This window comes from Pinus tabuliformis, chromosome 4_2, assembly GCF_031772625.1.
Source record: "Pinus tabuliformis cultivar Carrire ecotype Pingquan chromosome 4_2, CPIR1, whole genome shotgun sequence".
NCBI lineage: Eukaryota > Viridiplantae > Streptophyta > Pinopsida > Pinales > Pinaceae > Pinus > Pinus tabuliformis.
This window is the reverse complement of record NC_142304.1, coordinates 552,911,195-553,055,373: the sequence shown is the minus strand read 5'-3', so window position 1 is coordinate 553,055,373 and position 144,179 is coordinate 552,911,195. Positions and strand designations below refer to the sequence as shown.

The following is a 144,179-nucleotide window of genomic DNA, read 5'->3' as shown; positions in this document are numbered from 1 at the left end:
ATCTTGGTTTTGAGAAAGCATCCCCTCAGGATGAGAAGCAACCCTGATGGAGGACACTTAGCCAATTCTTCCTACCCTGTTTGAGCTCCCAAGGTGAGGAATTGAGATGGAGGGCTCCTGGGAGGGAGGGAACTCTGGACAATAGGGCATTACCCTATCTGTCTCTGGACAATAGTGAGTTACCCTTATTTGTCACCCATAAGGTTGGAGTAGTAGCTCACCTTATCTTGGTCTTTGCAGAGTATACCCCTATTAGCATCATACCTATAAGTTGGGATTGTTGGGAAAACCTCTCCTCGTCTGGCTAATGAGTAGAGAGTGTACTTGGGGGTGTACAACCCAAGGAAATTATGATGCAAGTGTCCTACCACATGCATATTCTAGTTCATCGATGAGAAGATCAATAGGCAATAGGATGGGTTGAGATGACTTGATATGATTCTGAGTTGAGGGTATAGCTACCCGATGAAATTCCAAGGTTGAGTGTTTACTCCCCTGTGCGATGAGGTATCCAATTGCTCAGTATGGGTGGAAGATATTGCTCCCTGATGTGATTTCGAGATGAGATGTTCTCCCTGATGATATGCTCCCCGATGAAAACATTATAGATAACAGCCCGTCAACAGAGATTCCAGATAGTAGCCTGATGGATAAAGGGTGGTAGCTTGACCTCTCCTCCAGTAACAAATTATTCTTCTTCTATATCTGAGAATGTCAAGCATATGAGCAGGGACAATCAAGAGATAAGCAGGAATAAGCAAAGGATAGATCGAGATGTACAATGATGATTTTTGATAATGAGACACTTGCGATAGACATGGCATGATGACTACATGAGAAATATGATCCATGATGATACATGATGACACTTGAAGATTCCAAAATGGCATATTGTTCGATGGACATATATTGGCAGGTGGAATTCTCCCTAGTTGAGAGGGAATGTTATTTTTTGCAACTGTGGTCAAATTCCACCTTGGACAGCTCAAATGACCAAGATTATTATTTTATTAGATTCCTTTTTTTTAGAGGACCAAAATCGACCTAAATATCACCCAATTTGGTTAAGCGGAAGTTGAGTTATGAATTATTTTATTCATACATCTATTATGGAATGGGTCGGCTCTAACAACAAGGGTAATTGATTGGGTCAATCTTAACCCCAATTTAACCCTCAGGAAATCATATAAAAGGAAGAAACCTCAAGTTCATTCCAACATGTCATCATCTTTCTATTCTTCTAGGCTCACACAGGTATGTTCGAAGGATTTCGCACAGGGTCCGAAATCACAAGCGAATGGTTCGCTCTGAGTTTGGGTTTTCTAGATCTCAGTCGCTGGCACAGATCAGGACATTTTCCTCCCTTGTCACAGGCATAGAGTAGGTAAGGGAGTGACTTTGGCTCTCTGGTTGCTCAGAGACAGTTTAGTGAGAGCGACTCTGGGTTCAAAGGCAGATCGGAAGGTTCTGGCCCCCGGTCGCTTGTACAGAGTAGTCCTTGGAGCAACCACAACATCTCAGTCGATCGCACAGCTACAGTAAGGGAGTGACTATAGGTTTAGCTATATTATGCCACATTCGTGCACATTAAGGTTTCCTGAGAGTGACTCTACAGTCATAGTCGCTTGCATGCAGTATTGAGAGAGCGACAAAGGATTTTCGGTCACACACAGACAGTTGTGATGAGGGCGACCATAATTCATATCTAGGGTTTGACATCTTGGCTTCAGTTGAATTCAATGATTTGGTAGATCTGGATTTATCTCTACAGTTATACAGATCTGTAGATCTGTAGATCTGATTTTTTAGTATCCACTGCAAACATATGTATTGGGCTCATTGATAGTGACAACAGTGCTCAACAGTGTTCATCAAAATGACAACAATATACAACAGTTGATATCAGTTTGTGACAACACATTATAGCCATCAATATGAGGATTCTGATTCCTAGCACAATTAGATCTGTTTCATAGATATGATTTTTTTTTTTTCTGCATAAAAAAGGTTATGGACCATTCTACTTTGTTCTACTACATCATTTGATGACGATCTAAGAAGAAGAATATTTGCAAGGGTTTTCCCCATTGTGGTTTTTTCCCTAGTCTCATACCAATCTTGGTGTCTCTATATGTGTGCATGCTTTCTTCTACTATTCATTTTATGTTCTGTTGCATTGATCATGATGGTGATGTTGTTTCTTTCTATTTTTTTGCACATTTTGATGTATAATGGTTTAGATATGAATAATGTATTGATGATATGGGGTGAACTTAATGTATTAATGATGAAATTTAACTATCATAGCAAAAAACAATGTCGCCCTATGAAAATTTAATAGGGTATGAGAGATGGGCTGAATAAAAGTCATGGAGATCACTTCGATGATGACACCATTGATAGAAGCAAGAAGAGGATGGTTGATCCAGGTTATCTTTTGTTTATAGATGCATTAAAAGAATTACATATACAGTTTGTAGCTTAACCAAAGAGAAACTTAAATGTGCACATGTGAGAGAAAGAAGAAGAAGAACATAAGAAGACAAGAACTTGATAATGGAGTAATCCCTCCTGGACTACGTCTCTGGGCCCTGCTCAATCAATGGGGAGGCCTTCATTCATTAAAAATGGCATCAAAAGAAGTTACATTCATCAGTTACAAAAAATGGAGCATTATACCTCCATGCTAAAAAATGCCCAAAAGTTGGAGAGCTCTGCTGCAAAAACTGACACCACCGTTGGATTCCTGTCGTCGAGAGGTGCAAAATCAATATAAAACTTGCCCAATTCTGATACTGGACCAAAATCACCCTCCTGCAAAAATTCTACTCAGGCAAGGTTCCACCAGTGTTTCTGAGTGCTCAAGGTTCCACCACCTTGTCTCGAAATTCGTGCCGCTGATCTCCTCCTTTGCAATGGTTAAAAAATGAGTTTTTATAATTTTTAGGGCGGACTTAACCATAATATGGTTATGGTATTTTAGTAAATTGATTTTTTATGGTTTATGTCTTTACCATAAAAAACTTTATAACCATATTAAAAATGTAAAGGTCAAAATAGGGTGGCATATTTTAACTGATATAATGGAGCAGCGGATTTTGTGGTACGTGTGGTGGCTTTGGGTGGCGGGACCACATATGTGGCCACCTACCCAAGCCCTATCGTAACCCTTACGGATTCTTCGTGATGCGATGGTAATACGGTGGTGAGCTTTGGGGACTGCCTGCTCGGGGGCCGACCATGTGAGCCGGGCGGGTTCAACCCCAGCCGATCCCGTAGCCTTCGGTTACTGTTCACGGGATATGGCAGTTGGTGGGCTATGTATCGAACTGCGGGATGTCATATATGGTGTATATGTGCGGAATATATGGAATGTCATATATGGTATGATTCGGTTGGGTGACATATATATTAATATGGTTAGGATTTGAATAACATATTAATATATGTTATAACCATATATTTTTCAACGGTTCGGTTTATGATATAGTTGGGATATATATTTTATATATAATCTTAGATTTGGTTATATATTTGTATTTATATAGTTAATTTAAATAACTATATAAAAATTTTAGTTATAACCAAAATATCCCATGTTTTCTTGTGCAAGTTTAGGAGGCCACTGGAGGGATGCCAAGTGTCAAGCTGCCATGTGGGTCCCACGTGCTGACTGGGATGCCATGTGGCACACTGTGGGCCCCATTTTTCCCCTGCCACACCAAACTTTGAAGAGCTCTATCTTTTGCATACGAGCTCAGATTGACAAACCGTTCACACCACTGTGATCACGAAGACGAGCCCTCTTAACTGATGCCAACAACTTCTCCTTTCTGCCATTTTGAATTTCGAGCCTTTATCCATCCTCTTGATGTCTCAAGATCCTCCTGGATCAATCCTCCCCACTGAGGAGATTTTGGTCCTCCAAAAGCATGAAAGATAATTTGCAACTTCTTTTGTACCCTGTCTGCATCATAAGCGTCGTGAAAATGTCTCGCTTCTATCTCCTTCACCCTTGTCCTTCGGAGCCTTAAGCGACGAATCGACACTTGCCATCTCTGCAACCTGTAGTACATTGTTTTGCAAATTACCTGTTTGAACTAATGACCCAAAGTGTCCCCTTCTTGCCACGAGTTTATAACACATACTCGGTGGTCAAGTTACATCAATATGGCTTAATATTTTAGCTATAACAACACGGCCAACCTATCATGGTTGCTTCAACAAGTGATGGAAAACACATCATCACTGCAACCCATGATTTGCATTCGTATGGCCAAACATCACTTTCATAGTGTTGGCATTATGACACAGGTTTGGTGCTATGACATAGGTGTTGTCCTTGATGGAAACTCACTCAAATGACAGATCATAGTTCAGGCTCTCTGAATGAAGGAAAAGAGATATACGCAGGTTCCCCTTGACCAAGCCAAGTATACACGTGGGTTAGCAGTCCAAAAGGCGCGTATGCGTATACACGCACTTTCACGCAAGGAAAAGCACGTACATGTTGGAAAACTTGTTTTTGGTCCCTGGTATTTTGACCTGTGGTATTGATCCAAGGTATCTTGACCAAAGTGTTGACCCTAGGTATTTGGTCCAAGGTATTACTTCTAAGTGGTTTTGGACCATGGTATTGAGTAAGGCCTAAGACTATAAAAGGAGGAGGAGATCATTAGGCAAAGGCACTCAAGCATTGAATATCTAATGAAGAGCAAGATCTAGAATACTGGTGATTGGGTTATGGTGCATAGCTGGATCTGAATCAAGGAGGAACCTGAGCACTAGAAGAAGGATAAGTTCTATTGATGGGTCAAGATCTTAAGGCTTGAAGAGAAGTATCTTTGTGTGATTTTGATCTTTTATATTTGGCGCATGTCTTGATCTGTAAATCTGATGATCTAGGTATAACTGATGTCTGAATAGTTGAAAAGGGTAAATTATCTTTTACAGATCTGTACACAGGTTCAGTATAGCAAAGGCGCGTATACACACTGGTTCGGTAATTCAAAATAGCGTATACGCAGGTTTTCCTTCATATAACAGCGCATGCATGCAAGTTCTACATATTGAAGTAGCGTACATCGCATAAAATATGTTTTAGCTACTTTTGTTTACTATTGCAGTGTTCTGGGTTCTGGTTGGATTCTAATACTGTTACTGTATTTTGGTTAGAGCATTCAGAGAAGTGATTGTTTGATTCAGTTTTGGTTGGTGCAAAGGAGATTGATTGATGCAGATATATTTGATGTTTGATTAATGTTATTGATGGATCCAGTCTGAAAATTTATGAAACGTGGTCCCTGGAAGAAAAGAGAAGGTTGTAGCCTTCTGTAGGTCAGCACCTACATACTAGTACATCAGCTAGTACAAGAGCTAAGGGGGTTGTAGCTCCCTTCCAGGAGAAGCTGGAGAACGAGAGAAGGTTGTAGCCTTCTGCAGGTAGAAGCCTGCGTACTAGTATAAGACTGCACCAGTACAAAAATATTGTAAAAAGAAGTTTCTTATTAAAAGAAGATAGAGATGAATTGCAGCAGGTGGTTTTCACCCACATTGGGTTTCCACCTTATATCTTGTGTTCTTGTGTGTGATTGTCTGCTATGTTTTTATTGTACCTGTTACTGCTTATATGGTTCTTATACACAGATTAAAGATTATCTGACTAAATTATAAGTTTACAAGGTGTATGTTGGTTGCTCTAAACATAGTTGCGTATATACGCAAGTTTCATTAACTGAAGTAGAGTATATAAATCTGTTTATAGAAATGAAATATTACTAAATTGATAATACTGATTCACCCCCCCCCCAGTATTATTTCCAACAATTGGTATCAGAGCAGGTCCTTCAAAAGAAGCTTGATCGCTTGAAGGAAGATCTATCATCATGAGCAACTACGAAAAGGAGGCATCCATCAGGCCACCAATCTTTGATGGGAGAAACTTCATCTATTGGAAGGTAAGAACCACAGCCTATCTTCAATCTCTTGGAACAGAAGTTTGGGATATCGTGGAAGGAGGATACACATTTCCATCAACAACTCCTACAGATACGGCAGGTAAAAAGCAGTATGAAACAAATACAAAGGTTGTCAATCCTCTATTGGGGAGTCTATCACAATCAGAATTCGTCAAGGTTATGTAGCTCAAAACCGCCAAAGAAATATGGGACAAGATCATTCTAAGCTATGAAGGAGACAATCAGGTAAAACGTGAAAAACTACAATCTCTCATAATTCAATATGAAACTCTCAGGATGCACAATGATTAAAGTGTAGCTAATTATTTCCTACGTATAGATGAGATTGTTAATCGCATGAAAAACTTGGGTGAAGAGATAAAAGAAGTTACTTTAGTTGAAAAGGTTCTAAGATATTTGTCTTCTAAGTTTGAATCAAAAGTTTCTGCTATAGAAGAAAATAAGAATCTCCATAGTATTACTATGTCACAGCTGCACGGAATATTAACTGCTTTCGAAATGAGAAAAGGGTGTCCATCAGATATGAGAGAAGCCACAATCAAAGCTTCAAGAAAAAGAGAACTCAATGAGTCAGGACATACGTCAGAAGGAGAGGAAGAATCAAACTTTGTCAAGAAACTTCAGCGGGGTTCTCGAAGATTCAGAGGTAAACTACCTTTCAAATGTTTTGCTTGTGGAAGAGTAGGTCATTATGCTACCAAATGTCCTCACAAAGACAAGCTTGATAAAGGAAAGGAATCAGCAAAATGGAATAGAAAACAAAGTGTAAATAAGAAGAGCTACTATATGCATGAAGATAGTGATGGTTTATCAAATAGTGATGAAGATGAAAATAGTAATGATTATAGACTTCTGATGGCTTTTGAAGATGATGATTTCTTGGATGCTTTAGATGAAGATGGTCTCTATGAAGAAATTTCTAAACTTAAAATATGTTTAGAAGAAAAGAGTATGATTATAGATACTCTTACATTCCAACTTGCTGAAAGGGAAAAACACAATGAAAAGTTAGAATGTGAAATTGTGGGTCTAAGAAAAGAAATTGAGAAAACAAAAGCTCTCAATCTTAAGTTTGCTAAAGGATCAGAAACTTTAGATGAAATTATCAAAGTGCAGCGTTCTCCTCTGATAAAGACAGGTCTTGGATATACTGAAGAACCATCTCAAGCACAGAAGACATCAACCTCCAAAAGCCATCTTGATGCAGCAAGGAGAAACGAACAGGTTGAAAATCGTCAGTAGAGGCTTAAAGCAGATCACCAGGTAAATCGGGTTCAATCTACTTCAAGGATGAACAGCAGCTATAAACAACCACAGGTAAATCATTCTCAATTTGCTTCAAGAATGAATGTCAATAAAAACTACAATCATCAAGTCAGTAGATTCAATAATCGCAGGAATTTCTTTAATGGCCAATGTTTTTCATGTCATAACTTTGGACACAAAGTTGCTCAATGTGTTGCTTACAAGACCATCATGACTAGAGAAGCACGAAATCAAAGGAATGTGACTGGGATCATAAAAAGGACCTACAATAACTTTTCTGTTCTTGAAAATGAAATAGAATGATTTATCTGTAACAACTTCGGTCATGAAGACTCTAAATGCAGGAGTAAATTTCGGCAAACATCTCAGAAGGAGCAAGATTCATTGGGTCCCAAAAATTGGAAAAAGAAAGAACCACAAACCGAAAGATGTGGTATAGCCTTATATGCATAAGGATAAGAGAATCAATGGTACATCGACAGTGGATGCTCGAAACACATGACATGTGATAAAGAAAAAATTCAGTCATATAGTGCCTTAGAAAAAGAAAGGAAGGTCTCATTTGGAAATGACACCCCTGTAGTCATAAAAGGTAAAGGTTTTGTTCTCTTAAAAGAAAAGGTCAAAGCTGGGAATGTTATGTATGTTGATGGTTTAAAGCATAATCTATTGAGTGTTAGTCAAATGTGTGATCAAGGAAATGAAGTAGTATTTCGATCACATGGATGTGTTGTTCATGAGCTTGATACAGGAGAAATAGTGATCAAAGGCATAAGAACTCCAAATAATTTATACATACTCAAGGGAGGACAGCAACAATGCTATCTAAGAAAAAATGATGAACACTGGCTATGGCACAGAAGATTGGGTCATCTAAGCTTCCCTCAGATAAGGAAAGAATGCAAATTCCAGGCTGTATGTGATCTTCTTGACATCAAAATTCCAGAAAATACAATATGCAAATCATGTCAATTTGGTAAGCAAACCAGAACACATTTCCCTGAGAAAGAAGGATCAACTAGTAAGCCGCTTGAACTTGTCCATACTGATTTATGTGGTCCATCAAGGAAAAAGTCACCTCGTGGAGAATACTACTTTATATTGTTCATTGACGACTTTTCCAGAATGTGCTGGATAGGACTTCTAAAGCATAAAGACGAAGCATTTGAAAAGTTCAAAGCCTTCAAAGCTTTGGTTGAAAATGAATCAGATCGCAAAATCAAATGTCTCAGATCTGATCGAGGAGGGGAATTTACCTCGAATGAATTCTTCAACTTCTGTGAAGAACATGGAATAAGAAGGGAATTCTCTACCGCAAGGACTCCTCAACAAAATGGAGTGGTAGAAAGGATGAACAAAACTGTTCAACAAATGGCTCGTGCTATGCTAGATGAGTCTAGAACTCGTGCAACATTCTAGGGTGAAGCTGCATTTGCTGTCATCACTATTCTCAACAAAACAAATGTTCAGGTAAACAACACTCAAACTCCTCATGAACTTTGGTATGGTAAGACACCTACTGTAAAATACTTCAAAGTTTTTGGAAGCAAATGTTATATCAAAAGGACTAATGAAAAACTTGTCAAGTTTGAACCTAGAGCAGATGAAGGTATTCTCCTTGGTTACTCTTCTCGGAGTAAAGGATACAAGTGTTATAATAAAAGACTTGGGAAAATTGTTGAAAGTATTGATGTTGTGGTTGATGAAGCAGGGGAAAATACAAAGTAGGTAAAAACTAAAGAGTGGGAAGAAGATGAGGATTATCCTTCCACATCAAATCAGACTAATGCTGAAGAAGAAGAAACCAATGAAGCACTAGAAGAGCAGATAACGGCAGAAGAAAAGACTCCATCCAGATATGTTCAGAAAAATCATCCATAGACTCAAATTTTGGGACAGAAAGAGGCAGGTGTGCAGGCAAGAAGAACGATTACAGAAGCTTCAAGCTATCTAGCATTGCTTTCCTCCATCAAACCGAAAAATGTACATGAAGCATGCAAAGATGAATGTTGGTTCAAGGCTATGAATGAAGAGCTTGAGCAAATTGAAAATAATAATACTTGGGAATTAGTTCCTAGACCTCATGATAAGAATGTCAGAGGAACCAAATGGATATTCAAAAATAGGTTGAATGAAAATGGAGAAGTTATTAGAAACAAGTCCAAACTTGTTTGTAAAGGGTATGCTCAACAAGAAGGTATAGACTTTGAAGAAACTTTTGCACCTGTTGCTAGACTTGAAGCCATAAGAATGTTCCTTGCTCTTTCTAGCTTTCAGAAGTTCAAAGTATATCAAATGGATGTGAAATCTGCCTTTCTTAATGGAGATCTAGAAGAAGAAGTATATATTGAGCAACTAGATGGATTCATCCTTGGAAATGATCCAAAACTTGTATGCAGACTCAGAAAGGCTCTCTATGGTCTAAAACAAGCTCCAAGGGCTTGGTATTATCATCTTGAAAAATACCTTCATCAACAAGGTTTTTCAAAAGGATCAGCTGATAACAATCTATATATAAAAATTGACAATGATAAATTGCTAATACTTGTTGTGTATGTTGATGATATCATTTTTGGTAGCAATGAAGAAGCCATGAGTCACAACTTTGCTTTGGTAATGCAGAAAGAATTTGAAATGTCCCTGCTTGGTGAGCTCACATATTTTCTTGGTTTACAAGTTCAATAAAATAAAGATGGTATCTTTCTATCACAAACCAAGTACCTCAAGCAGATCTTGAAGAAATATGGCATGGAAGATTCTAAACCAGTATGTACCCCTATGGTAACAGGATGCAGCCTCAGCGCAAATGATGAATCAACAGCAGTACATCAACCAACCTACAGATCCATGATTGGTAGTCTGCTCTATCTAACAGGTACCCAACCAGACATCATGCATGCAGTGGGAATAGTTGGAAGATTCCAAGCAAATCCAAAGGAATCACACCTGCAGGCAGTCAAAAGGATCTTCAAATATCTTCAAGGAACTCAAAATTTTGGCTTATGGTATCCTAGGGACACAGATCTTACACTTCATGCATACACAGATGCAGATTGGGCAGGAAGCGTGGATGATAGAAAAAGCACTAGTGGTGGTGCATTCTATATGGGTTCCAGATTAGTGTCTTGGTTCAGTAAGAAACAAAGTTCAATTGCATTATCTACAGCTGAAGTAGAATATGTGGTTGCTGCATCTTGTTGCACACAACTCCTTTGGATGATGTAAACATTGCAAGACATTCAGATCATATGTACTCCACCCATCTCCATTTTATATGATAATACAAGTGCAATCAGTATTTCAAAGAATCCAATCATGCATTCCAAGACCAAGCACATACCTATCAAATATCATTTTCTCCGGGACCAAGTGCTTGAACAAAAGGTCAAATTGGAGTATGTTCCCTCCAAGGAACAAGTTGTTGATATATTCACCAAACCACTACCCAAAGAGACATTTGAATACCTTAGACAGAAGCTGGGAGTAGTTGATGCATCATCTTGTTGTTGACACTTATATGTTTCAAAGAATAGTGGTTGTACGAGAGTTTCATGAAGTGTATCCGCGTACATACACTGGTTTCTATGGATACAGCCGTGTATATCTTGGTTTGAAGAATATCAGTGGGCCAAAGTCAGGATGAAAAGAGTCTAATATGGGTCTATCAGTGATCATCTGGCATAGGTTCAAGGGGAGCATATACTTCTAATAATGCATTATCATTGTTGGCATTACCTTAGAAGATCTTGGTACAATTTCACAGTTGTTTTTTATTCAGGTGGAACAGGTGCAGAGGGAGATCATGGTTGCTGGTCTAGATGGTGATTAACAGATGTTGCTGATGATAGTTGCTGATGACTATCATAGTCTTGTTTTAGATATTTCATCTCTATGTCATGTATATCTTTTATTATCAAGGTCATGTAACAACCTATTTTGTTTCCCCACTATGCCTGGGATGGATGATGTAAGGTTCTTGTTTTATCATGTATAAACTTTTGGTGTATCCCCACTTGGTTGGGTGGATGAGTCAATCTTGGTATATCCCCACTTGGTTGGGAGATGGATATATGTATGAGTATTTGGTGATAGGAAGGTCATTTATGATGTATAGAGTCATGTTCTTCTTGTAGAACATCTTTTTACAGACCTTGCCTTCAGTCAGGGGGAGCATGAACAGTACACTTCAGCATATCCGAGAAATTTCAGCATGTACTAAGGGGGATCATAACCCTTTGCCCTTGATGAGAAAGGGGGAGAATGACTTTGAGTGACTTGGGGTTGCCATCAAGTCCAAAGGGGGAGATTGTTGGCATTATGACATAGGTTTGGTGCTATGACATAGGTGTTGTCCTTGATGGCAACTCACTCAAATGACAAATCACAGTTCAGGCTCTCTGAATGAAGGAAAAGAGATATACGCGGGTTCCCCTTGACCAAGCTGCGTATACACGTGGGTTAGCAGTCCAAAAGGCACGTATGCGTATACACGCGGGTTAGCAGTCCAAAAGGCGCGTATGCGTATACACGCACTTTCACACAAGGAAAAGCGCGTACATGTTGGAAAACTTGTTTTTGGTCCATGGTATTTGGTCCCTGGTATTTTAACCCGTGGTATTGATCCAAGGTATCTTGACCAAAGTGTTGACCCCAGGTATTTGGTCCAAGGTATTGCTTCTAAGTGGTTTTGGACCATGGTATTGAGTAAGACCTAACACTATAAAAGGAGGAGGAGATCATTAGGCAAAGGCACTCAAGCATTGAATATCTAATGAAGAGCAAGTTCTAGAATATTGGTGATTGGGTTATGGTGCATAGTTGGATCTGAATCAAGGAGGAACCTGAGCGCTAGAAGAAGGATAAGTTCTATTGATGGGTCAAGATCTTAAGGCTTGAAGAGAAGTATCTTTGTGTGATTTTGATATTTTATATTTGGCGCATGTCTTGATCTATAAATCTGATGATCTGGGTATAATTGATGTCTGAATAGTTGAAAAGGGTAAATTATCTTTTACAGATCTGTACACAGGTTCAGTATAGCAAAGTCGCGTATACACGCTGGTTCGGTAATTCAAAACAACGTATACGTAGGTTTGCTTTCATATAACAACGTATGCATGCAGGTTCTACATATTGAAGTAGCGTACGTTGCATAAAATATGTTTTAGCTACTTCTATTTACTGTTGCAGTGTTCTGGGTTCTGGTTGGATTCTGATACTGTTATTGTATTTTGGTTAGAGCATTTAGAGAAGTGATTGTTTGATTCAGTTTTGGTTGGTGCAAAGGAGATTGATTGATGCAGATATATTTGATGTTTGATTAATGTTATTGATGGATCCAGTCTGAAAATTTATGAAACGTGGTCCTTGGAAGAAAAGAGAAGGTTGTAGCCTTCTGTAGGTCAGCACCTACATACTAGTACATCAGCTAGTACAAGAGCTAAGGGGGTTGTAGCTCCCTTCTAGGAGAAGCTGGAGACCGAGAGAAGGTTGTAGCCTTCTGTAGGTAGAAGCCTGCGTACTGGTATAAGACTACACCAGTATAGAAATATTGTAAAAAGAAGTTTCTTATCAAAAGAAGATAGAGACAAATTGCAGCAGGTGGTTTTCACCCACATTGGGTTTCCACCTTATATCTTGTGTTCTTGTGTGTGATTTTCTACTCTGTTTTTACTGTACCTGTTACTGCTTATATGGTTCTGATACACAGATTAAAGATCAACTGACTAAATTATAAGTTTACAAGGTGTACACTGGTTGCTGTAAACATAGTTGCGTATATACGCAAGTTTCATTAATCGAAGTAGCGTATATAAATATGTTTATGGAAATGAAATATTATTAAATTGATAATATTGATTCACCCCCCCCCCCCCCCACTCTCAGTATTATTTCCAAAACATAGTTTAACATGCAACTCAAAATACAGCTCAAACATGACCATACATCATTGTTACTGACCAAGTGATGGAAACATCTCATCACTTTTACACTAAAAATGCAACGAATGATTTACAATGGTGGCCATAACAAGTTATTATCCTTAAACAAACCAACTTAATAAATCAAACCATCTTGAATGGTGTGGATTCATCTGTTGAACATGTTCATCTTTCAGCTCCTCTAGCGATGTTTCCAGAACATGGAGCATCGAACACATGGTTCGTTGGTGTCCCTCGTTGTTGCAATGATTAGCATGGTTCTTTCTCCTCCAAATTGCCTTGGGGCGCCTACCCTTGGTGTTCCTTCAAAAAGTGTTCATGGATCCCTCACTATCACTTGATTGGGAGGAAGGAATTTCATCATCTGTCGTTGGGTGGTTATTGGCTATATCGGAGCTTTTCCCCATATCCTTTCGGATGTATCCGAGTCTTGCATAATGCAGCATCTCCTCGACTTTGATGGGGTTTATGATGCCGAGGCCCTTTCCTCGATATCCCATTTTCTTCATTAGTTTGTATCCAATCCCTGTAGTATGTTTTTCAAAAGCAACAAACTCGTCATCATGAAAATCATATGAAATTGGAGAATCACTTTTTACCTCCTGATAGCTATGTTGCGGTTGTTCCAAGGCCTCATCCTTGGCTTGCAACTGGCATAGTAACATTTGGTTTCACCCCTCGCCTACTATAGAAGCCTCCTTAGTTCAACTTTCTCTGCTTGGATGCGGTGATTGATCTCTTCAAGTTCTTGGAGTCTTGCTGAGGGAAGTGTCCTTTTTGTTATATCGGTTGAAATCCTTGATTCATTGCCAGAATCAGACCCCAAATCTATGGGCCCTCTTGTCACAACCCCCAGGGCTGCAAACTTCATCTCATCACCAGAGTCAGACCCCAAGTCAATGGGCCTACCTCGTGCAAATCCCATAGCTGTGACTTTCTCATCTTCCTCTGACTCAGAATCTTGGCTTTGTTGTACGGTGGCAACAACCTTCTGTTTCCCATTTCTGTCATTCCTCTCAGGTCTCAGTTCAGGGTGCAGCTTCCAGCAATTCTCTTCATCATGCCCCTCTTTCCCACAATGTGTACAAGAGGGCTTTGCTCCCCTTCTCTTGATTGTTGTCGTTCTCTTTGATTGGTCATCTCTGTCATATTTTCCCCTGTTCTCAATGTGAATGGCCTTTACGCTGGCCGCATCAATGGTGGTTGGTTCAAATAATAACAATGAATGCCTAGTATAATTATGTAACGATCCAATGTATTTAGTTACAATTTCAGGTGTAGCAAGTGCAATACCCAAATTTAGTGCTTGCTTCCTAAATTCTTCTGTAAAACTCTGAACATCCTAACCTTTGCCTTACCTTAAATATTGCCAGTTCATTAAAGTTTTTTGCATGTAACCTAACGGATAAAATTGTGCCTTTAATGCAGAAATGAAATTAGGCCAAGAGGAATAAATATTACCAACATTCTTGCTGCTTTGCACTTTGCTTTCCCACCAAATGAGAGAAGTGCTAGTTAATCGCAAAGACGCAAACTGAATCTTTCCTTCATCCTCCACGATCTACTGAATCCTGCAGTAGATCTCGATCTGCCTAATCCAATTATTAAGTTTCTCCGCATTGCTTTCACCATTGTACACGGGGAGATCAAATTTAAAATCTAACTTAAAAAAAAGGTTTCTTAGATGCATCTTTGGAATTTCGCTTATTATGATGGTGAGAAGAAGAGGAAGAACTTCCACTTGTGGAAGGAGAAGGAGGTGGATCTCCTCCATCATCATCTCCATGCATTGGACCTTGTCCCCCTGGAGTTTTCCCCTCTGCATTTTCTAGTTCTTCGAGCTTTGAGAAAAACTTCTCAACACGATCTGCCATCATATAGAAAGTATTGCGAAAATTTTGCTCCTCGTCAATCGAGTCTTGTCATCTTCCATGTTCCTTCTTTGATGTGCACACCCTACCTCGGGATCGAAAGGCTGTAAATCCCCTTCGCCTCTTCAGAACTTGTTTCTCGTTAGCATACAAACATGAAATTCACATCTAAAAACACTTGCTCTGATACCACTTGATCCAAGTTATCTTTTGTTTATAGATGCATTAAAAGAATTACATATACAGTTTGTAGCTTAACCAAAGAGAAACTTAAATGTGCACATGTGAGAGAAAGAAGAAGAAGAACATAAGAAGAAAAGAAGACAAGAACTTGATAACGAAGTTCGTCCCTCCTGGACTACGTCTTCAGGCCCTGCTCGATCAATGGGGAGGCCTTCATTCATTAAAAATGGCATCAAAAAAAGTTACATTCATCAGTTACAAAAAATGGAGCATTATACCTCCATGCTGAAAAATGCCCGAAAATTGGAGAGATCTGCTGCAAAAACTGACACAACTGTTGGATTCCTGTCGCCGAGAGGTGAAAAATCGATATAAAACTTGCCCAATTCTGATACTAGACCAAAATCACCCTCCTGCAAAAATTCTGCTCAGGCAAGGTTCCACCAGTGTTTCTGAGTGCTCAAGGTTCCACCATCTTGTCTCGAAATTCGTGTCGCTGATCTCCTCCTTTGCAATGGTTAAAAAATGAGTTTTTGTAATTTTGAGGGCGGACTTAACCATAATATGGTTATGGTATTTTAGTAAATCGATTTTTTATGGTTTATGTGTTTACCATAAAAAAATTTATAACCATATTAAAAATTTAAAGGTCAAAATAGGGTGGCGTATTTTAACTGATATAATGGAGCGGTGGATTTTGTGGTACGTGTGGTGGCTTTGGGTGGCGGGACCACATATGTGGTCGCCTACCCAAGCCCTACCGTAACCCTTACGGATTCTTCGTGATGCGATGGTAATACGACGGTGAGCTTTGGGGATCGCCCACTCGAGGGCCGGCCAGGTAGGCCAAGCGGGTTCGACCCCTGTTGGTCTAGTAACCTTCGGTTACTGTTGACAGGATATGGCAGTTGGCGGGCTATGCATCGAACTGCGGGATGGCATATATGGTGTATATGCGTGGAATATATGGAATGTCATATATGGTATGATTCGGTTGGGTGACATATATATTAATATGGTTAGGATTTGAATAACATATTAATATATGTTATAACCATATATTTTTCAACGGTTCGGTTTATGATATAGTTGGGATATATATTTTATATATAATTTTAGATTTGGTTATATATTTGTATTTATATAGTTAATTTAAATAACTATATAAAAAATTTAGTTATAACCAAAATATCCCATGTTTTCTTGTGTAGGTTTAGGAGGCCACTGGAGGGATGCCAAGTGTCAAGCTACCATGTGGGTCCCACGTGCTGACTGGGATGCCATGTGGTGCACTGTGGGCCCCATTTTTCCCCTGCCACACCAAACTTTGAAGAGCTCTATCTTTTGCATATGATCTCATATTGACAAACCGTTCATGCCACCGTGATCAAGAAGACAAGCCCTCTTAAGTAATGCCAACAACTTCTCCTTTCTGCCATTTTGAATTTCGAACCTTTATCCATCCTCTTGATGTCTCAAGATCCTCCTGGATCAATGGTGGAGACCTAAAATAATTATAGGGTTTGAAGAAAACCCTAGGCATCTTGATGATTAGGGTTTGATGAATTATATGAGGTCAGGGTTGAAGAGACCTGATTTATGGAAACGATATGATACATGAAATCCTAGATGGGATAATTCCTACAATATTTGGTTGGATACTTGAAGACAACATGGGTATATGGACCATGGACATTGATGGCTCTTGAATATTGGTTCAAGAGGGAGAGGATCACCTCTCATTGAAGATAAGTATTTCTTGGCTTATGATGCTCCTTACTTGTTAGATCTAATGATTATGTTTATTTCTTTTACTTCCTGCATATGTTTTTGAGTATATGGAAGTTTCTATCCTCCTTGATGAAATTTGATGATTAGAACCTTCTTGAGGATCATTTTGAGATGCATATATGGAAAGAGACAAAGAAGTACTTGATGAAAATATGACAAAGTGATTCAAGCGGCCTCTAACTAATGAAAAGGTGCACAGGTAATACCACAAGGTATGCATGGTATGTTTGAGCTATTGGATTAGTAAGCCTTAAGTTTTGATGAGAATGTCACTTTCTTTAATGGCTCATACATGTATATGAAAGTGATTTGGATCTATGTCTCCTATAATGAAATGATGCTCCAAGTGTTGAACTTTTGATCTTCTTAGGCTATCTAATGTTGATACATTGATACACTTGATGTTTGGCTAACAACTATGATCTATCTGTTGGATATCTTGATCCTATAAAGAAGGCTAGCACCTTGACTCTAGTAAATGATACTCTTGATACTTGTCATGATGGATTTCATATAGAAGGATAGTTCATTGCCTCCTATTCATGAGTCTGCTGGTAATACTTGTGATAAGCATGACTGACACTCTTTTTGTTTTTATAAAGCTTTATTTGAATGATCTAACCTAATTTCATTAGTCATTGAGACCCTAGTAACCTTGATGTGAGAAGTATAAGTGTAAGCAGATCTCTTACTAACTATGGTTGTGGTTAAACTGAATATCCTAGCTTCATGGAGTGACTTGATAGAAAATTCTATTGTGTTCATAATCCTTGAGAGATGGTGTTGAATCTATCTACAGATTTGAGTATAAGCCTTTGATGAAATATTGATGTCATGATGCTGATAGCCACATGTTGATGATCTAATAGATCTGTTGTTGCATGACTCTAGTAGAGACATGTTGCTTACATGAAATAAGATGAATGATGCATATCCCTACTCAGAGACAGAATCTCTTCTCAAGATTCTTACCCTTATTACTATGTGTATTCTATGCTACTGAAATATAATTTATGTGCATTTGATAGTATTGATCTGCAGCAGAGTCTTAGATCGAAAGCCCGCAAAAAAATAGGTATTTTGCTATAGACGTAGTCATAGATATGGGAGATCTCATCTCTAGATGCACACATGCTAAGACTTAGACATCGTTCGGGCAGCTAAAGTCGCTCTCATGCTAACCTGAAGGGAGCGACCATAGGTTTGACTACAGTTGACCATCATCTGAAGCTTTCTGAATTTGTTTGAATTTTGAATCAAAGTGTCTCTAACATATTCTGCCACTATTAACTGATTTCTGAAGTTCTTGGGTTAAATTGTTGATCATATAATGAAGAATTGTGAATGAAATCAGATGGTCACATGGAATATGTCACTACCATAGATGCAGTTTAGATAAATACAAGATCTGCTAGCAACAAAAGCTTGAATATTTTCCATAACATGAACACGCAGATTGAACTTGTGTTTACAAGTGACCATGACATACATATAGATATGTCACTATGTTTGTGCTACAAGAGGTTGGCATGAGTTGGCATTACTAGTATATATGAAAAGCGTTTTGACATGATAATTGACAATAACTTTGAATTGATGATTGAGATATGCTTTGACTATAGATCTCTCTACAATAGTAATTTGGACTAGACCTGATGTCTAGTGATCTAATTTGATGATTGTTGATTTGTTGTGATATCAACGCTATGTGGGCATGATGACTTATGTGGGTATTTGGATATTGGCCTCCTTGTTCTTAGCACAATGGTTGAAAATGATATTTGTGATTTGGTGTGACTCGTCCTTGATGTATGCATTTGCACCTAATGATAGGATGACTTGTATTATGATTAGGAGAATGAGTTATGAGAATGGATTGATGAAGCCTCAAACTCATATTGCATGGATGATTACAACTTTTTGATATGATCCAGACTTGATATGAGCTCTACCTGTCTCTTGGTTGAAAGTATTAATATTATGATAATGATGACTTTGATTATGGTCATAATCTGGCTTCTAAATTCTCATGAGATGATTTTATTGATATAATGATACAACATTGATTTATGAAAATTATCTGATGAAGTCGGGATGATGAGTTCCAAGATATGGCTTTGATATTGATTATGGTTTTGATTTTATATCCTAATGATCTACTTATGACAGGTGATGAGCCTTTGGTGATATAAATCAGAGGGAGATGGCTTCTGAAGCCCGAAATGACATATCATGGCACGATGAATTGATTTATGGAATTTGGGAAAGAAATTCCATATTGCAAAGCTATTGGAAAATGTTTTTGTAAATCCTTGATAAATTGATTTGAAGTTCAAATATGTTGTTGAACTCGCCATGGCATCTAATAGTTGATTGAAGTATTGTTGTTTCCAGTTTTGAACAACCATCTATATACATATGATGTGCATAGAACTTGAATAAATTCATTATTAAGCTACTTCACTCAGAGTTTCCACTGAGCATGATTTTAAATATCTGCATGAGGTATTATTTTTTGAGAATGAGATATTTCTCCTATGGTATGTGTCTGCATAGATGTATTGTTGATATTTGAGATTATTGTTGATAAGCAGATTGGTATGTTGCTTTAGTATGAGATCTGCCATGATATCTTGGATGGGAAGTTCATAGCATGACCGAGGTTGATCATGATGCTGCTAGCATGGCTAGCTATGAGGCAAGACACAAAATCTCCTTAGAGAGTTGTTTGAGCATGATATATATATATATATATATATATATATATATATAGTTGGGATCGAGATACTCTCACATATTGAAACAATGAATAAGCTCAAGCTTGTGGTTGGCACCTCCTTGAGAGGGAGGATGATTATGGTATCCTTTTGTGATTTATGTGATTATATATGATCTGACATGATATTTGATTTGATGTTGTGTATGAATAGGAAACAACTGCTATTGAGACAAGAAGATTGCAGATATTCTTTCAAATGAATCTTGGTTTTCAAAGAGAATCCCCTCCAGATGAGGAGCAACGTTGATCGAGGACACTGAGCCAACTCTTCCTACCATGTTCGAGCTCCTAGGGTGAGGAATCGAGATGGAGGGCTCCTGTGTTGAGGGAAATCTAGACAATAGGGCATTACCCTATCTATCTCTGGACAATAGGGAGTTACCCCTATTTGTTACCCATAGGGTTGGAGTAGTAGCTCACCCTATCTTGGTCTTTGTAGAGTATACCCCAGTTGGCATCATACCCAAAATTCAGGCTTGTTTGGAGTATCGCTCCCCATCTGGCCAATGAGTTGAGAGTGTACTTGGGGGTGTACAACCCAAGGTGTTTGTGATGCAGGTGTTCTACCACATGACTATTCTGGATCATCGATGAGAAGATCAGTAGGTAATAGGATGGGTTGATATGACCCGTGGGTTGAGATGACTCAATATGATTCTGGGTTGAGGTTATAGCTCCCTAATGAAATTCCAGGGTTGAGAGTTTACTCCCTTGTGTGATGAGGTGTCCTATTGCTTGGTATGGGTGGAAGTTATTGCTCCCTGATGTGATTCTAGGTTCAGATGTTCTCCTTGATGATATGCTCTCCGATGGAAACATTCCAAATAATAGCCCACCGACAAAGTTTCCAAATAGAATACTGATGGATATAGGGTGGTATCTTGAGCTCCCCTCTGGTAAAAAATTATTCTTCTTCTAGATCCGAGAATGTTCAACATATGAGTAGGAACAATCAAGAGATAAGCACAAATAAGAAAAGGATAAATCAAGATGTACAATAATGATTTTTTATAATGAAACACTTAAGATAGACATGGCACGATGGCTACATGACAAATATGATCCATCATGATACGTGATGACACTTGAATATTCCATAATGGCATATTATTCGACAGATAGATATTGGTAGTGGAATTCTCCCTAGTTGAGAGGGAATGTTATTTTTTGCAACTGCAGTCAAATTCCACCTTAGACAACTCAAATGACCAAGATAATGATTGCATTAGATTTCTCTTTTCGAGAGGACCAAAATCAACCTAAATATCACCCAATTTGGTTAAGCAAAAGCTAAGTTATGAATTATTTTATTCACACATGTATTATGGAATGGGTCGGCTCTAACCACATGGGTAACTGCTTGGGTCAATCTTAACCCCAAGTTAACCCTAAGGAAATCCTATAAAAGGAAGAGACCTCAAGTTCATTTCAACACATCATCATATTTCTATTCTTCTTGGCTCGCATAGGTACGTCGGAAGGAGTTCGCATAGGGTTTGAAATGACAGGCGAAAGGTTCACTCCACATTCACTCTTAGTTTGGGTTTTATGGATCTCGGTCACTAGCACAGATCAGGACATTTTCATCCCTAGTCACAGGCACATAGTAGGCAAGGGAGTGACTCTATCTCTCTGGTCTTTCAAAGATAATTTAGTGAGAGTGACTCTGGGTTCAGAGGAAGATCGGAAGGTTCTGGTCCCCAGTCACTCACACATAGTAGTCCTAGGAGCTACCAGGACATCTCGGGTCTCTCACACAGCTACAGTAAGGGAGCGACTCTGAGTTTCAACTATATAATGCCACAGTCGCATGTATGAATTCTTCCTAAGAGTGACTCTGCATTCACAGTCACTTGCATACAGTATTCGAGAGAGCGACCTAGGAGTTTCAGCTGCACAAAGACAGTTGTGATGAGGGTGACCAGAATTTGGATCTAGGATTTGACATCTTGGCTTCAGTTGACTTAAATGATCTGGTAGATTTGGGTTTCTCTCTACAGTTATACAGATCTATAGATCTGATTTTCTAGTATCCGTTGCAAACAAATGTATTCGGCTCATTAGCAGTGACAGCAGTGCTCAACAGTGTTTGACACAGTGACAATAGTATACAACAGTTGACATCAATTTGTGAAAGCACATTACAGCCATCAGTATGAGGATTTTTATTCCTAACATGATTAGATTTGTTTCATAGATATCATTATTGTTTTTCTACATAGACAAAGTTATGTATCATTGTACTCCCTTTTGTTGCATCATTTGTTGATGATCTAAGAAGAAGAATATTTGCAAGGGTTTTCCCCATAGTGTGTTTTTCCCTAGTATTGGACTAATCCTGGTGTCCCTATATGTGTGCATGCTTTCTTCTAATGTTCCTTTTATGTTCCGTTGCATTGATGATGATGGTGATGTTGTTTCTTTCTATGTTATTGCACATGCTGATGTATAATGGTTTATATATGAATAATGTAATGATGATATGGGGTGAACTTAATGTATTAATGATGAAATGCAACTATCATAGCAAAGAACAATGTTTCCCTATGAAAATTTAACACATCCTTGGTCATAGTAACTTGTGCCTACATAATACTAGTTGTTTGTAACACTTCATGCATCCCAATACCCTTCACAATGATCTGCAACATTGCCATTTTTAACTACTTACCCATTTTCATTCACTAATCCTCATTTCCAATTTGACCAATATTCCCTATATCTAATTGTTTCCTAATATTAATTAACCTTATGTCTTACTCGTCTTGACTACACCACTACTAGCCATTAATTATGCTTTTCCTAAGGGAAGTTTAAACTCTCATCCTCATTGACCCTTTTGACCTCATTTTAAATTATCAAAATCTACCACCATGATAGTTTGGTATCTAATTTGTCTTTAGTTGATTTCAAGGGACACTCTATCTTTCGTGATCATGTCTTCATTCCTATCAACATCAAATCACACATTTCTAGGAATGTTGCAATATCTTGATCCTCGTCACCCATAAGACTGGTGAATCTTGGATGAAATAAAGAGAATCATCATCACTCTCTACTTTCATTTCCCCTTTGATGTTCAACATTATCACGTATCCACATTAACATGGGCCTTACCTTTTGATAGTTGCAATTTCTAGTTCTAATTGAAGACCCATGGACTTGATAGGTCATCAATGTTGTAACATACCCAATTCCCTCAATGACTTATAGAGGTCACGAGGTACCCAAAATTTTATTTTTCTTTTTACTCCCTTGAAAATAAGACTTGATACCATTTTGCTAGGTACACCTACTAAACTCATCCTAACCACACTTGAAAAAATTTGATTTTCATTTCTCATGCATTTTATCAAACACTTTACTTGTAAAACTTTCTTCAAATACTTTGTATACAACAAATTAAGTAGTTTTTTTCTTGTAGACATTTTTTCAAACATTTTATATGAAATCAAATAAGAAACATTGTTATGATTCCAATTGTAACAACTGAAATATATCACTCAATTATGCAACTTTCGATTTTTGCCTCTGAGGTATTTTACCAAATAGTTTGTATGAAAATTGTAATAAAACACCTTTAACACATTTCTTCAAATAATTTGCATGTGAACAGACATAAATCAGCTACAACAATACTATCATACAACAATGCTAACATATAATAATATTAGACCCATCCATAAAACAACATTTTCATTGGGGCATTTCATCAAATAGTTTGTATGCAATTAATCATTAAACCATTTAGGAATTTATTCAAACGCTTTGCATGCAAACTAATATAGCAACTTCCTCGGTGCATATCTCTAAATTATAACATTCCGAGTTTTGAAAAATCAACCAGATGATAACTTGGAGTTCCCTTCACTATGGTCTAAGTTTCAGCCTCTGGAACCTCCCAAATGAAAAGTTATAATAGAAATTTCAACATGACCTGTTTGATGCATGATTTTAGGAGCATCCAAGAAGATCAAATTCCTTTGATCATAACTCCTAAAATATTGTGAACCAAGATCTAAAAGTTGCATAAATGATCAATGGAAGTTCCCCTAACTGTGGTCCAAGTTTTATCTTTTGGAACATCTTAGAAGAAAATTTATAACAGAAATTCCAACACGACCTATTTGACACATGATTTTATGATCATCTAGGAAGATCAACTTCCTCTAATCATATGTCATAAAATATCATGATCCAATATCTTAAAATAGGACCAGATGATCAACGAGATTTCCTCTCATGATGGTCCAAGTTTCAGCTTCTATTACCTCCCAAAATAAAATTTATAGTAGAAATGCCAACATTAACTATTTAAAGATGCATTTAGGAAGCCCAACTTTCTCTTTTCATATTTCCTAAAATTTCACCACCTAAGATATAAAAATTACCAGAGGATTAGTGAGATTTCCCCTCACTAAGGAAAAAAAATTTAGATTTTAGAACCTCCCAGAAGAAAATTTATAACAGAACTAGCAATATGACATGTTTAAAGAAGTATCTATAAATCCTATCTTCCTCAACCAATGTTGTTACAAAATTTAATACATATAAAAAGTTATAGCCAAATAGTATAAAAACTACATCCATGATAAATTTGGTGAAGGGTAAATGCATGTACATATAAACTTGCTGAAAAAAGAAATTAAATAATCATGCATGTCATTAAACCATCTATGCCAAAAATATCATTAACACAAAAATAAATATTTATCTATTACAACCAAAAAATACTGGAAACCGAATTAAGTGAACCACATTCCACTCCACCATAGACTCAGACTCAGTTGTGCTACAATTTTTCTCACAGCTCGTCACCCCTGTGCCAAGTCCTGATGCCTTGAGGAAAGATTAACTCAGGGGTATTTCACACACTCATATTTAGACCAAATTTTAACACTATAAGTGAAGACCATTATCCTTCACACGCACATAAGAAAACTCAGTGATCAACCTTTCCATCCTTAATTGAAATAACATTCACAAAAAGACCATGTATTTCTACATAGCACAAAGGAGTCCTTTGATCTATGTAGTGCCTTGGTCCTCCCATATTTAGTGCTCTATGTGCCACACACAACCAAGAACATTCCCAGTCCTCAGAGCCATCTAGTCTAAAGAAACAATGTTGCAACACATTCAATTCATGTCACATAAGTTGCCACTCTTAACTCTTAACCAATCATAAGGTATGAACCTCTTTGGGTTCAATCACTAATCCTTTTTCCAAATCGAATTTTTTGGGTGAGAGAGAGAGAGAGAGATGCATGAGAAAGTAATAAAAGAGAGAAAAACTAGAAGCTTAATAACCAAGAAGAAGAACCCCTTGATTACTCCTCCTTATTTTTATAATCACACCTTGACCCTTTATCTTCCCAACCTTTTAGATTCTTGGGAATACTAACCATCACATCAAATGGAAATATTCACCCAAGGCATATTTTTCCTCTAAAGTTAAATTTTCACCCTCCCCAAGGCATCATAATTTTTTGGTTGTCCCCTTTCTTCATCTCTAGCATTTTTATTAATAAAAATAAACATTACATCATATAATAGAGTTTAACATCATAGCATAAATGTTGGTACCCTAGTATTATATGTTTTGAATTACATTACAAAATTTGGGGTAATGAAAGAGGTGTCACAAGTGTCATCAAGTACAGACACTCATCATGAATATACATTTTAGGTTCTAGGGAGCATTCTCCTCATAATAATGCTAAATTGTTAATGACAACCCTGATGGTGATGCACATTTCTATGCCGCAAATTCTTTGGCTCAACATCATTAGTGATATTTTGAAAACTTCTCATGCTCATATAAGAGCCTTTAACATATTGTATACTATTGTAAATATATGTTTGATAAGTTCCATAATCATGGGACATGCCTGCCTCATTTGTATACAACAATAAAATATCCATGGATGTTTGATTTTTGTAGATAGGTTCTCCTTACTCTTTGTGGTCTCTCTTTCTCCACAGTGTGTCATTTTACAAGCATCAAATATAGAAAATGATGATGCATTTTGGCTATACAATTGCTCTTAATCCATGTCAATAAGAAGTGAAAGGAGGAAAAGTAAATGATACAAAAGAGATCTGAGGATCCTGGGATGGAAAATCAAAAGGAAAATCAAAGTCCTATGAAGGAGACCAAGATTTAGAATTTATACATGTCACCAATCTTCATTATTTCCATCAATACAATTACATCCTTGCAAGAAATGACAATGGAGCTACAAAATAATGAGTTCTCTCCACAAGAAGACTAAGAAAAATAAACCCCTAGAGGAAAATTCAACTTGGTACTTATACAAAATGATTAGGAATCATTCCCCTTGAAAGGAGGAAGCTTTCCCCACCAAAATACCTTGATTAGTGGATCTGGTTCCCAATACTAGGAATTTGCATTAAATGACAGGCAACACATTCCTAGATTTTCTCAATCATTGGAGCTCCACAATATGTGCCATAATTCCATAATATCTTGTTGTTTTATTATTTAATATTGATCTTCCTGTAGTTGGGAGCAGGTCTCTAGATTATCTCCTCCTCCAAATCTCCATAATCTGCCCAATATTCTCACAATATTCCACAAAAATAAATAATATTAGGCACAAATATTGAATTATCCATAAACCTTCCTAATGAACATATTAAAGTTAAAAATACATTATCTAATGCAAAAACAAAAGTTTAATGTGTTGAAGGATGGTTAGATGGGCCTTAATTTATGTCTATTTTAGAGGCATGGGCCTTAATTTATGTCTAATTTAGAGGCCCATCAGAGAGTCCACTCACGTGCCACCCATTCAATCATTCTCCAAAGAATATCTCTAATGCCCAAACCTTCTTCATTGGTAATATAGAGAGTCTAATTTCTTTCCCTTTGTTCTCTCATTTAATTTTGTAGTTTCTTGCATGCTTCTTTTTTTATTTCTTTTACTCTTTATATGGTCTAAATCTACTAGCAATTTTTGTCTATAATGTGATATCCTTCACTATAGAAAAGGATATTTTCACTCACTCTTGTGAAGAAAACAATCCAATAAAGTGATACCAATGTTTTTTTTGTTGTTTTTTTTTTTTTTTTTTTTTTTGGTTCGTATCTTTTTGCTTATTTTTAAAAAAAAAAAGTAGGAGTATTATTAGTAGCTAAGTATTACTATGCTAGAAAAATTCCCAGATTTCTTATAGACTTAAATATGTAGAAATTATATGGCCTATTTTGCAAAGGTTAGGATTTTCAAGGTCTTAAGGACAAAGGAGTGTCGAGTGCCATAGTTGTTTGATATACAATAGGGTTTCCAACAATAGTACTCAATGAGTTTTTTCATAACACTAAATAAGGACAAATTGTACCCTTAGTTGTACTACTTGATTCCCGAGTACGTGTAGAAATTTTGAATAATAAACACTTATTCACAGAGATTATCCCGATTATACACTATTGCGGAATACATGCACAATACATAATCTCGTCTACGTTCATCATCAATTTAGCAGCATCAAAAACAATGAAACATCAATCGCATGCACACATTAACACAGTATGTAACCCGGGGAAAGCATACAGCTGAAAACCCCACACTATCTGTATATTATAATGATTGAGAACATGTAACAATACATAGTACAATACTCCTCACAAGTACTCAGTACTATCTCCACCTGTTACACACAAACTAGCTCAGATCTGAATCAATCACAGGTTCAAATCTCCTCCGCTGCTTGCCTGCCTCCACTGCGCAATCCTGCATGAGAATAGATGAATGGCTGAAACAAATTCGTATTTCCTTGGCTGAACCATGCAATCCTCATTGGCATTACTCAATCCCATTGATTGTGCAAGATCTCATGCACAACTATAGTCACAAATGATAGCAATCTCAACCTCTAACACATGTCTCCATTGAACTGTCCATGCACTGAGTTAACTGATGTATTCTTTAGTTGCTTTATGAGTTAATAATTAGTGAATTAATTAACAATCAATTAACATCACTCATCACTAGTGTATTCTGCATTTAGACTAAATACAACTAGTTTAACCAAGTCAAACTGAACACAACTCCATCAACTCCACAATCAACTCCACCAAACACAACCACATGAGTTCTAACTGAATTCCTACATGCAATAGCTCAACTGACCCACAAGAAAAGCATATTTCTTTCTGACAGCTGCATGTGCCACATTTGTAGCTCAAACTGAAGTGCTCCAAGAGGATAAGATAATGTTTATAGTCCAAATATTGTTATCAGCTAATAATATTCGACTGTTCTATTTTTAGCCTGGCAGTCTAAAAATAGAAACCGCCCATATGTCTAAAAATAGAAGTCCATCTATTTTTACCAACATGACCAATCATCCACAAATAGCATCCTGCAACTCATAGACCATGATCCATATGTCTAAAAATAGACTTTGCGCCAAAAATAGCCTACGGGCCCACTTAGTGAAGGCGACTCCTTTCCACCAAGCTCCATCATCTTGTTGCATTTTCAACACTCCCTCTCAACAAGATATGGATTATCTGCAACCCCTATCCTGCAACTCTGGAATGTTTTGCATGCAACACATTTGCCCGATCCACTTGCTCCAACAACACTTGGAACAAAAACACTCCCAACTGACCACTCTGTTGGGCTAGGAACATACTCTGATGTTGAAGCTCTACCTGCTGCTGACAAGTGCTCCCTCTCTGACATCTGCGCTACTGCAACATCTCCATGCATCTCGCACCATTGCACACTTCTCTGTGCCACCTAGCACTATGCAAAACACTTGTGCCTCTCGCATTGTTGTAGCCTGCTAGCTATGCGCTGTCCTGGGATTCCCTACACTGTCACTCTCTCTGCTGCTCCATCCGCATCTGTCTCTACCCAATCAGTCAGTTCCTGCTACTCCACATCGGGGCTCCTGTAGCAAGGTCTCATCCAAGAGGTTGGGTACCTCAAGGATCCTGCCCCTCCTCCTTGGGACGATCACTCTATATCACCCCACCTCCTACCTGGAGGTATGGCTGCATGTGATCCCTCAGCCCACCTGGCTCGAAGTTTCCCCCTACTGGAGGTCTCTACATGAGTAGATGTCTCTACTCGATCTCCTCTCAGCTTCCCTTGTTGTGGTTGCTCCACAACCTCCTGAAGCTGCTGCACCAATCATGGCTCCTCCACAATTGTCTGAGACTTCTTCTGGCTCTGCATGTTGAGAGGTAATATACGCTCCCTCTCAACCACCAAGTCTCCATTAGTTGCCTCGCTGCTCAAGGCTTTGCATGCATCTTGAACCTCAAGAGCATACAGGTTCTTGACCCGCGAACCAATCTGCTTCACCTGTCTAGTGATGATGTGTCTAAGGAAAACCTTTCCCTTACTGAAGACTACATCACAGCCTCTGTCTTCTAGCATCGCGATCGACACCAAGTTTCTCTTCAGTCCTGGTACATACTTGACATCGGTCAAGATAAGGCGAGCTCCATGCTCCCTCTGAAAAATAACCGTGCCTACACCTGAGACACTATACTTCTCATCATTACCCATCGTTATGAGTATCTGGAGATCTTTCTCCTCCAAAGTACTAAACAAACTTTTGTCACCGGTCATGTGGAAAGAAGCTCCACTGTCAAGAAACCAACCACTTCCCACCATGGATGAAACCATGCATGTGAAGGGTGTGAAATCCAACTCAAATTGTGAAGCAAGTGCCTCACCTTCGGATCCTTCCCCGGATCCCTTCTTGGATTTCTTCTTTGGGAAATTAGTAGCATAATGGCCCAACTCATGACACGGAAAGCATCTCACCTTCGACTTGTCAACCTTCTTCCCATCATTGAAAGAACTGGATTCGGAAAGAGAACCCTTCTCCTTCCCCTTCTTCACCTTACTCACTAAGGCACAGTTCTCCTCATCATGCATGGATGAAGAACTGTCTCTGGTGCTCTGTCTGATCTCCTCTTGCACAAGATCCGACCAAAGTCTCTCCCATCCTGGAAATTTCTCCTGACCATTGATAGAGTCTTGATAGGAATGCCAACTCTTTGGAAGACCAAGGAGAGCCAAGCTCACCAAGTCCTCATCATCGACAGTCACCCCCACACTTCCCAGCTCATCCCGGCATTGGGTGAACTTCGTGAGATACCTGGGCATACTGTCTCCATTCTCACACTTAATGTTTCTGAGTTTATCCTTGAGCGCCAACTTCCTCTGGTCGCTCTTTCTTTGGAATAGATCTGTCAACGCTTTCCACATCAAGTATGGAGAAGCCTTTCCATGCAGGCTGGATACAATGTGATCCTTCATGCCCTCCAACAGAATCCTTCGACACTTTGTTGTCTTCTTTTGCCAAACCTCAACGTGAGCAACATCAGTAGGCTTTGGGACCTCAACCTCTATGAACTCCTTCAGCCCATTGTCATCTAACACCGCCTCCATCCTGTCTTTCCATGCAATATAATTCGAACTGTCTTCAAGGGAATACTCCAATCGCAATCCGTGGAAAGAAATTTCAACTTTGACACCAAGAAAACACTGCTGCAAATTCGAATTCCACCAGCTCAAAACTCAACCGCTTCTGATCTAAAATTCGTGAGAACAAAGTATTTCTCGTACAGAGATTGACTGTATGGGATTTTACCGGATATCTCACCTTCCAAAAGAAGGATGAATCCAGAGGCTACCTAGCCCGATTATAGACTCTTCCTGAAGAAATAAAATGTAAACACTTTCTGAATAATAGATCTGATGATCAACTCTGCTCTGATACCATGTAGAAATTTTGAATAATAAACACTTATTCACAAAGATTATCCTGATTATACACTATTGCGGAATACATGCACAATACATAATCTCCTCTACGTTGATCATCAATTTAGCAGCATCAAAAATAATGAAACATCAATCGCATGCACACATTAACACAGTATGTAACCCGTGGAAAGCATACAGCTGAAAACCCCACACTATCTGTATATTATAATGATTGAGAACATGTAACAATACATAGTACAATACTCCTCACAAGTACTCAGTACTATCTCCACCGATTACACACAAACTAGTTCAGATCTGAATCAATCACAGGTTCAAATCTCCTCCGTTGCTTGCCTGCCTCCACTACGCAATCCTACATGAGAATAGATGAATGGCTGAAGCAAACTCGTATTTCCTTGGCTAAACCACGCAATCCTCATTGGCATTACTCAATCCCATTGATTGTGCAAGATCTCATGCACAACTATAGTCATAACTGATAGCAATCTCAACCTCTAACACCTGTCTCCACTAAACTCTCCATGCACTGAGTTAACTGATGTATTCTTTAGTTGGTTTATGAGTTAATAATTAGTGAATTAATTAACAATCAATTCACATCACTCATCACTAGTGTATTCTGTAGTTAGACTAAATACAACTAGTTTAACCAAGTCAAACTGAACACAACTCCATCAACTCCACAATCAACTCCACCAAACTCAACCACATGAGTTCTAACTGAACTCCTGCATGCAATAGCTCAACTGACCCACAAGAAAAGCGTATTTCCTTCTGACAGCTGCATGTGCCACGTCTGTAGCTCAAACTGAAGTGCTCCAAGAGGATAAGATAATTTTTATGGTCCAAATATTATTATGAGCTAATAATATTCGACTATTCTATTTTTAGCCTGGCAGTCTAAAAATAGAAACTGCCCATATGTCTAAAAATAGAAGTCCATCTATTTTTACCAACATGACCAATCATTCACAAATAGCATCCTGCAACTCATAGACCATGATCCATATGTCTAAAAATAGACTTTGCACCAAAAATAGCCTGCGGGCCCACTTAGTGAAGGCGACTCCTTTCCACTAAGCTCCATCATCTTGTTGCATTTTCAACAGTACGCAAAAGTGATATCACTAAGCACTATTCTCAATGTACTATAGCAACAATCTGACTTATATGTTTTATGTAAGGTTGGTTTTAGGGACACCTAGGGGGTTTTCATATACCTAAGGATACACAAAAGAAAATTAGTAACATGTATTGTCTAATATTGTACTACTCAAAGGGGTACCAAAGGAGGTGACACCACTTGTAATTTTTCAATTTATTCTTCCCCAACTATAGGTTTATGCACTTAATCATAGCTCTTTGTGTTATTAAAGATGTTTGGGACACATTTATAACCTAAAAAAGTTTTCTAAATTTTTGGTGATTATTAATCTAGCAAAAATATCTAATACCACTTGTAGTTATCCTTAACCCTTGAAGTTGAATTAAAAAAACAAGTTATTTAAGAGAAATACTAATGTAAAAAAGCAAATACAAAAGATAAGAAGTTTAAACCTATGAAACATAATCGTCATATTAAATATTTTCCAAAAGAAATAACAACATTTTGAGCCTCTTCAAACAAACAACCTCTTATGAGTAGAGCTCCAATTACAACAAGAATGCTTAACAAAACTTTACATAGGTTTCTAGCTCTATAAATAGTTTTTAAAATAAAACTATAACTTCATGTGGTCTCATCATTAATGAGTACCAATCATCTAGGGGGGCTTATTTGATAGTAAGTAGTCTTTTACATTAAATAATTACCCACTAACTATCTAATGAGCCTTCTTCAAAAAAGATAGCCTTGTACATCACTTGATTAACTCATAAATATCTCAAAGTGGGGAGGTTAGGGTAAGTTAGGGTAGGGTCCTAAAAGATAAATTATGTTTGGTATCAAAATATAAATTGGTATAGTTATATCTTCTCAAAACAATTGACCATTACTTCCACATATTTAATAAATGGGATATATTTCTTTGGTTTGTGCCTCCAAAATCCAAAAAACAAATTTATGAACCTCTAAATTTGTATGAACACCTAGATTATTGACTTGAAGAATGGTACTTCTATATTATAAGATGAAGTTTCTCTCTCATATTTGTCACTCCTTTGAAAACTTTATCCTTTCAACATTATTATAACCTTTTATAATATAAAAATTGCAAATTTTTTATCTTCCTAGTAATTGAATATTTTCGTTTCTGTCTCTTTGATGCTTGTTCCTCTTAGGAAAATTTTCATTATCTAATTCACAATATTCAAGTGGAGAAACATCAACTTAATTTTGGGATTAGTGTGGTTGATTCAAATCTTGGGGGATACTAAATTTAGTGAGCGATAATTATTTTTATCCTTCTTAATACTACTAATGGGATACATTTGTCCGTAATTCACATATTATGAAATACATGAAATGTGAATAGAAAATAATAATACATGAAAAGCAACTAATTCATATTGAAATGAAATAATTACAAAACGCGAAGAATGGGGTTCTTATCGAGTATGTACATGTAGTTGGGTTTATACATCATAGAAACACGTTGTAAATTAATGTAGAAGAGATCAATGTTGGGCTTATGGTATTGAGTGGTTGATAATAGAATGTGAAATATGGAACAAGATAAGATAATAACAATTAATGGATTGCATGTCTTATATCCAAGATAAAGACATAGAAATATTGCATGTTAAATGCATACATACATTTTGATAATGGTGATTGATTACATTAGATATTCAATATATTCAATATAGAGGAAAATGATGGGATAATGTTTTTAACCTCAAATTTAATGCTTCCTCAACTAGATAATTGAATATAAAAATAGATTCAATTCCCCTCAACTAGAAAATTAGAAAAGGGAGAGAGAGTAACATTCCTCCAGTGGACCACATGATTTAAAATGGCCATGGTATTATAATAAAAAGTTCAACAGTGTGTCTAGACCAACTTTAATGGAAACAATGTTGAAATAGACATGATCATTTGTTTGCATATGGTTCTTTTGGCATACAACTTCTTTATTCATTATTTAATAATTGTTAGACCTCCATAGTAGGCATCTTAAAAATGTAGGATACAATAGATGCAACATAGTGGGGGAGGAATGGTTAAGGAGAACAAAAATTGTGAGCATGAATAACAATTTTGATTATGTATGAACAAGTAGGAATATCGACAACTATAGTATTGAGTTTAATAGCAACATAATGGAGGAGTGGTTGAGGAGAACAAAAATTGTGAGTATGGATAATAATTGGATTATGTATGAACAAATAACAATATTAGTACCTATAGTATCAAGTGTAAGTCTAAATTGATAATATATGATATTTTAAGGTTTGTCGTAAAATAAGTAAGATTGATAATATATGATATTTTAAGGTTTGTTGTAAAATAAGTAAGAATGATTAGTTTATGTATGAAGCTAAAAAGTTTTTAATATCCATATGTTTTATAATTGTAATTAAGGTTTTTTTATGAACAAGTAATAATATTGATAACTATAGCATTAAGTGCAACTCAACAATATTTAATAGTTTAGGGTTTAGTGTAGAATAAGTGAGAATATGTGATTTATACATAAAGATTGAAGATTTTGAATAAAGATTTTTTAATAGAAGATGATGGGTATAACTCAACCACATAATTAATATAGATGTGAATGAATGGCTAAGTAGACATACTAGTCGTATGATTGATTGAATTTTATTAAATATTTAGTACTTACATTGTAATGATAATCAATATGATGTTGAATTTTATTAAATATTTAATACTTACGTTGTAATGATAATTAATATGATGTTGAGAAATTTATTCTTCTTTGAAATTGTGCAATAAATCAAATCATAAGTAAATTTTTAAAATGACATTCTAAAGTCATTTTCTATTTACACTTCTAATAAGACATGTTTAAATTCCTTTGAAAGGGGTTAGGAAGGTTCAATTTATATCACTGCATGAACTCATGGCAAGTAATAATAAAGTGAAAACATGTTTATTCAAAACAAATTATATTAGACATTTCTTATTAAATAATATGAAACAATTAGTATAATAACATTTGATAATAAGTAGAAAAATATCCTGCTTTTCATAATTTAAAAAGTTAAAATTACATATTTAATGAAAAAATAATATTAAGATTGTTATTGTCTATTAAAACTAATTTTAACTCATTGAACCTTAAAAAATAGATAAGGAATTAATTAGATTGCTTTATTTTTTTATTTTTATACACAAAATTTGAGATATAAAAATAGTTGTGTTTTAATTTTGTAAGATGATGTGAAATAAACACCAATCTAGATTCATTTTAACTTCGATTTATCAAGCACCAAGAGGGATCAAAACCCTTTTCACTCTAAAATAAGTTTGTATCTCAAGAGATTTGATCCCTCTCAACACTTGGTAGATTCAGAGTTAAAATGAATCTAGGTTGGTTTAATTAATAATGATGATAATTATTATTATTATTATTATTATTATTATTTATTTATGGAATTTGACCGAGTCAAAATATTAAATAAGACATTACATTACAACATTTCTATTATATTGAGTTGAAAAACACTTCTCAACACCATAAATTACCAACTAATTATAATTTTCATCTTATTACACAAAATTAATGTCTAAATAAAACCTAAATTGATTTCATAATATTAATTCTTTATCTTATATAAAATGTAAAACTTCACATAATTATCAAAACTTGCAGGTAAATTGCATTCTAGAGAATGAAACATCCATTCATGAATAAGGTTATTACATGTAAAAAAGATAGTGATAATATGAAAATATGAATTTCTTTGGAATTATGTTATTTTGATCATTAACCATGTTGTATTTTTTTATTTTTTATTTTATTTTAAATTTAAATTTAATCTTGAATGTAAATATATGGACAAATAATTAAATTTTCAGTAAAATATATGGACAAATAATTAAACTTTCTATAAATAAGATTTTGAATACTAGAGTTTGATTATAAAATATAATTCAATAGAAATGAGAATATTCACACATTAACTCCACATTAATATCTACAAATAATAACTTGCTTAACACCACATTAATATCTGCAAATAACAACTTGCTTAACATAATCTACCCCACTTAACAATTAAATATTGAAATTGTAAAGAAAAACCCATATTCTTAACAGCCCACCCCCACTCAACCTATATTAAAGAAAATTAAACTACTAAACAAAGTCAAAGTCATAGAATATCCCATAATTGGATTTGTGAATCCCATAATTGGATTTGTGAACTAAGCTTTTTAAGCCTTCCACACTATACTATGATGGAATGGAATGTGTAAAATATTATGTTGTAAGAGTACATTAGCATTCGGGGAGGATGCTCTAACCTGTGTTATGATTTTTAGAGAAGAAAGTTGTTGGAATATGATGGATAGAATATTATGGTGTAAGGGTATAATTATATTTTGAATGATTATGATTTTTGATAACAAAAGTTGATTCGCCCAGATTTAGTAATATAGGAAGAAAAAAGTGACCTCTTTTATAATCCCAAATTTCATGGTGCATAATTTAATGGTCGAAATAGAATACTGAGTTAGTGAAATAATAAAATTCATAGAAAATATTATGTAAAAATAAATTATAATGAGTTAAATTTAACATTTAGAAATAATTATATTTAATTAATAAAAATAAAAAATTAATTTTAAATTTTATTGAACTTAATATTATTAATCATTAATTAAATTATAATTTTAAAAAATAATATTATGTAAATAATGAGATTTAAGATTTAAATTGTATGGGGATTAAATCAACAAAAAAAATATAATTTAAAATCAAAAATTATATAAAATGAATTAAAGAAAATTTATATACATCATTAATTAAAAACAAATTATATTAATTTCATTTCATTAATAAGAAATATTTTTATATTTTATACGAGGAATATATATATATATATATATAGGATTGTTTAGACTTCATAATAAGGTTGGAAGTCACTGTAACAATGTTTGTCATTCCTCTCAACTATCCAAGATAAACACAATTAAATATAACTAGCTCAACAATATAAATTAAATGTGTGGTAAAAGCCAATAGACGTGAATCCATATAAGAACTAAAACACTTCATCATACATCTCAAGTAGCTAAAATTAAATATAATAAAAAAAACATAAGAATTAACTAAATTATAAATTTATTTAAATTAATCATAATAATAAGTAATGGTAAAAAGAATTAATATATAAGTTTTTTTCTGTTTAAAGGTTTGACTTTTTATTAGTTCAAAGAGATTTTACAAAAGCGAATTTTTTGTCATGTTGGTCTGCTCATGGGGAAACTAGACTAGTAGAACAAGTAGATGATCTTGAGGTTGTGGAAACCTCACTTAACCAAATGAGCATACAAAATGAAAAAGTTCCAAAAATACATTGTCTTTGTTGACCGACTGTTAACATACAAAACTACAAAATTGAGCTTGCAATTGTTTACGGACATCATTTGCTAGAAACAAAGAGAGTGTGCCCAAGGTTGTACTTGGCTAAAAAAGACATGTTGTAATTGACAAGAGGAGCAAGGGTTGTGTAAGACCAAGAACCGAGATAGCCCCTAATCTTAGGCCTCGAGTTCCACAAACATCCTAACTTCAAACATATCTTTGACCACTAACATCCTGACCTCGAACAACATGACCACGAGCCTCACAGCCACGAGCGCCATGACCCCCAACAACACAACCATGACCACGGGCATCCTGACCCTGGGCACTCTGGCCACTGGCACCTAGACAACAAGCTCTGGAATGATTATGCCTATAATTGTTACCTCCTTTGCGGAAATGCCCCTCCCTGTATAGCTTAGAGCAAGGAGCGAGGGAACCATTCATGACAGAGCTACACAGACAAGACATTGGAGGGCCAGTTACGCGAGGGTGCCAAAATTCTTGACAACAACCTGAACCTACCCCTGTTTGGCTGCTAGTGAGCTTCCCTTGTTAGGTCCAATGTCTGCAGAGAATGGATAACCCAACAACTTTATGAATGCCATTTATTGTGTTTGACAGATAGAGAGAAAACAAGAGAGTCTAGGAGAGAGACGAACTAGGAGGTTGAGGTTGGCCAACCATCATGATCCCCATAGTGTCCATGTAGACACGGAAGTGTGTTGGAGGAAAATAAGAGATGCATTGAGATACAAACCCTCCAACCTGAAAAAAACTAGAGAATTCCCAAGGAGGGGTCGACGGATGTGAACATGACTGCAATGAAAATCGTCAACATGATAATTGAGGGTCAACATATTCTGCAAAGGAGAGGGATAGACTGCACAAATATGGTGTAACCTCTATTCAGCTAAATAAGGAATTTGTCGTGCTCTGCAATGACCTCCTACTCGTAACTCAAGATGCCAATCAGTGCTATAATAGTTGGTCATCATTTCCCTGTAATCCAAAGTCAGGTAGGCTTACCTTCTCATTGAATTTGTTAATGCCCCCAACATGTGAGGAGTTAACTTACAATACCTTTGCATTGGAATGTGCATGTGATCGAGCAAGTGGCTAGAATTAACATTCAATTGCATCAATAGCATGGCGTTTGGCCCGTACTCACACCCGCTATGGAGGAGTTAATATATAAGTTAAAACATATATGCATTTAAAAAAAAACGTATAACAAGATTCTTAACCATAGAGATTTGCCCCTACTTTATCATGGAGATTATTAATCTATAAATATGCATTATTAAAATACCATATGTCATCACTATGCCTATCATACTATATGCCAAAAAAAGCATAACTTATTTCATATGACACTTGCTCATATTACATTTTTTAGTTCATGATCTTTTATATATATTACTAAAAATATTCTAAAATAATCTATACAATTTAAATTCTTACCATCCATCTAATAATTATTGATAATTAAATTAAAACTCTATTCTAAAATAAACATATCTATCAACACAATTAAATTAATTTAATTTATTATTAATAATTATAAATAATCAAACTTAATTAATTAATATACGATTGATTATATTAAATGTTTGGTTAAAATACTCCTTATTAGCTCAAAGGTTGGTATAAACTATCAAATACCATTCCATGAATATTTTCACCATTTAAATATCCTAGTATCATAATTTCTTACCAAAAAAATACAAACAAATGAAATAAAATAAATTTATTTTTAAGTTCAATAATAACCGCCATTAAAAGTCACCCTGAGTCACCCTTTTATCTTAGTTCTCTTTTTGTATCTTAATTTCTTATAACATTAAAAAATTTCTCATAATGAGATCCATGATCCATTTGTTTCCTTAAACAACAAGGGTTCATGATGATGTTGTAGTAATAATTGAAAGCACCAACTTTTGATTCTTACACAGGGCAATATTTAAGTACTCTTGATAAATTAAAATAATATGTGAGATATTGTTTTCTATAGGTGTCCTACTTAATTTTCTATTGATATGTTTTTTAGTTATTAAATTAAGTATTGGTATTAATTGAGAATATTTATAATGTGCTTTTTGAGTTAACATTTAGGTGGAAAAAATGGAGGGTTACAATCAAATTTGTGAGTATTTATATGTTTTATGGTGATTATTTTGTGTTATTATTAATTAAAAAGAGAGAGTTTAAATTAATTTAGATATTTTATAATATTATTGTAAATATGTATTTTTATAAGTTGATGAATTAAAGAGAATTTGATAAAATATTAAAAATAAATAAATAAATTTAAAGTTTAGAAAAATAAGTAATATTAGTAGTCCACTCAGAATGTTAGGGCTTTATTATTATTTTTAAAAGAAACAAATGAGCTTTTATTTGGGTTGAAATGGAGGATTTTTTTTTAAAACAAAGAAGATCATGAACAAAGGCTAATTGGCTTGATTTTCACTAGGGGTAAGAGGTTATCCATTACAACAAGTTATTCCAATTGTCTTCCATGCATCAGAATAAAAAAGGAATCTACTTATTTTCCCATTCTGGGAAGCCTAGAACATGCCTCGTAGCTTTCACTATGTTTTGGTCACGAATTCAATTTTCTTCAAAAAATTTGGGGTAAAAATTTTCCACCTCATTTCCCACTCAGGAATCGCCATGGTGGATAAGCACACATATTCCTCAATATCATTTGCATAATGGTCCAAACATTTCATAAGCCCCTTGATTTTACTATGCAGGCAACAAGAAACAACAACAATAGTTGTGCAACATCATTTCTCCATGTTGAGAAATACAACAAGAAAATCTCAATTTGATTTTGCCTTGGTCAAATTGAGAAAATTTGAATTTCCACATTAGCAAACAAATTGGATGTAGTTAACTTGTGTGACATGGCTTGTGTCACTCAGTTTACTCAATAAATTCAAGTTAGAGGGCTTGGAGTTCATTTAAGCATTTGTGGTTCCTAATTTGTAGCAATCAAGGTCAGTTATTTCAAGTTGTTTTCAGTTAAACTAGTTATAATTGTTGATAGAACTAGTGGAAGGTCAGTTGTGCAGTGGGACAATATTCTAACTCAATGATCATCCATTTAACTGATCAATCAACCCAAAATAGCTAGTGCATGCAGAGAATTCGAATTCCCCAGCTATGGTGGAGATTCCAAGGCAATGTAGCATCAATTGTAGACTATTCTCGACTGTACAAGTGTTGCATGCAACCAGATGATCAACCTAGTGAATTATGCAATCATTTGGAGGAAAATTCCTAAATAATAAGGGCCTAATTGCTCTGGAATTATGCAAGGAAATAGGGGCTCAAGTTAAGGCAGAATTTGACTAAGTCTGGGCCAGACCTTCTCATTAAGCAGAGAGATAGTTATTCACTTGCAGGGTGAGCTCATAGTGAGCTAGAAATTTTAATGCATTCTCTATTCCTCTAATTAATGCAAGTAGGTTTAAGGGGGTTTTAGCAGTTGCTTTCCCCTGGAAAAATAATATGCATGTGTGCAATTGTTCTCCTAAATTGTGAATTAAATTTCGCAGATCAATAGAGTAGAATTATGTCTCTTGATTTTTAGATAAAACTCCTTGAGCAGTTGCAATTCTACACCATTTTTCTACATGGTATCAGAGCAAGATTCACATTAGAACAAAAATTTCGAAGTTGTTCCTTGGGAGGTTCAAATTTGTAGCTTCAATGTAGCATTATTTCTTCAGATTTGGGAAGATGACCTTCAACAAGTTGAGATTAGTGTATTCCTTTGAAGGCAACTCAAATTTCATTGCATGGAAGGATCTCATGGAGGTGGTGCTTGATGACAATGGATTGCTATAATATGTCAACAGTTATTGCAAAACCACAAGCATCTAATGAATAGAACCTAGCCCAATGGAAGAAAAATGTAGCCAAGGTGAGGAGAATAATCTTAAAGGGAGTGCGAGACCGCATTGTGTTAAATCTCAATGGAAAAGAAAAAAAAAATTGTAATGTGGAAGGCACTGATAGAGTTGTTCGAGAATAGTAGTAATCATAGAAAGGCCCTCAAAGATAAACTTCGAAAATTTTAATTGGAGAAGAATGATACTATTCTGCAGTATCTCACCAAATTTACACAAGTTCAGGATGAGCTTGGAGGGGTTCATGTGACTATTGCAGAAGAGGACCTGGTGAGCCTAGCTCTTCTAGGACTTCCAAAATCCTGGCATAGCTACCAAGACTCAATAAATGGAAGGGAAAATTTACCAAAGTGGGAAAGGTTGTTGTTTGGCTTGGTACAAAAAGACTTTAAGAGAAATAATTGGGATAGAACTTCATCCAAAGCAGAGGATGAAGAAAAATTTGCTTTGGTTAAAAAGGAAAAGAAGGGAAAAAAGAAGAAATCTCAAACCAAACCAGAATCCAGTCAAGGGGCCAAGAATAAAGACTTGTCCAAAATAAAAAGCTTTGATTGTCATGAATTTGGGCACTCTGCTACAAAGTGTCCACAAAAAAGGTCTAGAAAGAAGAACTCGGGAGGAGCAATAAGTGAGGAATTGGCTTCATAGTTTGAGCTAGACTTCACCCTTATTGGATGCATCGCCAACACTGTGATGGAGAGTGTGTGGTATTTGGATTCAAGTGCCTCATTCCACATGACAGGGTGTAGAGAGTTTTTCAGTGACTTGGAGGAGAAAGATCTTTAGATGCATATTGAGCTTGGGGAGGACAGAAGGTATAGTGCTACCGGGATTGGTATACTAACCCTTCAGAGGGAGTTGGGATCCCCTCTTTGCCTCAAAGATGCCATGTTTGTTCCAGACCTAAAGAAGAATCTCATCTCTGTAGCAGTTTTGGAAGACCATGATTATGGTGTGATCTTCAGCAAAGGGAAAGCATTCCCAAGACACATAGCCATTGGACAAGTGAAGCAGATCGAGGTTCGGGTGAAGAACCTAGATAAGTTGGATGTGGAAGATTGCGTTGCATTAACTGGTAACGCAGAGAAAGTGCAAAGTCGCGATGTCATTGAACTTTAGCAAAAAATATTGGGTCATTTTCATCATGGCACCCTGGAAATTATGTAGCAAATAACCATTGGCCTCCCTAAAGGAGCACTTGAGTAGCAGGATGTATGCAAGGGTTGTACCTTAGGGAAGTATGTGAAATCCAAATTCCTTGATCGAGATAGCAAAGCACATGAAGTCTTAGAAAGAGTCCACTATGATGTTTGTGGACCTTTCTTGACAACCTCCACTGCCAGACATAACTACTATGTTATTTTTGTTGATGATTTCTCAAGGAATCGTTGGATCTTCTTCATGCCGAAGAGGGATGATACATTCTCAAAGTTTGTAGAGTTCAAGGCACTAGTTGAGAAAGAGACTGACAAGAAGGTAAAGGCTCTTCGGAGTGAAAACAAAGGCTTGTATGTTTCGAATGACTTCAAGGATTTCTATGTGAAAGACTGAATTCGAAGAGAGTTGACAACACCCTAAAATCCACAGCATAATGGGGTAGCTGAGAGAAAGAATTGTAACATTATGGGAGTTGTGAGAGCTATGCTACATGACCAAGGCCTACCACTGCATCTGTGGATAGAGGCATGTAACACAATAGTCTACTTGCAGAATTAAAGTCCTCATCGGATTATTAGTATCATTACATCATAGGAGGCTTTCTCGAGGTGAAATTCAAATGTATCTCACTTCAGAATTTTTGGAGCCTCTATTTACTTCCATGTCTCCAAATATTCGAGGAAGAAGCTTGAGTCGACAACAGAGTTGGGAGTTTTTGTGGGTTACACTGAAACTCCACACAATTACCATGTGTACTTAACTTTCCTTAGAATGACAATTGTGTGAAGGGATGTAAAGTTTGATGAGGAGAAAGGGATGTGGTTCTCTCTTGAGAGGGAGCTTCGGATCTCATCAGAACATGAGCTTTTAGCTGCAAAGGAGGAGCCTCAAGAAGTTGTGGAGCAACCAGAAATGGAGGATTATAGAGGAGGCAAAGTGGTGACATCCACTAAAGTAGAACCATCTAGAGAAGGGAGAAAAAGAACAAGGGAAGCTGATAGATTGGTGCAGGATGTGAGGGAGAATATGGGAGATCCTTCAAATTTGTGCAGGCAAAGGAGGTCACTTGAGAGGCACACTGGCTACACGACTCTAATGATTGAGCTTGTAGAGATTGAGCCATCCTCTTTTGAGGAAGAAGTAGAGCAACCTATTTGGGTTGATGCAATGGTGGAAGAATACAAATCCATCACGAATAATAGTGTTTTGGAAGTGGTCACAAGACAGACAGATAAATCAGTTGTGGGTTCAAGAAGGATCTTCAAGGTTAAGCATGCAATAGACGGAAGCATAGAGAAGTATAAGGTCAAATTTGTGGCTAAAGGATTCTCTCAAGTTGAGGGAATTGATTATGAGGAAATGTTTGCTCTTGTAGCAAGGTATTCATCCATCAGATTAATTCTTGCACCGGTTGCACAGATGAGGTGGAAGATCCACCAGATGGATGTAAAAACAACATTCCTCAATGGGGTTATTGAGGAGAGGGTGTACATCGAGCAACAAGAAGGTTCTGAGAGATTTTATCAGGAGTCTCATGTGTGTAGAGTCAAGCGAGAATTGTACGATCTCAAATAAGCACCCCGTGCTTGGTACACTATGATCGGTTATTATCTCACTAGTTTAGGCTTCACCAAAAGTGAAGCGGATGTGAACCTCTATCATATTTTGGCAGAAGGTAAATTTATTATCATTGTTTTATATGTTGATGATTTAATATTAATTGGCGATGAGCCGCTGATAAACTCTTGCAAGGAGGACCTTGCAATGGAATTTGAAATGAAAGACATAGATCTCATGCATTACTTCCTCGGGTTGGAAGTATGACAAGGCAATGGGGAATTGTTTGTGTCTCAAGGCAAGTATGCCAATGAGATACTGTAGAGATTCCACATGGAGAGTTGTAAGCCCATGGAGACACCTCTAGCGACCAACTGGAGGAAGGAGACTGCTACTTTAGGTGAAGAGGTGGATGCTACCATTTACTGACAATTAGTGGGTTCAATGATGTATCTTGTGAACACATGACCAGATATCTGTTATGCGGTAAACTAGTTGAGCCAAGATATGGTTAGGCTGGCCAAATTGTATTGGAAGGTAATGAAGCATGTTTTACCATACCTCAAAGGCACTACCCAGTATGGATTATGGTACAGATGGAAAAAGGGAGTGGAGTTGTGTGGCTTCACAGATGCAGATTGGGCAGGGAGTCCATCCGACCGAAATAGTACATCAAGTGGAATTTTTAGTGTTGGGTCAACAACGATTTCCTGGTACATCAAGAAGCAAATATTTGTGGCTCTCAGCTCAGCAGAAGTATAAAACATGGATGCAAGTCAAGCAACATGTGAGGTGATCTAGATAAGAAAGATACTAGTGGGACTGTTTGGTCAGATGATGGATCCAACGATGATCTATGGTGATAATCAAACTTTTATTAGGGTCTCTGAGAATCTGGTGTTTCACGATCAATCCAAGCATATAGATATATGGTATCATCATTTACAAGACTATGTGTAGAGGTGGATAATGTTGCTACAATACATTCCGATAAAGGAACAAGATGCTGAAATTTGACAAAGGCCTTGTCAAGAGGGAAGTTCCAGTTCCATAGGTGTACGATAGTGTTGGTTGATAATCCCTTTCTTGCTGAGAGGGAGTGTTGAGAAATGTAGCAAGAAAATCTCAATTTGATTTTTCCTTGGTTAAATTGAGAAAGTTTGAATTTCCACATCAACAGACAACTTGGATGTAGTTAACTTGTGTGAAATGCCTTGTGTCACTCAGCTTACTCAGTAAATTCAAGTTAGAGGGCTTGGAGTTCAGTTAAGCATGTGTGATTGCTAGTTTGTAAAAATCAAGGTCAGTTATTTCAAGTTGTTTTTAGTTAAACTAGTTCTAACTATTGATAGAACTAGTGGAAGGTCAGTTGTGTAGTGAGAGAACAATCTAACTCAATGATCATCTAGTTAACTGATCAATTTGCCCAAAATAGCTAGTGCATGCAGAGAATTCGAGTTCCCCAGCTGTGGTGGAGATTCCAAGGAAGTGTAACATCAGTTGTAGACTATTCTCGAGTGTACAAGTGTTTCATGCAACCAGATGATTAACCTTGGGAATTGCACAATCAATTGGAGGAAAATTCCTAAATAATAGGGACCTAATTCCTCAGGAATTGCGCAAGGAAATAGGGGCTCAAGCTGAGGCAAAATTTGACTAAGTCTGGGTCAGAGCTTCTCATTGAGTAGAGAGATAGGTTATTCACTTGCAGGTTGAGCTCAGAGCAAACTAGTAATTGTAATACATTCTCTATTCATTTGATTAATGCAGCAGGCTTAAGTGGTTTTTAGCAGTTTCTTTCCCTTGGAAAAATGTTGTGCATTTGTCTTATTTCTTATTGCATGTGTGCAATTGTTGTTCTAAATTGTGTTTTAAATTACACAAATCAATAGAGTAGAATTATGTCTCTTGATTTTTAGGTCAAACTTCTTGAGCAGTTGCAATTCTACACCATTTTTCTACACTCCAAACATGAATTTCTCTAATATGCTAACCAGTGAATTCCCTTCTTCCTCTCTTTGAACCAGGTGAAAACTAGAATTCTCTCCAAGGCCAAATAGAATGAGAAGACAACTCAATTTCCTAGTTCTACATTTCGATTCTAGCTCTGATTCACAAGCTACACATGACAAGCATTAATCCTTGCTTAAGATTTGAAAGTTCACACACATGGGGATTACTTAAACCAATGTAGGACATGAATTCTTCTTTGGCATCATAATGAGCTACGAGAGAAGGAGCTTTGAGCTATATTACTTATGTCATTTACATGGCAGTGAGGTGACTTGAGTGGCTAAAGAAGGTTGTCCCCTTCCAAGCCATGGAGGGTGACCTTATATGGATGCATCAATTTTATAACCACGATTTTAATAGGGAGAGGGGGAGGTCTCTCATCCCCTACCATACTTAAAACCAATATCCATTCAAGTAGGGAAGAATATTTGCTTGCCATATAATCTACTTATTTGCTGAGCTTACTTAATGTTAAAAGAATATATTTATGTAAACAACTTAATTAGAAAAATTTCTTTCCTAGTAATCTTCATTATTGTTTATTATTTTAAAAGTTTTCACAATAATAATGACTAAATAATAAAAATCTAATTTCTAAATATTATAATTGAGTAAATATTATAATTGAATAATACATTAATGCCTTAAAATCTAATTTCTAAATGGTATAATTGAATAATACATTAATGCCTTAAAATGATGTTGATATCTTCACCTCATTGTTTGAGGCACTCCCTAATATCTAAACTATGTTTAAGACTTAATTTTCAACGAAACCGAAAATATTTCCCATACTCACAACTCAAATATTATATTATATTAATTTAATATATATATAATATATATATATATATATATATATATATATATATATATATATATATATATATATATATATTCCACCTTAAGGTGGAATTAAAATTCTCTTACCAGAAATGTTCAAAAAATTTCCAAATTTCCAAATATAATGTTGGTAAATACTTCTAGAAACAAAACCTTGAAAACTCCATTGGATCTTTCTTTCTACATACGTTTTGGGGTATTCCCATGTTACAAGGAAATACTAGGTTAAGGGTGGGCCTGTGTGAGGGACATATCATAATGATATGTTAGGGGCCCGGGCAGTCTATACCCTCTTCATCACCTCCCCATTAAGTGTAAAATGTATATTGTTACGTGTTGAAAGTTCTTTATTGTCTTCAATTTTTTGAAATACAGGCAATGGTGGGTTCCCGAGGAGTGGTTAATTTAATAATTGAAAAATTAGGGAAATTCGCGAGAAAATTGAATCATGTGTCACTCAACCTCAAATCCAGTCACTTTACCAAACATTAACTATGAAACAACATATTCTTTTATAGGATTCTATCAACAACTATATTCTTCAATTGACACTCCATTGACTATGGGGAGTTTAGACCATTAAAATAGTTGGTATGTTGGAGTAGGTATTTATGTCAATATCCCATTGTTTTTCCCATCAAGATTGATTTTTTTTAAATAAATAAATAAATTATCATACTTACACTAGTTTTATTTCATGCAATTTTTTGAGTGTGATGAGTTGTGACCTTATAAATAAAATGTGGTGATTTGAAATAATTATTTGGTGGTTTATAAAAGGTAAATTTCCCCCTCTTGGATTATTAATTTATTTTTTTAATAGAGGAAGATAAATAAAATATTTAGTGATTTTTATTTTTTTTAAATATTAAAATAGATTTTTTTCTTTATCAGTAGAGATTATTAATACCAGATTGATTAGTTCACAATGTATAATTAAGATTGTTAATATTATTGTAATCATTTCATCATATATACTCACTTAAGATTGTTGTATAAATTATTTTTTTGAGGTTTAAACATCTTAATTTTATAAGGTTTGAATTTGAATAAGAATAATTACAACAATTATGCCCAACCATTCAAATTACATTCAATTAAATAATTTATTTTTTATACAAATCTTAATTTATAAATATTTTATTAATTTATAATTAATAAAATATTTAAAAATTTATATTTGTAAATTATTTTTTATAAATTAGAATGGTTTTGAAGTTTTATATACAAATTTCAAAATTATTTTTTATAAATTATAGTTTGTTTGTTTGTTTTTGTTTTTGTGTTTTTGTTTTTTTTGTTTTTTGTTTTTGTTTTTGTTTTTGTGTTTTGGTTTTGGTTTTGTTTTGTTTTTTGTTTTGTTTTGTTTTTTTGTTTTGTTTTGTTTGTATTTTTTTGAAACTACGAAGTTTTAAAATCAATATATTAAATATTTATTAATTAATATATATATATTTTTTAAGCTTGGTAGGACTATAGCTTCATCATGTCTAACTTCTCACCCCGATCGAGGGATAATACAAGATTTGAACCCAAGACTTCCGGTTTGGCGAGACTTCATTTCCATGGTCATTGCCAATTGAGCTACCCCAAGCGAACATTTATTGATTAATATTATTTTAAGGGAAAAATATTTTTTTTATATAAAATTATATATATATATATATATTAATTATTGTAATAAAAAAATAATCTTTGCGTAGTTTAATTGGTGATTGTTGTGATAATGAAGTGTCATGTACTATGAGATTTGAGGTTTAAATCCTCCTGATTTCTCCTTGTGTGTAGAAACTTAGAGGTTTTAAATGAGTGAATGAATGATATTTTAATATCCACGAGACCAAAAATAGTCTATGGGACCACTAGCCTCCCTGTTTTTCACCTTTTGCAATTCAATCCTTTTCTTATTCAAATTGATGAGGAGTTGGCCTAACCTTCTAACATACCCCTCGCTGAAAAGACAATGCCAAGGGACTGATGCTAACATATTGCCATAATTGTCCCTGATGCCTATGATAGCATCACATTCCAAAATGGAATGTTTTTCTGATTCCACTACCCCAAAAGTGAAAAAATTACACACCCCTTCTTCCCAAGCTTCTTTTGGCCTTTTCCACCATCCCATTTAACACAGAAATTGATGCGAATTAGTTCTTAATTAAGCCCATCCCATTTAACACAGAAATTAATGCGAATTAGTTCTTAATTAAGCAATACGAATCTTTGCTCTCCACATAATGTTAGCTCCAATGTACTCTTTTTGTTGGAAATCACAAGTGGGATTGAATTCCCCAACATATTATTTCTTCTTTCTACCCACCCATTTTCCCCATATATGTTTACAAAGATTCTCCACAACAAAATTATCTATTTCCTTGATATTTGTGGGACAAACATTGAGGTAGATATTTGTTGTTTTGCCTCATCCATGCTTTCTTTCTTTCACTCATGCCTACAATAAAGATAACTTTAGACCATCTATGTACTCCCATTTGCTCAATTCTTTTTAGATATCTTATAAGACACACCATAGCAATTGCTTCGATGGGTGTTGCTCCTGTTTCACTCAACATTATCTCATAAGGAACTGAACCTTTTATTTTGAACTTGCCCGTGATCAAGCGTTTTTTTATTTTCTCAATTTGTTTCTATTTTGAGACAAGTGTGTTGCTAGCCCACAATTCACACCCATATAGCATCACTTAACAAACTATGAGTCCAAAAAGCACTTTAATTATTTTCCAATCCCATAACTTTGCCTCTCTGCATTTGTTTTGAAGAGCATCTAATGCTTTCCACCCTCCTAAAATTCTCTACTTTTTGCAGTCCTCCCAATTAAGTTTGTTGTCGAAATCAATCCCCAGGTACTTATACTCATTTACTTCTTCAAAAATGTTTCCTTCAAAGAAGAACGCATGTTGGCTCTGCTTCCTTTTATTAGAAAAAAAAAAAATTGGTCTTGTTAGCATTGACTTGCATCCCCACTGCTCTACAAAAATGCTCAAGGGCATATATGTGCATATGCAATCCATGGGCCAATTTAGCAATCAATACAAGGTCATTAGCATATAAAAGAAGCTTTATCATAGACTCCTCCAACCGAACACCATCTCCACCTTGCAGATTTAGTCACTCTTCCATTTTATCAATATATAAACCAAAAAGCTTAGGAGATAAAGGGAAGCCTTGCTTGACTCAACCCTATATTAGTAATTAGTTAGAATCAACCTTATGTCACACGAGTAAAAAATAGTGGTAATAATGTGGTAGTTGTTGAAAATAAATATTGGTGATTAGGTGGTATTGAATCTACTTGATGTCACTCAAGTAAGAAACCAACTTAGTTTTTTGTTTTAACAGTGGGAAAGCATATCATAACTTAGTTGTCAAACTAGCATGGGAACAACCATCAATAACTGCTATCCCTAAATGCACACTGACTCATCATTGTTATTCAAGGAAAACTACACCACCTTGAATCACCTGTTGGTGGTTCGTAAGGAGACAAGGTTTCACTTGTGCGAGATGCTTATAAGTCTTAGACCCTTAACATATTTCCTTATATTCAAAAAGACTAACTCTTAACCAAATATAAACAGTGTTATAACATATTCCAAATCCAAAAAACCAACTCAATTGCAAACTCCTCTTATTACACTAAATAAATTATTATAATAAAAAATCAATACATTAAATAAAATAAATACATTAGATTAAAAATTATGGATTATGTTTTAATAAAAAAGATTTATTTAAAATTTAACTTTTATAAAATTGGGAAAATGTTAAATACTTGTATGAACATAAAAAGGAAACATAAATTATTTTGTAATATTGTAAAGTAGGAAAAGTAGGAAAATTTTATAATATTCAAAAGTTATTAATTTAATTTTTGTCGATATAATTTTAAAATTATGATATGGGATTGCTTGTGGTTGGTGACGGCCAACTTCTTTTCTTTAAAATTATGATATGCTATTGCTTGTGGCTTATAATGGCTAACATCTTTTCTGGTTATAAGTGTTTTTAAGCTATATATTAATAAGAAAGGTCCAATATTTTGGTGTTATCATTCAAATTACTAATAAAATTATTTATATTTAAATAATATTTAGTTGCAATTATAATTTCATTATTAACTATACTTATAAAAAATTTACAAACTTTATTAATTAATATAATATTTTAAATAAATAAAAACTAATATAAATAACATTTTATATGAACCTATAATATTAGATTATTACATGTTATACAATTTACTTAATTAAATATTTTTAAATTTATTAAATATTATATAATTTAAATAATTTACTATTTTTAAGTTTATATAATATTAGCTTATTACATATCATACTAAAACTTTATATCATTTACATAATTTATTTTATATATATATAAAGTTTAATATTGGTGAGACTACATTATGATCATGTTTAAGAATAACACTAAAATAAGGTCAAGAATTGAACCAATGAGTTAACATCTAGAGATGCTTTAACAATGTACGGAATTACACTCTATCCAAGATCTATAGACAATATTTTTAAATTTATTAAATATTATATAATTAAATATTTTTATATTTAATAAATTTAAAATTAAAATAAATTATTTGATTTCAGACTTTTGTGATCAATAATGATTTTGAGAATGTCTTTCAGATTAATCACATCACTAGTTGTTGGTCGACATTTCGAACCATCTAATGTGGTTCATCATAAATTTCAAATAAAAATGGTATATCATATTTTTATGTGATGGGTTTTTTTTTCGATCAAAATATTTTCATTAATTCCTCAAAAAATTACAATGTACATTCCATAGGCCCTCTACTCTCCTTGCTTCACTCCAACCAGGTTTGCTAGCCATGGGAGTAGTGCAAAAACTAAGAAGATACTACCATTTGTTACAAGAATCCTAGAGGCAGAAGAACCATATAGCCAAAAAAACAACTAGGAGATAACATTTCAAGGGGGGATTTGGCGCATGAGCCGCACTTGGGGCCACAGGAGGGCCATGCCCTTCATGCACATGGAAATTGATATGAGTCAGTCACGCCTCGATTTCATCCAACATCTCACTAGTTCGACATTAGCTATGACGGACAAAAGCAAGGCGCTCTAGAATTTCACCTTGGGTGTATTTGACATCATTAATATAAGAAATTGTCTCGTTTCTATCCTCGCACCTCTACTACTGGATGACGTAGAGACTGACAAGGAAATCCCTCAATTGTTATGCGATTGAAGCCAACATAGGAGGCTGCTCCATATGGCCCGGTGACAGGGAATGGATGTGGGCCACCTCGCCTTCCATGTTTTCTCCCTCAACGTCCGTGCCTCCGCTCGGTCGACTCGCTCCCTAGACTGCCCACGGGGCCTACTTCACGGCGGGTTTGCCCTTGTTGTCTCAACATGTCTACTAAGTGCACCTCGCACCAAATCTTCCCAGCAAGAGAGGTGCCCAACCCATTGCCACAGTGCCCACTAATCTCGCCCAAGAGGGGGACTGCAATCATCCAGCAGGAGTAACCATGAACGCATCAAATCACCAGCTCTGAATCAAATTGTCCCAATTATCTGAGAGTGAACCCTTTACCAAGCCTTCAAGAAAAGATAGCCACCCAATTCTACCACCCTAGAGCCCTGAGATGAGGCCCTACTTTAGAACAATTCGCTCCCAAAAGGGGAAACCAATAGGGGGGCCCTTAAATAACAGGAAGCACGGAAAAAAAAGAAAAAGGAGTCCCTCGCTTACCAAATTTCTAACACAAAATGCAACCATTTTTCCTTAGGTAGAGCTCTATCTCCTAAATTTGAACTGCAACAGCTTCAATCTCTATTTCTAGCACTCCCTAAATGTGCCTCCAACCTCGCTCTCAAGGATCCCACACCACTCTCAAAGTCACTCTAACGAAGCCCGTAGTGCAACCATTCCACTCCTAGCCATCTCCTTTCAAGACAAAGATGCCCAAACCAACAAGCATGCCCAGGTGAAGAGCCTATGCACACTCAACTGCGTTGAAACCACTCAACCACCCTCCCATACCAAGAAACCAAATACAACAAAAGGCTTCGAATTTTCGAGATATATAGACGACTTATTTCTTCTCAATAGTTATGCTCAAACAATGTCACTTGGTGTAGCCATCTCCTTACTTGTCTCCACACGTCATGTCATATAATTAAACTCGCCTGAAGCCAGACTTTGTACCCCATGCTGACCCACCTATCAAAATATGCGATAAGATTTTAATCAAACATAATACATTTTTTTTAATTTATGAATAATATTTTTTAAATTATGGATTTAAAAAAAAATAAACTAACTTTAAAACTTATGATTTATTTTTCAAAAATTGGTAATCAATTAAAAAAAAACCTATTTTTAAAATTTAAATTATAATAAAAATTTATCTAATTTTTTTTTATTCAATTCCTACTAACTCTGTGTAAAAATTTACCATCAAATTATTTTTACCCAAATTGGGTACATTCTCTCCATTATCAAGACTGATTAGCGAAACTTAAGGCACAAACCTAGTCGCTAGTACAATATGCAATAGTGACATGACAACTAAAAATGAAATTCCATGTATAGTCTCTAACCTAAAGTCTAGGTACTAAATTTATCGCATCTCATTGGCCAGACAACAAGATTACAAGACATATTTGATTGTGCATCGGGTTCCTATACTCGAGGGATCCCATGAGTACTATTCTTAACGTTTGTAGTGCACTAAGGTAACATGATCCTCACTTTTGTCAGTGGGGCTCCTCCAAGAAAGTATCACGATGTAAACACAACATCCAACTCATTTGAAAATGGGGTATGTTTTATTGGTAGCTTCATCATCCATATATATATGTTTTATGGGGTATGTTTTATTGGTAGCTTCATCATCCATAAATATGTTTTATGAGTAAGCTTATCTAGTCATTATTAAGATAATTTATTGCTAATTATATTATGTGATATCTGTAAAAGATGGAAATTAATGAGCAAATTTTATAACATTTAAAAAAAAAAAATTGTTTTATAGAATTTAAAAAAAAATGGTTAAAGATTATAAAAAACCAATAGGAATATTATTTTTATCTATAAATAAAAATGATTAAAAAAAATGTTTTTATTTTCTCCATTTAAATTTAATACTTCCATATAATATATTTAAATTTATAATTAGCATATTTTTATAATGGTTTCCAATTTCATCTTCATAACTTTAAAAAAGTGTAAGTGTAATGTTAAAATCATAACTGAAAAAGTACAAAGCACAGTGGAGAGAAGAGAAGAATCATAATATTTGGAGTTAGTGTTTATCTTTTTCATTGTTAGTTTATGATATATTAGAATTGATTATTATTTATTGTAAATTAAATTATTATTATTTTAAATAAATTAGAAATATAAAAATAAATTAAAAATTTAAACTTTGTTATATTTATATAATTCAAAAATTTTATTTTATGAAGAAATATCAATATTATATGATTTAAATTTTTTCTTAAATTAAGTTGTGAAAAATTATTCAAATGTGTTATATCAAAATTATTGAAATTGTTAATTCTTTTATTATGAGTAATATATATATATATATATATATATATATATTTTTACTTGTCCTGATATTTTGGTTCTATTTTTATTTCTCTAACCTTAAAATACAATGGAGTGTTCATAATTTATGTTTTAGTTTTTCATTAAAATTAATAACATAATAACTTAAATATTTTGAAATGTAGAAATAAATTCAACATGTTAATTGGGATTATGTTGTGTGATTGAGTGGGATAATTGTTATCTTATTGAGTGAGATTTAAATGCCCACTAATAATATTTTAAATTTTAATATCTTAAAAAATAATATTGTAATAGCTTCGAGTCTAAACTAACTTAAGTAAATATAATTGTGAACAAACTTAAGTAACTTAAGTAAATATAATTGTGAACAAACTTAAGTAAATATAATTGTGAATTAGACCGTACCAACAACCTTACTCTTCTCATACTTACACTTAATTGGAAAGATAAATTCAATTTCTTAAATAACTTTATATATACAAAATTAAACCAATCAAACAACTCGATTTTACAAATCGGATTTCAAATAAAATTAATAAAAAAAATGTTAAAAGAGACGTTCAAATAACGCTTTAGAATGTATACACCACTTCCCATCATTACCTTTGTGTGACATCCTTCAATGATAGTGGCAGTCGTTACACCGTTGACAACCTTGCTGGGCGTGCTGGAAGTAAAGACAATCTGGATTATATACGATCTTGTACAAAGTATGTTCAAAAATTTATGTTTATACAAAGTGATTTCCGCCGTAGAAAGGAATTTGTCGTCGACCGTGTCTGTTTGAAATTCAAATCGTTCTTATAGACTTGAATACTTCCAATTTTTTAAAGAGAAACGCGGGTGGGAATTAGGATAGTAGATTTATAATGGTGGTCACGCCAGTTCCTGCTGCAGCAAGCAAGCACAAAATGATGGCATTTATTGGTTTCCAGCTGCCTTTAGCATCATCCCCTACTGAAACTTCCATGAATGTTCGAAATAGTTTGAAAATTCACGAGATTTGTGTTCACTATAGGCAGTATGTAAGGGATTTCAGATTGGACTTTGTCCAGAAAACAGTATTGGGTCATGGAGTGGAGTTGTTGGAGAATTTTGGGTGTTGAAGGAGTCTAGAGGTATTCATAGAATTGTGGGCGTTAATTTTGGAGGATAGAGTGTTTTACAGAATTGTGGGTGTTAATGGAGGATAGAAATTTTCAGAGAATCGTGGCTGTTCATCTGTATTGACTATTTCGAAAGAAGAATGAAGATGGAATAGCAGTGGAATTTCTCCAAGATATTTTTTATTGATGTTCGTGTGTATGTTTCCCAGTGCAGAGTCGACTGAACGTTTGCTGTTATTGAGTGCGATTCAAGCCTAGTTGCCTACTTGCATACTTTTCAAAGACTTGTACTCTGTTTTGATAATATGAGCAGCTATTTCAAAAGCAAGGACTGCTTTATTTGGATATTTGAGCAGTGGTCACTCTCCCAAACTGGGTATATTATACATAGCCAAGACAAGAAAGAGGAGTAGATCAGGAACGAGAAATAGGTCTCTGGCTAGGTTTCTGGCAACATAGCCAGCATTTGTAAAGGAGAGAGTGGGGAACACACACAGCTTGTGACCAATCTTTTCAGCACATAGATGAGTTTATTAGCAAGTTCCCAGTCATGGAGCATGGGAATTTGCATCTACTATGGTTGATTGTGGCAACTGTGTGCATATTTCTCCAGATTGGAGCGAGTGCGATCGAGAATCCAGAAGGTATGGATCTTTTAATATTGCATGATCCATGCATTGAAGCACTCATATAGCAGTTCTAGTTGATATCTATGAGTGCCAATAAGAGTTGAATGATCCTAACAGATACTTGTAAAATCGTTTTAGTTCCCATAGACCATACCACCTAAGATCAAAACTAGACCCGAAAGATTCCAGGAGCCAACACAACTAACTGATTTAGGAACCGCAAACTCTTAAAACTAAGATCCATGGCCTATATAGAAGTTCTCAATTTAGCTTCCTTGGTTTTGTTTGAAATAGTTGAAACTGCAATCATTTGACAAGCTGCGAGTTCCCAACTGCAGTGCATAGAGTTCCTCTTTTCCCATTGGATGTGGAACTCCATATTGAGTGGATAACATATTCAAGATTGAAGGTTGGCAGGGGAGGCTGCATCCTGGTATCTTTTTATGTGTTCTGCCGACGATGCTGCTATAGTTAATTTTGAGAACACCATGAGACGAGGTTTCCCATCAAAGTGCTCAACTGATTAAGTTTAAATACTATAACTGGCTGCTTTCCTTGTTCCCAAACATCCAAATCAAGTGGTGCCTTCTGCTGAGACTATCGTGTGCACTCTTCTATTCAATGTTTTATTAAATTTCTTTCTATTCAAATCTCCATCATAGAATGCATCTTTAATTTATGACATAACGTAAGTCCCTCCCTTTTATCCTTCGTTACCTGCTTCCTCAGGTTCTAAATCCTTTGGTGCACTCTGACTATATTATATGTCTGCAGTTCTATTTACTAATACTAACCATCTGCTTTCTAAAAATGCCAGTAGACTCTAAAACATAATAGCCATTGTTATGTTGCCTGTTTCTACTTGATCTGTGCCAATAAATGGGTGCATAGATAATCCCTGATCTTTTCAGTTTCACAATGATTTCTTTTAGGGATAACTTGGACCAGAAATCACAGGCATCTTTAACTGCGAAGAAGATACTGAAGACATCAGAGCTGTTTTAGTTGAAGTAGCGCTATTTAACTACAGAAATGTGCTGTTATTGCCTTGTGTGCCTAGCCAAACCTGATTAACCTAATTTTGGGAAATGAGGCTAAGCATTTTGGGAATCATTCTAGATAAAAGCCCATTATAAATAGCATTGAAGAGAGCATCAACAACAGGCCATAATAATTCTCCTCGTTGAGTTTTGCAGGTTTTGTAAGCTTATCGTGTGGAGCAAGTGCAAATTATACAGATGCTTTTAATATTCCATGGGTTCCAGATGATCCATATGTAACTACTGGTAACAAATCAACTGTAACGTTCCGCGATGGGAACTCTACAATTAAAACTACTTTGCGCTTTTTCCCTGGTTCAGAAAATCAGAATTGTTACAACATAGCTCTCCAGAAAAACAGTCCTATTCTGGTCCGAAGCACATTCATTTACAAGAATTATGATGGCTTTAACAAGCCTCCAGTTTTCCAAGTCAGTTTAGGGATCACAGCGATTGCCAAAGTGAACCTTTCAATCTCTGATCCATGGGTGGAAGAGTTTATATCTGCAGAAATTCAAGACAAATTATCATTCTGCTTACTTTCTATTCCAGGGGGCAGAACACCCTTAATTTCTTCCTTGGAAGTCCGCTCACTTCCTGCAAGTGCTTATAGCAGTGGAACGGGAGTTAATTCCGACAAACTGCTCCGAAAGAGGATCAGAATCAATTGTGGCTACACTGCCAAGATATTACGGTGAGAAAGCTTTACTGCTTTTGTAGGACTAGAATATTCTTTTCCTATAACCTTCTGTGTCCAAGAGTTGAGCTAGGCCTGGGGCTAGGATTTTTCTTGTCAGGTGCTCTTTCAGAATTAGCTGTTATGTAGGATTTTCTCCACCAAATGAATGAGAGACATTCCTTCTCTTCATTTTAATTTTCCTACACAGCTACAAGGAAGGAGCACACGACGACTGTTGCTCAGTCTCTTCATTATTACTTCTGTTTCTGTGTTTTCAAGTTATTACAATCTGCTATTATTTTTGGGATTTTACCCTATTTTAGGTTTAATAGGTTAAAAGCTCTGACGTTTTTGGCACTTCTTTCACCCCTCTTTGACAATGAGGGGAAGAGAGTTGTGGTCCGAAGTCATATAATCATGTTGAGATCATTTCTTCAAAAGGAGGATACTAGATGGCAAGTTCTGAACAGTTTGCTAGAATGTGGTGTGGCCCTTATAGGGATTTTTATATGTGGCTGTCAATGGAGTAAAATATTTATAAATTTGCTCTTGAATCAGGTATCCTGTTGATTCTTATGATCGCATTTGGGATGTTGATCGAAACTTTTCACCAAGCCACCTCACTGTGGGGTTTGATATACCAGTGAAGATAAATAGTTCTGGAGTTCCAGAGAGCCCTCCTGATGTCGTGCTTCAATCAGCAAGGATATTGGTCCGAACAGATACCTTATCTTACAACTTCCAACTTGACGAGGAGGCAAATTACCTTGTAATTGCCTATTTTGCCAGGATTTTACCTGTGCAATCTTCTTTTCATGTATTGGTTAACGGAGATATTTTAGCAACCAATTACACTCTCCAAAGCAGTGAGACAGGCGCAGTTTCTTCCATTTCAAACAATATCTCTGTGATTAATATCACAATCCACAATGTCAGCTTTCATCCACAAATCAATGCTCTAGAAGTATACCAGATAGCTGACATCCCTCTAGGAAGTTCACAGAGTCAAGGTAGAGATTTTCAACTTAGCATGTTTCTCACCTCTGATTCTAGATATTGAGGCATGTTAACAGGATTTGCATTTTTTGCCTAATGAATTATGTCATTTCTGCATCCAATTTATTAACTGGTTTCTGTGTACTGTGTGATCACAATGCAGTGTCTGCTCTCCAGGCTATTCAAAGAGTTTATCGTTTAAACTTAGGCTGGGAAAATGATCCATGTTCTCCAGTTCCATGGAAGGGTCTTCAATGTGATGAAGCAAACGACGTTGTCTCTTTGTAAGTAGTAGAATGGCCATGGTGAATGACCTCAGAATCTTGAAAACCTCGAGAATATGTTGTGCACTAGTTATAATTGAAAAGAAGTAAATAGTCAGAACCAATAATTATCTTAAAAAACTTAAGAAATTCAAGAATAAGATGTAAAATGTTTAATTTAAAATTACTAAGCCTTAACGAACAACTATTCACTCTACAGGGACCTCTCAAACATGAATCTGCAGGGACCAATATCTGTTGCATTCGGGGACCTTCTAGATCTTCAAAATCTGTGCGTGAAACTCAACTCTTGACTAAATGACAAATATAGTACTATTTTTATTTTGTACTGCTTGTAACTAGACATCCGCAGACTTACTTGATTTCAAGAAGTTATTTGGTCTTATTGAAGCCTTTTTACTGCAGGGATTTGCATAATAACTCACTGACTGGACAAATTGAGAACTTTAATGCTCTCTCTCTACTTCAAACACTGTAAGCATTATTTTTTTGATGGGATGCTGATGGCATATACATGTTCTGATCAACCTTTCATATGGAATGTATTAAATGGTGTTACATTGTGCAGGAATCTGAGCTTCAACAAACTAAATGCACGCATACCTGACCTAAGTTCCTTAACTAGCTTGCAGAAACTGTGAGTCCCATTTACCATGTTCTTTTTATCCATGTTATATATGTTCTTGTACCATATGTGCATCCATGTCAAGATGTGATTAGGTGTGGGTCTTAAGTTTCATTATTGAAATGAACTCACTCAAAATGAAAATATACCGAGTCTCGAGAAACTGGTTGCATCCTTTAAGTTAGTAATCTCGATAACAAAACTGGACTTAGACAGAGTGTTCGTTGGATGTGAGTTTTTCTCCCAGTACATTATGCAACTTGATTGCTTCAAATCTTGGGATTTTGCAAACTTAGAGATGACTATTTCGGTTCATGACTAAATAAACTGTTTCCTAACATTTGGTCAACTAGACATTGAGATCATTTTTGTGCAGTCAGCTTCTTTCACTTTTAGTCTCCTTAATATGGTGCTAGAGCTTAGTTGCTTGTGCCTGGAGATCCTCATCAAGAGGACTGGTATAACCTGCACCAGCTCCTCCTTATTTATCCTTTTTTCTTCTTCAAAGTGAGTCTGCTTCTCTCACTGTTTTGGTGCATATAAGCAACAAGTAATTTTTCTTAATTTAAAGAGACTCATATTACTAGAAGCACATACTTACAAAGGATGCCTGTTCAGTAGGATGGCAAGGGAGATTCTAGTAATAGGAAAAGTATCATTTTATCTATGTTGCAGGAAACACTAGGCCAAAGCCTGTTTCTGGGCAGAAATGGTACGGAAACACGTTTGGTACAGGCTGGAAACACGTTTCAGGCCGTACTGCTACATTTGGCCTAGTAAGGCTTGAAACGCGTTTCCAGGTCGTACAACCACGTTTCAGCGTTTAAGTGGTTTTTTTTTTTTTATTATTATTATTATTTTATTTGGCAAATAAAATATCTTTTGGATGCTTCTAGATGGCTCTCACAAGTTATAAAAAGATTCTCGCCTCATTCCCTCATCACACGAATTGAGCAAGTCGTTTCACTTGGAGACGTACGATTCTAGTAAGGAGAAAAGAGGAAGAGAGCAGTGGTTTCAGTGAGGGCATTTTCAACTATGAGCAAAGGAGATTTCAGCAGCAAGAGAAAGAGATTTCACAAGCAGATTTGGAGTGGGAAGTTTTCGGCTACGACATTCTTGGTTTTTGGCTCAACTACAACCATATTTGTCTTGCATTTTGTGGCATTTTGGGGTAGCTTCAGCTACAAAAAATTAATTTAGGTAAGAAACATTCATTTTCTTAGTCTATTTCTTCTATTTTTCGAGGGTTTATGCTTCCAAAAATGTGAAAAATGTTTTTTCTTTACAAATTTGTTTTTTAATTGTTTTTTGCACTGATGGCTTCCAACCAAGGTGCAAGTTCAACCCCAAGTCCAACCCAAGGGCTGAATATTATCCTCTTTGGAGGCATGTTCAGAAGCTTCAAAGATGTGGAGGTGGTGGCTCATGGGAATGGCGATGTAATCTTTGTAGTAATTCGTACAAGGGCTCCTACCCAAGAGTGAAGGCACATCTTTTGCATGGAGAAGGATATGAGATTGCAGGTTGTATAAAAACAACAGACCCATTGGTGAGGAGGGCATATCAAAGATAGCAAGATGAGACAGATGGAATTAAAAGAAGGTATGAAGAGATTACTCAAGCTACTCCTCAAGCTCCACCAAACATTGAGCCAAGGATTGTGGTTGAAGCAAGAAAGACGAGAGCCACTCAACAACAAGAACAACGACCATCCAAAAATACCAGAGGGGCATCCGCTTTAGTTCAAGATAGCAGAATTGCTAAATTGGTGAATATGCAAGCGAGAGAAGAAGCTTATTCCAGAGTGGTTAGGTACATCTATGCATGTGGTATCTCATTCAACGTTGTTCGCTCTCCTTAATGGCAAGATATGATAAGGGCAATTAACAAAACTCCCGTAGGGTACAAGGGGCCCAACTATGAGAAAGTCAAAACACAGCTTCTCAAAAATGAGAAGGAGCTTGTGGAGGATATCTTATCACCAATTCGTTCTTCCTAGAGTAGCTTTGGGGTTACCATAGTCTTAGATGGATGGACAGATACAAGGCACAGGCCATTGATAAATATCATTGCCACTTCACCAAAAGGAGCAATGTTTTTAAAGGCGAAAGACTACTCAAGAGAGGTAAAAGATGCACAGTTCGTTGTTGATGTTATTATAAAATCTATCGAACAAATAGGACGTAACAGGGTGGTGTAAGTTATCATGGATAATGCACTAGTTTGCAAAGTTGTAGGTTTAATTATTGAGGGAAGAAATGACCACATCTTTTGGACACCATGCATTGTCCATAATCTGAATCTAATCTTAGAGGAGATCGACAATAAAGTTCCATGGATAAAGGAAATCACAGGGGAAGCAAGGGAGATTGTTAAATTCATCACCAACCACCACCAATATCAAGCAATATTTCGAGAGTACTCCAAAGAGGAGTTGTTAAAAGTTGTTGAGAGAAGATATGCCTCAAACTTCCTAATGTTGCGGCGCCTTGTTGAGGTTAAGCAACCATTAGTTTCTATGGTGGTGAGTCAACTCTGGGTTGAGTGGAGACGGGTAGTTTCAGAGCGAGGATATATGGCGTGTAGATTATGCCTTGATGAGGAATGGTGGAGCAAGATAGATTTCTTCCTAAAGTTCACAACCCTTGCATTTGAGCTTCATTGGAATACTGACACTGACCAACCTTTCTTAGGAGAGGTATATGATAACATGGATACCATGGTTGAGAAAACTATGGAAATCATTTCACAGGAGTTTCCACAACTTTTATTTGTTGATAATCATTTTGCTGATTTAGTTAAGAAAATCATTGTTGATAGGTGGAACAATTTCAACACTCCATTGCACACTTTAGCACATGCCTTGAACCCCAAATTTTATGATGAGGAGCTTATTGCTCAAAGCAATGGGAAGAGGAAGGCACCCAATAAGGATAGAGAGGTGGCTATTGGGGTGAAAAAATCCCTTATGAGAATGTTTCCAGCTCATCTACATAGGGAGGTGAATGAAGAATTTGCCAGTTTGGCTGCAGGATTAGATGATTATTCAGATATAACAGCTTTGGAGGAGAGAAGCACCATGAATCCAATTAGGTGGTGGATTTATCATGGAGCAAATGGTGTACATTTGCAAAACCTTCCCATTCGTGTTCTTTAACAAGTGGCAAGCTCTTCATCAACAGAAAGTAATTGGGCACCTACGGTTTTATTCATTTAGTGGAGTGCAACAGGTTGGGTTCACAGAAGGCAGAGGATCTTGTTTATATGCACTCCAACCTTTGCCTTGCATCTCGTAAGGGTCCAGAATATAGCAGTGGTCCTTCTAAAGAATGGGATGTGGATCCAGAATTCCTAATTTGGAGCTCTCTCTCGCTGCCCTGAATATTGAGGACCAGAAGACTAGAAGTGGAATTGGCCAATCATCTTCTTCAATTCCACCTTCCACTATTAAGCATGATTCTGCTTCTATTTTTGATGAGGATTATGATGATTGTTGAAATATGTAACTAGGTTCGGTCTTCATAATGACACATGTAATCATAATTTTATGTAATTGATGTAAAGAAGAAAAATAAAATTATTTTGTAATGCTTGAGTCATGGGTTTCATGCTCAAGGAATTTTATAGATGAAGCTACCATTGTGAGCTATTAGGTTTGGTCATCAAGTCTAGTGAGTCAATATTGAAGGCCCATTTGGGCATGTTACATATTGTAAAAAGAGAATTTGTTTGAGTCATCCAAGACCTTGTCACAAGTACTGCTTCAAGTCGGCCCTCAAAAGGAGATGGAGATCATGTCAACCTACTCACTTGCACAAGTCGACCTATTTCTTGGACAGATCACTATATATAATGAGAACTCGGCCTCACTTGAGACACCACTCAATCAAGCATCTGAAATACAACAAGAAGTGCGAGAAAAGGAGTAATAGGAGCCTCCCATCCAACGAAGAAAGAAGAAGAACCGAAGTATTTTTGGCACTGTTTTTGGGTTATTCTCCTCACATGTGTGACAGAAATTAGGGTTTCTATAGTAGGGTTACACCAACGATTGAAGAAGTCTAGAAGAAGGTCACTAAACCAACATTCTTGCTAGCTGAGGTCATAAGGAGAATCCCTCAAGTCAAGCAAAGAAGGAAAATACCATCAAGCTCCATCAATCAGCCCACACGTGTGAAATTGTAGAAGTTTCAGGCAAGATGAGAATTGCAGGACTGTGGAAGAGGGTTGAAATTAGTAGTGCTAGAAGTCAATTTGACCAGTGTTGACTTGGGTAAGAAGGAGAAGCAGTGAAAAAGGGTCTTGTGACTTGGTCTTGGAGAAGTTGATAAGTCAAGGGTCTTGGTCTTGGAATTCGTCACTTGAAGTTTCTATTAGAAAAAGAATTCGGTTGGGTTTTCCTCTCAAGTTGGAAAGGTTTTGGCCTTGCCTAATCGCCTACATTTTGTGTCCCTTGTCTCATGCTTATTTATGATTTGGTAGCTGTATGGTGATAGAAAACATTAACATAATCAAGAGAAAGAAAGAAGCTAAAGTAAAAGTTGCATCACAAGTAGTTATCATTCAAGAGAAATCACCTCATCCCTATGCCCTAGATTTCTCAACATGGTATCGGAGCTAAGGTGACAAGTCAAGGAAGGGAAGCTCAATAAGTGACTCTTAAGCACTCAAAGACCGAAGTTCTAAGAGCATCAGCGAATCAAGAAGATCCTCTCTTCTCCAAGAAGGCAAGGGCTACATCATCATCTAGAAGGAAGTGTCAAAACCCTAGATCGGTCAAAGAAGAATTTTACACTAAAAACATTCTTGGGATCCTTGCTCAAGTCATCATCAAGGAAAGAGACCACAAAGACCCTACCTCTACTCAAGTTGAAGAGATCTACGAATCAAAGTAACTTGAAGTCTACACATCCAAGAGAAGCAAGATCAAGGACGTTGCCATCATCATCAAAGGATCCAAAGTGATCTCCCTCTCTTTGGAGTCAAGGATCACTCTTGAAGAAAAGAATCTTCATCAAGAAGAAGTTTTCAATTACCTATATCATCATCAAATTCAAGAAGGAAGTAGGTTGAAGGAGCATCCTCACAAGTAAGTATATTTATGTCTACATTTGAATCTGTCAAAATGTCTTTTTGCAAGGAAAGCAACAAATTGGTTGGGGCTTCAAATTTTCTTGCATGGAAGAAAAGGACAAATTTGAACCTCATAGAAAATGAGGTCATGGAACATGTTAAGGGCTTAGTCACTAAACCTCGAAAGGAATATGCTCAAGCACTTGCAAGGTATATGAAAGGGGAAGTAAGAGCTCAAAGGATTCTCATAGAATCCATCAAGGATCCCCTCATTCCCTATGTATCTAAACTAGAAACTTCAAAAGAAATTTATGACAAACTTGTAGAGTTGTTTTCCGTAAGCACTGCAGGGGAAGTCATCTCGTTAAGACAAAAACCTTACAAGCTGAGGATATCAAAAGAAGAAGGAATAGCCTCTTACTTTATGAGGATATCTGATATAAGGGACCAAATACAAGATTTGTGTGAAATAATGTCTGACAAGGAGATGACTACCATAGTACTAAATGCACTTCCAGAGGAATGGGTTAACTTTACATCAAGCATTTATGGGAAGAAGGAAGCTACTCCATTCAAGGATCTATGGTCACTATGCAAAATTGAAGAAACGAGATTGAAGGCAAAATATGATGTAGGATCAAATGAGAAAACTCAAGGATATTCTGCTATGGCAAAGAGAAAAGGGAAGTTCAGAACATTTGGTCTTTAGAAAAGAAAGAAGAATATGGCAAAGATTCAATGCTATGGATGTCAAGAATATGGGCACTACAAGAGATATTGTTCTAAACTCAAGAAGGACAACAATAAAAGAGAAAGAGAAGAAGCCCATATCACTGAAGAAGTGGAGGAAGATGAAAAGAAAAAATCCAAGAAAGAGGAAGTAAAATATCTCTACTATGATTGAGATAGTCTTCCTCACCTAGTTCTTTTCAAGTTTTTATGTTGTAAAGTATCATGGTAGGAATCATTAGAAGCATGAAAGGATGCATCATAGGAGATGGCATCATAGAAGCATATGATTGAAAGCAAGAGTTCGTGACATCATCGTAAAGAAGCATGAAAGATAGCTGAAATAGAAATCTATGGCTATCACCTATAGGAGGATGTAGCTCTTGGTAACCTCATTAGAAGCATAAGTAGCACTTATGGAAAGAAGAAAGTCATATAGTATAAAAAGCTCATCATACGCCATTCAAGAGGAGCATTTGCTGAATGAGGATAATCAAGATCCTCTGTTGAAATCTTCACTGGAAGGTTCATCTATTGAGAGGAGCAAGTATTTCGAAAATTCCACCTTGGGATTCATGGAATAAAGGTATGATGTCATAAGATATGAAGCAGGTCAAGATGATTGGAGCTCTTTCAATCAAGGAAGTTGTTGAAGGAAGTCTAGATGACCTAAAAGAAAGAAATGAGGTATATATGCATATATTTAATTAAGTCATGTCATATGCTTGCAAGTATCATGAATGGATGCTCTACCTCGAGAGCATCATCAAAAGAAAAAGATCTCCACCTTTGGAAGGATGCAGGAAGGCATGATTCACACATTGACAAGATGAAATCAACATAATATGTCCTCATATGAAATATGAGGTGGTTGACAAAATTGGAGGAACTATGATTGGAAGTTCTTGAAAAGAAATGTGTGAAGAAAGAAAGGAAGAGATCATGAAAAATGAAACTATGGAGAAGACAATCAACATCCAAGGACTAAAAGATCTAACTATGATATCTCCATGAGAAAGATATGAAGATCCTGATGAAATCTGAAAAAGAAAGAGACCCTTGACATTGTATATATTTTTGGAGATGTGTAAATGAAAAAAAGGATGTTGATGCAAGCAAGGAGATGTCATGATGAAAGACCATCACAAAAGTAATTTTGATTTAATGTTCATTTCTATTTTTGAACAATATCCGGATGTGCTTATGAAGGGCTGCCAAGGGAAGAGTTGTGGATGTCTTCTACAATTTATGCTCATGTGGCAGGATGAAAGGTCCTTAAGGAAACATGACATGAAGAAGGCAGCAAGGCATAAAGGAAGGCTAGATATGGACTAATGGATCACTTTCCGATGAAAAGAAGGATGAGAAGACTGGCATGATTCATGAAAGTGATGGATGGTTTGTGCCCTATAAAGAAGTCCCAAAAGATGTAGGGTTCATATTAAAGAAGAAGTTCATGACATCGAAAAAGGAAGTCCTACAAGCATTTGGTTATCCCATGATCTCCACCTAAAGAGTTGCTGGAAGCGAGTCCCTGGTCAAGAGGGAGCTTGGTCAAGTCCCTGATTAAGAGGGAGCTTGGATACATTCCTTTTATAGGAATGGGTACATTCCTCAATGGAATGGGTATATCCTCCCTAGTTGAGAGGGAGAGATAGACACATCATTCTTGTCTTCACTTGGGAAGATAGAATGGAGGATTGGGTAAGCATTTGGCATCCGATACTCTTTGAGGATGTGGTAGGGCATCCAAGATAACAATAGTCATAGAGGAACGATATTCTCTGAGGACTGAGAATCCAAGATAAGAATAGTCCTGGTAGAACATGCTCTGAGATAACCCAGGTAGGGTATGTTCCGAGAGAGACAATGATGAGGGTGTCTATAAATCATTGGTCTCGCCAACATTGTGCTTTGATCTTGTGGAGAGATAGAGCTGTTAGTCAAGGCCTTGCTATGTGACAATGCTAGATGATATGATGCTATACAGATGGGTTACCAATCCGACTCTTCTTATGAGAATTCTTCAAATTGAGAATGTCCAAGTACCTTGTATGGATTATGAATGCCTCCCTAGTTAAGAGGGAGTGTTTAAATATGTAACTAGGTTCGGTCTTCATAATGACATGTGTATTATCATAATTTTATGTAATTGATGTAAAGAAGAAAAATAAAATTATTTTATAATGCTTGAGTCATGGGTTTCATGCTCAAGGAATTTTATAGACGAAGATCCCATTGTGAACTATTAGGTTTTGTCATCAAGTCTAGTGAGTCAATAATGAAGGCCCATTTGGGCATGTTACAAAGTGTATAAAGAGAATTTATTTGAGTCATTAACTCTCCAAGACCTTGTCACAAGTACTCCTTCAAGTTGGCCCTCAAAAGGAGATGGAGATCATGTCGGCCTACTCACTTGCACAAGTCGGCCTATTTCATGGACATATCACTATATATAATGAGGAATCAGTCTCACTTGAGACACCACTTGATCAAGCATCTATTATACAACAAGAAGTGCGAGAAAAGGAGTAATAGGAGCCTCCCACCCAGCGAAGAAATAAGAAGAAGAAACCAAAGTATTTTTGGAACTTTTTTTGGGTTATTCTCCTCGCACTTGTGACAGAGATTAGGGTTTTTGCAGTATAGTTACACCAACCATTGAAGAAGCCTAGAAGAAGGTCACTAAACCAACTTTCTTGCTAGCTGGGGTCACAAGGAGAAGCCCTCAAGTCAAGCGAAGAAGGAAAATACCATCAAGCTCCATCAATCAACCCACACATGTGAAATTGCTGAAGTTTCAGGCAAGCCGAGAATTGCAAGACTGTGGAAGAGGGCCGAATTTTAGAGTAGCCAAAATTAGCAGTGCTAGAAGTCAGTTTGACCAGTGTTGACTTGGGTAAGAAGGAGAAGCAATGAAAAAGGGTCTTGTGACTTGGTCTTGGAGAAGTTGATAGGTCAAGGGTCTTGGTCTTGGAATTCGTCACTTGAAGTTTCTATTAGAAGAAGAATTCGTTTGGGTTTTCCTCTCAAGTTGGAAAGGTTTTGGCCCTGGTTGATCACCTACATTTTGTGTCCCTTGTCTCATGCTTATTTATGATTTGGTAGCTGTTTTATGATAGAAAACATTAACATAATCAAGAGAAAGAAATAAGCTAATAAAAGACCAAGTAAAAGTTGCATCACAAGCAGTTATCATTCAAGAGAAATCACCTCATTCCTATGCCCTAGATTTCTCAACAATGATGAGGATTAGTTTTTAGTCTTTATACTATTATTGTACTTGCAACCTCATAGTCTTTATTGCACTTACAACCTGATATATATAATAAAGGCTGATTTTGGATATTCCGATATTTCTATTTTCATTATGTGATCATTGACATTGGACAATTTAATCATATTGTAATAAATTATAATGGATCATGTATGCTTTATGATTGGACATAACATTTCTTAAATGTCCTAATATATATATATATATATATATATATATTGCGTTTCCCTGTTTCCAAAATTTGGGGGGGTCACGTTTCGTACCCTTACCCATTTCGGAAACTCGTCCTTGTTTGCTTGTATCGTGCAACTAAGCATTTTGTTATAGAGAATATATGCCCTTACTATAACCCAAAACAAATAACCCTTTAAGACTAACTATATTAAACAAGGAATCTTGAATCTTGAATCTTGATAGAAAACACTTGACCAATACACAAAACTTGACCAGGGCCAGATACAAGCACAAACAAGTCTTGAGTAGATGTCCTATTGATGGTCTGGAAGTAGTAGATTTCGTTCCCCAAACCTGTCAGTAAACTCAGAACAATCGAAGATGATAATGTTGCAACTCTATCTCTTACATGTGCACAAATATTCTGCCTCTATATCATCTCGTTGGAAGTTGCCTTGGATCCGCATTTGACAAATTTCTATTCTAGAATATCAGTGTTGTAGGAACCATCCCCCCCCAATAGATCGGTAACCAAAACCACAAACTGTGCAGATCCATGAGCGAACTGCAGATGGAACCCTGCACCCAAATTTCAAAATCATGCTTTGCTTGGAAAATTGCAGTTCTAGACTTGTGGAAACCATGATGGTTCCGTTTTGCGGTTTTGTAGGCTGAATCGCAGTTTTGACACTATTCTGCCACACTTCCCATGTGGTTCCGGAAAGCACTTGCTTGGTTCCGTGGGGCACTCTTTTTTTTTTCAGAATTTGGAACCACTATGTGAGGAACCATGCTTCCCAAACACTCCCAAGGTGCTCCCTTGATGCTCCCTAGATGCGTCTTGGATGTTCCCTAATGGAATGTTAAATTCTTAAAGTAAAAGTGACATTCTCCTATCCTTTCATGAAAGGAGAATGTCACTTTTACTTAAATTTTTAACATTACCATGAAATGACTGAGGATGTTTGAGAGTGGTTCCAACCTCATCGGATTTCATTGGAGAAAATAGAATTTCATATCCTATTCAAAATTCAGCAGACTTCACAGTTTTCAAGATTTCAAGATAAATGGGATTGTGACATTTCATTAGATTATATCAGGTATGAGGGTATGTGATTGGCGTTTAATCAAGAGCATCAAGCCTATATGCACCTCAGTGTTGGTGGTGTTGATTGTTGAACTCCTTTGTCACGGTCTTAACAAAAATGTACCCTTCACTCAAGTCAAAATCATTGATTAGACATGTTAAGTTTTTTCTACCATATTTTAAGGTTTGGATTAGGCAATTTGATCAAAATTGGGCAATGTTGACTAATATCCCAAGAGAATCGAGGTAGAGACAAAGGTTAGACAAGAGGAGAAAAATCTAGATTCGAGGTGGTTGATGTTCGAATAATTAATCATTAATGCATTATGGATGCTATTTCTATCTTGATTTGTGTAAAAATGCGTGCTTTGATATATTCTACGCTTCCAAGGATTTTTGGAAAATAATGCTTCCAACGCTTCGCTTCCCAAAAATGCACCCGCTTCATCCCCGATTCGTGTAACATTGTTCTAGATCATCTCTTTTCTATTTTCTACTTCTAACGGAGATGCTTCAGCTAAGTCACCAAGCATTTTGTTCTATCAGACATGAATATATTTTCTTCTTTCTTTTAACACATATAGAGTTGTTGAAGTTCCACCCTTAAGGGGCAGCAGTCATGGCTAGGATACCAAATATTATTGATACAAAAAGCCATATCTTGTTTGGTCTGACCATTGGAGAGATGGGTGGAAAGGGGTATCATCAGTAGCAAACTGCTAAAACAGCCTTTTTTGTGATACCTATTCTTTGCATGTTGGCTATTATGAAGGTTTCCCCGGCCTGAGTTTGTCCATTCCTTACCAAGTATTAATAGGTAGTAGTTTTATTCCCTTATGTGCTGTGCCTTGTGCAGGGATTTGCAAAACAACAGTCTTCAGGGGACAGTGCCAGAGAGCCTGGGAAGATTGCCAAGTCTTGACTTATTGTGAGTTAATCTGCCATACAGTCACAAATGATAGGATTTTGTTGAGAATGAAAAGAAAGTTATAATAGAGTGACATTAATGGGTTAATGCAATTATTAACAGAAATTTGGAAAACAATCAACTTTATGGGAACCTGCCCATCTCCTTGAACAAGACTACACTGGATTTAAGGTACGGGTTGGTAAATTTTCCAATTTGATGCATCTTTGAATACAAACTTAATATGCTATTCTTTTTTGACTTAGTTTAGAATATTATTGTGATGTAATTTAACTTTGCTTTTGTTTCCGGTGCAGAACATCGGGCAATCTATGTCTGACATTCCCTGGTACAAGATGTTCTCCTGCCCCTCCTCCACTTCAGACCCCGGAAGTGACAGAACCGAACATATCCAAAAGAAAAAGCCACATCAAGGCTATTATTGGAGGTCTTGTAGGTGGAATAGCATTTATTGTAATCGTGTGTTCAGCTCTACTAATATGGTACAAAAGAAAACACAAACTGGAGGATGGAAGGTCCATGTCACGTATGGTTCCACCAACATCTGAGTCTATGCTATACCCATTTTCCTAATTCTTGCTTCACATGCACTATTTTTAAAATCCAATTATTTTACCCTACTCAAATATGATATATCATTTGATTTGCAGAAACAGACATGAGAAATTGGAATGCAGCAAGACGGTTTACCTTCAAGGAAATTAAACTGGCGACAAATAGTTTTAGGGAGACAATAGGCCGTGGAAGCTTTGGATCTGTTTATCTTGGAAAGCTTCCAGAGGGAAACCGTGTTGCTGTGAAAGTACGCTTTGATCCATCACAACTAGCAGCTGACTCTTTTATTAATGAGGTATGTGAACAATCTTATTTGAATAGAAGTCACAGCAACTGAACCGTGTCCCCAACATACATGATAATATGATAATCAAAATGTCTCCGATCACTTGTCAATGATTGCAATATCCAAATTTTTCCTTTCCTCAGAATGATTCCATATATTCAGTGAGTTTTTTATACCAGAAAATGCATCAGATATTTCATCACTGATACGAAAAGTACATCACAAATGATACATCAAGCATAAGAACAACCACGCAGGTACTCCTCCCTACGTAAGGAGGAGGATAAGCATCTCTGCTTTGGCACTCACCTTAGAAGAATTTACATCTTTCCTAAAATTATCCATCCTGGCTGAGAGTTGAATAGCCAACTTCGATCTACAATTTGTTAGCTTTGCCAAATGGGCCAGATTAATTTTGTTGACACAATCTTCGATCACACCCTACACATGCCTTCATGTGTGTGGAATCATCCATTTTATTCTTAGAAGGGACCCCTTTCCATGGAAGAGGAGCAACAAAAAGATTATTTTACTAAACAATAATCCATGCCCAAAAGACCTTGGCAACCATTTCACATAACATGCTTAATCGATATCGATTCTGCCTTATTGCAAAGCATGCAACATCTATTTGTTGAGCCAGTACAATGTAGTCAATCCTTAACCACTTGACTTTTATGAAGAAGTAGCCACCCAAGTAATTGAGACTTAAAAGAAGAGTAGAACTTCAAACCTTTTGACACTGCCTAATCCATCTTGTCTTGTGAGCTTGAAAGGTCCACTTCCGATGAAGATCATCAATAGGCTAATGTGGTTGAATCCTAGAATAAATCTCCTCGGTTTGTTATACTTAAATGACTTCCCATAAGACCATTTCCCTTTCCAGATAGGTTTTTGAACCTTCAAGTTTAGTTGAACAAACTGTCCTTAGGAATCAATTGACAAAGTGTGGGGAATGCAGGTCTGTCCACAGCCCAAAACTCTGATATTGATTGATGGTTCTCCAAGATAACTGGTTACTCGTTCTCATTCAGTGAACTTTTCCACTTTCTACTGTAGTTTATTTGGATTCTGGCGAAGGTAGGTTGTCAATGTTTTCAATTATATATGTATATAAATTTCATATTTTCTCCCAAAAGATTGAAAAACTAATTTTTCGTCGTCAGAGTTAGACAAGTCACAAGTATCAGATATACGTTTCAAACGCTTAACTGTAAAACATTTCTAACCAAAGTCAAAAATGTAGTTAGGAAAAGATTTGCCAGCACTAATTTAAAAAATGTGGCAATGTGAACAGTATATGATTGACTGTTCAGCTGGTAGTTTCTGTTACTTTTAGGAAATATAACTTCAGACAAACATCATAAATGCAGTGAACCTTATATATTTTCTGTTTTCTTTATTGGAATACACCTTATGATAAATTCTAGGAAAGCGATTACAATGTGAACCTCGCATTAAGTCCGATGAGTTTTTAAGTTGTCAATTCACACTAAGTGCATATATATCTGACTTCTAGACATTAAGGCTTGTTGAGGCGTCCTACCTTTATCATTCCATCTATAAGAGAAAAGGAAATTGTTGAAATGGTAACATTTGAGTTATAAGTAACCAAGTGTTGCTTTCAGTTAGATTTACCATGCAGTCAAAGCATGGAAGGAATAAAAATGATTACATCCACACAATTGCCTAAGAACATGTTCAAGATAGATATATTCTAGTAATTGGAGATCTCTTTACCAACACAATTTCTGTTGTGGAATCCAGTACACAAAATATTTCTATTGTTGGGGGATTTAATTTTAAGGCTGTCGGGATAGGATAAGTTTGTTCAATTTGTTATTTTGTGGTTGGTTGGTCATCAGAGTTCTTTGTCAGATCTGAGTTGGTAGGAGGATCTGTTTTAAATCTTTGTTGGTAGGACTGTCAAATCCTGGTTATCAGGAAAACCAGTAGATAATGCATAAATAAAGTGAAACTGTAAGCCTTTAAACCTCGAAGAGAGCATGCTTTTTTATTATTTTATTACATCCAGTCTTGAGAGACTGATTAGTCCACATGCAACATTGGTACCACTCAGGGAGAGTTTCAGGCCTGAGATTAGTGCCCACTTGGTCTTAGGAAAGCCACTTCTGCAATTTACTGCTGGATAGGGTTATTACAATCTACAAAGTTCTGATTTTTGTTACTCTCAGGCGCACTGTTGAGTTTCAGATTGATTGCTCTGTCATGCTTGTTGTTTATTTTGTTTTTTGTTATAAGAAAAGGAAAAATATTTTATAGTATTTGTGGTGTGGTACAGGTCTAGTTGGCTTTCTTACAGCGGTATTTAAGTGGTTTCCTGCTGGTCTGTGCTTTCAAAAAATTAGAAATGGTATATAATCATACTGTACTACTTGATGGATGAAAAAAATGTTGCACTCAATGCTGTAGAAAATGTTTTGAAGATGTTGGCAGGATCCTAGCTGAAATTGGAACCTCAAATTCAGAACCTTGTAACTCAATGCATGATATGATGGCAGGCCTTGAGGGCTTGACTAAAGCACTGGTTGGCAATCACTAAGACAATGTTAGAGGAGTGCAGAACAGAAAGTATTCCAGGACTAGAGGAAAGTATTCTGCTGGAGAATCGTTTTGAATTCCTAACAAAAGTGCCAACTTGAGGAAAGCCCTTTTATTTTAATTTAGATGTCAAATCAGAGCCAACAAATGAAGTGTTCAAGGATCTAATGATGGATTCCTTGATAGCCTACAAGCTTAAATAATAAAACTAGGGGAAGTTTCCTTCAAGGATTTCTATGATCTTCAAGATTTCTAAAGCCACGGAAGCTAAGGGACCTGTACCACAAGGTCCTTAACATGCCTTACCTCAACAGACTTTAGGATTCCAACCTTTGATGGTGAAGAAAAAGGCCATGCATGGGCCTGGATTTGCTAGTTAGAGACATGATTTTCAATTAATCCAATCAACGAAGAAGACATGGTCAATTTTGCAGCACTACGCTTGGAGGGATTCACCTTTGATTGGTGGAATCAGTGGGTAGTGGGTACAATCCATACTGGAGGATGCAACAAAATCAATTGTTGAGGATCATTCCTAGAATTAAAATTTTAAGACATCTAGGTGATGTAAACAGATATGTCATGGAATTCCAAAGTTATTAATGCTAAACAATGGATTGATAGAGGCCCATAAAGTTGCACCTTTTATGCCCAGATTAAAGGACAGTATAAATGTTATATTAAGGCCCTTGATACAACAATACAACAAACCTTGGTTAATTAGAGGGTGTCATGAAGCAATTCCTCTTCTCCCAGTCCTCAAAATCCTTCCAATATTCTCAACAACATATTTAAATATGAAATGCTGAAAGTGAAAGCAGATAGCCCTAGCTTTGTTGAGAAATCTAGGGGCAGATAGATTAGTTGATTTCTCTTCTTTTGATAACTGCTTGTGATGTATTTTTACTAAACTTGATTAGCTTCTTCTTTCACTTGATTATAATTAGTGTTCTTATCATCAAACAGCTACCAAGCAATAAAGAACAATGAGACAAGAGGACACAAGATATAGGTGATCACCCTCATCCATTTACCTTAGGGACTACCCCCCTTGACTTGCCTAGGAGAGAGTAACGGAGTGAGTAAGGATTAGAGTGACAGCCCTTACTCTGAGCATTGTCGCGCTGTCTAGACATTTTGTGTGACAACAGACTCAATTGACTTGTAGACTCAATGACAAACCCTAGAAGCACTCAATGGGTGATTGACCTATAAAAATAAATTTTCCTTGAGCATGAAACCCATGCTTCAAGAATGACAATAATAAATTTATTGTTTCTCTTTACATCAAATACATAAAATCATGATTACATGTGTCATTATGAAGACCAAACCTAGTTACACTTGTCAACACTCCCTCTTAACTAGGGAGGTATTCATAATCCATACGAGGCACTTGGACATTTTCAAATTGAAGAATTCTCATAGGAAGAGTCAGATTGGTAAGCCATCTCAGAAGCTATCTTATCAACTTATACCAGAGCATCTCATCATATCGACCAACATTGTCACATAGCAAGGCCTTGACTAACAACTCTATCTCTCCACAAGATCAGAACACAATGCTGGCGAGACCTGACTGATAGACACCATCATCCTTGTCTCTCAAGGCACATACCCCACCCAGGTGTTCGAAGGGTATGCCTTTTAGGACAATTCTTGTCTTAGAATGACACATCCTCAAGAAATTTCCCCTTCGACTACTCTTGCCTATTGGATGCCCTACCACATCCTCAAAGAGTATTGGAATCAATCTTAGATGCTTACCCAATCCTCCATTCTTTCTTCATAACATGAATACAAGAATGATGTGTCTATCTCTCCCTCTCAACTAGGGAGGATATACTCATTCCTATAAAAGGAATACACTCAAGCTCCCTCTTAACCAGGGACTTGTTTTCAGGCTCCCTCTTAACTAGGGACTTATTACTAACAACTCTTTGCTCTATGGTGGAGATCATGGTACTATCAGCTGCATGTAGGGCTCCTCCTTTTGATGTCATGAACTTTATCTTCTTCATTATGGAGCCTTCATATTCTATATTTTTCTTCGTAGGGCATCGACCATCCATCACTTTCCTTCAACGAACTATAGGGTTGAGTCAATAGTCATGTCATCCTTCTCATCGGGAAGTGATCTTCTTGTCCATATCTAGCTTTTCCTTTGTACAACTACCTTTTCCAAGTCATGCCTCTTTCAGGATCTTCTTATCCAATCTCATGAGTGTCAGTTGTAGGTGACATCTATAACTCTCCCTTGGTAGCCCTGTTTCAACCTAACCAGATGTTTTACTTTTTCAAAAATCAAAATGATCAAATCAAAGTTACCTTTTTATGGTGGCCTTTCATCATGACATCTGCTTTTCGCAACATCAACATCCTGCACATGTATTAATTCATCTCTAAGACATATATTACCAAGGTTTTTCCTTTTCACCATACCTATCAAGGTCATCATACCTTCTTCTTCCATGGAGATGTCATAGCTAATTCTTCTAATTATCAGATGTTGATCACATATCTCATCTTACAAGATTGTAGTTGCATCCTTCACAAACTCTTCTTCCTTTCTTCACATATTGCTTTCCCAAGAACTTCTATACATGTTTCCTTCATCTTGTCAACCACCTCATATTCCATATGAGGTCATATTATGTTGATTTCATCTTATCAATATGTGAGCCAGTTCAAGGTATATGCCTTCATGCATATTTCTAAAGGAAGACATCCTTCTTCTTCATTCATGCTCATGGGATAGAGAATTCAACGATGCTATCTGTAACTGCATGATGACATGACTTAATCTATCAAATATATACATACCTCTTTTCTCCTTTTGGTCATCTAGAATTCCTTTGGCAACTTCCTTTCCTTGCTTGAAAGTACTTCAACTATCTTGACTTGTTGCACTCCTTTGTCACCATACCATCATCCTTTTAAACAATTGATCCCACACAAGGTGGAATTATCAACGAGATATTTGCTTCTTCCAATTAGAGGTGAACCTTCTAATGAAGATTCCAATGGAGGATCTTGATTATCCTCATCCTGCAAATGATCCTTCCTAATGACCTATGATGACCTTTCTATCTTTTATTATGCTAGATTACTTTCTTTCAACCATATGTACTATTATTTTGGTTTACCTTTTCATGCTTTCAATGAGGTTACCATGAGATACTTCCTTTTTATCATGATGACTGCTACAACCATGTAGACTTCTACTTCGACTATACTTTCTAGTTTCTATAATGACATCACGAGCTCTTATTTGCTTCCAATTGATGCCATCTTCTAATATGATGCATCTTGTCATGCTTACAATGCTTCTCATCCTGACAATAATCTTTAGCCATGGTAGAGGTATTTTCACCTTCTACTTCTCCTTGCTATGTACTTGAGAGACCTTAATAGTGAAGATCTATCCCTTCCTTCTTCTGATAAGGTTCTTCTACTTCTTCGGTGATATGGACTTCATTCCTTTTTTCTTTTCTTTTCTTCTTTTCCTTCTTGAGTTTAGGATAATCTCCATTGAAAAGCCCATATTCCTGACATCCATAGCATTGGATCTTTGACATATATATCTTCTTCATTTTCCGAGGACCAAATTTTCCAAACTTTCCTTTTCTCTTAGCCATGGCAACAAACGCTTGAACTTGTCCATTTGATCCTACATCACTTTTTTCCTTCAACTTGATTTCTTTAATCTTGCATAATGACCAAAGTTCACTAAATGGGGTGGCTTCCTTCTTTCCATAGATGCTTCATAAAAAGTTGCCCCATTCATCAGGTAGTGCGTTGAGTGCCATGGTGGTCATTTCTTTGTCAGACATTATTTCCCCTAACTCTTGTAGTTGGTATCTTATTTGTGATACCCTCATTGGTATCTTATTTGTGATACCCTCATAAGGTATGAGGCTATCCCTTCTTCCTTTGATACCTCCATCTTGTATAACTTGGTTCTTAAAGATATACTTCTGCAGTGCTTACGAAGAACAATTTTACCAACTTATCATAGATTTCTTTTGAATTCTCCAACTTTGCTACATAAGGGATGAGGGGATCCTTGATTGATTCTATAAGGATTCTTTGAGCCCTTATTTCCCCTTTAATATACTTTGATAATGCTTGAGCTTGCTCTTGAGATGGTTTGGAGACTTCACCCTTGACATAACCAATAACTTCATTCTCTAGAGGATCAAGTCTGTCCTCTTTTTCTATGCAAGCAAGTTTGATGACCCAACCAATTGTGTTCTCCTTGCAAAATGAAGTCATTTTGACAGAAGATTCAAACATAGATATAAAGATACTTACTTGTCAAGTGAAGATGCTCTTTTGATGATGATATTTTCAACTTGATGCCTTTCTTGATGATTGATGATGTTTGCTTCCTTGAAGATGACAACATTTCTTCTTCTAGAGATGTCTTTCTTCAAATATGCTTGAAAAGTGATCCTTTCGTCAAAGAGAGGGAGATCAACTTGATTTTCTTTGATGATGATAGCAATGTTTCTTTCTGCTTCCCTTGAATGTATAGACTTCAAGATTCTTCAATATATAGTCCTTCTTTGAGTGGAGGTAGGGTCCTTGAGGTCTTCGTTTCCTTGTGATGATGATTGTAAAATGTGTGAGCTTCCCAAGAATAATTCAAGTGTAAAACCCTTCTTTGAATGAGCCAGGGTTTTGAGGTCTTCTTTGATATTCCTTAGTTCCTTCCTTCAAGATGATGAGTGGTTTAGTGCTTCTTGATGATTACTTTGTGCTTGACCGTAATGTATCCTTCTTCAGTAATGATCGTCAAGTTGCCTTTTCTTTTTGTCTTAGTCACCTTAGCTCTGATACCATGTCGAGAAATTTAGGGGCAGCTAGATTAGGTGATTTATCTTCTTTTGATAACTGCTTGTGATGTATTTTTACTAGACTTGATTAGCTTCTTCTTTCACTTGATTAAAATTAGTGTTCTTATCATCAATAAAGAACAATAAAGAACAATGATATAAGAAGACACAAGATATAGGCAATCAACCAAGGCCAAAACCTCTTCTCTTGAGAGGAAAACCCACAAGAACTCTTCTCTTCTTATAGAACTTCAAATGATGAATTACAATACCTATGACCCTTGATCAAGGCCCCTCCAAGAACAAGTCAAACCTCTCATGGATGAGCTCCTCTTCCATAAATTCAAACTAGCCTTCCAACAGTTGCTTGCTTCCTCTTCGACCTTAATTTGAGACTTGTATCTTTCACTGTGATTCTTAACCCTCCTGCAACAACCCTAACTCACATGTGTCAGGAATATGGTGAAGATGGTCTTTATTCTCCTTTTCTTTGGCAACAGTTCCTTCTCCAACAATTTAGCTTGTATATTGATGCTTCTTTAACCCTTCAATTGGCTTATTAACCTGACTCTAATTTGGTCTTGTTGTAGTTGAGAAGATGCCCTAATTAAAGTTCATATGTGTGAGAGATTAGCCCAAATTAGACCTTAAAAATATGACTTCTTCTTCCTTTTGTCTTCTCCTTTCTTCGTTGGATCTTCTTGATTTTTTCGTGTTTCAAATCGAACTAATTGTGTGTTCGTACAAATGAGGTCGAGCACTTTATTTATAGGCTTCCTGTCCCAGTTTGTAGGCCGACTTGTCACTGTCTCTAGGACGACTTGACACTTACAAAGGCCGACTTGCCTTGGAACATTATGACAAGGTCTTGGAGGGTCTTTGACTCTAATAAATTTTTCTTTACAATATACGTCATGCCCAAAAGTGTCTTCCATAGATGACAATGACTCAATTGATTTGTAGACTCAATGACAAGTCCTAGAAGCACTCAATGGGTGCTTGACCTATAAAAAACATTTTTCCTTGACCATGAAACCCACTCCTCAAGAATGGAAATAATAAATTTATCTTTTCTCTTTACATCAAATACATAAAATCATGATTACTGTGTCATTATGAAGACCGAACCTAGTTACCCTTCTCAACAAGCTCCAGTCAGAAATCTTTTAGAAATCCCTAAAACGGTAGAAACAAAAAGTGATTGTTTGTCACCAACAATAAAAACTTGACCATAATCATAAAGATGAGGGGTCAAATGACTATGATTCTCAACCCTCCTTCAACAACCCTAGCTCACATGTGTCAGGAATATGGTGAAGATGGTCTTTATTCTCCTTTTCTTGGGCAATAGTTCCTTCTCCAACAATTCAGCTTGTATATTGATGCTTCTTTAACCCTTCAATTGGCTTAATGCCCTAATTACAGTTCACATATGTGAGAGATTAACCCAAATTAGACCTTAAAAATATGACTTCTTCTTCCTTTTGTCTTCTCCTTTCTTCGTTGGATCTTCTTGATTTTTCTGTGTTTCAGATCGAACTAATTGTGTGTCCTTACAAATGAGGTCGAGCACTTTATTTATAGGCTTCCTGTCCCAGTTTGTAGGCCGACTTGTCACTGTCTATAGGACGACTTGACACTTACAAAGGCCGACTTGCCTTGGAACATTATGACAAGGTCTTGGAGGGTCTTTGGCTCTAATAAATTTTTCTTTACAATATACATCATGCCCAAAAGGGTCTTCCATACATGACAATGACTCAATTGACTTGTAGACTCAATAACAAGCCCTAGAAGCACTCAATGGGTGCTTGACCTATAAAAAACATTTTTCCTTGACCATGAAACCCATGCCTCAAGAATGGAGATAATAAATTTTTTTTTTCTCTTTACATCAAATACATAAAATCATGATTACTTGTGTCATTATGAAGACCGAACCTAGTTACCCTTTTCAACAAGCTCCAGTCATAAATCTTTTAGAAATCCCTAAAACGATAGAAACAAAAAGCAATTGTTTGTCACCAACAATAAAAACTTGACCATAATCATAAAGATGAGGGTCAAATGAATTACATATTTTAGATTTCTAATACCCAACTACTAATTTAATAAAAAATCTGAGATGAGGAAAACGAAAATTGAACTCCAATTTTTTTTACCATATATGTTGAGTATTCTAACAAATAATAGCAGTGGAAAATAAAATCATGAAGACACAATAACACAATAAGTAATACACCAAAATTTACCCACAAAACCCCAACTGGAAAACCTGCCAACTTGTGTATTTTATTATTATTTTGCTAAGCAAAAATCGCAGAAAATTGATTAAAAATACTAGGAAAAATCCCCTTCAATTTGTTGTCCCAAAACACATTTTTTCGCCTCTCTATAACCAATTCGGCCTCTGCATACATGGTCGTACGAACTCGTACAGGCTATTTGTGTAGGCTAACTTGGCCTTGGTAAGTGAGCACATTGTTGAAGCTATTTGGCCCCTTTCTCTTTGCCTTAGCACGTTGAACTGGAATCTCTTCTTGCTGAGCTAATACACACAAGTCACTAGTGTGATGATGATATCCAAGTCTGCGCCCTTCCCTTTTTATAAACTTGAATTGACCCATCAATTGAAGTCAAATTGGCCTATTAACTCAAGTCGAACTAGTCCATTAACTCAAGTTGGAATGCTGAGATCGATTTACTATTTTTGAATATAAGAAAACTAGAAATTTTCCTAGGTCAAAATTAAGTGAAAGTATAACTCCGCCTTAGCTTCACTTGTGGAAATTTTTCACACTTCTAAATTTATTAGAACCCTTCCATTTGTAACTTCAATTATTACTCCCTCTTAGAGAGGAAGGTGTTTTGTACTACACCTAGTTTATCTCTGAAGTAGACGAATCTGCCTCTTGCCAATGCCTTGGTCAAGATATCTATTGTTTTCTCCTTTGTAGGTATGTAATGATGTCTGACTTTACCTGTATGAACACAATCTCTGGTACTTAATCTCGATGTGCTTGGAGCGGTCATGAAAAAATTGATTTTCAGAGAGCTTGACGCAGCTCTGATTATCACAGTTTATGACCGTGGTCTCCAACCTCTGATTGAACAAACCGAAAAGTAGCTTCCTCAGCCAAATACCCTCGCAAGTTTCCAAGATGGAAGCCATATACTCGGCCTACACTGTGCTCAGTGTGACTGATCTCTACTTCTTGATGAACTAGGAAACAAATGTTCACCCAACACTGAAAGCACAACCTGAATCGCTCTTCCTGTCCATTGAACCCCCTGCCCAATTTTCATCTGTGAATCCCTAAAGGTTCACTTCATCAAGTTCTCTGTACAACAACCCATAATTTGTTGTGCCCCTGAGATACCTCAACATGTGCTTGGCAACAACCCAATGCACTATGGTCGGCTCAACCATAAACTGACTCAATTGGTTAATTGCAAAGAAAATGTTTGGTCATGTGTTCACAAGATACATAAACGATCCTATTAGTTTCCTGTAGAGAGTGGGATCCACTCGCTCACCTTTGGCAGCGTCCACCTTCCTCCAGTTTGTGACTAGAGGTGTGGTCATGGGCCTGCAATCCTGCATGTGGAATCTCTTGAGAATCTCCTGTGTGTACCTGCCTTGTCCCAAGAATATCTCCCCATCACCTTGCCAAACCTCCAATCCAAGGAAATAGTGCATAAGCCCTATATCCTTCATCTCAAACTCTTCTGCAAGATCTCTCTTGTAGTCACGGATGAGCTCCTCGTCCCTTGTCAATATCAAATCATCAACATATAACAAAAGAATGAGAGGCTGGCCCTCAACCACAATATAGTACAGGTTAGGGTCAGCTTCACTCTTGGTGAAGGCTAAACTGAGAAGGTAGTTGTCTATCCGGGCATATCGTGCCCTAAGTGCTTACTTGAGCCCACAAAGAAGTTTCTTCAACTTGCACAAATGTGTCATTGTTGAAAGTCTCAAACCCCTCAGGTTGCTCAACATATATCTCTTCCTCAACAACTTCGTTAAGGAAGATAGTATTCACGTCCATTTGGTGGATCTTCCACTCCATCTGTGCTGCAATCACTAGAATAGTCCTAATGGACGAATATTGGGCCACTGGTGTGAACATCTCATCATAGTTTATTCCTTCAACCTAAGAGAACCCTTTGGCCACAAATCTATCTTTACACTTTTCCACACTCCCATCAGTTGCATGCTTCATCTTTTACACCTAACGTGAGACAACCCCTGACTTCCCAACCAGTCTTCGCACAATCTCCCATACGTCATTCTGATTGATAGAGGAATACTCCTCCACCATGGCATCTCGCCATACTTGCTAAGAAGTTTCCTCCTTATAGAAAGAAGGTTTTGAGTCTATCACCTCAGTCATAAGTGCCATGTACCCGATATATCTTTGTGGATATTTACTCTATCTAAATGCAGAACTGGGAGCTCCAACTCTCTCTTAAGCCTCCTTGATCCACTAGTCTTCCCACCTAGCTAGTCCTCTCCCTACACTGGGAGTCATTGGTTGAGTGGGCCCCTCTAGCTCTACTCTCTCCTCTGGTTCCATGCTTTCTCCTCAACTACGTGTTGGTCAAACTTCCCAACAACACGATTGTGATGAAGCTTGAGAAATTGGTTAAGCCTCGTGCTTGGGAGCTTGCTTCTCCTCCTCTTGTGCTTCACCCTGCTTGCGCTCCAAGCAATTCCTAAGAGCCCTTTCTTCCCTGAAATTCACATCACATCTAATCATTGTCTTCCCGAGTGTTGGAATATACACCTTGTATGCCCTTCTTTCTTTTGGGCTCCAACTTATAGTTTTCAGAAGACACATGGAAATAAATGAGGTTGCCAAAGATCCGGAAGTGTGACACTTTAATATTCTTCCCTGTGAAAGTATCCTCTGGTGTGACTCTACCTAACACCCTGTGTGGACTCTTGTTCTACAAAAACACTACAGTGTTGCATGCCTCTACCCAAAGAAACATGGGTAGCCCTTAGTCATGCAACATAGTCCTGACCGTTGCAATAATGCTCTAGTTATTGTGCTTAACCACCTCATTTTGCCGAGGGTTGTGAGGTGGGTTGAGCTCTCTCCTGATGCCCTCCTTGGCACATAAGTCTTTGAAGGCGTTGGAGATGTACTTCCCACCATTGTCTAACCTCAATGCCTTGATCCTCCTACCAGTCTGGTTCTCCACCAAGGGTTTGAACTGCATAAACTTTGAGAATACTTGATATTTATTCTTCATGAAGAAGATCCAAGTCTTTCTCAAGTAGTCATCAATGAAGGTGACATAATATTTGTATCCCATGAGGGATGGAGAGGAAAATGGTTCGCATACATCCGAATGTGCCAGTGCCAAGATTCTCTTGGCCCTTTTGTCTTTGCTCGAAAAGGATGTCTTGGCATACTTTCCAAGTGTGAAACCCTTGCACACGTCATGTTGATCTACACTGTACTGTGGTAACCTTGTAGCAATATCCCTCAAAATATTCAGCGCTTCATGGTGTAAATGACCCATATGCCTATGCAAAAGCTTTCTAAGGTCACATCTATGCACACTGATATCTCTGTTGCTCAAGGTCTCTTCTGTCTCAAACTGTAACCTGGAGAGGTTCTTCACACTAACTCCAATCTACTTCATGGCTCCAAATTTTAAAGGCTTAAGAAAAGCCTTTCTTCTACTGAAGATGACCTCATAACCTTTGTTTTCTAAAGTTGAGATTGAAACAAGGTTTTCCTTCAACCCTGGGACATAGATGACATCTCTAAGGTAGAGAGGATTCGTAGAATCCCTCTCAAACTGACAGTACCCACACCATGTGCTAGGTACCTACCTTCATCTCCCATCTCTATATGAAACTGCATATCCTTCTCTGTTGACTGGCTGAAGTAACTCTTGTTCCCAATCATATGATAAGATGCTCCATTGTCAATATACCACACACTGTTGACGATTGAGCCTTCCATGCAAGCTATGAGAGAAAATTCCTTCTCAAACTGAGAAGTGAACTCCTCCACCTCTGTTGATGTTGCCACATGATCCTTCTTGGATCCATTCTTCCTATTTGGACACTTGATGGAGTAGTTCCCAAACTGATGACAAGAGAAGCACTTTACTTTGTTGAGATTGTTCTTCTTGCCTCTAGAACTTGACTCGACCCCTCTTGGATTTTTCTTTCCCTTGGCCTTGCCCCATTTTCCAGCTAGGGAAGAGTTTTCCTCTTCCTCAGTCTTTGCATGAGACCTAAATTTAGCTTGCTTCCAGATCTCCTCTTGCACACAATGACTCCATAGTCGCTCCCAATCTAGAAGCTTTTCTTTGCCATTCACTGCAACAATGAAGTTTTCGCATGACTTGGGAAAGCCCAATAGTGCAAAACTAACAAGGTCTTTGTTCAAGACTATCTTCCCAACTCTAACTAACTTGTCCCTCACTTGGGTGAATCTGGTAAGGTATGAGATCACAGACTTAGACTTGGCCATCTTGACATTTTTGAGTTTATCTTTGAGTACCAACTTCTTGCCTCACTCGAACCTTGGTACAAGCTTGAGATAGTTGTCCATATGGCCTGAGTTATCTTCTTTCTAGAAAGGTGAGGTATGATATAATCCTTGACTCCAAGGATTATTTTTCTGGCCTTTGCGTCCTTCTTGTTATGCTGGGCCTATTGCTGAGAATCTGCTGGTGCAACTGGTAGACTCTCCACAAATTCCCAAACTCCCTGCTCCTCCAATACTATACCAATCCTCTCCTTCCAAGAACAGAAATTTGAGGCCCCATCAAGGCGGTCCTCAAATCTTAGCCCCAAATATGTCATTCTACATGTTCGAACTGCTTAGAATCCCTTGCATAGAGCCTGCTTGAGAAACCCTTGTGCAAATTATGCCTTAGTCATGTAGCCAAAAACCATTGTGCAACCCTGAATTGAATTGAGTCCCCTTTCCTATGTCTTCACTTGCTCCCAAGGAAAGTGACACGCTTTCTGGTCTGGTATCAGAGACCCGCTCTGATACCATGTTAGATTTCTAATGCCCAATTGCTAATTTAATAAAAAATATGAGATGAGGAAAACGAAAATTGAACTCCAAATTATTTTACTAAATATGCTGAGTATTCTAACAAATAATAGCAGGAGGGGAAGTGGTAAGAGCTTGGGTTCAATACATCAAAGCTCTAAAATTCTCCAATGTTTCTCTCTCAGACTTAGATGATCAACTAATTTGGCCCCCAACCCGAATGGAAGTTATGCTCAAAAATTTGGTTATCTATCTCAATCTCATGGCCCCAAATACCCTCCACAACGAGGGAAAAAATTATGGAAACTTAGTTGTCCCCCTAAGGCTAAGTTACTAATGTGGATCATGTCAAGGAAAAAAGTTCCTACCTGGGATATTCTCCAAATAAGATCCTTTCAGGGTCCTAGTATTACCCCATGTGCTAGAAGGATTTAGAATCTATTTCCCGCCTATTCATTACTTGCTCATTTACTCAGGAGGTATGGGTGGACATCAAAAAGTTTGGAAATTTATCTATTGGTGAGGTAGAGGATATAAATCACAGTTTACAATTCTATATCTCTCACTGGCTACCAAACAATCTCAAGGGGATTCCCCTGTTTGTTTGTTTGGGAATATGGTTGGAGAGAAACACATCAATATTTGAAAATAGGATCCCAAACCCCACCAACATATCCTCCTTGAGCCTCACCATTGCTTCTTCATTTTCTTGATCTTCCACAAATTGTTTTGCATCTTCTTCGACTTCAATGGATACCCAAACAGATATACCATGGGCCTTTTTTGATGGTGCAACACATGGCCCCCCTTCTATGGGAGGGATAGGAGGAATACTTCATATCACAACCTCACATTATCTCTCCTTTTCAATGAGCATTAGATATGCTTCAAACAACTATACTCAACTCTTTGCTCTTTATGTTATTCTTCTTTTGGCACAAACCCATGATGTTTCATCACTTGACATATATGGAGACTCTCAAGTTGTCATCAAGTGGATGAAACGAACGACAACTATCAGAAAATATTCATTACTTCCTCTTTTTCAAAATCTTAACAAAAAATCAACTCCTTTCTCTTATGTAACATTTGATCATATCTACATGAATAGGAACAAGGAGGCATATAGGTTACTGAAAAATGGATTAGATTTGGATGGAGGCTCATGCATGGTCCTTGAAATTAAAGAATGCCAATGGATATAATTTCTTTTTGATCCTTGGGTATGACTGAGTATTAGATAAAACATCTTAAAACACTTTATTATATAATTCTGATGTAATAGCATGTCCCATATATGCTAGATAATGTATCCAGATATAATCATTCCCGATGGTTCATATTAGGTAAGCATGAACTGCCTTTCTTTTGGGGACTATGTTTCTTTTTGTCATAAAATCCAAAATAGAAAATGTTGATACTGCAGACTTTTATAAGATCTTAATCTGAGGAAATTTGTTGATTGTAGACAACTTGACTATAGGGGGGAATTGGGCCATTAGAATAAATTTTGCATATATTCATGTAACCTTTGTTTATCACTCATAAATAGAAGTTACAATTTGTTTTCTTGGAAAAAATAAAAGAAAATTGGATGCCTCATTGAACTAAGGCATAGATGAAAGCAAGAGTTGCAAGAGTTACCAAGGATGTATGCTATTGTCTTGTTAAAGGTTTAGGCATTCTAGGTTTCCATGCATTGGCTAAGTGGCCAAGACACAAAATAAGACCTATATGAGGTAGGCTTGTGAATGTTTCAAGGGTTGGGTGGATAGTTGATTGACCATCTATCATTGTAATTGTAGTTTGTAAATGAGCGATAGGAAAACTGGCCATACCGCCCTATTGTACTTGTAACATATTTATATAATGAAGAGTTAAGGCACCTGTTTTGGTGCCTATCCATACTTGTGTTTTATAGTTGTCTCATGTGTATTGGATGTTACTATTCCTTGTATGCTTTTGTTGGCTAAGTTGTGAAATTGGATAAGTACTACGTGGATGTTTTGATGTTGTGTTTGGATGTATGCCTACATGTTAAACGTTATATGATATAAGTTGAGTAAGACTTGGCATCACATCTAACTATTGTACCTTAAAGCAAAGTGATGGGTAGAATTTAAGTGAAGAACCTACTCTGATTGTAGTGGGCATATGTTGTTCAAGCCATTGCGGCTAAGGAAACACAATTTTGCATAATTGGAGATGATGAAATGAAAATTTTCAAGAAAGAGTCTTAGATTGATGACAAAAGGCCTTTCACCCAATTGAGACGGTCCCTTGGATTATCTAGCTACTATCAAAGATTCATCATGCACTTCTCTCAAATTGTTTTGAAAATGCTTCTTATATTACCTCAAAGAAAAACTAAGTATAATAGAATTCAAGATAGTTACATTATACAATCAACATGAGAACCAAAAAAATATTGGTCCATGGAAGCTATAAAGGCCACCATATGAGCCTATGCCTACATGGGAAGGGATTGAACATTAATCATGCCAATGAACTTGTAGGAGTAGAGCTAACTCTTGCTTAAAAATTTTCAAATCCAAAAGAGAAGGGAGTTTGGGAATTTCATTGAATGTTTCTAAAAAAAGGAAATTCCAATCGGATGAATTGAAAGCCAAAGTAATTTTCAATTATCCCTATCCAATTGTTCCCCAAGAAGGGTCCATTCCAAGAGAGTAGAGCTATAAAAACAGATTGAAACTCATAAAAAACTTTACAGATTTTCATTTCAAAAAACATATTGCATTATCTCCTCCTTACGGGACACTACACACATTGAACTAGCAATGTCAACTTTGTGCAAACTAGTCTTGACAATGAAGCCATGATAAAGTAATAACCAACCCCAACCTTTATATTGAAAGGAGGCACAAGACTTCTAAATGGATTGACATCAAAGTATCCCTGACTCCACTGAATCTGTAAGACCTCACCTTTTATTTAAGCAGAGCTCTATGTCATAGTAGTTGAGCACCAACTCATAGATGTTGTGCATCTCATAGATATAATAGACTCCCATTTTGACATCTCCAATCCCTATAGAGATGACATTGCCCTTGCATCTATATTTTATATAAACAACTCTCTTGAATCATATCACAAAGACTCATGAGAATAACCTTGTACTCACTATAAAGATTTTAAATATGGTTAAGAGTACTCCATGTATGCCATTGTTGAGTTCTTGAATTCTAGAAGCCCTTCTAGAAAAAAGGCCATTTTGAAGCAACACCCTTAGTTGAATTGACAAAAAAGGGAGATTTGTTTGGACATAGGAAGATGAAAGAGCATTAAATAATATCAAACATGTGATGACTTGATCCCTGATCTTCGTTGTTCTAGATTCTAGCCTTCTAGTTTTTATGCATTGTGATGCATTTGGGGAAGGCCATAGGCATTACTCTATCTCAACAAGCAGCAAAAATATTAATGAGAGTAGTGTTAATAGGTCATATGTGATAAACGAATGCTTATTGTGATGCACACAACTGTAAAGTTATGACAATACCTTGTATGTTCTAAATTTGCAAGCATTGATCACTAGTCTGCAATATGTCCCAAAGAAACCATAATGCCTAGAAAGCTAAGTGGATAAGTAAACTCCAAAGTTTTGATTTGAAATGGATTGTGATAAAAGGATACTAAAGTGGAAATCAACACATTCAGTGCAGTCAAAGAGATCTCTGGGGGTAGCTCAATTGGCGATTGTCGTGATAATTAAGTGTTATGTTCCATGAGATTCGACGTTGAAATCTCCTTGATTTACCCATGGGCCGTGTGATGGGGGTGGAATGGTTCACCTAGGGCTTATAGTGGTAGCGGTGAGAATCAACTCCATGTCATGTGAGTATGAGATCGACCTAATTATTGATTCCTCTAGTTATTAAAAAAATAACATAAACATATTATATCAGAGGCTAGGACTTGTTGTTATGGTTACATTAATAATAGTTTGGAATAAGGAAACATTGACTTATTGCATAAAATATGATGCTATAAACATTATTGGGTGTGCATCCAATGAAACTTCTCAAAACATCAAGATATGTTGTAAAAATTGATTTGGTTTATTATAAAGGGAAGATTTTATTGTGCCCTAATTCAACTTTTGAAAGGAAGGTTATGCTTGAAAATTATTGTGTACCCTACTTGGGACACATTTAGTTCTTCAACACTTACAAGAAGATTCGAGATAGATTTGGAAGGAGATGTGCATGATTATGTGAGCTGCGTTGAATTGTGTCAACATAATAACAACGAGAATGTAGGGAGCCATGCTTATTCCAGCCATTGTCTATTTCAACCTAAAATGGGGAATCAATTACCATGAATTTTATTACAAGGTTTCCTAAATCAATTGGTAGGGATTGTGTTTATGTGGTGGTTGATTTCCTAGCAATGTATACACATTTTTTTTTACCACTTATGAGTTTAAGGCTTATGTGTAATGTTGTTAGACTTGTTTAAATATTTTTTCTTAGTTATATGTCTTACAACGTTTGGGAGAAATTATTGAGATCCTAAATTTTATTTAATTTTGTGCAACTAAGGGAGAAGTTTCCCTAGAAAAACATTCTACGAGTTAACCCCTTTCACCCTTGAAGCGAATTATTCCTCAAATGCAAATTATTTTTATAAGTGCAAAAGTTATTTCAAAATTGTTTTATAAAGTTATTTTGACGTGCAAAATAAAATCGCTTAAGTGATCTAATTCAACATGTGCAAAAATGGATCACTCTAGGAGCTTCCAAAAACCTAATTCGAGTTAGGGATTTCATCTCAAAGATTCCTATATATTAAAGAGAAGCCTTCATTTGCAACACATCGAGTTCTCTCTCTCTTTCTTTGGTGATCAAGCCCTCACATCAGTAATTTATGTATCTTATTGTTAGCAGATCTATTGTAGATTTGCAAATCTAATTATCAAGGGAAGATCTCTTATCATTAGTGGCAAATTTGATTATTAGTGGAAAATATCTTATCGTCATTGACAAATCTGATTAGTGGCAGATCTCTTATCATCATTGGCAGATCTCTGATTATCAATGGCATGTCTGATTATTAGTGCCAAATCTGATTATCAGTGGTAGATCTCTTATCATCACTGGTGATCTCTTTCACATTGGTGATAAATCCATTGAATTAGTATTTTATCTCTCTCACTATTAGCAAATTTATTGGAAGCCTCTTATTTTGTTTCATCATTGGCAAAACTAGTGGAGATTTCTCTCTCGCATTTCTAGAAATTTCTTTCTTGCGTTATTGTTTGACAGATTTTGTATTATTAGCTAGATCTCTATCTTGTATTATCATTGGTGGCAAGTCTCCTTCGTATCAGTTTTTGCAGATCTCATATTACAAGTCTTATCTTCTCGCACCTGGAGGATATTGACTTATTATTTGTCGCCAGATCATCTTATTGTGAAGACATATTGTCTTGGATTTCTAGTATGCATCTGGAGACTTGTCTATCTCATTTGTGAAATCTAATCTTCTTCTCACACTTGTAATCTTTGTTGAAGGATTAAAGGATATGTTATTCTACATTTGTGATCAGATCTCACACTTCAGAAGATCTGTTCTAAAGGGGTAATGTTGTTTTCATTGAGAAAAGGGTTTTGTAATCTTCTTATGTATCTCTGTTGAACATTTGATGAAGATCTAATAGAAGAATTTTCTTGAAGGGTTTTCCCCCACAGTGGGATTTTTCCCTGGTCTTGGACCAAATCTTCTATCTTATTGTTCATTGATTGTCTTCTATATGGTTATTGGTTACCGTCTGCCCTTAAAGGTTGAAGATCTAAGATAATTGATTTCAAAATTGCGAAATTTAACAAATTTAAATTTATGTGTAAAGTTTGGTAAAAGTTCAAGTTGTTAAGTATTATTGTAATTTGGAGCATTAGTTAACATTCATAGATAAATTTATATTTTGAAATTTGTTATTTTTTAACCATAGGAATCAGTAATTTGCCAAGATTACTTGAGGAAGGCCTAGGTTCAAAGCTAGATGGTTGTCGCTATAACTTCTAAGTCATTGCTAATATCCCACAAGCCAACACCTAGCAGGAAACTTATGCCTTATCAAGGGCTAAGACGTTTGAGGACACATCCACAAGAGGGTTCCCACTAGTGAGAGGGTGTCTACCATTTTAACCTTATCACAATGGACCAATATTTCATTTGTGGGAATTGAACTTGGCGGGGAGGAGAACAAATTGTCCACCCAACCACATGAGTATACTGTGAAATTGTTAATAAAAGGATAGAAAGATTCTTAAGATGCTATGTGGGTGACTAATAAGTGGCATGGACTAAGCGCCTACATTTGCCTGTGAATTGGAATCAACACATCATCTTTGCACTTGTATGTCTCCCTTTCTTAGTACTCGATGACTACAATGCACTTAATCTTTATTGAATGGAAAGTGATCCATACAAGAGGACTTGCAGTTAGGGATTTTATTTTTGAGAATAGTAGAATCTTAGAGGGGTTAATGGATAACTAGAAAATTATACAAGATAGACAAAAACAAAAAGGAGACAAACACATATCTAATTAGGAACTTCAAGTTTATGACTCGTTTTTTCTTAGATTGCATCCATAGAAGCAAGTAGCAAGTGACCTTGAAATTGTTGAGATTTCTTGGAAACGACTTTTCATGTAAATTTATAAATTTAGATTTTTTACTATGGATTTATCAAGTGTTGAGAGGGATCAACTCCTTCAAGGTGCAAATCTATGTTAGGAGGGATCAAATTTGCATCTCCAGGAATTTGATCTCTCTTGGCACTTAATAGATATGAGGTCTTGAGGGATTTCATCTCTCTCAACACTTGATAGAACCAAGATCTTGAGATTTGCATACTGAGGAATTTTATCTTTCTCAACATTTAATAGACCTAGGATTAAGATGGGTGGATCTAAATTATTATGATAACATGGGATATTTTCATCATTACATTAGAGATGTAAATTCACACTAATAAAAACCTTTCTCACTTAATCTAAAATTGAAATTCACATTTCAAAAAACTTAATTTTTCAAAATATTTAATAAATTCAAGATTAATATAAGTTTTAAATTTATATAATAATTTATAAAATTTTAAATTATAAAACAACATAACATTGTAAAAATAATTTCTTATTAATAAATATCTTTACCAATTATGGTCGCAAAACACTAATGCGACCATCAATTATAACCATGCCCACCCAACCATCAATTTTTTTGGTTGAAGGTTCACAATTAAAATGGCTTCCCTTATTACTCGACTTTTGTGGGATAGAAATCACTTTTTTTTTAATAAATGAATCATATGAAGATCCTTCAAATAGCGGGAAACATATTTATCCACCAAAGCATTAATTTTATATTTTATTAGTAATATTTTTAAATATATAAATTAATTTAGTGTTTTCAAATACTACTAAGTTATTTAAATTACGTAAAAAATATAAAAAAAAACATATATAAAATAGATATCGTTTTTGGGATTCAACTGCGTTAAGTAAGTCATTAACGTATAACCATTTCCATGAGAGGTAGTCTAACTGACTAATTTCTCATGATTTTTGAATTGTTCACTTAGCACTCATTGCATCGGGTGTAAAATAATATGAAAAATTTCACTATATATTTTTTTTAAGTGATGAAATTTTATATTTATAATAAAATTTGCATTTCAAAAAATTTAATATGTCTAAATATTTAATATAGAGTGTTTTGTTAAGGTATTTTTTGATGTGAAGTCACCGGTTCAATTTTTTATTGGACATGATGAAAATGTAGTTTTGTGAAGCTTACAAAAAAATTCTAATTCAAAATTAAAATAAATTGCTAACTTGTATAACAATTTATGAATATTTGCATATAGGAGAGAGAATAGATGATGATGGGGTATAGTGTTAAGTCACTCTGTGATGTGATGGCCACCCAAATCCAGTCATGTTAAGAACTGGTGTGGCCTAGACCAAGTGCAATCCTCGTGTAATTTTCATAGCTTAGATGCCCCTAGGTCATGATTGTGTGGCCTACATCGGGTGCAATCCCTGGGTGATTTTGATAGTTTAGATGTCCCTAAATCGTGATTGTGTGACCTTGACCAAATACAACCTCCAAATGATTTTGATAACTTAAATACTTCTAAATCATAATTTCTCATGCCACAATTCAAACTTGATATAATCTCAAAAAAAATAATTACTTAATAATAATAATAATAATAAACAATTTTAAAAATTTTAAATTATGAAAACACTCTCTCATATATATATATATATATATATATATATATAGAAACGACCTTTACTGAATTATTTTCTCAAAAAATATCGCAACCATCCATTACAACAATGCCCACTAAGCCATCAATTTTTCGGTTGAAGCTTGACGTTTGAGATGGTGTCACTTATTACTCGTGACTTCTCGTTCGATCGAATCGTTATCGCATTTAATTTAATTGAATCATAAGAACAGGGTGCACATGGAAAACCTTAACACCTATTTATTAATAAATGTATTAACTTTATTATTTTTTAAAATTATTATTTTACATTGTTTCAATTTAATATTTTGTTAATTACAAAATAAAAAAAACAAAATTATTATTATAATTATTCAAAATTAATATCGTCGGCCGGCCTTGCTCAAATTTATAGACCAATTATATTTAATATAAACAAATTTATGAGCTGGATAGGAAATTAATAGTCCTGCATCATGTGAAACATTAGGCAGCGAAGAAAACAATAGCATGAAGAATGACCCCATTATGATAAAAAATTTGTTAATAAAAAATGACCCCATTATGATAAAAAATTTGTTAATAAAAAGGCTATTTTAAAAGATTTTTAATTAAAATAAAATTTAATATATTTAAATAGGAGAATATTAAAGTAAAAATGTTTTGACAGTAAATAAAGTGTCTTGTCAGCTGAGTTTAGTTTCGGATTATTGTTCCTTTTTTTTTAAATTTAGATTTTAGTATTGTAAGTTGATATATTTAAGGTTTGGAATAGAGTAATTTATGTGATATTTTTAAGTGAGTATTTATTAGTAGTTAATTTAGAAATTTCTCTTATTGTTTTAGTTAAAATGGAAGTTGATTAGTCTTGGGGGATAGCTCAATTGGTCGAGTTCCCGTTGCTAAGTATTTTTCTAGTTGGGAGGTCACGGGGTCAAATCTCCTCGACGCCTTGGCTCGACGCCCTCGGCTTTTTCTAGTTGGGAGGTCATGGGGTCAAATCTCCTCGACGCCTTGGCTCGACGCCCTCGGCGTTAGCCCTGTATCCCTTCGGGTGGAAGTGCCTCCATATATTTCCCTTGGATGTAGCGACCACTCATAAAACCCGAAGTTGATTTTTTTTTTCAAAGTATCATTTCAATTAAAAAATATAAATACAAAATTTTTATAAATTTATAATAATTTAAAATTTAATTAATTATTTTTTTCAATTGGTTAATTTTAAATAATTTTATTAAAAAAATATTTAAAAATAATTATATTTAATAATTATTTAAGATGATTAAAAATAATATATATATATATATATATATATATATATATATATAATTTTATTAATTTATTATAAATAAATATTTTATTTATTAATTTTTGAAATTAATAAATATTTATTATTAAAAAATAAATTTGAAATTCAAATATTTACTCTTATTAATATAATAAAAAAACACAACCAGGAAAAAATAATAATAATAAAAAACACAATATTATACATTATACGAAGAAATCTACAACCAAAAAGGGATTGTCTTGTTTTAGAGCTTATTAGCTTGAATATGTTTCAAAAACATATAGGCTCTATAGAGAACTCCCTCAACCTACCAATTGGACCTTTTCACTTCATATGGATTAGGCTTCAACTATTTAATCAAATTATTAACTTTGTGATGATATTTAAAGTGATTTGTGTTGATTTTTTTTGAAAGTACCATTTCAATTAAAAAATATAAATACAAAAATTTTATAAATTTATAATAATTTAAAATTTAATTAATTTTTTTTTTTCAATTGGTTAATTTTAAATAATTTTATTAAAAAAAAATTAAAAATAGTAATATTTAATAATTATTTAAGATGATTAAAAATAATATATATATATATTATTTATTTTTATTTTTATTAATTTATTATAAATAAATATTTTATCTATTAATTTTTGAAATTAATAAATATTTATTATTAAAAAATAAATTTGAAATCCAAATATTTACTCTTATTAATATAATAAAAAAACACAACCAGGAAAAAATAGTAATAATAAAAAACACAATATTATACATTATACGAAGAAATCTACAACCAAAAAGGGATTGTCTTGTTTTAGAGCTTATTAGCTTGAATATGTTTCAAAAACATATAGGTTCTATAGAGAACTCCCTCAACCTACCAATTGGACCTTCAACCTACCAATTGGACCTTTTCACTTCATATGGATTAGGCTTCAACTATTTAATCAAATTATTAACTTTGTGATGATATTTAAAGTGATTTGTTTTGTTTTAATTGTCAAAAGTTCAGAATATATATATAATTTTTAAATTAATAAATTTATTTAAAATTAATATCTATTAAAATATATTTTAAACTAAAATTTATTAGCCCAATAATTTTTTATAAAATGTAAATTATTATAATAAATTAAATATAAAAACAGCTACATTTATTTGTGTTGGATAAATTCATATTTAAAATGTAAATTATTATAATAAATTAAATATAGAAACAGCTACATTTATTTGTGTTGGATAAATCCATATTTAAAAAAAATTTATGCTGGTTTTAATGAAATCACTTACTTTTGTTGAAAAATATAAATATCTAAAACTATTTTATATTACAATTTTTAAGCTATAAATAATTAAAACTAAGCAAAGAACTCTAAAATGTGATCACAAAGTCAAAGTTATTGATTTGTTTGTATAGTTGAAGCCTATTCCGTGAAGCTAAAAAATCCAATTGATTTATTGAGGGAATTCTAAACTCATGTTAAAATTTGTAAATATTAAGTATAGAAAAGAATCAGTTTTTTAATATATGATATGAAATTAAATTATAAAAAATCTACACTCTAAAAAATTAGATTCCTTTAAAATTAAGGAATTCAAATTTGAGATAAATTTATATTGGTTATATTATAAATTGGTACAATTAAATTTTGATAATATTGTAAATTTTAATTGCACATCTAAATTTTATAGAGTACATAGCTTAAACATAAACTTCAAATTATCTTTTCTAGTTTTACTAAATTTTTCTAAATAAATATCTTTTTTTTTTTTAACTAAATTTTTCACAAAATCACAATAAATTCAATTAAAATAATAACACTCACTTGTAACTCATATAAGAGATTAATAATTCAATTAACAAAATTTTAAATTTTCTAACTAATTAATTTGAATTTTAAATTTTCTAACTAATTAATTTGATTCTGCTTCCTAAAATTTTCTAATCAGTTAATTTCGAATCTTTGTTCGTGATGAATTTATAAATTTCTACTCTAATAGGAAATTAATATGCAGTTAATGTTTTAATAATTGTATATTGATTTCAAAAAACAAGTCCTTTTGCCTCAGCATTTTTAGCATGAATATTCATGTTTGAATAAGAAGCTAAAAGGCAATTCTTCCGAGGTATATGGTAAACCATTTTCAATATCTTCAAGAAGCTTCTATCTGTATCTTGTTTAGTTATTCAAGAAAGTCTTTTTTTCCAGGAAATGCATGCTTGACATCAACATTGTTCATAGAATCTCTCTTTCAAATTGCCAGGCTTCAAATTTCACACACATTGTTTGAAATTTGACTGACTTCACAGGTATTTTTGCTCTCCCAAGTTCACCATCAAAACCTTGTTACATTGGAAGGATTTTGTCAAGAGCCTAAGCATCAAATTTTGGTATATGAATATTTGCCCGAAGGAGCTCTGACAGATCATCTTTATGGTAAAATATAACTCGAAGAAATATTTATGAAATATTTCAATTTTGTTTCTTAATTTCTCTTTACTTTTTCATTACATTATGGGTTAGTCTCTTTGATAATACAATTACTTTTCTCTTTTCAATTAATGTATTTTTCCATACACTGGTTTACAGGTGCTAAAGGCAAAAGGAACCCATTGGACTGGAAGAAACGATTAAAAATTGCCGTGGACGCTGCAGCAGGTAGGTTGATTGCTCAAGTTAATTCTGTATTTGTGTTCTAATAGACTAGGTCTGTGAAGTGTTAAGGGACTGCAGCTTGCTATCAATCTGATGGATTTCCAATTTTCATTCCATTATTTCTGGTATATCACAAGCATCTATCTAGACTCTAGTATGTTGCTTGGTTTTAAGGGACAGCAGCTTATTATCAAGGTGATGAATTTCTATTCTTCTACTCCATGCTTGCCTGGTTTTAAAAAGGACTGCAGCGCCTGGTTTTAAAAAGGACTGCAGCTTAGCAAGCTGATGAATTTCCAATTTTCTTCTACTCCATGCTTGCCTGGTTTTAAAAAGGACTACAGCGCCTGGTTTTAAAAAGGACTGCAGCTTAGCAAGCTGATGAATTTCCAATTTTCTATTCCATATATTACAAGTATCTAGATTCTAAACTCTAATATGCCTGCATGTTAATGAATTTCTGAATGTCTTTGCAATTCTGGTGTCTCTGTTCATTATTTTGAGAGAGTAGTTAGGTATTTTTACAGTTTAGTAAAGATGTAACATCTATAACACTAATGAATCAACTTAAAAATCATAATAAATTATATATATATATATATAAATTTATATATTTTGATTTTAAAATATTTGAATAATTTAAATTTTATTTTTTTAAAATTTTAATAAATTCAAAATTAAAATAAATATATATTATTATTTATCTGATACCACTCAAGTTAATCTCGCTAATTTGTAATAGAAAGTTGGAATGTTATTATCATATTCAAGGAGACTACTATCAAGGTATCTATTATAAGTATTCAAATTGTTTTATTGCTTTATTTTTGTTTGAGTTTTATTTTTCTATTAAGTTAAATTTTCATATTTTTTGATTTTTCCATTTTAAAATTGGAAAAATTTTAAGTTCAAAATTTCATAACAAAGATTTTTTTTTACAACTAAAACTCTAACTTCCCACCTTATTCTAACCAAATTTAAAATTAAATTTTCAAAAAAATAATAATTTAAATACAATTATATTTCTTCCCACCATAAAAGTTATTTTTTCATAAGTAAAACTCTAACTTCCCACCTAATTCTAACCAAATTTAAAACTAAATTTCCCTTAAAAATGAGATGATTTAAATACTGTTTATCCCATGCTAAAACTATGTCTCTTCAAACCATAAAAGTAATTACAACTTAAACATAATCACCATTCAAGGGAGTTGGAATGTTATTAGCACATCGGAGGGAGCACTATTAGGGCATCTTCCATTCAGTGTATAAATTGCTTTATTTTGCTGAGATTTGTTTGTTGTTTTTAGTTTCTTTTAATTGGTAATTTGAGTTGTTTTAAAATTAACAAAAAAAATATTAAAGTCAAATTTATGGCCAAATTTCCCTATGTGAAACTCTAACTTCCCACATAATTCTGACAAGAATTAAAACCAAAATTCCCAAATAAAAATAGACTGTTTGAATACTGTTTATTTGCAGCTAAAACTATGTCTCTTCTTCCCAGGAAAGTAATTACAATTTAAATAGTATCACTATCATTTTCAAATACACCATTAAATCAAAGGTTTACATGGAATCTGTCCAGAACATATTTCGTAATGAATAAAGTCAATCTCAAGATTAAGAGAAGCAAAAATTATAGAAAGTAAACTACCTAGATATAACTAACTCACAAACCATAACTGTCGGTATATCCTGGAAGGTAAAGAAAGGGGCAGGAATATTTGGAATTTAAATAAAAGGGGCAGGAATATGTCACTGACAAAACAAGCTGTAAGAGTTTTGAGAAGGTTGAGCAAAATTTACAAAAATATATTTTCTATAAAATTAGAACAAAATATTGTTATTACAAGTAAATATTGCCTCATTATATTGTTATTACAAGTAAATATTGCCTCATTATGGTTGCATAGTAATTTGTGAATACCATGTTGTAGCTTTGGTGCTTAAAGTTCTGCAATATAATGATGAATTTGTATGTATATTATGAAGGAAGGAGAATTGCATCCCTTCCAGTACAATAAATATCAGTTTCCTGAAAAAAACAAAGTTCTCTAACATTTTATTTCTTTTCAGGAATCGAGTATCTTCACAATGGAAGTAATACCAAGATCATCCATCGTGATGTAAAGTGCAGCAACATTCTTCTGGATGCAGGCATGAATGCCAAAGTTTGTGACTTTGGACTTTCTAAGCAAATTGTTCAAGCAGATGCAACTCATGTGACAACAGTTGTCAAGGGAACTGCCGGGTATCTCGACCCTGAGTAAGCATTCTTCAACGTTTCTGAAAACTTTAGTTGTAGATCTGTTGTTAATTAAACTTGCAGTGATTATTTCTTCCGCTCAATTTGAATCATTTGTCACAGGTATTATTCAACACAACAGCTGACTGAAAAAAGCGATGTCTATAGTTTTGGGGTGGTGCTTCTAGAGTTGATATGTGGACGTGAACCTTTGACTCACACAGGTTCCCCGGATACCTATAATCTGGTCTTATGGGTATGATATGTCCCTTTTTCCCTTAGGCTGCTTCTCGAAAATACTCTAAATATGTTTGTTTGTATGTATTTTTGGTTTTGGTGGTTAAGGAGTTTGGAAAAATAAACTATTTTAAACATATTTCATTTCAACAAATATTTTATAATTTTAATAATATGTTAGTGATAAATAAATCATTTTTCATTTTAACATCAAGATTTTATCTATATATATAAAACTAATATCATGGTTGCAACTTATTCTGCATGTTGATAAAAAAAACATAAAGACAAAATTCCAAAACAAAACATAATAAATAATATAGCAAATTATTATTTTTTAATCAGGAATTTTTATTACTAATTTTTTTATTTTAGATAAAAGTAAAATATTTACATTTTTATGATTTTAGTAATTATGGGATAGAAGGCCGTCTTTTATTTTATAAATAAAATTTTTATATGATATATAATTTTACTATAATTTTAAGATTAAATTATTATTATTATTAAAATTTAGAAATAATGGAGTAAGCATTTGTAGATTGTTGTAATAGTCAATGAGCTGGAAAGGGCGCATTGACTGCATGTGTATGCGTTGGTGGAAGGATTGACTGCATGTGTATGCGTTGGTGGAAGGATCAACGCATTCTCCACTAAGTGAGAAGTGGGCCGATGGATGGTAACTTCTCATATTTTGATTTCTTGCAATGCAACACACATGCTCAGTTTCGAGAGGTGCGATGAGCGAAATAAAAATTATTTATTTAACTCAGTCGGCAACAACAATTGACCTAAAGTTTATTTATTTTGATGGATTAAAAGGGTATCAATTTTGTAGTGAAGAATGGTGAAGCCAGCTTATATGATATAATTATTTTGAATCATTCATGGATGAGGCTCGAAGCACAACTGAAGAAACATTTGGTGTTCGAACTCTGAGCATTATTTTTTTGTTGAGATGATGAATTTATTTGTAGAAACATATCTAAATGAGGTTGATAAATTGGATGGATCTAATTATGTTAATTGGAAATTCAAGTTGCAAACACTAATGGAAGGATATGACGTTTGGACAATCACAAAGGGAGAAGAAGCAAAACCAATTGGTGTTGAGGCGCAACTGCATCATTCAAGACATAGAGCAAAGGTACTATTAAGAATGTGCGTGAAAGATAATATAATTCCTCATATTCGTGATTGTTACCTAGAATTAGTACTTAGTATTGATCTTGTGACAATCACTTTAAATGGAATGTTAGAGGATTATCATATGTTTATTACAGGTCTTATAGCAAGGGAGAAAACTCCCACTTTCGAGGAATTGATAGGTATACTGATGTAGGAAAAAGAGAAGCATAGGAATTTGAAACCTTAGAATCCAAACTTAACACTTGCTACGAAGAAGAAATTCTTCAAAGGAAAACATGGAGAATGAAGTAAAGGTGGAATCCCATTTTAGAGGAGGCCATCTCCAAAGTTAAATCAAGGTATGTCGCTGGCTAGAAATGAGTCTAAAATTAAATGTTTTTATTGTGGTAGAAGTTGGCATCTTGCTAGAGATTGTTATAAGAAGAGAAATGATGAAACGAGGCATAAATACAAAATACATTCAGGACACTTTGCAGGAGAAGCCCTAAATTCTGATCTTAAGAATATTAACTTGTTTGTGTGTAATGTTGCATTATTCGTTGAAACCGATGATGTTGATGCATGGTTTGTGGATTCTGGAGCCTCAATCCACATGACATGTAATAAGAATTGGTATTAGAACTTCAAGGAAATAAGCAATGGTGGCAACATTTATCTTGAAGATAAGCGCGCACATTAGATCAAGGGATATGGTGATATTCTAGTGACTTTACCAAATGGTAGTGTCAGGTGCATTCATAATGTTATGTATCTCCCCGGGATCAAGAAAATATGGTCTCTATGTCCAAAATTACAGATCAAAATCTAAAGGTTGAATTCTTCAAAACACATTGCATAGTAAAGGACCTGCTGGATCACTACAAACCTGTTGCTTCGAGAGTTAGAGTTGGAGGCTTGTACAAACTTTATGTCCCTAGCAAGTGTTATCAAGCACTGACTTCTACAACTGTGTCAACAGAAAGTATTTGGCACCAGAGGTATGATCATATCAATTTTCATGATTGTTATTGTTGAAAAAACAAAGAATGGTTGAAGGACTCCCTATGTTAAAGAATGAATATGCTCCTTGTGAGGGTTATGCTTTAGGAAAAATGCACATAGATGAATTCCCCTCTAATTCTGATAGGAGAAGAAGAGCCATATTAGAACTTGTGCATACTAATGTTTGTGGACCTATGCAGACCAAATCCCTAGGACGTGCTTCATATTTTTTGTTGTTTATTGATGATTGCACAAGGTACACTTGGGTGTACTTCCTTAGGAAAATGAGTCATGTTTTTGAGTATTTCAAAGAATTCAAAAACATGGCACAGAAGCAAACAGGAAAGTTCATAAAGATCCTGCGTTCAGATCAAGGGGGAAAGTACATGTTGGGGAACTTCACCAAGTACTAAAGGGATCATGGAATAGTGCAACAATTCACAGTATTCTACACTCCACAATAGAATGGTGTTGCAAAAAGGAAAAACAAAACGCTGGTGGAGTGTGCTCGGAGTATGATTAAAGGTAAGAAGCTCTCAAATGTTTTTTGGGCAAAGACCATTAGTACTGTTTTTTATTAAAATAATAAAAGTCCAACAAGATATCTTGATCTCAAGACCCCATTTAAAAACTTGTATGGTTTTAAACTAGCAATTCATCATTTGAAGGTATTTGGGTGTAACGCCTTTGCACATATTTCGAAGAAGAACAAAAAAAAACTTGATGCTAAAGCTATCAAATTTATTTTTGTAGGATACTGTTCATAATTTAAAGCATATAAAATGTTTGATCCATCTACTTACAAAGTATTTTTGAGTAGAGATGTAATTTTCCATGAACATGCAGATGAAGGCAACAAGGACAACAACTATGAAAGGTGGCACATACTTCCTGAAGTTGAAGATATTATACAAGACGCTGAAGACAGAGAGCAGCAGAAGCTTGAGGAAGAATCTAGTGATATGGATACTACCAGCAGTCAGAATTCACCTTGAGATGGAGAAGGACCTTCATAGAACAAAGATGAAGACAATGAATTGCTAACGAGATCTTCACGCCAGATTCACCTACCTGAAAGGTATAAGGACTATGCCTTAATGAGTAGTGTTCTGAATGTCATAGAATCCATGAGTTTTAATGAAGCTAATCAATATGAAGGGTGAAGAATGTTGAAGAATCTAGGGCATTTGAGTTATGATGAGATTCTTTTAACAATGATAACAATTTGTGAAGTACTTTTACTTTGCTTGTTAACACGATCTCCTTCTTGTTATTATTATTGTATGTTCTCTAACTTCATCAAACAGTTACCAAAAGCACAAGAGAAAAGAACACAAGATGTTGGCCCTCAGCTAGGGCAAAACCTTTACTCCTAGAGAGGAAATCCCTTCTTCAAATTTCTCTTATTGAAGCTTCAATTGACAAATGTCAAACCCTAGACCCTTGACAAGAAGATCCTCCAAGCACGAGTCAAGCCTTTTTCCTTTGATCCGAGATCACTTCCTTTCGCAACACTTTGTCCTCCTTCTTCCGGTACTTCGTCCTCTCACTATGTTCTTATTCTGAAAATTGATAGCAACCCTAGTTATGCTTGCCTTAGAAGAGATATTTCTCTTTGTTCCTTTGTATACTTTCTCACTCAGCAAGAACCTTATACTTTATCCAATTAAGCTCTTTCTTTTGATATAATTGCAGATCATATGTGGCAAAAATGTGGCCCTAATTCTTCGCACGTGTGAGAGGATTTCTTCACGAAATGGTGCTTGACTCCTTCTCTTTCCTTCGCTTGAGTAGTCTCCTTCTTCGCTTGAGTAAGAGGCCTAATAGACACTCTTTCCTATTCCAACCAATTCTCTTTGTATGACTGCAATAGGAGAGTTGTTATGATAGAAGAGAGAGCCTCCCTTCCTTCGCACGTGTGACTGTAATAGGCGTTAAAACAACCCTATAAAACTCGGTTTTCTTCCTTCCTTCTTCGTTGTATTAGAGAAACCTTTCTTCATCCTTCTTATACCCTTTGCTTGTCTTCCTTCTTCGTTGTTTTCAGAGATGAGATCATGGTTCTTTTGTGATGTTGTCTGACCCTCCTATTAGGCCGACTTGATGACTTGAGGCTGACTTGATCTCTATAATTCAAATTGCTTACTTTTATGATGCCGACATATGAAGGAGGCTTGTGACTTTGTTTGGAGGTATTTCTTGGACTATAATACATAAATATACATGGTGTAGCATGCCCTTAAAGGTATTCAATATTTCTTTTGACTCTTTGACTACCCTACTGTGACATGTGCTAGACCTATGCAATGAGAAAGAAACTCATTTCTATAATTTACAAAAAATAATATTTCTTTTCTTTTACAAGTATAAAGATAAAAATTACATTTATGAAGACTGAACCTAGTTACACTTTCTTTAACACTCCCTCTTAACTAGGGAGTTATTCATAAATCGTTACAAGGTGTTTGGCCATTTTCAATATGAAGAATTAACATAAGAGAAATCAGACTGGAAATCCATTTGTTATAGCATCATAGTAAACAACATTGTTTCCACAACAAGGCCTTGACAGACAACTCTATCTCTCATTATATCAGAGCACAATGTTGGCGAGACCAATGACTATAGACACCTTCATCATTGTCTCTCAAGGTACATACCCACTTGGGTGTTCACTGAGTATGACCTTCTAGGAATATTCTTATCTTGGCTTCCCAACCCTCAAAGAATATCGATCCTCTTGCCTACTTTTATCTTGGATGCCCTACACATCCTCAAAGAGCATAAGATGCCAGATGATTACCCAATCCTTCCATTCTTTCTTCCCAAGTGAAGACAAGAATGTTGTGGCTATCTCTCCCTCTCAAGCTTCAACTAGGGAAGATAAGCCCATTCCTGAGAAGGAATATATCCAAGCTCCCTTTGAACTAGGGACTCTTCTTAGATCAACAATTTCTTCTTCGTGGGTCCTTCAGCTGCTTGATCAATTTCTTTTCTTGATGTCATGAATTTTGTCGTGCTTCTTCCTTGTAGGGCATCAACCATTGATCACTTTCCTTCTTGGTTTGTCATGTCCTTCCTTTCTTCATGGAAAGTGGCCTTCTTGGTACATGTTTGGAACTTTTGTCATATAGCTACTTTTTTTTTTATCATGCTTCTTTCCATAATTTCCATTCATCATATGAATGCTTAGTTGTACTTGCACTTTACAATTCTTTGTTCTAGTAGCCCTGCATGACTTCATCCAGATATTACTCAAAAATTAAATTAAATAGTACCTTGCTAGATGGCTTTCCATCATGTCATCTTGTTGGCTTGAATCAGTATCCTGAATTTTCATATCTCCAAGGCCTTTCTAGGTGTCAAGGGTCCTTTTATCTTTTTCTTCCTTTGTCAGAGTTCTTGTGCCTTCTTCTGGGAGATGTCTTCAACAAATCTGTTGGATGATGATTCCTAGTGACCATGGTGTCCTTTCATCTCTGATCTCTTTTCCCATATGCTTCTTCATATGTTGTTTAGTCAACCACCTCATACTCCTTATGAGGACATTTCTCATGTTGACCTTTATTGGTGTGTGAATCATGCCTTTGAGCATATTATTAATGAAAGAGATCTTCCCTATTCTTGACCATGTTTTTAGAGCCATTCCCCATGCTCATTAATACATATGATGACATGAATTTTAAATTGAAAACATAGATGCATATATACCTCATCTTAGTTCTTTTCTTGATCATCTCAACTTCCTTTGACAACTTCCTAGATTGAGATTGCCTCAATTCCCTTTGTTTTGCTTCATCTTTTCTTGCATGCATATCATCCTTTCTTGAATCCCTATGAGTGGAATTCCTATCGAGACATCTGCTTTTCCTGAAAGTTATGAACCTTCTATTGAAGATTCCACCGGAGGATCTTAGTAGTCCTCATCCTGCAAATGCTCCTTCTTGTTGATGATAGTGGCTTTCTAAGATTTGATTATGATCATTCCTTTCTGCATTAATGAGGTCATTCAATAGCTACATCCTTCCTACATGAATATCTTTATCTGAGCTATCTCTACATAATTCTCCTATATTCTTGAAGATGCCAATTTTCATAAACCATGCATTCTATCCTATTTCTACATGTTCCTATGATACCCAAAACCTTGAAAGAAGACTTATGTGAAGAAGTTGACTTTAATCATAGTAGAGATCTGGAGGGTCCTCCTTTTTCTGCTTCTTCTCTTCTTCTTTCACTTCTTGGGTAATGTGAGCTTCTTCTTGTTTCCTCTTATTGTTGTCCTTCTTAAATTTGGGACAATCCCTCTTATAGTGTCCATATTCTTGATAGCCAAAGCATTGGACTTTGGACATATCTCTATTACCCTTCCTTCGTGGACCAAACTTGCCAAATTTTCCTCTTCTCTTGGCCATAGTAGCAAATGCTTGCTCCTTTGATCCCACATCATCTTTGGCTTTGAGTCTAGTCTCCTCAATTTTGCATAGAGACCAAATTTCATTTAGTGGGGTAGCTTCCTTCTTGGCATATATACTTGATGTGAAGTTGCCCCATTCCTCAGGTAGAGCATTGAGTACTACAGTTGTCATTTCTCTATCAGACATAACTTCTCCTAGCTCTTGTAGTTGATCTCTCATCTCAGAGATTTTCATGAAGTAGGGAGCTATTCCTTCCTTGGATATCTTCATCTTATACAATTCATTACACAATGATATCACTTCTCCAGCTGTGCTAACTAAGAATAGCTCCACCAGTTTATCATAGATTTCTTTCGATGTTTCAAGTTTGGAAACATAAGGAATGAGAGAGTCCTTGATGGATTCTATTAGAACTCTTTGAGCCCTTGTTTCATCCTTATTATACTTTTCTAGGGCTTGAGTTTGTTCCTTAGTAGGGACAGTGATACTCCCTTTGATGTGGTCTAGAAGTTCATTCTCCTTGAGAAGTAAATCAATCCTCTTTTTCCATGCAAGGAAATTAGCAGTCCCAACCAATTTGTTGCTTTCCTTGCAAAAAGACATTGTGATATGTTCAGAAGAGGACATACAAATACTTACTTGATATTGTTGGTGATGAAGAAGTCTTGCTACTTCCTTGAAGATTTGATGATTTGTCTTCTTGGATATTAGAGATCTTCAAATTTCCTCCTTCAAGGTGCTTTCAAAGAGATTGCTTGGTGATGAAGACTTCTTAGTGTGCGAGGCTTGAATTGGAGTTCTTTCCTTTTCTTGAAGATGATGTATCTTGATGTAAATTCTTCTTTGAATGGATCTTCTTGTAGGTGCCTTTATATGAAAGGCTCTTCTTCTTTCTTTGTAGTCCTTCTTGATGGATCTAGAATGGTAGATGGTAGACCTCATTGTCTTTGATGGATTTGAAACCCTTAGCTTGTAGATCTGATGCTTCAACCTTGTATGTGTTCTTGAGATGCCCTTCCTTGATGTGTCACCTTAGCTCTGATACCATGTTGAAGAATCTAGGGCATCTGAGTTATGATGAGATTCTTCTAGCAATGATAACAATTTGTGAAGTACTTTTACTTTTCTTGTTAACACGATATTCTTCTTGTTATTATTATTTTATGTTCTATAACTTCATCAAATAGTTACCAAAAACACAAGAGACAAGAACACAAGCCAAGGCAAAACCTCTCTCTCCTAGATAGGAAAAAGCTTCTTCAAATTTCTCTTATTGAAGCTTCAATTGACAAATGCCAAACCCTAGACCCTTGACAAGAAGATCCTCCAAGCACAAGTCAAGCCTTTTTCCTTTGATCTGAGATCACTTCCTTTTGCAGCACTTCGTCCTCCTCCTTCTGGCACTTCGTCCTCCTTCTTCTGGCACTTCGTCATCTCACTATGTTCTTCTGGAAATTGATAGAAACCCTAGTTATGCTTGTCTTAGAAGAGATATTTCTCTTTGTTCCTTTGTATACTTTCTCACTTAGGAAGACGACCTTATACTTTATCCAATCAATCTCTTTCTTTTGATATAGTTTCAGATCGGATGTGGCAGCAATGTGGCCCTAATTCTTCGCATGTATGAGAGGATTTCTTCATGAAATTGTGCTTGACTCCTTCTCTTCCCTTCACTTGAGTAGTCTCCTTCTTCACTTGAGTAAGAAACCTAATAGGAACTCTTTCCTAGCCCAACCAATTCTCTTTGTATGACTGCAATAGGAGGGTTGTTATGACAGCAAAGAGAGCCTCCCTTCCTTCGCACATGTGACTATAATAGGCCTTAAGACAACCCTATAAAACTTGGTTTTCTTCCTTCTTTCTTCGCTGCACTACAGACACCTTTTTTCATCCTTCTTATACCCTTTACTCGTCTTCCTTCTTCGTTGATTTCAGAGATGAGATCATGGTTCTTTTGTGATGTTGTATGACCCTTTATATAGGAGTCTGCCCCTCCTATTAGGCCGACTTGAGGCCGACTTGACTTGAGGCCAACTTGATCTCTATAATTCGGATTGCTTCCTTTTATGATGCCGACATATGGAGGAGGCTTGTGACTTTGCTTGGAGGTATTTCTTGGACTCTAATACATAAATATACATGGTGTAGCATGCCCTTAAGGGTCTTCAATATTTATTTTGACTCTTTGACTACCATATAGCACTTTGACATGTGCTAGAACTATGCAATGAGAAAGAAACTCATTTCTATAATTTACAAAAATAATATTTCTTTGCTTTTACAAATACAAAGATCAAAATTACATTTATGAATACCAAACCTAGTTACACTTTCTTCAACATAGAAAAGCAATGAAGGAAGAATATGTCTTTATAATTAAAAACAAAACCTGGGACTTGACTGAATTGCCTAAAGATAAAGAGCCCATAGAATGTAAATGGTTATACAAACCCAAGTTTAAAAAATATGGCAGTATAGATAAATACAAATCTAGATTGGTGGCTAAAGGATGCTCAGAAAAAGAAGGCATCAATTATGCAGAAACATTTTCACCTTGTTGATGGTGTTGGACCGGCCAACATCAGGGGATCTCCCTGGTATGAAGTCCCAACTAGACCTCACACCGTTTGGTGTAGGAGTGCCATCGGTATGATGGCCCGGTTGCCATTATCTTAAAGATTTGCTCAACTCTTACATGTCAGCACATGAGAGTGGTCTGCTTTGTCTTCCGAGAAGTGAGGTTCGCGTGCGTGGTGAGTGTAAGTGTCACTTGTGTCAATGGTTCTTTCACCATAGAGGGAGAGGGTGAGAGTGAGTCCCAAGTTAGTTGGGAGAAGTCCCAACTCTGTTAGGAACACACAACACAATAGGACATGCACAGCTTCTAGCGGAACAATCCACATGGATGCGGCAGTCACAACACACAAGGGAAGATAACACGTATAACACTCAGTAGATTAGTCCACACGAGTGCAACGATTGTTACAACAAGTTTTATGTGAAAGGTCTGTCTGATGTCCGAGAGAGTAGTCTACACGGGCGAGACAACGTTAACAACATATACAACACATTTCCATTAATAGATTATGTATTACAACAAGTGAAATAGTTCAGATGTAGAACACAGGTTAAAGCAACATGCATTACAAGTGTTAAAGATTAGTCTTACAACAATTACAATACATGTGTGAAAACGTGCTGGCCTGTTGGCAGGCTTCTGAATTAAGCGAAAGTTCCAAGACACATCGTTACACCATACATCACTAACCCTGAGTGCGGGGCGTTGGAGCCACTACTTACTCCTCCAGAAAAGATTACAAACTCTCTTGGCAATGTGGGAGGAGTTGAAGTGAAAATTCCTTTGCATGTACAAATGAGGGGGTATTTATAGCTAAGGGTGAAAAATGACCCTTGTCGCTGTTCGACTACCCTCATGACTGTTTGACTTCCATGAATTTTTGACTTTAGATGACTTTTTGTACAACAAGTGGGTCTCTTGGACTTCCACGTTACATTACATTGATTGACAACATAGCCCATAGTGGAGATGTGGATGACATGACTCATGACATGACTCGACATGACAGTTCTCGGTACATTCGTGCTGCTGCTGGAGTGTATGTCGAGCTACAGTTTGCTGGGTGATGTATGTCTTCATGGTGTATCACAAATGTTGAGCTACAGTGCTGCTGGGTGATGCATGTCTTCGTGGAGAAATGTTGGTCAGAGAATTGCTTAAGAAGTTTTAAATGCATCAGATTAAAGTTGCTTTTGTTCCAATGCAACAGAATGTGAAACTTCATTTTGATGATGACTCAAAGGAGGTTGATGGTACAATGTATAGATAGCTAGTGGGAAGCTTGAATTATCTTACTACAACCATACTTGATTTAGCATACTTTGTTAGTGTGTTAAGTCAGTTTATGGTGAGACCTCTAGAAAGCCATTGGAAAGCAGCGAAAGGAGTGCTCAGGTATCTTAAAGGAACAATTGATTTTGGTCTTAAGTATATTGATTCATTTAATGTTGAGCTGACAGGTTACTCAAATTCGGATTGCACTGGTAATCCGGATGATAGGAGATCTATTACAGGTTATGCTTTTAGCATTGGATCCGGGATTGTTTCATGGAGTATTAAGACACAACCAACTGTATCATTGTCATCCACTGATGCAAAGTATAAAGCTTTGGGTGCCACTCCTCGTGAAGTTGTTTGGTTGAGGAGAGTTATTCAAGATTTTGGAGAAGAACAAAAGAATGCTACAATGGTCAAATGTGACAACCAGAGCTTAATCAAGTTGACAAGTAATCCAGTTTATCATGCTAGAACAAAGCATGTTGATGCTCAGTTTCATTTTGTTAGAGAGAAGATATAGTCCAAAGATTTTTTTTTGAGTATTGTAATACTTGTGAAAATGTTTTTGATATTTTCACTAAGTCCCTTGGGAAGATGAAATTTGAATTGTTTAGGGAGATATTAGTTGTGGAAATTAATCCTTTCTTAAGTAAGTGGGAGATTTAGAAATAATGGAGTAAACATTTATTAGGTTGTTGTGATAATGTTTGTATTTAGGACTTAGATCCTAATTTCTAGGGTTTTGCTTGATCTCCTTAATTGAATGTATTGATTTAAATTCATGTATCTTTGATTGTTTATGAAATGAAGTGACAACGTTGTTTTGGGCAGCCTCGAAGTGTAGCTAGTCTCACCCGAGTGCTGCGTGAATCATTCATAAGTATTTTGTCTTCCAAATTTCAAATTTAAGAAAAGGCATAATAGAAAGATTTAAATACAAATACTATAATAAAACATAGTAATTAGATTTAAATACAAATATCATTAAATATGAAATAACAAAATTTATTTGATCTTTTAGAAAAGTTTTTGTTTTATTAATTAATAATAATAAAAGAAATTAAGTTGTTCTTTGCCAGAAATAAAAATAAAATGCATTGCTAGAAATTTTTGTATTCTAATTTATATTTATAAAATTTTAAATATTTTGATATATATAAACGATTTTTTAAAATTAAGTAATATAGAAGAAAATTAAAAATAAATTGACCGTACTATATCCATATTGTACATAAAATTATTGTTGAGTTATCGTACAACAAAGGCTGTGATCCAGCCCATCTCCCTACTATACGATAAAGGTGGCCTTCTACCTATAAAGAAAGATGATCCCAATTGGCCAAATAGTACTCCATGTCTCCTGACTCCCTACCATGTTGTCCGACCATCCGCAAGTCTTCCAAAATTGGTTCATTCCAGCCGAGAGGTTCACCGCACCGACTAATAGGATTGTTTTTTTTGGGAAAAACAATCCCCGCAAAGCCTGACCAGGTCTGTAGTCCCATAAAAACATGTTTAATTGTCTACTTTTTTTTTTCAAATTATACAAATCACATTTGGTCAGCCCCAATTTATGAAGCCCAGCTTTGATGGGCAGACCTTCATTGATTACCATCTAGGCTACAACTCGAAACTCAAAGGCAGCAGTTGTTTTCCATATTGCTCAGTCCGTTTGATCTTTAACCATTGAAATTTCACATTTTTCTGGAGATAATCTTCCAACCATTTGAACTATTCCAAGATGAAGAAACTAGCTCTTCCAACAACTTTAGGGTGTAAGATTGGTGTTACCCAACACCCTAAGTTGAAAGAGAAGGTCCAAGGTTTCCATGTTTATAGTAAGAGATCCATATAGGGCATCAAGAAAGAGACCATGGTGAAGTGAAAAGTGTATTTGAAATTTCGTGGGGTTTATAAAAGAAACATATTGAGCTTAGTTAACTCAACATGTGAGTGTAATGTTTGTTAGAATTGGCTATAACAATAGCTAGATGAAGTATGAAAGTTCCAAGAATAATGTTGGACAAGGATGTTGAAGATGAAAAGGAAGACACCAAGTATGTGCCATGACTCTAGAAAATCATACATATAGAAGCATTTGGTCATATGTATCATTATCTCATTGATATTTTATCGTCTTTGGTGGCAACATTATGTAATGTGAAAATCATTCCTAGGTCTTCTTGATGAGGTGCATTATAGCTCAAATGGAATTATAGCTATATGTTTTGTTTCCTCTAGTTGTTCCTTGATGAAACATTATCTCACTAATTTGGTGCCATAAGTCCTTAAATTGGTAGGTGCATAGGGTGTAATATTGACTTGGATACAACGTGAACCCAAACTATTTTCCTAGAGAATTGGAAAGCACCATGGTTGGGTACTTAGGCGTCTTGGTAGATGGAAATATGTCCATAGGATGGTTAGTTGTTCAATACTTACAATTAATTTGATGTTAGGCCCTAAAGAACAACAGGTTCCTAGTCAAATTATGTGGTAATAGTGTTTGGCCTAGAGGTATGATTAACAGGTTCCAAGTCAAACTATGTGGTGACAATGTTTGGCCCAGAGTTATGATTGGTTTTCAACTGATGTGTTGTTCAAGATGATGGCCCTATAAGTGAATTGTAGAGCATGAACACCTTGATTTTGAGAGATGGAAGTGAGTTGCTTGGGTGAATAACAAACCATTGGTTAGTTATCATGGAGAGTAAATATGTAATGAAGTTGCAATTTTCTAGTTAGAGAAGCCAAGTGATTATGGCAAAGTTGATTTTGAGTTGGAATGAGGAGATTGCATTTAGAAAAACATTGACATTGTTCTCGATGCAACGAAGATATGTTAGAATTTTGTCTACAAGATGTTGGGGACAATTCTTGTGGAAATAGTGGAGATCAAATGGTGATGGGAAAACAAGGTAAAGTTTGTGGGTTGTGTTTATTGAAAGTGATGACAATACGAAAATGTTATTCACAACTTCTATTTGTAACAAATCTATGATGTGTAAATCATATGTATTGGTCCTTGAAATTTTGAGCTTGTACCTTGCCCAAAGTTTGTACTTGGGAGAAGTATTATATTGTACCTAGGTGATATTATAAAAGCTTGTACTTGATGCATCCATGAAGTACCCATATCTATGTATGTAACAGGTAAAGGGCATATTGTTGTAACCTTTGGATAGGCATTCATACCCTTTGCCATGTGTTTCTGTTGATTCAGATAACTTGTTTGGTATAATGTAGAACCTTTATTATGGATTTGTTAAACACTTGGAGGAGTGGGTCATTTTTCATTTGAATGCTCTATTAGTGGACAATGTTGTGGAATCTAGGTGTGGTAGGCCTAGAAACTAGAAGCTTTTTGTACATTCAAGGGAGTTCATCAAGAAGTTAGAATGAACTATGTGCTTGAAAGAACTACTACTAAACCGATAATTGTAGTGATTAGGTACCCATGTAATTCGATGGATGTTTGTTCCTTTATGTTGACATTGATAGTTTAATGATGTTCACATGATTGAAGTTTGAGATGCAAGTGTTGTATGTGAGTTTTAACCATGCACAATTAAATGTTGCAAATAGATTCTTAGGAAAATTGAAACGATGCAATGGAAAACACACACATTAACATAGAAATTTTACCCTAGAAACCCAAAACAGGAAAATTAGAAAGATGTTTCAATATATATATATATATATATATATATATATATATATATATATATATATATATATATATATATATTGCCAACCCATTTACGTTGGATTAAAATACAACCATAGTTCCTTAACTAAAACTACAAAACCATGGACTAAACCACCACACGCTACAAGATAGCTAAAGAAAAGAAAACGGTGTGACAAAAATCGCCAAAAACGGATGTAAAAAGTCACCTGGATTTTTTTTAAGGGCATTGTGCCCAACACAACATACAACACGTGGAGGTAATTGTGCAAAGAATATAACATGCTCAACATTCTCCAACTTCTTGCTTTCTTTGCACATAGGTGGGCATGGGAGTACGTGATAAACAATCTAGGGCAATAATTCCCATTATTTCTATACACCAAGAGAACTTCTCAATGTTCACAAATTTTGTTAATGAATTTGCAACATTCTTCAAAGTATCCACCTTGACCATCAACTACTTCTTTTCTTCAATCATATCTTTCACAAAATGATATTGAACATCAATATGATTTATTTTAGAATGATATATTGGGTTCATTGCTAGGAAGATTGCACCCGGATTATCACAATGTATCTTCATAGCTTGTTGTACCAACCCAATACCTGAACACAATCTGTGTAACCATATTTCTTCCTTGATTGTATGAGTGGTTGCCATGTATTCAACTTTTGTAGTTGATAGTGCATTCAATAGGAGAAAAGATCTCACAAAAGTGGTTTCCATGTATTCAATAGGAGAAAAGATCTCATAAAAGTGGTTTCCATGTATTCAATATGAGAAAAGATCTCACAAAAGTCAATTCTCTCCACTTGGGAATAACCTTTTGCTACTAATCAAACTTTGTATTTCTCCACTCTACATTTGGTATTTAACTTCTTTTTAAACACCCCTTTGTTTGTTAATGGTTTTTCTTCCAACCAACAACTCCACTAGATCCCAAGCCTAATTTTTGTCTGAGGCTTTCGTTTCTTCAACCATGGCCTTTTGCCAACGCTTTCCATCATCTGAATCCATTGCCTCCCAATAGTTTTAGAATCATTATCAGTAATAAACAAAGAAAAATTTGAACAAAAATCAGGTGGATTATACCTTTATGGCTTCCTTATTTTTCGAAATGATCTCCTCAATATTGGAGTATGTGATTTTTCTTCTTCTGATTCTTGTTCTTTTGTAAAGTTTGATTCATCATCCTTCACTTCAAGCTCTACCTTTTCTAGTTATTTCTCCCTTAGTAGGATTTCTTGTTCGATAACATGTTTGATTTCTCTAAATACCACATCTCTACTATACAAAACCTTCTTAGTTTCTGGGTTCCAAAGCTTATAACCTTTCAAACTATCTTTATATCCAATAAGGATACACTTTTTAGCTTTCTTATTGGGCTTACTCTTATTCTCCTTTGGAATATGTACATAAGCATCACAGCCAAACACCCTGAGATGTTTAAGAGAGGGGTTCTTACTAGTCCATACCTCATGTGGAGTCTTGTCATTTAATGTTGATGAGGGTGATCTATTTACCAAGTAGGGCGCAGTGTCCACTGCCTCTGCTCAGAATTCTTGTCCCAACTCAACACCATTGAGCATGCTTTCTGCTTTCTCCATCAACATCCTATTCATTCTTTCCACAACTCCATTTTTTTGAGGTGTACAAACTAGTCTTCTTTTTTGCTTTATCACACTTATCGAAGTCTTCAAATTCGTTCACGCATAATTTTCTACCATGATTTGTTCTTAGCAACTTAGTTTTCTTCTCCGTATGATTTTTGACAAGTGCCTTAAACTATTTAAATTTGTCAGATATTTCAGTTTTCTTCCTAAGGAAATAATCCATGTATTCTTCAGAAAGTCATTAGGAAATGATATATAATACATAGATTTACCTAATGATGAAACTGACATAGGTCCAAACACATCACTGTGCACCAATTGTAATATTCTCTCTATCCTTGTAACACAACAGGAGAATCTTACTTGATTCTGCTTCCCATTGAAACAATGTTTACAGAAATCAAAATCCAAAGAACAATTAGACATACATTCTACCATACCATTACCATGTAGTACTCAAAGACCCTTCTCTCTGATGTGTCCCAACCTTTGATGTCGCAACACAGTATTTTCTCCAAAGATTGTAGGAGTTTTTCCTTCTTCAGATCCACTATCAGGAACAACAGGACTATTGCACCCATCACGAACAATGCTTCTCAACAGCGTATATAGAGCTCCAATTTGAACTCCCCTCAACAATAGTATTGCTCCTCAAACTTTTGTTTAGGTATCCTTTTGCAGACACTATTTTTACACTTGCATCGCTCATCTTATTTACAAAAATCAAATTTCTAGCCAATCCTAGGATGTGCATAACATTAAAGAGTGTTCTAATCCTTCAACCCATGAGCTTCAACCTAAATTTTCCTCATCCTATGATTGTGGTTATCAAGTCATCTCTTAGGAAAACATCACCACCATCATATCTTTCACACTCACAAAACCACTCATTTTGAGGAGTTATATAAAAAGATTCACCTTAGTCAACCAACCATGCCTCATGTTCTACATGTGTACTTGCAAAAGCCAAATACGCATCCCCTCCTACATTTGAGGAGGTTTTTGCTTCTATAAAATGAGCACCATTAGATCCCTTCCCGTTCTCAACAATTTTGGATTTACAGTCTTTCTTGTAATGCCCTTCTTTTCCACATCTCCAACATGCCTTCATAAATTTTCCTAGAGATTTAGATTTTCCTCTAGAGTTAGATCTCTCACTTGAAGAACTATTTTTATTTCTATTTTGGGAGCATCCTCCTACAGACAAGGCATCTTTGTTCTTACTTTCCATATTTTTCCATCTCATCTCCTCTAATAACAAGGATGATAATTTATCGTCGAAACTTAAAGTAATTGCATTACTACCTATGGAAACAACTAAAATATCCCACGAGTTTGGTAAATAACACACTAAACTAATACACTTATTTTCAGCTAAGATCTCATTATCAATATATAATAGTTGGATTACCACAATATTGAAGGCATTTAGATGCTTTGTCACCAAAGGCTCCATCCTTCATCCTTGGTTTATACAACGTTTTTGTGCGAACAATTTGTTCACCAAAGACTTAAACTAATACGAAGTCCCTAACTTGTTCCACAATGCCTCCATTGTAGCTTCTCTTGAAACATTTATTAATATTGAATTTGAGAGACACAATTGTATTGTGCTCTTTTTCTTTCGATCCAATTTGTTATAGTCTTTTGTCGACATCTTTGTTGGTGCAGTACTTGAATCCATAGTGATCCATTGACCTTTTTCCACCAATATATTTTCCATTTTGAGCTTCCACAGCCCAAAACTCTGCCCATTGAATTTTTTGATTTCTATCTTTGAACTATTTTCCATTTCCTTTCACCACAAGAATTGATTCCGTAGATCTCCCACTGTAACAAGGTCTACCACAGGTCTGAGCAAAGCCCTTTAGCCACAAAAGTGTCCCTTTGAAGCCAAAACTACTCTAATACCAAATGTAGAACCCTATACATTTAATTTGTACAATATATTCTTAATAAAATAGAAAAGATGCAATGGAAAACACATACATTAACACAAATATTTTACCCTGGAAACCCAATTCGTGAAAATCAGAAAGAGTTTTCAATATGTTCTTATTTACAGTGTTACAATATAATACAATACACACTTACACACACACACACATTGTGGCATCCATAAATTGCCAATCAATTTATCCTAGATTAAAATACAATCATACTTAATTGATACTAAAAAACCATGGGCTAAATTACCATGCATCACAAAACCGTTAAAAGCAAAAAATGTGTGCCCAAAACCGCCCAAAAAATTGTATATGGGGGCATTGCCCTCAAACCCCTGTGACCCTCTCATTTCTCTTGCGCAACATACAATACACAGAGGTAGTCATGCAAAATATAACACATATCCAACATTGGATTGGACAACTATATATTTTGTTGATCAAGAGGTTCTTTGATTCATGATGGTGCATTCAAAAACTAGTGAAAGATGCTAACAAAGTCTTACAAAGATTGAGACAAGTACTCAATGAAGGGGAACATTGGAATTAATAACTCTTACTTTTTTTGTAGATTAATGTAGGACACTTGATCATATGAGAATATTGCGGTTGTTATTGATTATTGTGAAGTAGAGTTTGTCTTTGAATTGTTTACTTCTAAGTTTTAGGAGATTGTTAGATCTAATTGAATATGAGAGATTCTCTCTAACTAGTTGACTTCTATTTTGATGTGTAATTAAAATATTCTTTGAATAAACAATTAATATGCTAATATCTTAAAACAAACCATCATACTTTTATATATACCATTATTAATTAAATAAAACATTCAATAAAATTGTGATGTGTGTGAAAACCACATCTACTCTTTCATTTATTTATGGAAATTCTTGAATCAATTTGCTATCAATATTCCCCAATTCGTTCGAAAATATACCCTTTTCTATAAGAGGCTTCAAGATATTTCCAAGAACACGGGCTCGAGTGCAAATATCAACCTACAAACTTGACAACCAAGTCCTTATAATATGACTGTGTATCTTTCAACTAAACTTTGACAACCCAGGTATTGGGTAAGATGAAAAAGCATTTGATGGAAATATGGCAACCTTAAAAAGAAAATTCTAAGCTGCAGAATTGTTAGTATAAAATATTTCTTAGCAAGAGTATCAACTTGGTTGGCCAAATGGCATGAACGGATATGTCAAATATGTGGACAGAACGAAGAAGCAGTACCACATATTTTTTTAGTTCTTCCGTTGGACGTAACAGGTTCACGTTACCGTTAATTCAAGTCTTACATTTGGAATCATGGGTGACCAAGGTATATGCAAAAGAAGAGAGGGTAGGGGTCTTTCTCCACACAGGTTTGTTATTATGTAAAGGATAGGCTTCAACCCAACCATCATGTTAATAGAAAATCTCATGCTAATACCTTGTAACAAATACAGATTGAGTTTATCTTGTTATTATGTAAAGGATAGGCTTCAACCCAACCATCATGTTAATAGAAAATCTCATGCTAATACCTTGTAACAAATACAGATTGAGTTTATCTTGTTATTATGTAAAGGATAGGCTTCAACCCAACCATCATGTTAATAGAAAATCTCATGCTAATACCTTGTAACAAATACAGATTGAGTTTATCTTTCATAAAGAATTAAGTTGTTTTTTTACCATCAATAAGAGCATGACAAGTTGATGACATTTTCCCCATCTTCTTAACTGGACTAAGTTCTTAAGTAGTTTGACAAAGATTTCTACTTATCCTTTCCAAGGATTACATATAATAATGTAATAAGCTCATATAGGTACTTGTAATTTCTATTGTAATAAAAAAACATGCTTTCATTTTGGAAAAACAAATTCCATTCATCGTTTATAAATTGAACATGATACCATGATTTAGTAATACTCTTTTACCTGCAGGCAAAGCCCTACCTACAGGCTGGAGACTACAATGTTGTAGACAAGAACCTTCAGAACAATTACAGCACAGAAAGCTTAAAGAGAGTTGCTTCCATTGCCTCGAGGTGTGTGGAGAGAGATGCTTCACAGAGGCCAACTATGGCAGAAGTCCTGTCCGAGCTCAAGGAAGCCTTGGCTATTGAAGAAACTGAAAATCCAACAACTGAAGAGATCTGAGCAATGACTATTTATATTAGAAATGGCGCGCCACAACTTACATTATTTTCTCAGTTTTCACCACATCATGGCATGGCCATCTTTATTTTTCTTTCTTCCATTTTTCTATTGCAAAGAAACTAATTAAGTTATATGGCCATCTTCTGAGATGCCCGTAAAATATGTTCTTAGGGTGATAACCTACAAAAAGAAAAAATTATTCTTTTCCAACGAAAAGAGATTCATCAGTGCTTTGTCTTGGCACACTGAGAACTGATTTTGAGGTACTCTGGGACGTATGGGTGTCTTCGAGATGTATTACAATCTACAACACCTTGTCAGAATTTTGTCTATCTTATATTTATATAAGAAATTAGAATCTCAATCAGCATTTCTTTTGCAGATTTTGATAAGAAACATAAGTCATGCATACAGAAAGATCAGTTGAAGTGTAAGAAGCACACTTTAAATGTTGATATATCTATGGTTGGGATGAATTTACCTTCTGCCTGAATTACCATTTCAGGTCTGTTGTTTACTACTACCAGACAAGACCACGAGGCCTTATGCAAAGCTTCATTATCACAAGAAATGGACATATTCACACCAAAGAATCAAGGCGTGAAGGGAAAAAACATTAAAGATCTTTGAAATTATAACCTCAACATCTATTTTGCAGATATTGATAAGGAACATATTTGCAAACTGAAAGATCAGTGTGCGAAGCACGCGTTAAATGTTGTTGATATGTCTATGGTTGGGATGAATTTACCTCCTTGATGTACCCATTTCGTGTTTGTTGCTTATGAATTGCATAAAAATCCACGAGGCCTTAGGCGAGGTTTCAATGTCACGAGAAATGGACAAATTCACATCCAAAAAATTACGGCACGAGGAAAAAAACCTAAAGATCTTACAACCAGGACATTCAACATAGACTTAACGTTCATGAATTGAAGTTTCTAGAAGCTAGGCCTTAAAGGCTTCTAACCGTTAAGGTATTAGGACGTTCTTGAAATTTGTTAGAACCTCATCCATTCTCATCCATTCTATTATGTTAGAGGCAGCTTATGCAACATATTGGTTAACAAGCATTGTATAAATACATGAGTATGCAACATATTGATTAACAAGCATTGTATAAATACAATCTCATGTTATGTAATTGTTTCATCGTTTAATATAATGTGTGTTCATCATATAGTAATTGGTTGTACAGTCTTGGTAGAGTTTGTGTGAGTTAGAGACCTAGTTCAATTTTGATTGAGATTACATTAGTCTACCTTTTTGTCATTTTCTTTCTCATTTGTGATGAATAACTTTCACATTTTGGCTTGATATACTAACTTTGAATAAGATTTGGGATTGGTGTGTTTCTCTCAAATTTTCACTTTTTTGTTAAATATATTACTTTTGAATAAGATTTGGGTTTGGTATGTTTAAACTTGTAATGTACCCAAAGATTCTTGGATGGAGGGATTGGGGATCAAGATTGAGAACTATTTCCAAAATTCCATTGTCATTTCCTCTCTCAGAAGATTTGGGTTTGGTGTTCCCCAAGGTTTTCACTATTTTGCTTTATATACTAATTTTGAATAAAATTTGGATTTGTTATGTTTAAAATTATGATGTACTCAAAGGTTCATGGATGGAAGGATTGGGGACCAAGGTTGAGGGTTATCTCCAAAATTTCATTGCCATTTCCCTTCTCGTACTAGTTTTGAATAGGATTTGGGTTTGGCATGCTTAAACTTATGGTGTGCCCCTAGATTCATGGATGGAGGGATGGATTTGTGATCGATAACTTTCACATTGTGGTTTAATATACTAACCTTGAATAATATTTGGGATTGGTGTGTTCCATAAGGTTTTCCACTTTTTGGCTTAATATACTATTTTTCAATAAGATTTGGGTTTGGTGTGTTTAACCTTATGATGTGTCCCAAGTTTCATGGATGGAGGGATTGGGGGCCAAGGTTGAGGCATATCTCCACAAATTTCGTTTCCATTTCCCCTCTCATACCAACCTTGAATAAGATTTGGGTTTGGTGTGTTTAAACTTATGGTGTGCCCCAAGGTTCATGGATGGAGGGATGGGGGACCAAGGTTTAGGATTATCTCCAAAATTTAGTTGCCATCTCCTCTCCCATTTGTGATTGATGACTTCCACTTTCTTGCACATAAAAAACATAATGTGTTAACCTTGAATAATATTTGGGTTTGGTGTGTTTAAACTTATGACATACCCCAAGGTTCATGGATGAAGGGGTGGGGGTCCAAGGTTGAGGGCTATTTCCAAAATTTCATTATTGTTTCCCCTCTCATACTAACCTTGAATAGGATTTGGGTCCACTGTGTTTAAACTTATAGTGTACACCAAAGTTCATGTATAGAGGGACAAGGGACCAAGGTTCAAGGCTATCTCTAAAATTTTATTGTCATATCCCCTTTCATTTGTGATCAATAAAGAGCCTAATATACTTCCACTTTCTTGCACATGAAGAACCTAATATACTAAACCTTGAATAAGGTTTTGGTTGTGTGTTTAAACTTATGATGCACTACAAAGTTCATGGATAGAGGGATGGGGGACCAAGGTTGAGCGCTATCTCCAAAATTCCAAGGTCAAGGGGATAGAAAAGAACAATATTATTAATATAGAAAATGATGTTTGTTAAAGATGTAAATGGATGAATCATTCATTTTTCATTCTTATAGAAAATGGAAATGAAATGAATTATTATTTATGCAAAATAATAATTCATACAGTAATTGTGTTAAGTTCAACAAATAGAGAGTATAATACTTATATTGAATTGAAATAATGTTTATCATTGCATTAAAAGACACTTTCTACAACCTAGTGTAAAGGAGATGCACAATCCTTATGTAATTATCATGGAGTTGACATGTGGCATTTAAAAATATTAATAATAATAAAATATTTCAATTTTTCTCATAAATAAAATATTTAAAGGTCCACCTTAAGTAAATTATTTAAAAATCAATTGTGTGTGCATGTGTAAGTAAAAAAGTTCTTATGGATAAAACATTTCAATGGTTTGTTGTTTAGTATGAGGGAGATGTGTAATTTCACATTAGTTCAACATGGAGTTCACACACACACAGAGTCATAGATCAATCTTAACCCGTGATCCGTCATGCACATAAATGGATCAAGTCCCTGAAGGTGATTTTTTTTTTTTAAATGAAAACCTTGAGGAAAGTTTTGCACACAAAGGGATTTGATCCCTTTCAGGGCATGATAAATCCAAATTTGAGATGAATCTACTTTGATTTTTAGAGAAAAAGGGAATGAAATGAATTATCATTTATACACGTTATTATTCATACATAAAAGATGTTAGGTTCAATAAGTATAGAGTTGATAATATTCATATCAAATTGAAATAGCCTAAACAACGTATAGATAAAGAAATATACCTTATGTGTTGTCTAACGAGGCCACAATTTCGCCTTGACAGTGACTTTTTGATCGGAATCTGATGAAAAATTCTTTAAGAAATCTAACTGTGGGATTGTTTAAATCATTTTTTTGATGGAAAAAATGGATTTAACACCATCAGGAACTCCTGGGGCACCCAAAATCTTGAAGCTTGATAGCTGTAACTTGGATTTTCAAAAATTTATGCCGGATTTTTTCAAAATTGTTATAGTTCATTTTGTCACATCCAATCAAATGGCCTGGGAACTGGATCAATCATCATCCTTTAACACTTTTCATTCATGCCCTACAAATCCTAGAGCATCCTCTCTCCAAAAAATCCAATAATTCTAGGTTAAATGTCTCAAAATCCTAATTATTAGCCCCATCGCACTTTCCTTTCATGCAACATGCATTGTTGCAAGTTGTACACTGAGAAACTGCATTGACCAACACATGTTTCCTTTGCTTTAAGTGCAATGGCCTCTAGAATTTAGTAAAGCTTAAAAATAATTTTGAATCTTCTCTTTCCATAAGCTTCCCAAGTGGTTTTAACGATTTACGGTTAGATCAAGATCTTGAACTCCTATACTTGAGGTCTTATCTCTTATCTCTAGAGCTTGTCCTCCCTCATATGTGTATCTAAGTCCTAGATTGGTAAATCCCAAACCACCCCATTTACCTGATAAATTGACTAACTCCCATGGATTTTGGGTTGAATTTTGGAGACTCTTAATTATGCCCTCATGTTGTTGCTTTGTGCCTAAGGTTCCATTATCCATCCATGCACTTGAGTTGTGATTGAAGGTTTTTTTTGTGGAAAGGGAAGGACAAGATAGTTGGGAGACATCTACAAGGTCAAGATTTGTAAAGGGTTGTAATTTCTCCTACATTCATTAATACAAAAAGTGCTTTATTTTCCTATACTTATGTCTCATTAATGCATATGTATTACAATGCCTTCTTGACTCATTATTTAGAGATTTTAGTACATGTTATTTGCATGTTGTAGTTCTCTTGCTTGTTTTTAGTTGTTTTTCATGTTCCGTTTATAGCATTTGGATTTGGAGCTTAAGCATACAAACAAGGCGAGTAGGAGAACTTGTGTTGGATTCCAGGTAGGTCTTTCCTCCATATTCTATTTTCTCTAAGGAAAGCATAAGTGTTTTTGTCTCTTTTGTTTCTAGATCAAGCCACTAGATCTAGGGAGCTCGCTCCTGTCTGCATAAGGGAATTATACGTTAAACAACTTGGCGACCATACTGGGGACCAAAAGGTTCCTTTAGTGGTTTCCTTTACCTAATCTTCAGAGACCTTTGAAAGAAACTTGATTTGACTTATTCAGACAGTAATTAATCTTAGGAAAGTATAATTATGAGCTTGGTAGGGTTTGTGTTTCGTTTTTTGAGCTAAAACATCCCCAACGCACTTGAGACATAGTGACCCAACGCACTAGTCTCTCTCTGTAAATGCGTTGAATCACACTATTTGTCATATATAGCCTGTGACGGTCCTTGTAGGATGCAAAATTTTCATTTTTTATGCCTTGCTCTAAATTATGTTCTAATCCAATGTATTTTCCCGAGTCTCTGAACTAGTCTATGTCTCTGTCAAGCCATCTATGTTTTTAAATTTGAGTGTGATTGCCTTTTGATGAGAGTTTGTTTGTTTGTTTTTCTTTCTTCTTGTCAATTAGGGTTTGTGAACACTTAGCTTGATTGTTTATTTGATAAAAGGAATTCTCATATTACGGTTCCAATTTGTGTGAGTTCTTTTGATCAATGATCTAGCTGCATTTTATTTTTCATTGCATGTGAAAATCGAAAAGAAAATAAAATAAAAATTTCATTTTTTGCATTACATTTAGGGCTTTGAATTGAATTGGAATAATGAAATTGAAAGACCTAGTTAGGAAGTTCTTGTTTGTTTCATCATTGCTTGTTTCTTCCTTCCCGTAGATAGATCTTCATGGAAAGAAAAAGAGTTATTTTGATCATGCTAGTTGCATTATAGGAAGTTCAGGTGAATTCGTTTCATGAGCCTTGAAATTGAAACTTAAATCAAGATCAAATTTAAAATTTATTCAATTAACGTAAGGAACATTTGGAACATTAACGACACACATAGTGGTCTAGGCTAGAATACGTGTTATGGAATTGTTACACGTATGAGTTGTCGTTACCTGTTTGTGTTACATTCTGGAGGTGGTCGGTATTCCACATACATCTGAGTATATAGGATCGTTCTTCCACGTACCTTCGAGTATATCAGAATGGCGCTCCACGTATGAGGAGTATATAGGAATGCTTCCCATCATACAGGACGCATTAGACAAAACTACTACGGACTGTGCTTCCACGTACCTTCGGGTATATTTTGGAAGTCCCCACTAGGTTGCAATCCTGCCACAGGGAACCGATTCGTCCGCCTTATTAACTGTGATACACCAAACAAAACATTTAGGGATGTTGTCTGAATGTACCAACAATGGTATATTGCAGTTCATAGTGAATTGGTAAACCATTTTTCCTAGTTACACCTTTTTTGTTTTATTTGTGTTTTTAGTTTATAAACTTAATTAATCCAACGTGGAAGAACACCTCTTTCATTCATGTAGAATACAAAGATTGCCTCCTCTTCCTCTAGAGGCAACACCTTTTCGTCATAGGAACAAAAAAATGAAAACTACCAAACCTAATACATCGGAAGCTACCCCTTATGGAACCACATGTAGAATTTCCTGCAAATTCTCTACAAATCTACCTCTGAGATCTATGTAGAAAATCTAACAGTAGATTAACTTGATAATTCAATATACCAAAGAAAAATACTATAATCTACTTCTACTATCAAACTTGTGGAAGCTTAAATATCTAGCTGAATCAGAGCAGAACACATATAATCAGAAGAAGAATCAATACACATGAAACACATAAAATACTCAGGGGGAAGCCTCAGCTAAAAACCCCGCTATCTGTATTATCATACAAGGTGGAAATACATCAAGATGATACAAAGCCTTAGCTCTCATAGCTAGCCAACTCTCAGTACAATCCTCCTAGATGCTCACAGGAAAACAAGGCTTCTCACAAGCCTTCCTCTTTGCCCTCCAAGCTCCTATTTCCTTGCGCAGTTCCTCTGGGATGATTTTCCTTCACCCAGTGGAACACTACTCTCACACACTGCTCTAACACACTGTCAGAACTGCACAATCCTCAAGGAACCTTGTTCCTTCTGCATGGATGAGTTTCCTTTATAGGAAAACTCATGCAACTGATAGTACAATGTCCCTATCTTTAATCTCAACTGGGTCTTTCTCAGAATAGACATGCATGAGTTATTTATGAGAGAATCTTCAGTTATCTGGAGTACACTAGTTGTATGCATACATGCATTAAATGGCTGAACTCACAATTAGTTCCTCAAACTGTTTGGAACTAATTTGACTGGACATAACTCAGTTAACTGAGATAACTAATTATAACTCAAATACAACTCATCCTTATCTCCTTAATTAAGGGATAATCTCCTTAATTTAAGGGATAACTGTTGCATGACTTCACAAAGACTTCTAGCTTGAATTTCTCCAACTAATTAACTCAAGAGGAATTAATTAATTATTTTTCAAGCAACTCGTGAGACTAAATTCAAATTTTAATTCACAATTCTAATTCAAGGAAAAATCAAAATTGGAATATTCTGAATGTTATTTTTAGCATTTCTTGTTGCTATTCTCAACACTCCCTCTCAACAAGAAAGGAATTCAACTCGATCCCAATCCTGAACCTTTGGAATGTTCTGCATGCAACACTTCTCCCTAGTGTTTTTGATCCAACAACTCTAGAAACCAAAAAAAACATCCAACCTGAATCAGTATGATGCATCTGTCATCAAAGTCTTTGACTACTATTGCCTCTGTTGAATGAAAACTTTGCGCTCCTGTTGACTTTGCCTTTATGCAATGTTGTCAATCCTTCTCTGCACTCTTCAGTATTTTAATGCTCTAGCCTCTGTCACTTTGATCTTTGACTGCATCAATCCCACTGATTCCTCCCGCTACTATGTACTTTGGGCTTCGGTAGCAATGTATGATCCATGAGATAAAACCTCTTAATGGACCCTGCCCAATTTCAACCTTCTTGAGACTATCACTTCACATCGCCCCACCTCACACCTAGAGGTATGCCTGCATGTGATCCCTCTGCTAACTTGGCTTGAAATTTTCCCCTACTGGAGGTCCCTGCAAGAGTGGATGCCTCCACTCGGTCTCCTCTCAGCATCTCCAATTGTGGCTCCTCCACAATTGTCTAAGACTTCTTTTGGGACTGTAGGTTGAGAGGTAATTTACTCTCTCTATCAACCACCAAGTATCTAACCTTTTCCTTGCTCCTCAAGGCTTTGCATGCATCTTGTACCTCAAGTGCATACAAGTTCTTCGCTAGCACACCAATTTGTTTCATCTTTCTCGCCGTCACGAAATTTTCTGGAAAAAGAACTGATTTTAAATCAACGATATCTCCCTCATCTGAAATTCGATTCAACCGATTTGTTTTTTGAATTTGGGTATTTTCGTAAGGAATCCAAATCTACTATTTGTTTCTGAAAATTTTGCACAAAAAATTTCAGATCTTCTCTGCAAACTTGTGGCCCATTTTTTTTTCTCGAATTCTCTTCTTCGTATACTGTTCAATGCTCCGATACCATGTAGAATTTTTTCTATAGATCAGCTAGCTCTGATACCATGTAGAATTTCCTGCAAATTCTCTACAAATCTACCTCTGAGATCTATGTAGAAAATCTGACTGTAGATTAACTCGATAATGCAATATACCAAAGCAAAATACTATAATCTACTTCTACTATCAAACTTGTGGAAGCTTAAAGATCTAGTTGAATCAGAGCTGAACACATATAATCAGAAGAAGAATCAATATACATGAAACACAAAAAATACTCAGGGGAAAGCCTTAGCTAAAAATCCCACTATATGTATTATCATACAAGGTGGAAAAACATCAAGATGATACAAAGCCTTAGCTCTCACAGCTAGCCAGCTCTCAGTACAATCCTCCTGGATGCTCATAGGAAAACAAGGCTTCTCACAAGCCTTCCTCTCTACCCTCCAAGCTCCTATTTCCTTGCGTAGTTCCTCTGGGATGATTCTCCTTCACCCAGTGGAACATTGCTCTCACACACTACTCTAACACACTATCAGAACTGCGCAATCCTCAAGGAACCTTGTTCCTTCTGTATGGATGAGTTTCCTTTATAGGAAAACTCATGCAACTGATAGTACAATGTCCCTGTCTTTAATCTCAACTGGGTCTTTCTTAGAATAGACATGCATGAGTTATTTATGAGGGAATCTTCAATTATCCGGAGTACACTAGTTGGATGCATACATGCATTAACTGACTGAACTCACAATTAGTTCCTCAAACTGTTTGGAACTAATTTAATTGGACATAACTCAGTTAACTGAGCTAACTAATTACAACTCAAATACAACTCATCCTTATCTCCTTAATTAAGGGATAATCTCCTTAATTTAAGGGATAACTGTTGCATGACTTCATAAAGATTTCTAGCTTGAATTTATCCAACTAATTAACTCAAGATGAATTAATTAATTATTTTTCACCTTTGGTTCATTCTCTTTCTTCACCTAAGATCATCACATGGTTTTTGAGACCCAAGATTTTCATATTGGGACAAACACTCTTCCTTGCCTCTAGTTCCGTTCTGGTAACATATCACAAAAATGCAATCTACCGGCTATGCATATTAGATCTACATCTGGACCAACGTTTGCTTTAATCTACCCCACTATTTTATAGAATACACATATTTCATGCAATGCGTTGTGGAACAAACAATAGAATAAAGAAGTCTGTTGGGTTGGGACGAAAGAAAGAAACTATTACCCCTTGTCCAGAAATTATGTGGATAGCGACCCAAAAGAAGCTGCTTTCTGCCCCGTTACAAATAGATCTCTAGTAGCTGGTGAGACTAAATTCGAATTTTAATTCACAATTCTAATTCAAGGACAAATCAAAATTGGAATATTCTGAATGCTATTTTTAGCATTTCTTGTTGCTATTCTCAACACCGCATCCAAAGTTAATCAACCAGAATCGTCACTTCCCATTAGTACCGAACCCAAAATTACGTCTTTACCAACTAGTGAGTCTAAAGAAGTTGAAACTAAAGCCCTTGAAACATTAGAACCTGAAGTCATAGAACCTGAATTTTTAGATTCATACACTTTACAAAATGAGGTTATACAACCCCAAGAACCACAAATAACTAAACCAACCACTTCAAAAACTTCTTCTTCTCTTTCTTTGCCTTTATCTCAACCACAACCTCTGTTTTTGGGTCCTGATGGAACGTCCACCTGGTGTTTTGAGCATAGAGGAGATTATTGAAGAGGATTCTCCGAGTCCTCAGACTCCTAGTTGCATACCATTATGACAATATTTTCCTCCTCTGTACCAAAATTTTCCTAGCTTTACCTCTAATACTCAAACACAAGCTCCTTTACATCAAACTCATTGTTTTAATTCACATTTGAACTTACCTCAACAAATTACTTCGAGAAGTCTAACCATGACCAAGTCAGTGATGATTTATTAACTTGTCTCTTCTATCATGAGTGAATCAATTGAAGTTATGGTGTCCTCTATTTTTTTACTTCTCTAGAAACTCACATGTATGGTGGTCCATTAGATCCACCTGGCTACTAGTCATTGTTCCAAAAAAAATCTGGTGTGTCGACTAGACCTTGGAATTATCCTTTACCATCTTCATCTGGAATACCATATGGTCCCTCCTTAATGAGTGCCTCACATCCCATTCAACCTATTGCGTTGTAAACTCCTTTGGAGTAGCAATATGGTTCGTTTCTCAATGGATTAGGAAACCTACAACAACATACTTCGTCCTATATTGGGTATCCTCCTCCTAGGGGGTAGTTGCCTCCGTTCACTCCTTATCCTTCAGTAGGGGGGTAACCTGGTATTGGAATGTTTTTTTCTACTGATCAAATACTACAAATTGGTGCTCCACCCTATTTTAGTCCTCTTCCTATGGGTGCACCATTTCCAGGAATGACTGCTTTTCTTTTGAATCCTACACTTTTGTTCAACCTGGTTTGGTCTTAACTCAAATTCTGACTTCTCAACCTGTTATGTCTATGCCTCAGGTTCCTACTTGTCAATCTATTCAATCCATACCTCAACTTTCCTAAGTTACACTTCCAATGAGTCAACCTGTTTAGGTTGTATCCCAAATACAAACTAGTCAAATTGTAACATGAATTTCTCAAATCTCGTCTACCCAGCCTATTCAAGATGCATTAAAAACTCCATTTAACCCACTTGGTCATAATATTCCACATATGCCAGTTAAATAACTTTTTCAAAGCATACTATAGGTGCCAACTAGTCATCCTAATATCAGAATGATGCAAATTCCATTTGGGAAACCATTCCAAGGCATTCCACAAATGTTTGTTGGCCAAACAAATATACCATAAATGCCTTATCAAGGCAAACATATTCAAAGTCGGCCTTTCCAACCTTACCAAGGTTTTCATGGAACTGGGCAACCTGGTCTCGGTTATCTTGATTATCAAAATCCTCCATATCTCGGTGTAATGCAAATGTCAGTATCTCAACTCATTCCATTGTATCCAAGATATCCTCCACCACCAGTTAACCTTTATCGACAAGGTCAACCTCCTCAGATAAAATTTAATAGAAAATTAGCATTCATTACAACACTTGAGTTACCAAATTTATCCCAGCTAACAAATGATCTCATTTAGCATTCTCCTTGGTGGCTAGATTTCCTACAAAATTGTCATGTGACATTTCGAAATTTAACAAAAACCCTAGAGAAGATTCATCAAATCATGTCATGACTTATCATTTATGGTGTTCATCGAACTCCTTAAATGATGACTCCATTTGTTTACAACTTTTCCAGAGAACTCTTACTAGTTAAGTCGCAAAGTGGTATGTTGAATTACCCGGAGCTTCATTTAACAACTTTGGTGCATTGGAAAACACGTTTCTAACCCCTTTCCAATTACCCATCTATTACGAAATTGGAGTTGAGTTTTGACCTCCTTGAAGCAGTCTGACTCTACTGATCCAAAATCTTTTGCTTATAGATGTGTTAAAGAATTACATGCATAAATTGTAGCTTACCATAGAAAACTTATTGTGCACATGAGAGAAGAGGAGAAACACATAAAGCATGAAAGAATACAATAAGACTTGATAACGGAGTTTGTCCGATTTGGACTATGTCTTCGGGCCCTGCTCGATCAATGGGGAGGCCTTCATTCATTAAGTGGCATGAGAAAGAAGAGTACAAGCATCAGTTACAAAAAGGAGTTTTATACCTCCATATTGAAAAATGGCCGACAAATGTAGAACTCTGATGGAGAAACAAACATCGCCATTGTGTTCGTGGCGTCGAGAAGTGCTGAAACCATATAACATTTGTCAAAATCTGACAAAGTGAAAATTCGGCCCTCCTGCAAAATTTCGCCTCTAACTGTGTGCATTGCCTCCCCTGCCTGGGCGCACTGAAATACTGTGTTTAAATAAAATGTTGGTGGTGCATTTTCAAAAAGGTAGTTAGCTGAGTTGGTTTACGATCCGGTTATGAGGGAGGAGGTCGGGAGGTCAAACCCCGCCTCCTCCTTTTTTTACATAGCATTTTTTTTAAAATAATGGTTGCGCCAGGCCCGCCTTGGGTGGCCTGCCCACCGTACCCACCTTCGCCATGTAGCTTGGTTGTTGTGTGTTTCGAGGTCGGGTCCGTGCTCCAAGGGCCGGCCCACCCAACTCCCTTGCCTCTCACTGTATGTGGTTTTGTTGGTTATGAGTTGTGGGGTGGCGGGGTCATGGCTGCCCACCCCGTTTTGGGTTGTGGTTTCGTGGGAGGGGCCGGGGGTCGTGGCCCACCCCTCCACCATATATATATATATTAGTTTTGTTATGTGGTATGGGATGGGGTGGCGGGGTTGGTGGTCCACCACCCCTTTTTTATATATTTTTTTGTTTACATCAAAACTATATGCTGTTGGTAAAAAATTCGAATTTAAGCCGAAGGAGTCATTTTAACGAGGCAACAATTTTTCCCGGAATCTGGCCAAAGTTGGCTGGATTCCGTCCACCAGAAAAGTTAAAATTGTAGAAATTCTCGCTGTAGATTAACCTAATAATGCAATATAACTAAAGCAAAATACTTTAATCTACTTCTAGAATCAATTTTGCAGAAGCTTAAAAGATTTGAGCAAGATCAAGTTGAACACATATAACCAAAAGAAGAATCAATGCACATGAAACACATAAGAATACTTAGGGGAAAGCCTCAACTAAAAACCCCACTATCTGTATTATCATACAAGTGGAAACATATTAGGATTACATAAAGCCTTAGCTCTCACAGCTAGCCAGCTCATAAGCCTTTTCCTCTGCCCTCCAAGCTCCTATTTCCTTGCGATGTTTCTCCTAGGTGATCCTACTGTTACCAAGTGTAACACTGATCTGACACCCTGTAAAACTGCACAATACTCAAGGAATGAATTCCTTCTGCATGCATGAGTTTTGTTTATAGGAAAAGACATGTAGTTGATAGTACACTGTCCCTGCCTTTAATCTCAACTGGGTCTTTCACATAATAGACATGCCTAAGTTACTGATGAGAGAATATTCAGTTATATGGAGTACACTAGTTGGATGCATGCATGCATTAACTGACTGAACTCACAATTAGTTCCTCAAACAATTTGGAACTAATTTAATTGGACTTAACTCAATAAACTGAGCTAACTAATTACAACTCAAATACAACTCAATCTTATCTCCTTAATTTAAGGGATAACTGTTGCATGATTTCACAAAGACTTCTAACTTGAATTTCTCCAACTAATTAACTCAAGATGAATTAATTAATTATTTTTCCAAGCATTTGGTGAGACTAAATTCGAATTTTAATTCTCAATTTTAATTCAAGGACAAATTAAAATTGGAATATTCTTGTTGCCACATTTCAACACTCCCTCTCAATAAGAAAGGGATTATTTGTCACCCTGATCCTGTCTCTATGGAAATCGAATTTACACTTTGAAAATGCCTTTGTCAAAATGTCAGCATCTTGCTCCTCGGTCGAAATATACTGCAACAACATGATCCTCCTTGCTACACAATCTCTGAGATGATGATACCGAATATCGATGTGCTTGGACCTATCATGAAATACTGGATTCTCAGAGAGTCTGATACAACTCTGATTATCACAATAGATCATAGCTGGATCCATCCTCTGATCAAACAAACCAACTAATATTTTCCGCATCCATATGGCCTCACATGCTGCCTGACTTGCAGCCATGTATTCAACCTATACTGAGCTGAGTGAAACTGACCTTTGTTTCCTGTTGTACCAAGAAAATGCAGCTGACCCAAGGCTTGGGTAAAATTAATTGCTTAATAAATGAATAAAACAACTAATCTCCTAGACATTATTATCAACCCGAGGAGCGTCTTTTTATTTCAAGGCAATCAAAAAAATAAATGCATAACAATACCAACAACTAACACTGATTCTATATGATTGTATTCTATACTATCAAGCTCATTCAATAAGAAATAAAATGCAAGACTTGAATAATGAAACTAAAATTAAAAAGAAGAAGGTAAATGACAACAAAAACAATTATGCTAATCACACAACTTGAATCATTGCTAGATTAAACCACACATTAAATCATTGCTAGATTGAATCATTGCTAGATGAAGAAACTGCAGAGGAAAACATTCAAGTAACTTCATTTGTCCGAAACATCCAATGAAAAATTGTTACTTCCTATTCCAGTGAATTTCTAAGTTGGAATATTTAATTGTGAGTTGGAGATCAAATTTGCAATCTGGAAAAGATCTTGGAGGCTAAAATCATGAGTGATGTTACAACAAATCCATTAGTAAACCATCATTGGTAAAATCATGCATAATAATCATCAATTTATTAAAAATAAAGGAGAAAAATAGTATTTATCCATAAGAGCATAAATAATTATAAATTGGAATTATATGATAAATTATGATAAATGACGTGATAAATATTGGTAGAAAAGGATGAAATAGGCGTCAAAAGGTGATAATAATAAGGACAAATTAGTGGCCCAACACCAAGGTTGAAAATCCCTCCTGATGTGCTCTTCTGATCTGATGGACTCCCTGCCCAATCTGCATCAGTGAAGCCTTGTAGCTTCACTCCCTCTATCCGTCTATACCATAATCCATACAGATATGTGCCTATGCGGTATCTCAATACATGATTTTCCGCCTTCGAAAACATCTTGGTAGGCTGAACCATCGCTTGACTCAGCTGGTTCACCGCATAGAATAAATCTGGTTGTGTGTTCACTAAGTACATTGGTGAACCCACAAGCTGCCTGTACACAGTAGCCTCTACTACTTCTCTTGAAGTAGAATCCTCCTTCCTCCAGTTACCTGCTAGAGGAGTCTGCATGGGCTTGCACTTCTCCATGTGGAATCTCCTGAGTATCTCATTGGCATACTTGCCCTAAGACACAAACAACTCCCCATCCTTCTGCCACACTTCCATGCCAAGGAAGTAATGCATGAGACACATGTATTTCATATCGAATTCTCTTGCAAGACATGATGAATTGATCATCACCTGTCAATATGAGATCATCAACATAAAGTACAATGATCAACTGCTTACCTTTCACCATGATGTGGTACAGGTTCACATCCACTTCACTTTTTGTGAAGCCCAACTCGGTGAAGTAGTTGTCTATACTGGTGTACCAAGCATGAGGTGCTTGCTTCAGCCTGTACAAAGCTCCCTTGAGTTGGCACACATGCGACTCAAGATCGAAGGTCTCAAAATCTTCCGGCTACTCTATGCACACCTCTTCCTCAATCTTTCCATTGAGGAATGTAGTCTTCACATCCATCTGATGGATCTTCCAACCCATCTGTGATGATAGTGCCAACATTGATATGATAGATGAGTACCTTGCTACAAGAGCAAAAGTATCATCATAGTCAATTCCCTCGACCTGTGAGAAACCCCGGGCAACAAATCTTGCCTTATGCTTCTCCACACTACCATCAGCAATTTGCTTTACCTTGACTTGTTCTCCGATCTTGGAACCACATCCCAAACATTGTTATGAACTATGGAGTCATACTCCTCCACCATAGAATCAACCCAAATCAGCTGCCGCACTACTTCCTCAAAGGAAGATGGCTTGGTCTCAACACATTCCCCAACAAGGGCCATGTACCCAGTGTACCTCTCAGGTGACCTCTTTTGTCTGTGCTGAGAAGATGGTTCTCCCACATTCTCTCTTGCATCTGTCAACAGTTTTTCAGCTTCTCTTGTGTGCTTCCTTCCATCTCTGGAAGACTCTGCTTGAGTGGATGTCTCCACTCCTGGAACCTCTGCATGCAGCTGCTCTGCATCAACCTGAGGCTCCTCCTCAGGAACCAACAGTTCCTCCATAGCCTGTAGTTGGAGCTCCCTCTCAATGGAAACTCGCATGGCCTTCTGCTCATCAAACTTGAGATCTTTGCAAACCACTGTCGTCCTACTGGTAGGCAAGTACACCCGATAGTTGTGGGGTGTATCAGTGTACCCCACAAGTATCCCCAACTCAGCTTTTGGCTCAAGCTTCTTCCGTGCATCCTTTGTCACATGGTAATATACCGATGAGCCAAAGATCCTGAAGTGACCCACATCTGGTCTTTTACTAGAGAAAGCTTCCTTTGGTGTCTTCATCCCAAGTATGTGATGCGGGCTTCTATTCTACAAATAGACCGCTGTGTTGCATGCCTTAGCCCACAAATGAAGTGGTAGGCCTCGGTCATGTAGCATCGCCCGTGTTTCCCCTACAATAGTTCTGTTCTTCCTCTCAGCCACCCCATTCTGCTGTGGGTTATGAGGTTCTGTCAACTCTCATTTAATTCCTTCTGCTGCACAGAAGTCCTTAAACTCTTGAGAGACATATTCTCCATCGTTGTCGCTTCTCAAGGCCTTGATCTTCTTCCCTGATTCTTTCTCGACCAAAGCTTTGAACTCACAAAACTTTGAGAAGGTTTGGTCCTTCTTTTGCATGAAATAAATCCAGCATTTACAAGAATAATCATCAATGAAAATCACATAATACCTTTGCTTCGTTGTGGATGCTGTCGAGAATGGTCCACACAAATCAGTATGAACTCGCTCTAAGATCACTTCTGCTCGACTGTCTCGATCATGAAAGGAAGACTTGGCGTACTTTCCCAAGGTACAACCTTTGCATGTGTCAACTTTCTCAAGTTTACCTTTGGGAAGTCCTGTAGATATCTGCTGCATTATCTTCAAGGCCCCATGATGCAAATTTCCCAACCGCCTGTGCCAAAACTCGCCAATGTCTTGGCTTTGCACCAATTTTTCTTTCGAACTCAATGCTGCACAATCATCTACCTATAGTTTATAGAGATTCTTCACTTGAATCCCAATCCTCTTGGTCTGACCCGTGGCTATGTGTCTTAGGAACGCCTTTCCTTTACTGAAGACAACATCGTAGCTTTTTTCCTCCAACATCATGACAGATACCAAGTTCTTCTTCAGTCCAGGCACATACTTCACATTTATCAAGGTGAGAGGAGCTCCATGCTCCCTCTAAAAAGCAATCATGCCCACTCCTGAAACACTGTAATTTCTGTCGTCACCCATCTCTATGCGCATCTTGAGGTCTTCTTCCTCCAAGGTACTGAATAAACTTTTATCACCGGTCATGTGGAATGAGGCTCCACTGTCAAGATACCAAACACAACCCACGATCGATGACACCATGCATGTGATGAGGGTAAAGTCCATTTCGAACTGAGAGGCTAATGCCTCACCTTCCGATCCTTTTGTGGATCCATTCTTGGACTTCTTCGATGGGCAATTAGTTGCATAATGTCCCATCTCGTGACAATTAAAGCATCTCACTTTAGACTTGTCACCCTTCTTCCCTCCATGAGAAGAATTCGATTTTGAATGGGAAGCCTTCCCCTTCCCTTTCCTTGCCTTACTTGTTAAGGCCAGATTTTCTTCATCATCATTCTTTGATGAAGAACCATCTCATGTGCTCCTCTTGATCTCCTCTTGCATGAGATCCGACCACAGTCATTCCCAATCTGGCATTTTCTCGCTTCCATTCACAGAGTCCTAGTAGCTATTCCATCTCTTTGGAAGGCCAAGGAGAGCGAGGCTCACCATATCATCATCGGCAGTAGTTATTCCCACACTACCAAGCTCATCTTTGTAGGTGGTGAGCTTGTTAAGATATGTGGAAATAGTATCTCCTTTCTCCATCTTGATTTTCTGAAGCTTATCCTTGAGTGCCAATTTCTTCTGGTCGCTACTATTTTGGTAGAGGTCTTTCAATGTCTTCCACATTGAAAATGGAGTATCCTTCCCATGGAGACTCGAGACAATATGGTCTCGAACTCCCTCTAGGATGATCCGTCTCGCCTTCGCCACACAGTTCTTCCACTCAGCCAACTCTTGTGCATTAGCTGCAGTTGGCTTTGGGATTTCTTGATCAATGAAATCCTTCAAGCCATTGTCTTCTAATACAACTTCAATTCTATCTTTCCATGGTATGTAACTAGAGATGCCTTCCAAGGCATACTCGAGTCTCAAGCCATAGAACGCCATTGACCAACCTGAAGTATGATATGAATTCTATTTGCACCTGCAACCCCAAACTTCAAACTTCGAATTCTCTTCTCAGTATACTGTTCAAAACTCCAATAACCTTTGCTCTGATACCATGTAGAAATTCTGACTGTAGATTAACCTGATAATGCAATATAATTAAAGAAAAATACTTTAATATACTTCTACAATCAATTTTGTGGAAGCTAAACACATATAACCAAAAGAAGAATCAATGCACATGAAACAAAGAATAATACTCAAGGTAAAGCCTCAGCTAAAAACCCCACTATTTGTATTATCATACAAGTGGAAATATATCAGGATTACACAAAGCCTTAGCTCTCACAACTAGCCAGCTCTCAGTATAATCCCTCACAGATGCTCACAAACAAAATAGAATTCTCATAAGCCTTCTCCTCTTCCCTCCAAGATCCTATTTCCTTGCGCTATTTCTCCTGGGTGATCCTACTGTTACCAAGTGTAACATTGATCACTCACATTGATCTCACACCCTGTAAAACTGCACAATACTCAAGGAATGAATTCCTTCTGCATGCATGATTTTTATTTATAGGAAAACACATGCAATTGATAGTACACTGTCCCTATCTTTAATCTCAACTGGGTCTTTCTCAGAATAGACATGCATGAGTTACTGATGAGAGGATCTTTAGTTATCTGGAGTACACTAGTTGGATGCATGCATACATTAACTAACTGAAATCACAATTAGTTCCTCAAACAATTTGGAACTAATTTAACTAGACTTAACTTAGTAAACCGAGCTAACTAATTAGAACTCAAATACGACTCAATCTTATCTCCTTAATTAAGGGATAATATCCTTAATTTAAGGGATAATTGTTGCATGAATTCACAAAGACTTCTAACTTGAATTTCTCCAACTAATTAACTCAAGATGAATTAATTAATTATTTTTCCAAGCAACTGGTGGGACTAAATTTGAATTTGAATTCTCAATTTTAATTCAAGGACAAATTAAAATTGGAATATTCTTGTTGCCACATTTCAACACAAATTGTGTCCTTGTTAATCTTGCGCAGTCATCAAAAAGTCAACCCAAATTTGATTGCCTCTATCTTCTTCATCCAGACTCGGATTGGAGTGTCGTTCACACCGTTGGAATCAAGGCGACGAGCACTTCAATCTGATGTCAAGTTCATTTCCTTTACACCACTTTGAATTTTGAACTTTTTCCATGCCACTGGTGTCTGGAGATCCACCTAGATGATCTACTCATATAGCTGATCATATACATGAGTGGAGGCATCAACATCGTCTGGTCAAAACTTATAATCATGATCATTTGTTGGCAGAATGGTTTGTCAAATATCTATTGTCTACTGTAATTGAAGATGTTGCTAAAGGCGAAGTTTTCAGGATTATCAATTCCTTACCAATGGAATTAGCCGAAAAGACAGTCTCAGTATAGATCAAATTCATGATGGACCTTTAGATTACCACTTATTTGGACGCACTTGAGTTTATGCTATGATAGTTATAGTCTCATCCTATTTCTGGATGATTTCGTTCCCTCACCAGGCAGGCATTGTGGCCATTTGTTGTGGGGAAAAGTATCCAACACGGAATGACCCTATCCCACTCTAAGGGTGATAGTTCCTTAGCAACAGCTGAAGCAAAGCTATCTAAAGTTACTTCTTTATGACATGCAAGAGATGAAAGGAAGAGATCCACTTACCGATGTCTTGCGCAAATGGTCGATCCAATCTCCTCTATTTGCCGCTCGCTCCCAGCTCCAAGTCTTCTCACGGGCCCAACTACACGAGATCCTGTGAACAAGACAAGAAAAGGAAACTACAAGAAGCATGCATTCATAATTGATTCAAGGATTAGCATAAATCAAATACGCAAGTAAGACAATACACCATTGAAACACATGCGAATAGAAGAACCTCAAATGCTTTATTAATATAAGGAAGTAAGGTTCGGGCGGTGATACAACCGTGAGAGGTCCAATCCAGCATCACCTTCCCGACGGAAAGAAATCTCCTCTTCACCTCCCTTAAGCAATCACCCAATACTCACAACTGTAAAACAACAGCAATTCTTTGCACAAAATTCCAGCCTCTAGATCCCATGGGATGAGATCCTTATATAGAGTTTTGGAGTGAAGATAAGTCAGCTTGATGTGTGACTTGTTGTCCTCTTCAACTCCAGTTGTTCTTCAGTCCTTGAGTCCACTCGGAGTTTCTACCTTCCACTTGGAGTTTTAGAACCTCTTTACTCATCATTAGGCGAATCTTCTGATCCAAGTGTCATTTTGGAAGCTTCCTGGGCACTGGCACATTGAGAAAAGATTCCTCCACATGTCAAAGTACGCCCAGCGCAGGTAGCCTTTGTTGCACTTGCTATGCAGTGCAGGTACACCATAAAGCTTTTGACATTCAGCGCAGATGCTTAGTGGAGCAGCTGCTTTGATCCAAAATTGACCTGTTTTTGAGTGTTTTTCAGTGGAGAACTGATCTAAAGTGCTGTGGTTTGCTGACCTTGTTCCTCTAGGGGTAATAACAACATGTTTAGGGAATTTGGATCCCTCAGATTATTGACATTTCATGCTCCATGCTGTAAGGCACAAAAATGTCTATAACACCATTGATCAACTTGCCTTTTTCGCTTTGATTCCCAGAATACTGGAAACATCCCTCTTGTGGGAATTATCCCACTACCTTTTGAGAATTTCGGAGTAGGATTACTAAAAGGCTCATCCTTAATGGGAACTTTCATGCTTCCTCCTCCTGACATTCCCTCTACGACTGCCCCAATCAACATGATTTTGTCTAGTACTATTCCATATGATCCTTGGATAGTGCCTGCTAGTGCTAATATCTTCTCTTTTAGCGACCATATGTCATTAAGTTCTGTTGAGTTAGCTTATGAGGCTATTCACCTGGTCTGTTCGATGAATTCTGAAAATGATAACTTAGTGAATTTGGTTCATGATTCCTCTTAAAGTTCTGGCTTAGTTTTGGAATCTGATCCTTTCAACGACACCTTTCCCACCGACGAAAGCATCATGGAGATTATGATGTCAAATGAGAAACCCTGGGACGATACTCATCATCATTCATCTTTTTTTCCTGAACCTGACATTCTTGAGTGTAATTTTGAAAACTTTTTCTCTCCCAAGTTTATTGAGGAACCTTAAAACCCAAACTCCATTTATGGGATGAATTCTAGGAAAAACCTAGCAAATATTGAAGACACTATTCCCCTCGACATTTCAGTTTAAGCCCGAGATTATTAAAAATGCCCATATTGATACAACATGTTTTCCATATGAGATTAAGATTTATAAGGACCTTTTTCAAGAATTTTGTGACATGTTTGCTTGGACATATGAAGAGATGCCAGACATTGATCCAAATATTGTGGTGCATGAAATTAAAACATATCTGGATGAAAATCCAGTTTGAAAACATTTGTGTCCCATCCACCCTAAGAAAGTTGTTGTGATTAAGGCAAAAAGTTGAAATCTTTTGCGTGTTCGTTTTATTTATTCTGTTCCTTTAACTGATTGGGTCTCAAATATTGTTCTTGTAATGAAGAAATAGGGTACGATTCGAGTATGTGTCAATTATTGGGATATTAATAGAGCTTGTCCCAAGGACAACTATCCAACCCCTTTCATCGACCAAATTGTTGATGATTGTGCTAGGAGTGAAATTTTCTTGTTTATGGATGGCTTCTTTGACTACAATCAAATCAACATACTTTCGTCTGACTAGCATAATACTACGTTCATTTTTCCATGGGGTACATTTTCTTATCGTAAACTTCCTTTTGGTCTTAAGAATGCATGAGAAACTTTCCAACGGGCAATGAATTATGCTTTTCACGATATTAATCATATCATGCAACCATACCTTGATGATTTTCCTTCCCACTCTAATATTCGTCAAGGTCATCCACTGCATCTCAAAGCCATCTTCTTACGATGTCGACACTATAATATTATTTTAAATCTACACAAATGTGTCTTCTATTTTCAATCTGGTCGACTTCTAGTATTTGTTGTGTCCAAACAAGGAATTTACATTGATCCACTGAAAGTCTAGGCAATCCTTGATTTACCATCCCTGTCTTCTCATGCTAAGTTGCAACACTTGAAAGGGAAGTCTAACTTTCTATGATGTTTCGTTCCTAATTATGTAGAACTTACCAAAGGATTTACTCGTTTATTGAAAAAGGGTGTTCCCTTTCATTGAGATGATAACACTGTTTAGTCAATTTAGTGTTCCTAAATTGATGTCATTAATTGTCAACCCGGGGCTCGTAAGCTGATGAAGTGAAGGTGTACTATATGTACTTAAGCAACTTTCTTAGAGCTTTTGTCGTTTGGGGTGTTGTTTATGGTTAACTTGTCTTCCTAGGATGGAGTGATGATTATAGACAGATGAGTGCAAGTGTGTGAAAAGTGAGTTCTATATGAGTGAAAGTGTGTGTGATTGGTGATTCTAATTACTTGCTGAATTTGTAAAGGAAAAGAACTTGAAAGAAATGAATAAATTGAAATGACTTGAAAGTAAATGACCACGTTCTAATGGCATTAGTCTCTACCCATATTGCTGCAAATAAAAGAAACAAGAAAATCACTTCAAGGATTGATGATAATGGTTATCTCTTCCTAACTCCCTGCTTCTACCACATAGTACTGCGTAAAACACGATTAGGAAGTAGCTGAAGACAAATCCAAGAATTGATAAAAACTCTAAGTGACAAATTATAGCACTACTAAGCCTTTTCCATCATACTGCTTCCTACATGTGTGATTATGTGTAACAAGTGGAAAAAGTATTAGTGCCACAAGCCAAGACTACTTAAAAACAAGCTGCAATTAATTAGTGTTCTGTTCTCTTGAAAGATAAACTATTCATGATAAAGAGAGCATAAATTAGTTAGCATCCAACTTGTAAAACTAATCTAGAAAGCAGAGTAAAAAGGGCAGCATTATGAATAAGACAACTGCAACTACCATTAGATATTAAAGCAAATACAACACACTCAAGCCCGGGTGAAAACCTGCAAAGAAGCAAATCTGATCAGTGAAAATAAAGGCTGCAGCAATGAAAAGAAGTCAAGCTGTACATAACTCAAGAAAGGAAATTCTGTTTGTAAAATAAAGAAATTGCAGAAGTATAAACATGAAAATACTTTACAAGGCTAATACGAACAGGGGCCCTCCATTCATATTATCCACAGAAAACTCAGATGCTCTTAAGACTTCAAAACAACGTTTCCATTACTTTATATGCAGAGATACATAGTCAAAAAGTGCTGGAACAGCTCTTATAAAAACAGAGTTTGAAAATGTGCCAAAATTCTCACAAGTACATACACTACAACATCTAAAAGTTAACATAAGCGTACGCAGACGCAAATATATATAGGCATCTGCAAGATGGCCTAA

At 35.9% G+C, this 144,179-nt stretch overlaps 1 protein-coding gene across 1 annotated transcript; it reads left to right on the top strand.

The window, feature by feature from the left end:
* The first annotated feature begins 54,871 nt into the window (after positions 1–54,871).
* On the top strand, positions 54,872–120,942 carry LOC149170465 (Leucine-rich repeat protein kinase family protein). Its single transcript, XM_089429023.1, has 16 exons — positions 54,872–55,913; positions 57,095–57,632; positions 58,176–58,627; positions 58,777–58,897; positions 59,097–59,168; positions 59,303–59,371; positions 59,466–59,534; positions 70,722–70,793; positions 70,896–70,964; positions 71,090–71,319; positions 71,444–71,643; positions 97,928–98,054; positions 98,208–98,276; positions 100,353–100,542; positions 100,645–100,777; positions 120,346–120,942. The coding sequence occupies exons 1-16, from the start codon at positions 55,820–55,822 to the stop codon at positions 120,559–120,561; spliced, it is 2,721 nt and encodes a 906-aa protein (XP_089285149.1). The 5' UTR covers positions 54,872–55,819; the 3' UTR covers positions 120,562–120,942.
* The last annotated feature ends 23,237 nt before the right edge of the window (positions 120,943–144,179 follow it).

Bases quoted from the DNA above. Each gene is read 5' to 3' on its own strand.
- LOC149170465 (XM_089429023.1), top strand. From the start codon at position 55,820: ATGGAGCATGGGAATTTGCATCTACTATGGTTGATTGTGGCAACTGTG. The intron at 55,914-57,094 runs GTATGGATCTTT...TGAGTTTTGCAG, and splicing joins TGCGATCGAGAATCCAGAAG to GTTTTGTAAGCTTATCGTGT. The intron at 59,535-70,721 runs GTGAGTCCCATT...TGCCTTGTGCAG, and splicing joins TTAACTAGCTTGCAGAAACT to GGATTTGCAAAACAACAGTC.